The 121,896-nt window shown below is 44.0% G+C and overlaps 1 protein-coding gene and 1 long non-coding RNA gene across 2 annotated transcripts; one reads left to right on the forward strand and one right to left on the reverse strand.

Moving 5' to 3' along the window:
- Positions 1 to 44,626: 44,626 nt before the first annotated feature.
- LOC141063527 (uncharacterized) lies at positions 44,627 to 46,154 on the reverse strand. The gene is made up of 2 exons (XR_012224894.1): positions 45,793 to 46,154; positions 44,627 to 45,682 (listed from the first exon to the last, which is right to left on the reverse strand). It is a non-coding gene; the product is annotated as an uncharacterized lncRNA (long non-coding RNA).
- On the forward strand, positions 46,150 to 119,357 carry YIPF4 (Yip1 domain family member 4). The gene is made up of 6 exons (XM_073557618.1): positions 46,150 to 46,416; positions 81,754 to 81,907; positions 102,571 to 102,742; positions 110,744 to 110,821; positions 113,201 to 113,314; positions 118,236 to 119,357. Exons 1-6 carry the CDS (start codon positions 46,335 to 46,337, stop codon positions 118,371 to 118,373), a joined length of 738 nt encoding a protein of 245 aa, XP_073413719.1. The 5' UTR covers positions 46,150 to 46,334; the 3' UTR covers positions 118,374 to 119,357.
- Positions 119,358 to 121,896: the final 2,539 nt, after the last annotated feature.

Genomic DNA, 121,896 nt, shown 5'->3' on the forward strand with positions numbered 1-121,896 from the left:
TAAAAATAATGATGGTCATATGACCGGAGTGCAGGATCCCCGAGACTGGAAGTGACGTTGGTCACGTGACCGGAGCCTGTCCCGTGACTTGATAGAGTGCCTGGGGCTGAGGTGTGGAACGCACGCCAGCGTGGACCGCAGATGGAGGGGAAGTGGAGCATGTTATAACAGCGCGACCCGAGTGTGTTACCGCCGACTATAGGTAGGCGGAGCCTGATAATGGGATTGATTGAACGGGGGTTATTTAAATCCCCTGTCTAAGAGCGCCGGTTATGCCTTACATCATCATGGCATCTGGCATCGATATGCATTCCTCCTGATGAACCGTGCTAATGGGGAAACGCGTCGGGATGGCCTGAACATACGCTAAGTTCCAATTATCTACATCATTGTATATTGCTCTATTTTTTAAGGCCTTATATCCCTACGATTGAGGGGCTATCTATTGATATTACCAAATGTGAATAAGTCTTTTATCTATGGGGGAGATTATTGCTCCTAGGTTAATGAATATGCTGCTATGTGTGTAATATTTTTTGAGGTGGCCTAAATATATGCTAAATTTCAATCATTTGCATTATTGTATATGGCTCTATTTCAAAGGCCTTATGTCCCTATGATTGAGGGGCTGTTACATTGGTATTATCATATATGAATAAGTCCTTTATTTATGGGGGAAAAATTGTTGCTCCTAGGATGTGAATATGCTGCTGTGTGTTTAACATTTTTTCTGAATTTGGATCATTGTGGCAATTATGGGCTTTAATGTTATTTGGCCTTTTTTTGTTGCCTGCGAATTCTGGGTTTGAACCTATTAAATGAAATGCTATATATTGTGTAAGGATCTATTCCTTTCTTTTCTTTCCTTTGCTATATTGTTTTCCCCCCTATATTGATAGGGTGATATTAGGGGAGAGAGGGACAGTCCACGTTGAGTGGGGGCGCCAAAAAATCGTCTCTTAGGGTGCCAACCTCCACGGCAAGGAAGGAGTCAGTGACGCATATTGCAGTGTTATTGCAGGCAATTTTGTGTGTCAATATTGTGGGTTATATAGGGTATTTTTTACCCTGCACACTGGGATAGGTGTTTTTTTTACTATAATAAGGAAATAAAATTGTTTTTAAGGGAAATACATGTTCACTATTTGATTACTTCTCCCTGAATAATTTTGTTAAAGTGAGATACTTTTGTTAAAAAGAGGGTATGGCAAGCTTCTTATCAGCACCCATCAACACTGATTTATGGGCACAAGATGCAAACCGGGTGTTCTCTACTAGTGCTGCGTCCCTAGACAGTACTGATAATCCGTCACTAAGGGTAATCTTTAAGGAGCTATATTTGGCTTACAAAGACAATATAAAATCATATGTATAATAAGGAGTTAAAATTGTTTTTAAGGGAAATATATGTTCACTACGTTTGCAGATTCCCCTGATATGCCTAAACAGTAGAAACCCCCCACAAGTGACACCATTTTGTAAACTAGACCCCACAAGGAACTTATCTGGATACCTGGTGAGCACTTTGAACCACCAAGTGCTTCACAGAAGTTTATAACGCAGAGACGTGAAAATAAAAAAATCATTTTTTTTCCACAAAAATAATTTTTTAGCCCCCAATTTTTTTTATTTCCCCAAGGGTAACAGGAGAAATTAGACCCCCAAAGTTGTTGTGCAATTTTTCCGGAGTATGCTGATACCCCATATGTTGGGGTAAACCACTGTTTGGGCACACGTCGGGGCTTGGAAGGGAGGGAGCACCGTTTGACTTTTTGAAATCAATGGCGGCACCATGTCGCGTTTGGAGACCCCCTGATGTGCCTAAACAGTGGAAACCCCTCAATTCTAACTCCAACCCTAACCCCAACACACCCCTAACCCCAACACATCCCTAATCCCAAGCCTAACCATAACCCTAAACCCAACACACTCCTAACCCTAATCCCAACCATAACCCTAACCACAAGCCTAGCCCTAATCCCAACCCTAACCCCAACACATCCCTTACCCTAATCTTAACCTTAATTCCAACCCTAACCCTAATTCCAACCCTAAACCTAATTCTAACCCTAACCCTAATTCTAACCCTAATTCCAACCCTAACCCTAATTCTAACCCTAACCCTAATTCCAACCCTAACCCTAATGGAAAAATAAAAATATTTTCTTTATTTTATTATATGTGCCTACCTAAGGAGGTGATAAACGGGGGGTTTATTTACTTTTTATTTAATTTTGATCACTGTGATAGTGATCAAAATGAATGAATGGAATCTGCAGCCGCAGATTCCGGCGGGCGCACTGCGCATGCGCCCGCCATTTTCCAAGATGGCAGCGCCCATGATCCGGAACCGCGAGACACCGGGAGTGACAGCGGCACTCTGAAGGTACAGGGGGTAAGGGGAGGTGATCAGAAGGTGGGGGGGAGCAGAGGAAAGGCAGGGGGAGCAGATGAGGACAGCGGTGGCAGATCGCCGCTGTCGTTCAGTGGCAGGGGCCAGATCGCCCCCGTTAACCATGGTGGGGGGTCGGATAGGTGTCTCCAGCCATGTCCGATGCTACTGCAGCATCGGCCATGGCTGGTTTGTAATATTTCATCAAATTTCATTGATGAAATATTTCTATTGCTCTGATTGGCTGTTTCACTTTTAACAGCCAATTAGAGCCATCGTAGCCACGTGGGGGCAAAGCCACCCCCCCTGTGGTGAAGTACAAAGCCCCCTGTATCTGCGGGTTAGGTGACCTTTCATTGACCCCGGTCACCCGACCCGCAGGGGGGCTTTAAAGTCATGACACAGCATATGCATCATTGGTCAGAATGGCACTGACTTTCATGACGCATACGCTGTGTCACTGGTCGGGAAGGGGTTAAATTTGTGCACCAGAAACAGTGTGAAAGGCTGGTGGTAAGCATGCCAAGACGCATGAAAGCTGTGATCAAAAGTCATGGTTATTCCACAACATATTGATTTCAGAACTCTTCCTGATTTAAAACATTAGTATTGTTGTTTCTAAATGATTATGAACTTGTTTTCTTAGCATTATTTGAGGTCTGCAAGCACTGCCTTTTTGTGTTATTTTGACAATTTCTTTTTTTCCAAAAATAAATACAAAATTTAGCACTTGGAAATTCGAAGACATGTTGTTAGTAGTTTATAGAATAAAAGAGCAATTTATAGTTTACTCAGAAATATACCTATAAAGAGAAAAATCAGACAAACTGAAAATTTTGCAGTGGTCTCTTATTTTTTGCCAGAGCTGTATATATATATAAAATTTGGCACAGCCAGCAAGCATCGAAGGAGGGGGTTACCAGACACGGGGCAAAAACCGGAGACGGTGAATGTCCCAATTTGGAACCTCTCCAGCTATGTGCTTTCCCAAGCCCAGATATCCTTGCTATCAAAGCGGTTGGGCTTCTCCCCTACTAAGGACTTCAATTTGTATCAAACCATTATGGACATTAATAGGTTTGCACGGAATTTAACTTTAAAATGTCACTACATTAATGAAAACAGCACTCTGGAAATAACTGAAACTGAGCTGAATACGGAATGTTTCTGGAAGAAAGATGAACTACTGATGTTTGAAGAACAGAGGACATTAAAGGATCTGTATGATTTGGAAATGACTGACAAAAAACCTGGGGACCAGTTGGTTAAGTTCCTGACATCTAACATGGATTTTTATCCGCTGAAATCAAGGCCAGCAGTCCTGGATAAATTTCAGGAGGTTATTGAACTGGAACTTAATGAATTGAGTAAAAATATAAAAAATCCAAGGGTAATCTGAGCAGACAAGAAAGAATAGCGTTAGACCATTTAACACAAAATAAGGATTTATTCATTAGAAATGCGGACAAAGGCGGGGAAGTTGTGTTGATTAATGCTGGATTGTATAAAATTCTAAACATTAGAGATCTAGAGAATCTGGATGTTTATTTGGAATTAAAAGATAATCCCACTGTGGGATTTCATGGTGAACTTCTAAGTTTACTCCAAGAAGGTGTAACAATTGGAGCTTTGGATGAAAAAATAAAAAAATTCTGCTATTTGGACCATCCTGTCATCCCAGTGTATCATTCCCTGTCAAAGATTCATAAGAATATATTTCCACCTCCTATGAGACCCATAGTGGCAGGGATTGGTGCACTGGGTGAAAGGCTGGGTGAGTGGGTAGATGCACATCTTCAACCATTAGTTTCATTGACTCCCAGCTATATACAAGGCACGAAAGCAGTGGTTACTATGATGCAAGCTTTCAAATGGGAGGCTAATTTCACATGGTTTTCATGGGATGTAATTGGTCTGTACCCATCTATTCCCCATAATATAGCTCTTAAATGTTTATCTTTCTATCTCAGGAAATATAGCAACTATTCGGAGGTTCTATGTAATTTTTTACTTGAAGCAACAAAATTTCTCTTGAGCCATAATTATTGCATGTTTGACAATAGGTATTTTTTGCAGATCAGCGGTGTGAGTATGGAGGCAAAATTTTCCCCTTCACTCGATAATATTGTAATGGCAACCTGGGAAGAGACCTTTATCTACATATCTTCAAATCCATTCGGAGCAAATCTGGTGTTGATGGGAAGATATATTGATGATCTGGTCTTTGTTTTGAAAGATATGGAGGATGATGCCCAGTTTTTCCTGAATATTTAAACAACAATGAGTATCTCCAATTTACAGTTTTTTCTGAGAAGTCACATTTTGATTTTTTTAGATGTAACATTTGTTGCTAATATTGAGGAAAATAGGGTATTGGTACTTCCTTACCGAAAACCAACTGCTTCAACACAGTATACTGGCAGCTACATCTTGCCATCCTCCACATGTCATCAGAAACTTACCTGTTGGTGAGCTCATCAGGATTAAACGCAATAGTTCTGATGACTCTACATACATAAGAAAGAGTAAAAAAGTTTGTAGCAGATTACAAAATCATGGTTACCCCAAGTGGTGTTTAGAAAGAGCCCAATCTATTGTTGGTAACATCAGCAGAGATTCTTTACTTCAACATAAATGTAAGGAAAATAAAACCAAAAATAATATCATTACATTCACCATGGGGTATAGTCCACAATTCAATCAGATCACTAATATCATACGGAAATATTTACCTATTTTACAACAAGATATAATTCTCAGAAAGATCTTGGACAATCACACAGTCCGATTTGAGCCAAAAAGAGCGACTACATTAAAAAACCTTTTGTCTCCTAGCTTATTTGTGGACTTAGAACGAGATCAAAAGAAAAGCTGGCTCAGTACCATTGGTTTCCACAAATGTGGAGCTAATGTGTGCAAATGTTGCCAATATGCCACAACAGATAAAAAATTTGTCTCCTTTAAAAATAGAAAAGAGTTTCCAATACGCAGTTTTATAAATTGTTGTTAGGAACGGCGGAACGCACTAAATAAAAATAATAATAAAGTGCGTTCACCGCTCGGGGTCCACCGTGCAGTAGGTGATATAACTGCTGCTAAGTGGTGGCAGGAGCAATATCGTGGAAATGCGCACAGGGTTAAACTTCACCCAGGTGCGCAGAGCAATCTCAGTTAATTCACAGAGATGCCAAATAAGTACAAACACAAAAGACTGAGCCTGTTGAGGTCACAGTAATCAGTAAAAATGCACACACGGTATCAGGTCACAGGAGTAGCCCAAGACGGCGGAACTACGTCCGTCTAGACCTACCGTGTGTGGAGCATCGCAACTGCGGATGCAAAGGGGCTGCTACTGCAGCGCGGCGTGGATACTGCCGCTAAACGACAAGGCTAAGGTGCAAGCGCAATGTCGGACGCTAGCAGCTGTGGATGTTGCAGCAGAGGAGCGGTGGCGCTGATTCTAACTCAGTCCCTAACCACATACGTAATATCAGAGGGAAGGGGTTTCATAATGAGTCATTCACCAGAATCATACATCCTTCCTCATACACACAGCAGCAAATAAGTCTATACTAGCGCATGGCGGAACAGCCATGCGCGCCTTTTATAGCAGCAGGGACCTTCTGCAAGCTTCCAGATCTCTGAGATGGACCAATGAGATCTGGAGTGGGACCTGAGCACATGACTCCTGATCTCCAATGGGAGATCGTCCCATGAGCATGCTCAGTAGGAGGACAGAAGGACAGCCTCAGGTGAGATTTGCTGCAAGGCAATCTCCTCTGCAATCTCCTCTGCAGTAGATAAACAGCAGGAGACTGCAGAATGTGAGGGTCTGGATCCCTGCGGAGTAAACACCGAAATCCGACGCCTAACAATTGTAATACGGATAATGTCATTTATCTAATTAAATGTAATATTTGTCAACTTCAATATGTAGGTTGTACTATGAACCCTCTGAAAAAACATATCCGTAAACACTTGTCCGATGTGCTTAACTTACCGCTGGCAGTTTCACGGCATTTTGCTAACAAACATAATGGAGATCTAAAATCTTTCTCCTTCAAAGGAATAGAGAAAGTGTCCAAGCCCACCGGGGGGGGGCATTTTACATGAAAAAATCCTGGCAAGGGAAAGTAAGTGGATTTTTTTACTGGAAACTCGAGTACCGTGCGGTTTGAATAGCCGCATGGACATGATAACGCAATATTAAACATGAATGGTGATACCATAATAGTGGTTACACAGTAAGAGTAATTGATCCAGTATAAAATAATTCCAATATTAACTACTCTTGTGCTGTGGAATATCTGAATGTTTCATACAAATTTCTGTATCTTATAGGTATCGATTGATTTTATTTGTTTTTAATATTGATTTTAATTATTTGTTTTTTTCATGTTGGTGAAGTCCTTGGGGATGGAAAAACACCGCAAAGAGTTACTGCTGGTTATAGGGTTAATTTGGCTGAACTAAATCCACTTGGAATCTCCTATACACACCAGCTAGTTTTTAGAAAGGGTGACACCCAGAAATTCAGTGGTGTTTTTCCCTGGCTTCATACTATATATGCGGTTTTGATTCACTCCTCACTTGGACCTGGAGGAAGACAAATGTAGTGTCGAAACATGTCATCCACAATGGATTGTCTATTTGCAAAAATGTTACTGAAGAAACGTGGAACCTTTTTAATGGAAAAATAAAAGTATTTTACCCCACCATTGGACTGATCGCTGGAGAAACCATACTATTTCCCATATATATATATATATATATATATATATATATACAGTTGTGGCCAAAAGTATTGACACCCCTGGAATTCTGTCAGATAATACTCAGTTTCTTCCTGAAAATGATTGCAAACACAAATTCTTTGGTATTATTATCTTCATTTATTTGTCTTAAATTAAAAAACACAAAAAGAATTGTCCTAAAGCCAAATTGGATATAATTCCACACCAAACATAAAAAAGAGGATGGAAAAAAGTATTGGCACTGTTCAAAAAATCATGTGATGCTTCTCTAATTTATGTAATTAACAGCACCTGTAACTTACCTGTGGCACCTAACAGGTGTTGGCAATAACTAAATCACACTTGCAGCCAGTTGACATGGATTAAAGTTGACTCAACCTCTGTCCTGTGTCCTTGTGTGTACCACATTGAGCATGGAGAAAAGAAAGAAGACCAAAGAACTGTCTGAGGACTTGAGAAACCAAATTGTGAGGAAGCATAAGCAATCTCAAGGCAACAATTCCATCTCCAAACACCTGAATGTTCCTGTGTCTACCGTGCGCAGTGTCATCAAGAAGCTTAAAGCCCATGGCACTGTGGCTAACCTCCTTAGATGTGGACGGAAAAGAAAAATTGACAAGAGATTTCAACGCAAGATTGTGTGGATGTTGGATAAAGAACCTCGACTAACATCCAAACAAGTTCAAGCTGCCCTGCAGTCCGAGGGTACAACAGTGTCAACCCGTACTATCCGTCGGCGTCTGAATGAAAAGGGACTGTATGGTAGGAGACCCAGGAAGACCCCACTTCTTACCCCGAGACATAAAAAAGCCAGGCTGGAGTTTGCCAAAACTTACCTAAAAAAGCCTAAAACGGTTTGGAAGAATGTTCTCTGGTCAGATGAGACAAAAGTAGAGCTTTTTGAGCAAAGGCATCAACATAGAGTTTACAGGAGAAAAAAAGAGGCAAAGAAAAAAACACGGTCCCTACAGTCAAACATGGTGGAGTGTTATGAATGATTCACCGTAGGAGGCAAAAACAAAAATGCTAGCTAAGTCCAGAAAACCAGAGAAGTTGGCAGCTATCGGATTGCAGACCCCTGAACCTATCAACAACAACTAGCAGTAGCCGTGTGGGGTTCCTACGGTGCCCTAGACCCCTCGATCACAGCCGGAGAACTACATAGCCTAAAGATAGAAAGGGAAATCTAAACTGCCCCAGAGCAGACCCCAAAGCAATAGGCAGCCCCCAACATATAATGACTGTGAAGCAAGAAGAAAAAACACTTAACACAGACAGAAAGATAGACTGAGCAAATGACGGGGCCCAAGCTAACTAGATAGGACAGTATAGAAAAGCTGCTGTCTGCAATCTGCCAAAAACCCTATCAAAACAAGAGCCAAGAGACTGACAGGGAAAAAGGCCCTGAAGACGCTAGGCTTCAAAAAGACTATGTCAGTACTCAGGTATTTTCTGAAGACAGAGCAAAAAGACACAAAGGAATTCAGCTCACCCCAGCAGGGAATGGCAGAATCCAGAAAAACAAGGCAAAACAAAGCCAAAATACAAATGCAAAGAGCAAAGCAGAAAACTTAGCTTTTGAGGAGCAGGAATCAGACTGGTCTCCTAGAATCCCTCAGAGAAATCACCAGCGAGGCAGAAGGGCGTCGGCTGCCTTATATCCAGTCAGCAATTCCCGTCACCCAGTCATCCTCTACCAGCTCAGGTGTTTGGTAATCAGCCTCACTACCTTCCTTCACCAGAAGAGGGAGTTCATCAGACCTCAATGATGAAGGGGAAAATGAACTCATAACAGTACCTCCCCCTTGAGGAGGGGTCACCGAACCCTCATCCACGCCACCAGGGCGATCAGGGTGAGCCTGATGAAAGGCACGCACCAATCTTTTGGCATGAATATCAGAGGCAGAGACCCAGGAATTATCCTCCTGACCATAACCCTTCCACTTAACCAAATACTGGAGTCTCCGTCTAGCCAGACGGGAATCCAGTATCTTCTCTACCTCATATTCCATGTTACCTTCAACCAATACAGGGTCCGGAGGTGCCACCCCAGGAACTACTGGTTCAACAAACCTCTTCAACAAGGACTTATGAAACACATTATGGATTTTAAATGTGACAGGAAGAGCCAACCGAAAAGAGACCGGATTAATGATCTCCAAAATCTTGTAAGGTCCAATAAATTTAGGTTTAAACTTAGGAGAAGCTACCTTCATAGCGATATTTTTTGATGATAACCAAACCATATCACCCACCTTAAACTGGGGACCAATGGTCCTATGTCGGTTGGAAAACCGCTGGGCCTTTTCCTGGGAGAGAGATAACTTATCCACCACTTGGTCCCAGATCTGGTGCATTCTTTCCACCACAGTGTCAACACCTGGGCAGGCAGAAGGCTCCACCTGCCCTGAAGAAAATCGAGGATGAAACCCAAAGTTACAAAAAAAAGGTGACATCAAAGTGGCAGAACTAGCTCTATTATTTAAAGCAAATTCGGCCAAGGGCAAAAATGAAACCCAATCATCCTGATCAGCGGAAATAAAACATCTCAAATACAACTCCAAGGTCTGGTTTGTTCTCTCCGTCTGCCCATTGGTCTGAGGGTGAAACGCATAGGAGAAGGACAACTGAATTCCTAGCTTGGAACAGAAAGTCCTCCAAAATCTAGACACAAACTGAACTCCACTGTCAGATATACTATATTCTCAGGAATCCCGTGCAAACGAACCACCTGTTGCAAAAACAGGGGCACCAACTCAGAAGAAGATGGCAACTTAGGGAGTGGTACAAGATGAACCATCTTAGAGAACCTATCACAAATCACCCAAATAACAGTCATTCTCTGAGAGACAGGCATATCAGAGATGAAATCCATTGAAATATGGGTCCATGGCCTCCTGGGGACCGGCAAAGGCATCAACAACCCACTAGAGCGAGGACAAGGTTTAGACCGGGAGCAAGTCCCACAGGACTGCACAAAATTCCTGACATCGCGAGACAAGGCGGGCCACCAAAAAGACCGACTCACCAGATCTCTAGTACCAAAAATACCTGGATGACCAGCCAATGCAGAGCAATGAACTTCAGACATCACTCTCTTCTTCCACTGGTCAGGAACATACAACTTTCCACTGGGACAACGCTTAGGTTTGTCCTCCTGGAACTCTTCCAGAGCACGTCTCAAGTCGGGCGAGATTGCAGAAAGAACTACCCCTTCGCCTAAGATGGTAGCAGGCTTGGTCACCACAGGAGAATCAGCAAAGAAGCTCCTAGAAAGAGCGTCAGCCTTGACATTCTTACTGCCAGGAAGAAAAGAGACCACAAAATCAAAACGTGTAAAAGCCAAGGCCCATCTAGCCTGTCTAGGGTTCAAGCGTTTGGCCGACTCCAGGTAAATCAAATTCTTGTGGTCAGTGACGACCACGACTTGATGTTTAGCTCCCTCCAACCAATGTCTCCACCCCTCAAATGCCCATTTCATGGCTAACAGTTCCCGATTCCCCACATCATAGTTACGTTCAGATGGGGAGAGCTTTCGGGAAAAGAAAGCACAGGGATTCATTTTAGATGTTACAGGATCCTTTTGGGACAAAACAGCTCCTGCACCAATCTCAGAAGCGTCCACCTCTACCTGGAACGGGAGTGAGACATCAGGTTGCCGCAAAACCGGGGCAGAAGTGAATCTTCGCTTCAGCTCCTGAAAGGAAGAAACAGCCTCCGGAGACCAATTCAACACATCAGCAGTCAGCACCCTTCTTAGTAAGATCAGTCAATGGCTTGGCAATACTAGAAAATTTTGCTATAAATTTCCGATAAAAATTAGCAAAACCCAAAAACTTCTGAAGGGCCTTCAAAGAAGTGGGCTGAACCCAATCATAAATGGCCTGTACCTTGGCCGGGTCCATTTCAATAGTTGACGGAGACAAAATAAATCCCAAAAATGAAATCCTCTGTACCCCAAAAAGGCATTTCGATCCTTTGACATACAGGGAATTCTCCCTCAAGATCCGGAACACAGTCCGAACATGTTCCACATGAGAATCCCAATCCTTGGAGAAGATCAAAATATCATCCAGATAGATAATCAAAAATGTATCCACAAAGTCTCGGAAAATGTCGTTCATGAAGCACTGGAAGACAGAAGGGGCATTAGTGAGCCCAAACGGCTTCACCAGGTACTCAAAATGTCCCTCTGGAGTATTAAACGCCGTCTTCCATTCATCCCCATGCTTAATGCGGATAAGATTATACGCCCCCCTAAGGTCAAGCTTGGTAAACCAGCAAGCACCTTTAACTCTGGAGAATAGATCCGAAATCAGGGCTAACAGATACTGATATTTTGTTGAGGGCACGATAATCAATACAAGGCCTTAATGAACCATCCTTTTTGTTCACGAAAAAAAACCCAGCACCTAATGGTGAAGAGGATGGTCAAATATGACCCTTCTCCAACGCCTCCTTAATTTAGGATCGCATAGCCTAGTGCTCGGGGACAGATAAATTGAAGAGCCGACCCTTGGGAAATTTACACCCCGGGCTCAGTTCAATTGCACAGTCATAACTCCTATGTGTTAAGGTCGGCGGAACGCACCAAATATAAATAATAGTGGGTGCGTTCGCCGCCCGGGGTCCACCGTGCGGTAGGTGACAAGACCGCTGCTGAACAATGGCAGATGCACCTAATAGGTGCGGGACTGCGCTCGGGTTAACGTCACCCGAACGCTAAGGCAAAGGCACAGGCCCTGTTAGCGTCACAGAGGCCTGCGTGGGGCGTCGCAGCCGCGAACACCAATAGTTGCTGTTGCTACAGCGCAGCGGCAGAGAAAAGCCGCAAGCGTCGGCGCCGAGGACCGGGCACCGACGGACGCTAGTGTAGGTGTGGAGCAAGTGGCGTGTAGCTTGCCACAACACTGGAGCTGACTATTTACACTTGGTCACCACTCGTAATATCAGAGGGTAGGGGTTTCATAATGAGTCAGACACCAGTCCATACATCCATCACCATACACACACAGAATAATATGCTACACTAGCGCATGGCCGAGCCGCCATGCGGGCTTTTTATAGCCATGCGCTTCCGGGACCTTCCAGTACTTTGGGAAGGACCAATCAGATCCGACATAGGACCTGCACATGTGACCCCTGCTCTCCACTGAGAGAAGTTGCAGGCATGCCCAGTAGCACGGCACGAGGACTTAGCCTCTGGAGCAGTTCCCTGCAAAGTAGGTTGCGCTACCATTGCTGCACCAGAGGTGGCAGCAACATCCAGTCTCACAGAGCGAGTCTGAGGGAAATGCCTGGCTCGCCGTGATTGCTGAGCAGGAGTCTGAGCGGTCGGAGGAGATTGAGAGACCGCAGGATGTCTGGCTCTGGATTCCCGCTGTGCAGTGCCAGGAATCCGACGCCTAACATTATCCCCCTCCTAGGGCCCCCCCCTCTGAGCCTCACTGCGCTCAAAGGCCGCGATCAGGAGCGGTGCATGAATGTTTTCCATCGGCTCCCAGGTCCGAGCCTCGGGACCATGACCCTTCCAGTCCACCAAATAAAATTTTTTGCCACGGACAAACCTGCGCCCCACGATGGCGTTAACCTCAAACTCATCAGACGATAAGTCTGATGACCCGGCAGATGACTCAGAAAACCGGACCATGTGAACTGGTTTGAGGAGGGTACACATGGAACACGTCTGAAATGGCCAAATGTGGAGGAAGAGCCAGGCGGTAGACCACCGAGCTAAGTCGCTCGAGGACCTTGAATGGTCCAATGTATCGCGGTGCGAACTTGGGAGACTCGACCCGCAGTTTAATGTTTCGGGTGGAGAGCCATACCATGTCGCCAGGGGAGAAGCTTGGCGCGGGCCGCCGATGCGTGTCGGCGGACGCCCTCATCCTTTCTTTAGATGCCCGGATAGCATCCTGAGTGCGATCCCAAATGTCCCGGGCCTCCACTGCCCAGTCTGCCACCCTGGAGTCGGTGGAGGACACAGGCATCGGGACAGGGACGCGTGGATGTTGACCATAGTTTAGGAGAAAGGGCATCTGACCAGTGGAATCAGCCACCGCATTGTTTAGGGCAAATTCAGCCCAAGGTAGCAAGGATGCCCAGTCATCCTGCCTGGCAGAGACAAAATGCCGTAAATAGGTGACCAAGGTCTGATTGGCTCTCTCGACCAAGCCATTCGTCTCGGGATGGTAAGCGGAGGATAGATTTAGCTCGATGCTGAGTAAACTGCAGAGCTCCCTCCAAGACCGCGGTCACTCACAATTTTGTCCGGCATGCCATGTAAACGGAATACGTGCTTAATGAACAGGGTGGCCAGACCTCGAGCAGAAGGCAGGCGTGCGAGTGGCACCAGATGCACAATTTTAGAAAAATGGTCGGTGACCACTCAGATGACCGTACTGCCACCAGACTTGGGCAGGCCAACTATGAAATCCATGCCAACCATATCCCAAGGTCTATCCGCCACTGGCAGGGGAAACAACAGCCCCGCCGGCCTCTGTCTAGAGGGTCTGTTCCGAGCACACGAAACACATGCTTGCACGTATTCCTTGACATCTCGAGCCATATGTGGCCACCAATATGACCTTGCCAGGAGTTCAGCGGTCCGTTTATTACCAAATTGGCCACCCACCCTGGAGGCATGTGCCCAGGCGAGAACCTCCGGCCGTAGCTGAGGAGGTACTAAGGTCTTGCCTGGTGGTACCGACTCGAGAGCAACTGGGGCCACGGTCGTAAAACTCTCCGGCGGGAGAATTAACCGAGGCTCAGCTTCTCCTTCTTCCGCTGAGACCACTGAACGTGAGAGAGCATCCGCACGGACGTTCTTCTCTCCAGAGAGGTAGTGGAGGGTGAAGCGGAATCGGGAAAAGAAGAGCGACCACTTGGCCTGACGGGAATTCAGGCGTTGGGCCGTCTGTAGATAGACCAGGTTTTTATGGTCCGTATATACCTGAAAGGGAAATCGGGTTCCCTCCATGAGATGTCTCCACTCAGAAAAAGCCAACTTCATGGCTAGCAGCTCCCTGTCGCCGATGGAGTAATTTTTCTCCACGGGAGAGAAGGTCTTGGAATAGAAGAAGCAGGGATGCTTCCGATCTTGAGCATCCTTTTGATAAAGGACTGCTCCTGCACCGACGGAAGAAGCGTCTACCTCAAGGATAAACGGCTTATCCACATCGGGACGATGTAATATGGGAGCGCCAGCAAAATGTGATTTTATAGCCGAGAAGGCCTTGGAGACATGTTCTGACCAAGCATTGGGGTTAGCTCCTTTCTTGGTGAGAGCAACCAAAGGAGCCACCAGTGTGGAAAAGTGTGGTATGAACTGGCGGTAGTAATTCACGAACCCCAAAAAGCGCTGCACCGCTTTGAGGGAATGGGGTTCCTGCCAGTCCATTACCGCTTGTAGTTTGGCAGGATCCATGGCCAGCCCCTGGGCCGAGATGATATAGCCCAGGAACGGCAAGGACTCCTGCTCAAACTGGCACTTCTCCAGCTTGGCAAATAGCGAGTTCGCCCGCAGACGGTCGAAGACCCTGCAGACGTCTCTCCAGTGGGTGGTCAAATCTGGCGAAAAGATGAGTATGTCATCCAGATAGACCACCACCGAGGTAGAGAGCATGTCGCGGAAGACGTCGTTGACAAAGTCTTGGAAGACAGCTGGCGCATTACAAAGGCCAAAGGGCATAACCAGGTATTCGTAATGGCCATCCCTGGTATTAAAAGCTGTCTTCCATTCGTCTCCTTCGCGAATGCGGATCAGGTTGTATGCACCCCGCAGTTCTAATTTAGTAAAGATCCGGGCCCCCCGCAACCTGTCAAATAACTCCGAGATCAATGGTAGGGGGTATTTGTTTTTAACCGTGATAGCATTGAGACCTCGGTAGTCAATGCAGGGGCGTAACTCTCCGTTCTTCTTCTGTACGAAGAAGAACCCTGCACCAGCCGGTGACACAGATTTTCTGATGAAACCCCTAGCCAGGTTCTCCCGGATATATTGGGACATAGCCTCCGTCTCAGGGAGTGATAAGGGGTAAACACAGCCTCGGGGAGGCTCTGTGCCTGGCAGGAGATCAATCGGGCAATCATAGGAACAGTGCGGCGGGAGCGTCTCCGCAGACTTCTTAGAGAAGACGTCCACGTACTGGTGGTAGGGTTTGGGGAGCGCGGAGAGATCCGCAGGCACTTCAGTGGAAGCCACCTGAACGCTGCCCCTCAGGCACCTTCCCTCACAGTCCTTGCCCCAGCCCAGTATCTTCCCCGAAGCCCAGTCAATATGAGGGGAGTGGCAACGAAGCCAGGGAACTCCGAGGAGCACCTGATCGATACCATTGGGCATAATAAGCAGGGACAGAGTCTCCTGATGTGAGGGTGAAATAGAGAGTCCGAGTGGGGCTGTCTGATGGGTCACCTGAGACGGTAACGGTGCCCCATTAACCACCCTAATGGTCAGAGGTTGGGAGAGTAACACCAGAGGGATAGCGTGTCTCTGGGCAAAAGTCGAGGACATAAAGTTCCCCTCGGCCCCGGAATCCAGGGTGACCTCTGCCTCCCAGGTGGAGGACCCACTATCTAACGTACCCCGGAACACCGGTTTGGGTGAAAAGGGTCCCACCTTGGATTGACCACCACCTATGGCCACTGAACGTGGTCGTCTTTTCGGCCGCTGAGGGCATGTGCCAGCCGAGTGGCCAAACTGTCGGCACTGATAACAGCGCACAGAGCTTCGCATCGGACGTGACTTAGTGCCGGTGCGAGACACCTCCATAGGCTCAGAGGAAGGGAGCTCCTGTGCGGGATATATCAGCGGCTCGGTAAAGGTGGGAGCCAAATTAACCCTACGTCTGGATTGCACTCGTTCCAACCCGCGCTCCGTGAAGCGGAGATCAATGCGGGTGGAAACGGCGATCAACTCCTCCAGACTTGTGGGAATTTCCCTAGTAGCTAGAGCATCTTTTACGTGCTCAGCCAGGCCTGTCCAAAACACCGGGACCAACACTTTGTCCGGCCACTCTAACTCGGAAGCCAGTGTCCGAAACTGGACAGCATGATGGCTAACCGAAAGTGACCCTTGTGTTAAGGATAACAGTTGGAGAGCCGTATCGTGTGTGACCCGTGGTCCCAAGAAGACTTGCTTCAGAGCTGCGAGGAACTGAGCAGCTCCCTGTACCACGGGATCATCACGTTCCCACAATGGCGTGGCCCACTGTAATGCCCGGCCAGATAACAGGGAGACAATAAATCCCACCTTAGCCCGCTCTGTAGGAAACCGTGCAGCCAGCAACTCCAGCTGAATGGAGCACTGACTAACGAATCCCCTACAGGAGGCACTATCACCCGAAAACTTATCGGGGAGCGGGAGGCGAGACATTGTCGGCAAGGGCAAAAGTGTGGGCGCACGTGAGACAGCCTCAGCGACTGTCTGAGCAGCAGCTAGCGCAGCATTCGCAGCTGAGTTGGTGCTCTCAATAACCGCCAACCTGCTCTCCAGCTGCCGAATGTAACGCTGCAGCTGCTGCACGTCTGCCATTGCCAGCCAGACCCTGGCGCTAGTGTAATGTTAAGGTCGGCGGAACGCACCAAATATAAATAATAGTGGGTGCGTTCGCCGCCCGGGGTCCACCGTGCGGTAGGTGACAAGACCGCTGCTGAACAATGGCAGATGCACCTAATAGGTGTGGGACTGCGCTCGGGTTAACGTCACCCGAACGCTAAGGCAAAGGCACAGGCCCTGTTAGCGTCACAGAGGCCTGCGTGGGGCGTCGCAGCCGCGAACACCAATAGTTGCTGTTGCTACAGCGCAGCGGCAGAGAAAAGCCGCAAGCGTCGGCGCCGAGGACCAGGCACCGACGGACGCTAGTGTAGGTGTTGAGCAAGTGGCGTGTAGCTTGCCAGAACCCTGGAGCTGACTATTCACACTCGGTCACCACTCGTAATATCAGAGGGTAGGGGTTTCATAATGAGTCAGACACCAGTCCATACATCCATCACCATACACACACAGAATAATATGCTACACTAGCGCATGGCCGAGCCGCCATGCGGGCTTTTTATAGCCATACGCTTCCGGGACCTTCCAGTACTTTGGGAAGGACCAATCAGATCCAACATAGGACCTGCACATGTGACCCCTGCTCTCCACTGAGAGGAGAAGTTGCAGGCATGCCCAGTAGCACGGCACGAGGACTTAGCCTCTGGAGCAGTTCCCTGCAAAGTAGGTTGCGCTACCATTGCTGCACCAGAGGTGGCAGCAACATCCAATCTCACAGAGCGAGTCTGAGGGAAATGCCTGGCTCGCCGTGATTGCTGAGCAGGAGTCTGAGCGGTCGGAGGAGAATGAGAGACCGCAGGATATCTTGCTCTGGATTCCCACTGTGCAATGCCAAGAATCCGACGCCTAACACTATGAGGCAAAGACGCAGACTCATTCTCACTAAATACATCATAAAAGTCTGCCAAATAGTCAGGAACATCATGTGACTGAGGAGAGGTGGAAAAAACCGGAGCCTCACTAAAGGCACACTGACAACCCCAACTCACCACAGACACAGATTTCCAATCCAAAACTGGATTATGAATTTGCAACCACGGAAACCCCAGAACAATGGAATTATGCAACACCAAAAATCTGCATTTTTCTTGATGGTCTGGGGCGACCCGCATTACCACCTGGGTCCAAAACTGAGGTTTATTTTTCGCCAAAGGAGTAGCATCAATCCCCCTTAAAGGGATAGGCGTCCGCAGAGGTGTCAAAGGAAATCCACAGCGTTTAGCAAAATCAAAGTCCATTAGGTTCAGGGCTGCTCCCGAATCCACAAAAGCCTTGGCAGAAAATGTGGACAGGGAGCAGATCAGAGTAATTGCCAGAAGAAACTTAGGTTGAACATCACCCTCAGAAAACGTGTGTACAAAATGTTTCTCTCATTTAGGACAGACAGAAATAATATGCGAGGCATCTCCACAAAAAAAACACAGCTTATTACGCCTTCTGAACTCCTGACGTTGCTCCCTGGACAAAACTCTATCACATTGCATAGGTTCAGACACTTGTTCAACAGGTGGCAACATCTCTCGTGCAGTCCTGCATTCACGTAAACGCCGATCAACCTGAATGGCTAATGACATAGAATCGTCAAGACCAGAGGGAACAGGAAATCCCACCATAGTATCTTTTACGGCTTCTGACAAACCCTTCCGAAAGAGAGCTGCCAAAGCATTATCATTCCAGGTAGTAAGGACCGCCCACTTTCGGATTTTTTGACAGTACAATTCTGCAGAATCTCGACCCTGGCTCAATGCCAACAGGGTCTTTTCAGCCTGATCAATAGCATTAGGTTCGTCATACAACAACCCCAAGGCTTGAAAAAATGCGTTCACATTAGTCAGAATAGGATCAACTGGTTTCAAAGAAAACGCCCAATCCTGGGGATCGCCACACAGCAAAGAGATGACAATTTTAACCTGCTGCACGGAGCTCCCTGACGAGTTAGGCTTCAAGGCAAAAAATAATTTACAATTATTTTTGAAATTCAAAAATTTAGACTGATCCCCAAAAAACACATCAGGAGTAGGGATCTTTGGTTCAGCAGCATGTGAATGAGCAAGGTAGGCGGAAATTCCCCGCACTTCCGCAGCGAGCTGCTCCACACGATCAGACAATTGCTTTATCTCCATTGAGAGAAAAAAAAATTCCCCCTACGGCCTCAGAGATAGAGGAAAAAATATACACACTTTTTTTTTTTTTTACAATTCTTTCCTGCTATTGAGTACCCTAGGATCTGCGGTATGGCTGGTGATTCTGTTATGAATGAGTCACCGTAGGAGGCAAAAACAGAAATGCTAGCTAAGTCCAGAAAACCAGAGAAGTTGGCAGCTATCGGATTGCAGACCCCTGAACCTATCAACAACAACTAGCAGTAGCCGTGGGGGGTTCCTACGGTGCCCTAGACCCCTCGATCACAGCCAGAGAACTACATAGCCTAAAGACAGAAAGGGAAATCTAAACTGCCCCAGAGCAGACCCCAAAGCAATAGGCAGCCCCCAACATATAATGACGGTGAAGCAAGAAGAAAAAACACTAACACAGATAGAAAGATAGACTGAGCAAATGACGGGGCCCAAGCTAACTAGATAGGACAGGATAGAAAACCTGCTGTCTGCAATCCGCCAAAAACCCTATGAAAACAAGAGCCAACAGACTGACAGGGAAAAAGGCCCTGAAGACGCTAGGCTTCAAAAAGACTATGTCAGTACTCAGGTATTTTCTGAAGACAGAGCAAAAAGACACAAAGGAATTCAGCTCACCCCAGCAGGGAATGGCAGAATCCAGAAAAGCAAGGTAAAACAAAACCAAAATACAAATGCAAAGAGCAAAGCAGAAAACTTAGCTTTTGAGGAGCAGGAATCAGACTGGTCTCCTAGAATCCCTCAGAGAAATCACCAGCGAGGCAGAAGGGCGTCGGCTGCCTTATATCCAGTCAGCAATTCCCGTCACCCAGTCATCCTCTACCAGCTCAGGTGTTTGGTAATCAGCCTCACTACCTTCCTTCACCAGAAGAGGGAGTTCATCAGACCTCAATGGTGAAGGGGAAAATGAACTCATAACAGTGGAGGTTCCCTGATGTTTTGGGGTTGCTTTGCTGCCTCTGGCACTGGACTGCTTGACCGTGTGCATGGCATTATGAAGTCTGAAGACTACCAACAAATTTTGCAGCATAATGTAGGGCCCAGTGTGAGAAAGCTGGGTCTCCCTCAGAGGTCATGGGTCTTCCAGAAGAACAATGACCCAAAACACACTTCAAAAAGCACTAGAAAATGGTTTGAGAGAAAGCACTGGAGACTTCTAAGGTGGACAGCAATGAGTTCAGACCTGAATCCCATAGAACACCTGTGGAGAGATCTAAAAATGGCAGTTTGGAGAAGGCACCCTCCTAATATCAGGGACCTGGAGCAGTTTGCCAAAGAAGAATGGTCTAAAATTCCAGCAGAGCATTGTAAGAAACTCATTGATGGTTACCGGAAGCGGTTGGTCGCAGTTATTTTGGCTAAAGGTTGTGCAACCAAGTATTAGGCTGAGGGTGCCAATACTTTTGTCTGGCCCATTTTTGGAGTTTTGCGTGAAATGATCATTGTTTTGCTTTTTGCTTCATTCTCTTTTGTGTTTTTTTTTCATTTAAGACAAATTAAATGAAGATAATAATACCAAAGAATTTGTGATTGCAATCATTTTCAGGAAGAAACTGAGTATTATCTGACAGAATTGCAGGGGTGTCAATACTTTTGGCCACAACTGAATGTATAGTATAATGCACCCCCATGGACAGGCAATACAGTTTAATGCACCCCATAGGCAGCCTGTATCCTGTCATGCACCCCCATAGGCTGCCTGTATAGTATCCTGCACCCACATAGACTGCCTGTTTAATTTAATGCACCCCCATAGGTAGCCTGTATAGAATCATGCACTCCCATAGGCAGCCAGTACAGTATAATGCAACCTCATAGGCAGCCTGTATAGCATAATGCACCCCCATAGGCAGCCAGTACAGTATAATGCACCACCATCGGCAGACTGTATAGTATCATGCACCCCCATAGGCAGCCTGTATAGTATCATGCACCCCCATAGGCAGCCTGTATAGTATCCTGCACCCACATAGACTGCCTGTGTAATTTAATGCACCCCCATAGGCAGCCTGTATAGTATCATGCACCCCCATAGGCAGCCTGCATAGTATGATGCAACCCCATAGGCAGCCATTACAGTATTATGCACCCCCATAGGTAGCCAGTACAGTATAATGCACCCCATAGGATGCCTGTATAGCATAATGCACCACCATAGGCAGCCAGTACAGTGTAATGCACCCCATCGGCAGCCTGTATAGTATCATGCACCCCCATAGGCAGCCTCTATAGTATCATGCAGCCCATAGGTAGCCAGTACAGTATATTGGACACCTATAGGCAGCCTGTATAGTATCATGCACCCCCATAGGCTCCTGTATAGCATAATGCACCACCATAGGCACCCAGTATACAGTTGTGGCCAAAAGTATTGACACCCCTGCAATTCTGTCAGATAATACTCAGTTTCTTCCTGAAAATGATTGCAATCACAAATTCTTTGGTATTATTATCTTCATTTAATTTGTCTTAAATGAAAAAACACAAAAGAGAATGAAGCAAAAAGCAAAACATTGATCATTTCACACAAAACTCCAAAAATGGGCCAGACAAAAGTATTGGCACCCTCAGCCTAATACTTGGTTGCACAACCTTTAGCCAAAATAACTGCGACCAACCGCTTCCGGTAACCATCAATGGGTTTCTTACAATGCTCTGCTGGAATTTTAGACCATTCTTCTTTGGCAAACGGCTCCAGGTCCCTGATATTAGGAGGGTGCCTTCTCCAAACTGCCATTTTTAGATCTCTCCACAGGTGTTCTATGGGATTCAGGTCTGGACTCATTGCTGGCCACCTTAGAAGTCTCCAGTGCTTTCTCTCAAACCATTTTCTAGTGCTTTTTGAAGTGTGTTTTGGGTCATTGTCCTGCTGGAAGACCCATGACCTCTGAGGGAGACCCAGCTTTCTCACACTGGGCCCTACATTATGCTGCAAAATTTGTTGGTAGTCTTCAGATTTCATAATGCCATGCACACGGTCAAGCAGAACAGTGCCAGAGGCAGCAAAGCAACCCCAAAACATCAGGGAACCTCCGCCATGTTTGACTGTAGGGACCGTGTTCTTTTCTTTGAATGCCTCTTTTTTTCTCCTGTAAACTCTATGCTGTTGCCTTTGCCCAAAAAGCTCTACTTTTGTCTCATCTGACCAGAGAACATTCTTCCAAAACATTTTAGGCTTTTCAGGTAAGTTTTGGCAAACTCCAGCCTGGCTTTTTTATGTCTCGGGGTAAGAAGTGGGGTCTTCCTGGGTCTCCTATCATACAGTCCCTTTTCATTCAGACGCCGACGGATAGTACGGGTTGACACTGTTGTACCCTCGGACTGCAGGGCAGCTTGAACTTGTTTGGATGTTAGTCGAGGTTCTTTATCCAACATCTGCACAATCTTGCGTTGAAATCTCTTGACAATTTTTCTTTCCCGTCCACATCTAGGGAGGTTAGCCACAGTGCCAAGGGCTTTAAACTTCTTGATGACACTGCGCACGGTAGACACAGGAACATTCAGGTCTTTGGAGATGGACTTGTAGCCTTGAGATTGCTCATGCTTCCTCACAATTTGGTTTCTCAAGTCCTCAGACAGTTCTTTGGTCTTCTTTCTTTTCTCCATGCTCAATGTGGTACACACAAGGACACAGGACAGAGGTTGAGTCAACTTTAATCCATGTCAACTGGCTGCAAGTGTGATTTAGTTATTGCCAACACCTGTTAGGTGCGACAGGAAAGTTACAGGTGCTGTTAATTATACAAATTAGAGAAGCATCACATGATTTTTAGAACAGTGCCAATACTTTTGTCCACCCTCTTTTCTATGTTTGGTGTGGAATTATATCCAATTTGGCTCTAGGACAATTCTTTTTGTGTTTTTTCATTTAAGACAAATTAAATGAAGATAATAATACCAAAGAACTTGTTTTTGCAATAATTTTCAGGAAGAAACTGAGTATTATCTGACAGAATTGCAGGGGTGTCAATACTTTTGGCCACGACTGTAGTAGAATGCACCCCATAGGCAGCCTGTACAGTATAATGCATTCCTCATAGGCAGCCTGTAAAGTATAATACACCACCATAAGCAGACTCTATATTGTATAATGCATAAAGGCAGCCAAGGACATAGAAGATATTTCATCCCTTAAAACACTGCTGAAACATTTTAAGCTGTACCATAACAGTGATTCTACTCTGCTTAAAGTGGTTGGCATTGATATGGTACATAGTAGCATTAGAGGTGGTAATATAAGTAAAAAACTTGCCCAACTTGAGACCCAGTGGATTTGGACACTACGCACTGTTTCTCCATTGGGTCTCAATGAGAATTTTTCTTTTATACCATTTTTATACTTTTTATTTTTTAACGTTTTATTTTCTTTTTTTCAGCTTTAGTGGTTTGTGGCCATAATTGTGGACTTCTATAATGTGCATGTCACAATATGAATAAAATTAATTGAAGACGCAAGAGAAGAACATCAATTCCTTGATAATAGATTATTTGTTATCTGTTAAAATTTGTTAAAACTATGGAACTGTGCTTAATTATGCAATTATACAGCTATGTGCATGTCATACATATTATGTATTTATGTGTCTGCTTTCTGTATTTCTGTTTTTTTATTTATTTATTCATTAATGTGTTCAGTATATATATATATATATATTTTTTGTATATTTGGCTGCGAGCTATATTCTTTTACTTGCTCATATTATATCTCATCACATAGTTTTGTGTAATTATTAGGTTTCCTACATATCTTATATACTTTTGCGAGCGATTTTTTTTGTTTGCCCGCATGATATTCTATCACACAGTTCTGAGCAGACATTATGGCTATGTATGTAGCAGTGCGCATGAGCGGTTTCACATCCTGGCAGGTTGCATGGCAACGGCGTCTTGATGTGTTTTAGCACACCCCTTCAGGGCGGTGTTGACTCACATGACATCTATTGCCATGTCAATCCCGATTAATGTCTACTGAGCATGCGCCACATTGCTTCATACACCGGATTTACCGAACTATAAATAAACCCCTCAGCTGAGCCTGTACCATCCCCCTGAGGAAGGAGCTTTCCGAAACGCACGTTGGGGCGCCTTCTATTGGCATACCGCTTCTCCCACCACTTTTTTCTTTGGGCCAGACTTCCAGGTATTGTGCCTTACATTATGGTTTTTTGGCCCATGTCTTTTTAGTAGAGCACATTATTGCATCTTGTGGCTTCGATTTTTTTGGGCCCATATTTTTCAAGCAGCACACTTTTTTCAACATTTTGAAACCCTTTGGCACATTTAAGTAAATTGATTTGGGCCAGACTTCTAGGTATTTTGCCTTACATCATGATTTTCTGGTCCATGTCCTGTTAGCAGTGCATATTATTGCACTTTGTGATTCTAATTTCTGGCCCATGTTTTCTAAGCAGTGCATATTTTTTTCATCAGTTTGGAATTTTTTGGCACATTTTTAAGCAATTTTATTGTGCACATTTTTTCACTTAGTGATTTTAATTTTGCACTTTTTGCCTTTTGGTCCACATATATTTTTTGTGATTGATAATTTACATAATTTTAATTATTATTTTTGTGTTTCATTTATTATTTTTTATTTTTGCACATATTCACTTTACTTCACATATTTCTCTGCACCTTTATTGCATTTAATTTCGCTGCCATTATAATGTTTCCAAACATGGGCTGATTCTTTCTACTTTTTGTGATGTGTTCATGTGGTAGGGTTATTACAATTATGATTATTGTTTGGATTTATTCCATATATTGTTATATCTATTATATTAATTATAGCTTTTTTTTGCCTCTAGCACTAATTTTAATAATTTACATTTGTATGTTGTTTGGCCAAATTTAATACAATAATAAAGGCCTTTTTTTTTAAGCTATATATTGCCTTTTATTTCTTTTGACTCACACACATGTTTACTACCAGGTGTTTTATCACCATCATCAGTTAGTCTGTTCATTTTATACCGGATGGTCTGCCATCCAATTCCAAAGAAAAGGGGCGTATCATTATTTGTTTTAATAGTCACTATATTATTTTATTAAGCACATTGCTATATTTTATTTTTTTCCCTTTTTCTTTTCTATTATAATATTTCTGTGTTTTGCACAGGTTTATCGACTTACTGAGATGGATTTTAAGACCAGAGAAATATCCTGGCAGGGCCAAGTGAATAATGTGTTTGGTAATTTAGGCACAACAACCGCAACCAATGATGGTTTAAATTTTGACTCTCTATCTAAATCAATCAAAAAATTACTGTTTAAACGTACCAGAATTTGGTGGACCAGTGGCGTAGCGTGGGGGGGGCGGGGGGGGGGGGGGGCGGTCCGCCCCAGGCGGCACGTGTGTGGGGGCGGCGCGGCAGGAGCACATGTATAATATGTATAGCACTGACCCCCAGCAGCCGGTAACGTTGCTCCAGCACAGAGCTGCTGTGATCTACTAAGCGTCCTGTCTCTTCATCACGATGCGAGAGCTGCTTTATCGATTGCTCTGCCTTCGTTTACACGCGCCTGCTTGATTCAGCTCGATTGCTCACGTCTGGATCTGTGTACAGCGTGGGACAGGGAATAACAAGAGCACCGATAGCTGCTTTTTCCGGTAAGTGGGTCCGGGGCTCCCTGGTTTAGGGTATATTCCCAGCAAGTGATGTATTAGGGAGGTTTGCAGCCGTCAGTGGGAAGCTGAAGATGCAGTTTGGGCTCTTGTTGTAGTAGCTGGGCCTGTGCCCTGTACTTAGAGTCAGGGTGCCCGTATGCCCCAGGCTTGTGCCCTGTCTTGCTAGCAGTTTTGCCATGTACTTACATTGCACTGGCAGATGTGCATTCTGGGCAGCAGTGTGTGTGGTATTAGGGGGGGCTGGTGTGCTGGCTGAGTGGTCTTCAGTCTGGGGGCGAGTGGCATAATGTAAGGGTTTCACCCAGTGGGGCTTACTCTGCCTTTTCCTTTGGACCTTAGTAGATATGATGTTCACACCATTCCCTGTATATATTCATGTTGTGTGATTCCATCATTCTGCAAATGTACATTTTCCCGCTTGTGCCACTGCAGCGTCATCTAATGAAAATAAATGGTAAGTGCCCCGTGCGTGGCTCGGCGTTGCCCATGAATGTGCACGTGGGGTGAATCATTGTGCACCGCTAACCTAATTTGTCTGTGTGGTACAGGCACAACACTGGATCCACAATGCAGCTCCAACCACTACGACCACTAGTTCCAAGGCTCGTAAGTGTTGGAGCTGAAGGTATACTGCTAAGTGAAGAAGACAGCCTTGCTGCATAGACTTGCACTGTCAGTGGGTGTAATGTGTCCAGAGACTAGTTAAAAAATTAATTTTATTGAAACGACACGTTTTGGAGTTGATCTAACTCCTTTATCAGGTTACATTAAACAGAATGTCAGCTCTGATTTAGAAATAAGTATTTATATAACATGTATTGATAAAGGGCAGAGGTGTCATCCTGTTTAAATGTACATGATGAAGGAGTTGGATCATCTCCAAAAGGCATTGCTTCAATAAAACTTTTAATCCTTTCTCTGAACATCTCACATCCACTGGCAGTCGTCAATCGATGCCGAAATATTTTTTTTTCTTCACTTCAAGGTTAACTGCAGCATCATTATCAGAGAAATCTATGTCTCAGCTGCCCTGACATTCACACTGGTGATTTTGGGACTCTTATTCTTGAGATTAGTGGGGATCCTTAAAGTTAGACCCCCCCCCCCCCGCAATCATATTATAATTTATCCTGTAGGAAGGTCATAAATGTGTATTGGAAAACGCTTTAGGGAAAAATGTGTTTCCTTCATGCACCTGCTAGTGTCCGCATATTGAGGCAAATAAGGTATCATTGTTGACTTGTGATGGTTCAAACTTCACTATAAATTTCTGAATTCATTCAGTCATGAAGAATATTTTTAAGTACAACAAGTACATCACATGGATAAGACAGAATATTTCAGTGCTTCTGGTGACAATAAAAGGACGTTTGATACTCTGATTCTCTCAAGTCTTTATCGAAATGCTGCAGAACCAGTCTAACGGATCTTCCACACATCCTCACAGTTCAGGTACCAGAAATAACAGTACCAGAGATATCAGTGTACGTGTGTGTGTGTAATACATGCACCACCCGTGTGCTACATCAGTGTTACACGTACCAGTGCCTGGGAAGCAGCAGTACTGTTTTCGCTGTTCCCTGGTGCCAGGTGCTGACGACCGCTCTCATCAGTCTCCCCTGCTCTGCTGCCGATCAGCACTAGCAAGGGAGAATGCTGATAGTTGCTTTGAACTGATAATAGCGAGAGCAGGTGTGACTGACGGGACTACTCCTCCCATAAGTCTACATCTACCGCTAATAACAGTGAGATCAGGTAGCAGCTGATGGTGTTAGGGGCTGGCGGAACACACCAAATAATAAAGATGGTATAAGGTGCGTTCGCAGCCCGGGTTCCACCGTGCAGAGTAATGCTGCTCAGTAATGGCGGAAACTATATGGTGTTGTACTAACTAGACACCGGCGGGTTAACCGCTGACCCGGTGTGTACAAAAGCGGGCTCTGTTACCTCACAGAGCCACACTACCGGTAAACATAAATGCTGAAGCCTGTTCAAGCTCACAGAGCTCGGCAATGAGGAGCGCTCTGCAAATGGTCACAGAACTCAGCCCCAAGGACATGGGCTTAGAGTCCCTCTAGACCTGCAAAGCGAGCGGCGCCTCAACTGCAAGGCCAGCAGTAGATGCACTACAGATATAGCGTGCAAGTGTGCGCAGCACCGCTCTGGCGGACACCAGTAATCGACCTGGGTTGAGCTAAGATAATAAAACAACTTTACCCAAGTTTCGAAAATAATTTGTACTTTCTGTTTTTTTTCTGTCACATTATTAAAAATTATTATTAAAAAAGCCACTAGGTCTTCATCCAGCATCATCAAACTAATACATATATATATATATATATATATATATATATATATACACTCACTGGCCACTTTATTAGGTACACCATGCTAGTAAGGGGTTGGACCCCCTTTTGCCTTCAGAACTGCCTCAATTCTTTGTGGCAGAGATTCAACAAGGTTCTGGAAGCATTCCTCAGAGATTTTGGACCATATTGACATGATGGCATCACACAGTTGGCGCAGATTTGTCGGCTGCACATCCCTGATGCGAATCTCCCGTTCCACCACATCCCAAAGATGCTCTATTGGATTGAGATCTGGTGACTGAGGAGGCCATTTGAGTACAGTAAACTCATTGTCATGTTCAAGAAACCAATCTGAGATGATTCGAGCTTTATGACATGGCGCATTATCCTGCTAAAAGTAGCCATCAGATGTTGGGTACATTGTGGTCATAAAGGGATGGACATGGTCAGCAACAATACTCAGGTAGGCTGTGGCGTTGCAACGATGCTCAATTGGTACCAAGGGGCCCAAAGAGTGCCCAGAAAAAATTCCCCACACCATGACACCACCACCACCAGCCTGAACCGTTGATACAAGGCAGGATGGATCCATGCTTTCATGTTGTTTATGCCAAATTCTGACCCTACCATCCGAATGTCGCAGCAGAAATCGAGACTCATCAGACCAGGCAACGTTTTTCCAATCTTCTACTGTCCAATTTCGATGAGCTTGTGCAAATTGTAGCCTCAGTTTCCTGTTCTTAGCTGAGAGGAGTGGTACCCAGTGTGGTCTTCTGCTGCTGTAGCCCATCTGCCTCAAAGTTCGACGCACTGTGCGTTCAGAGATGCTCTTCTGCCTACCTTGGTTGTAACGGGTGGCAATTTGAGTCACTGTTGCCTTTCTATCAGCTCGAACCAGTCTGCCCATTCTCCTCTGACCTCTGGCATCAACATGGCATTTCCGGCCACAGAACTGCCGCTCACTGGATTTTTTTTCTTTTTCGGACCATTCTCTGTAAACCCTAGAGATGGTTGTGCGTGAAAATCCCAGTAGATCAGCAGTTTCTGAAATTCTCAGACCAGCCCTTCTGGCACCAACAATCATGCCACGTTCAAAGGCACTCAAATCACCTTTCTTCCCCATACTGATGCTCGGTTTGAACTGCAGGAGATTGTCTTGACCATGTCTACATGCCTAAATGCACTGAGTTGCCGCCATGTGATTGGCTGATTAGAAATTAAGTCTTAACACACAGTTGGACAGGTGTACCTAATAAAGTGGCCAGTGAGTGTATATATAAGAGAGAGAGAGAACTGCAAGAAGATGAAAGTCTTGAAATTTAGAAATAATAACAGCAGAGTTAGTAGCAGACTAAAAATTAGATCTCTGAGTGTAGTGTGGGCTCTTCGGATGCTTCCGGATTATCAACGACCAAAGGGGCGGCAAATTTTTCGACCGCCCCGGGCGCCACAAACAGTTGCTACGCCACTGTGGTGGACCAAAGCATTTTTGGAAAACTACATTCAAAAACATCTTCTATCAAGAGGTTTGAGGGTTAGAGTGACCCCATCCTTTTTAATTGAGGATGATGAGTTTGTGACTACATGGGAAAAAGTTTGCAACGAAACATCGTGGAGACTTATGGAGCTCCTTATTGGCCTCAATGCTAAGTCTATCATCAATGTTGACAAAGAATTGGATGAATTATTTGGTAAAGCGAAGGCTATTCTGTCGTCAGATCAGTTTACTAATCTTAACAGAGGTGTATCTAGGCTTTCTGGCACCCGGGGCAAGAATTCGGTTCGGCGCCCCCCCAATGCGATTTCCACACTTAGCCATGATCTCCCTAATGCTCTCAATGTTCAGTGAAAAACTGAAAAAAGCAGGAAGAGAAGCTCGTTGTCACAGGACCATAAGTATTAAAATCGCACATGAGTGAAGTGTCCATGTGATGACTACTGGAACCTGCAGAGCTGAATCCTGACATTGCAGCTTCTTGATTCTCACAACTAATGCACTGCACACATTTAGGATTCTCCCGTACCGGTGGTAAGAGTACACGGTCATGTCAGCACAAGCATGTGATTTGTATACTTCTGGCCACATTCCGACTAGACGTGCCCGGCCTCGCTCCGTTCATTTTCATTGAGTGAGACCACACATGTCTAGTCAGCATGTATGCAAACTACCGGCACGAGAGAATCCTGACAGCGTGCAGTGAGCACTGTGAGAATTCAGAAGTCTGCAGTCACATAGAATGTCTGCATATTCAGCATAAACCTGGACAACCCCTTTAATGTTCCTAACATAAATAAAAGCATGAGAATAAGTCAGTATCACAAATAACATTTACATCCAGGTACCTCATAGATGATGTCGTCTCTGGAGTCGTTCTCCTTCTTTTCTTCTTCTTGTCCAGAACCCATGATGAGTTTTCTCATCCACATCTCATCTCTGCAGACTTCCATCTTCTCAGGTCTTCTGCACCAACTCTTCACGCAATGCCCTTAAAGATAGAAGTGTCATTATAATGCTCCTAAATAAAAATATCTGCAATATACTGTCGCCTCACACTATTCCCCTCCCTCCTCATACTGTCTCTTCTAACATCCCACCTGTTCACCATACTGTCTCCTCATATATTTACCCCCTCACTCTCTATACTGTCTGCTCACACATACCCCTGACTCCCCATACTGTGTCTGCACACATCCCATCACCCTCACTCCCCATACTGTGTACACATACATCTTTCCCATCGCTACTCATAATGTGTTCACATACATTTACCCGTTTACTCCCCATACTGTATCCTCATACATACTCTTCATTTTGTGTCCTCAAATCTCCCCACACACATTAAATCCCCGCATCCCCACAAATACCACCACACATTAAATCCTCCCATCCCCACTCCAAATCCCCCATCCCCATGCCAAATCCCCCACACACATTAAGTACCCCTCATCCCCACTCCAAATCCCCCCAGACATGAAATCCCCCCAATCCCCACTCCAAATCTTCCCACACATTAAATAACCCCCCATCCCCACTCCAAATCCCTCAAACACATTATATATCCCCCCACTAAATATCTCCCCACACATTATGTACCCCCCCACTCCAAATCCCGCCCTCCCATCTTCAGTGGTTTCTTTAGCTCCTCAGTGGAGCACACTTAGGGCTCACTCTCACTTGCGAGAGACTTGCACGATTCTCGTGCGAGTCTCTCGCATGAAAACCCAACACTGCCACCGCCACTGGGACTGGAGTGTGTGGCTACATAGAAATACATGTAGCCACTCACTCTGGTCTGAGTGCGGGCGGCAGTCCCAGGTTTCATGTGAGAGACTCGCACAAGAATCGTGCGAGTCTCTCACAGGTGAGTATGAGCCTTACCACCAGTGTTCGCTCTGTGCGCCAGTGAGTGACGTCAGCAGCGTGATCACATGACATGATCATGTTGCTGGTGTCGCTCTGACCCGGCTGTCAGAGCTTCAATTGTACTGGCGTCTGTACACACGCCAGTACAATTGATCCCTGGGAGACGGCACTCTGCAGGTTCTCTGCACTGGCTGTCAGCTTGACAACCGACACAAAGAACGGCCGACTCCCAGGCTGCGGGGCTGCAGAACGCAGCCACCAGGGGAGACACTGCGGACCACTGCATTAGGTGGCCCGAATGTGCCTCTCTGCCGGTTGCCCCCCCTAGAAATGCCTCTGGCCCCCATAATGTCCTCAGATTTCTGCCCACATATGTTCCTCATATTTCTCGCCCCCCCATATGTTCCTCATATTTCTCCCCCCTCGCCCCCCCATATGTTCCTCATATTTCTCTCCCCTCGCTCCCCCATATGTTCCTCATATTTCTCCCCCCTCGTCCCCATATTTTCCTCATAGTTCTCCCTCCTTGCTCTCCTACATGTTCCTCATATTTCTCCCCCCTCGCTTCCAATATGTTCCTCATATTTCTCCCCCATCGCCCCCAATATGGTCCTCATATTTCTTCCCCCTCACCCCCAAAATGTTCCACATATTTCTTCCCCCTCGCCCCCAATATATTTCTCATAGTTCTCCCCCCCTGCCCCCATATGTTCCTCATAGTTCTCCCTCCTTGCTACCCCATATGTTCCTCATATTTCTCCCCCCTCGCCCCCCATATGTTCCTCATATTTCTTCAGCTCCATTGCCCCGTATTGAGCTGGAGCACTCACCACCAACCACAAAGCTGCCTCAGCCTCACTGCCTGCCCCGTGTCTTCGCCTCTGAAGAGCCGGCGAGTGACGTCAGCAGCGTGATCATGTGACCTAATCACGCTGCTGGCGCTTCACTGATGCAGAATTGCCGGTGGCGTCACGGCTTGGAGAGCAACAAGTGAGTGTACAAGAGTCTGAAGACGCTAGTACAATCCTTGGGAACCGACGCGCAGCACTTTCTCTGAGCCGGCTGTCAGTTTGACAGCCGGCTTAGAGAATGGGGGAATTTAAGTGTGGGGGGCAGCAGAATGCCGCTGACGGGGAGCCTCCTTCTGGACCGCCGCATCAGATGGCCCGATGGCGCCCCTCTGTGGGCTGCGCCCGGGGCAAATGCCCCGGCTGCCCCCCCCCCGGATACGACCCTGAATCTTATTGATTCCATGGATAAGGATTTGGAATCATTAGTGAAGGATATCCAACATAAACATACAAATAAACTGTTAAGAGACCAGAATGATTTCTCCTCTGGAAAGATCTATCAGTGGGAAAGACAGATTAATAGCAACCAGAACAGGGAACGTTCTATATCAGTTGCGTCCAACATTTCTGCCAGTGACGCCTCCATTGCCTCTTCTTGCATCTCTGTATCTTCCAGATTTACCCCTAAGAGGAATTTGCATTTTCTTCCAAACAAAAGGAATTATTCTCCAGAATTAAATTCAAATCAGTGGAAGGTAATTAACTTAAGTAATCATACTTTTTCACCTTTGGAGATTAATCAATTAAGCAGGGGTCTTACATTTTGCCCAACTGCTAACTTTGACCTCTTTACAGCGGTCAAAGATTTACACCTTTTTGCTCGCAAACTTTTGTTTAAACACATATTCCATGATGATAAAATGTCTTCATTTTTTCCAACAGAGGCAGAACAAGAGGTGCTAGCCGTCTTAGAACTGGCAAAGGAACATACTGATATTAATGAAGGTTAGGTCCCTGAAATTATTAAAAAATCTTCTACCAAATTTCCTCCTTTGTCCTCATGCCCAAGCATTGATACTGTTACGTGTTACAGAACCACTCAGCACCCAGAATATGTTGTGCAGTTATATGTATGTATAATAGGCTCCATGTGAGATGCATGTCCCTAATGCAACAGTTCACAGGCTGCGCCCCTGGGCAGAGGGGACACGATATTCTCCTTTTGTCCGCCCTCCCCCCACCTTTGTAATTCCCACAGTAAACATCGGCAGGCTCCGGCCACCTGCGGCTTTTGTAATGTATGTCTGGCCTGCCGCTTTTCTATTGGCCGGCCCTTTGTATCTGTGTGATATATTCTGTGTCCTGTGAGTAAAGTGTTGTCAGACTGGAAATACATGGAGAAGCAGTGATCTTTTATATGCGCCCATGTAACCAAGGAATTCCAGCCAGCGTCATTCATTCAAACTCCAGCCAACGCAGAGCGGACCTCCGAAAACACGGGGTGGTACTGAAAGAGGTACCCCAGCTTGGTAGACCCCGTTACACTGGTGGCAGCAGCGGGATATGATACCCTTTCTACAGGAGGAAAGGAATGAATCGAAAACAACTACCAGAAGTTAAAGAGGACTACATTAAAAGATCTGGTGGAAGCCCGAGGGTTGATCGCCAGCAACAAAACAAAAGCGGATTTGATAGCAGCCATCATGGAACACGACAATGCAGCGCCCCCCAATGTGAACGTGGAGGAGACCGAATTCCAGAGGGAGGTAAAGAACAGATTGGCGTTCTGTGGCCCAAACCCTGCGGTAGAGATCATACGAGAGGTGATGGCTGATGTGCGTACTGATCTGAAGGAAAAGATGGCCGAGCGGACCAGGATAGAGCTAGCCAAGATGGAGATGGCAGAGTGGACCAAAGTGGAGCTGGCCAAGATGGAGATGGCAGAGCAGAGAGAAGAGAGTCAGCGAGCAGGGGAAGCTCTGGCCTTCGACCAGGTACCTTCAATAGTAAGCCACAAAAAGATCCAGTATAATGCTTTGAGCGGCAGTATGCCCTTCATCAAGGGAAGCCGGAGGAACGGGTTCAGATTCTGGCCAGCAAGCTGACAGGCCGGGCAGCGGACGCCTATCACACGGTACCTGATGAGGACTGTGTGGACTATGAGCGGATCAAAGAAGTGATCTTGGCCCGGTATGTGCTGACACCAGAGGCATACCACCAAAAGTTCCGCGGACTTATAGAACGCGTAACCGATACCCACGCTGATTGGGCCTGTAAATTACGGCGGTCACTGCTACAGTGGGTACAAGGGAACTAAGCAACCACTAAGGAGGACGTCCTCCAGCTCTTCTTATTAGAACGATTCTTTAATTGACTAACCCCCGAGAGACAGGAGTGGCTTTGGGACAGGCGGCCAATGGCTCTTGAGGAAGCCGCTCGTCTGGCCGATGAACATCATGATGCCAGGAGGCCGCAGTTGTCCGGATCAAAGATGGTCACTAGGCGCCCATGGACCTGGAGGGCCCCAAACCACCGAAGATTGTAGGGGGACCAGCTAGAAACCCGGCCTACCACAGCTCCCATGGGGCGCGATGCCACACGGTATCCAGAGGTGGTTGCGTTACCTAACATACTGGCAGAGACGGTGGCGGCCGCCCTGCTCCAGGTGTTCTCACGGGTTGGATTTCCACGGGAGATTATCTCGGACCAGGGTACCCAGTTTACAACAGAGGTGACCAACCAACTGTGGAAGCTGTGTGGCGTAAAGTCCATTAGAAGCGCCCCATACCACCCGCAAACCAATGGGTTGTGTGAACGCTTTAACGGAACATTAAAACAGCTCATTGGGACTTTTACCAGGACATACAGGGACTGGGAGAAATTCTTGCCACACCTCCTGTTTGCCTATCGGGAGGTGCCCCAAGAATCCACGGGGTTCTCCCCGTTCGAGCTGGTATACGGGAGACAGGTAAGGGGACCCCTAGACTTAGTGCTGGAACACTGGGAAGGGGAGGGCCTCATAGAAGGGGTACCTATTGTACCCTATGTGCTGCAATTCCGGGACCGCCTACAGGAGCGGACTCAGGCTGTACGTGAGAACATGCAGGCGACCCAGCGGCGCCAGCGCATATGGTACGATTGGAGGGCCAGAGAGCGCATTTTGGAAATAGTACAGAAGGTCCTGGTGTTAGAGCCCACTTAACAGAATAAGTTTCAAGCTGCATGGCAGGGGCCCTACCAGGTAGTGGGGAAAATAGCCAACAAAACCTATAATGTCGCCGATTGTGACGACCCCAGGGTTATCCGCATGTTCCACGTGAATATGCTGAAGCCCTACCGGGAGCGCCCTGAAGAGGTAGTGGCCATCTGTGCACCTGAAGCAGAGGATTTAGCCGGACTTCCCTTGCCGGATGTCTTAGGGGAAAGGAATCAGTCTAAAACATGGGACCAGGTACACTTGGGTGAAGACCTAGGCCCCCGAGAGAGACAGCAGGTGGAGGAGTTGAGGCAGTGACACAGGATGTTTTCGGGGAGACCAGGGTACACTCGCCTGACACAACACAAGGTTGTGACCCAGGATCAGACCCCCATGTGACAAAACCCCTTCTGCGTCCCTGAATCTGTACGAGAGGGGATGCGACAAGAGATACAAGAGATGCTGCGTTTAGGGGTCATTGAAGAGTCAGATAGTCCCTGGGCATCCCCCGTAGTGTTAGTGCCCAAGAAGGATGGGACTACACGGTTTTGTGTAGACTATCGTAGGCTCAATGAGAAAACAGTGACGGATGCATACCCCATGCCGCGTGTGGATGAGTTGTTAGACCGGCTGGCGGGGGCAAAGTATTTGACCACCATCGATCTATGCAAAGGCTACTGGCAGATTCCCCTTAGTCCTGACGCTATTCCCACGTCGGCATTTGTCACCCCGTTCGGCTTATTCCAGTTTCGAGTTATGCCATTTGGGATGAAGAATGCCCCTGCGACCTTCCAAAGGCTGGCTGGCTGGCTTCTGGATGGTCTCCAGGACTATGCTTGTGCCTACCTGGACGACATCACCATCTACAGTGCGACATGGGAAGAGCATCTAAATCACCTAGAGACAGTATTGGACAGGATCCACCAGGCCGGAATCACCCTGAACCCAAACAAGTGTCACGTGGGAAAAGCAGAGGTTCAGTATTTAGGGCATTGGGTGGGAAATCGGAAACAGCGACCAGAACCAGCCAAGATTGAGGCCATAGCCAAATGGCCCATCCCACGCACTAAAACCCAGGTCATGGCGTTTCTAGGGACAGCGGGGTATTACAGGAAATTCGTTCCCAATTACAGCAGCATAGCCAAGCCCCTCACTGATCTGACCCGTAAGAACCAACCCTGCCAGGTAACCTGGACCTCAGAGTGTGAGGAAGCCTTCCGCCAACTAAAGGACGCTCTCACCAATACCCCTGTATTGGCCGCACCCGATCCAACTAAACGTTTCCTTGTTCACACAGACGCTTCTATGTTTGGATTGGGGGCAGTACTGAGCCAAGTCAGGCCGGACTGCCAAGAACACCCGGTAGCTTAGTCGGAAACTACTGCCCCGTGAAGTAAGCTATGCAGCCATCGAGAAGGAGTGCCTGGCTGTAGTATGGGCACTCAAGAAGTTGCAACCAAATTTGTATGGACGACAGTTTTCCCTCCTAACGGACCATAATCCCCTAGTCTGGCTTAATTGGGTCTCCGGAGACAACGCCAGATTGCTGCGGTGGAGTTTAGCCCTACAACCTCTGGACTTCACCATCCACCACAGACCCGGCAAACAAAATGGTAACGCCGATGGACTAAGTCGACAAACGGAACTTGTACCAACCCCATAAACTTCGGTCATCCCCAAACCGATCCGGTGAGGATCAGACTGTGTATGCCGATCGCGTCGCTGAAAAGGGGAGATGTGTTACGTGTTACAGAACCACTCAGCACCCAGAATATGTTGTGCAGTTATATGTATGTATAATAGGTTCCATGTGAGATGCATGTTCCTAATGCATCAGTTCACAGGCTGCGCCCCTGGGCAGAGGGGACACGATATTCTCCTTTTGTCCGCCCTCCCCCCACCTTTGTAATTCCCACAGTAAACATCGGCAGGCTCCGGCCACCTGCGGCTTTTATAATGTATGTCTGGCCTGCCGCTTTTCTATTGGCCGGCCCTCTGTATCTGTGTGATATATTCTGTGTCCTGTGAGTAAAGTGTTGTCAGACTGGAAATACATGGAGAAGCAGTGATCTTTTTTATGCGCCCATGTAACCAAGGAATTCCAGCCAGCGTCATTCATTCAGACTCCAGCCAACGCAGAGAGGACCTCCGAAAACACGGGGTGGTACTGAAAGAGGTACCCCAGCTTGGTAGACCCCGTTACAAATACCTTTTGTGATGAAGGAGCAGCCGCCTCCTTGGATATGGGGCCTAATGCTCGCCTCATGTCTGAGCTTGGCCTATCCATTTTGGTCTGAGTTCACAAGAATTACAGGCAGCTAACTGCTCCTACCCCCCCAGGGCCTGTAAGCATATTGAAGAAAGCAGGATTTAGTGCTCCAATGTTGAATATCAAGTCCTTTTAGTATGATAATGAGATAAGGCCAAAGCAGAACTTCAAAGCTTGAGTAGGAGCCACGCCAGCATGGGGCAGGAAGGTGCCTGGGGGCTTCAATTAGAAAATACCTGTCAGCTGGACACAGAAATACACATCCATTGTCTCTCCCAGCCGCTCCGACTTCATTCTAGGATCATGGATTATGAGCACACCTTTTGAGTTATAGACTCATAAAAAATATCCGCGTGACCCTGAGGAAATCGCGCATCTGGCAGTGTGACTCGTGAGTCGGTGAGGGCTCTGGGACCTGAGATATAGAGATTGGCCCTCCACAATGACCCAATGGGGCCATGCTTGCTCTCCACACGACAGGCACAACAAACCGCATTCACTGGTACCTCTCGTGTCCTGATCCGATCATTCTGTAGAAAGTTACCCCCTTTCTTAGATATTGGGAATAAGTTCTGCAGGGAGCTAAAGGGTGGAGATTATTAGCCCACCCTCTGACACAGGGGGAGTAACCCAGCATGCTTAAGAACTAGCAGCACATGGCAGAGAGTCACACTCTCACAGAAGAACCAGACGATGATGATCTAAGAAGGAATTGGGGACAGATCTGCCGAGGGGAGCAGCGGCCTGCGCTTTGGGGTCTGTCCGGCAACTAAGATTCTTATACTTGTGGACTGCAGAGCTCCCGGCATTCACATGCAACCTACAACCTGGGAAATTGACCTCCAGCTTAATATCTCTAAGTCTTGTACCATTATTGTTATATTTTACTCTGACTGCAAATCCACTGTAATTCCATTGTATAGCTTACTGTATATTTCTGTAATTATCTAGTGCGCCCTTAACGCAGTTAAACCATAAAATTAATCTTGGGCTGATGCTTTTACTCTGATTACAAATCTTAGAATACCCAGCGGGTAACAGGACATTCTCCCCGGCGGCCATTTGCTCTAGGTGCAGTTCCCTTACTGACCTGAGACACAAAGGGGGCACCGGAGAGTTGTGCCTGTGTAGTTACGTCACATTGGTGACGTGGGAGGAACCGGTCTTTCCTCCACACCTTTATAAAAACAGTCAGTAGGGAATTTGAAAAAATTCATGCTAATTCTCATGTTCACAATTTAACCAATGAAGAAATTATTGGTCTCAGAAGGTTATCAGACCTACAGGATATCGTGTTTAAATCGGCGGATAATGGTGGGAATGTTGTGGTGTGGCCAAAAACCATGTATGAGTCTGAATCATTTAGGCAGCTGGATAATCCAGCGTGCTATAAAAAATTGACATTTAACCCTCTGTCAAAATTTAACTTGGAACTCAAAACTTTATTACGTGAGGCCAAGGATGAGGGTATTATCTCTAATGTTTTATTTTTGAATCTTCAGATTCAAGAACCCACCATTCCCACCATTTATCTCTTACCTAAAATACATAAAATATCGATGTCCCGCCTGGAAGACCAATTATTTCCAGGAAAGGTAACTTTCTTGAAAATGTGAACAAATATATAGATTTCATCTTACAACCATTTGTAACATCTTTTCCTTCATACACCAAGGATACCGGTGACTTTTTAAAGAAAATTGACAGCATGCATATTGACAGAGACTCCATGTTGGTCACCTGCGACGTGGAGTCTCTGTATACTTATATCCGACATTCCGATGGCATCATGGCGGTCAATTATTTTTTACAGCATTCTTTTTTTTCCAGAGCTTTTATTATTTTCTTCACCAATTTACTTGAGTTTGCTTTATCTCATTATTTTTTTGTATTTAAGGGGTCCTTCTTCCTACAGACCCAGGGAACAGATATGGGTGCTTCTTTTGCACCCTCGTACACCAATCTGTTCCTGGGCCTGTGGGAGAGGCACCTCTTTCTTTCCGGTAATTTTGATCAAGTGGAATATGTTCCATTTTGGACACGTTACATAGACGACGTGTTTTTTATTTGGCAGGACACCCATGATGCCTTATCGGAATTTATTTAGAAATTAAATTCTAATTCCATTAATATGCATTTTACTTATCACTGTCATACTGAGACCATTGAGTTCCTTGACGTATGAATTATTTGGGCGTTCTGAAGACTGTCTCCAAACTGATTTGTATAGAAAACAAACGGCCGTCAATTTGTTGCTTCACGCTTTATCATCCCATCCCCAAGCTCTAATTCGCTCAATTCCGATTGGGCAATTTTTACGTCTTAGACGTATCTGTTCCACCGAAGCTGATTTTTACAAACAGGCTGACGTCTTGAGGGATAGGTTTGTGGAAAGTGGATACAGCAAACGCTCGATAAAAAGAGCCTTCAATAGAGCTAGATTCATGTCACGTCATGTTGTTCTGTATAATACAAACATCTCTAGACCCGACAATGTGGTCTGCTTTATTACGCAATTTAATGGACAACATGTATGTCTTAGATTCCATCTAAATAAATTCTGGCCTATTTTAAAATCTGATCCTATACTCTCCAAATACATAGGTGATTGCCCTAATATCACCTTTAGGAGAACAACAAATTTGGGCGATAAGTTAGTTAAAGGTCACTATGTCCAAGATGTAATCAGCTGTAATTCTGTCTTTAAACAAACTTCTATTAAGGGATGTAGATCCTGTGGGTCTTATGTGGCTTGTCCAAACATTATCAGAGCTGGTTCTTTTACCAGCTCTGATAAATCCTGCACTTTTAATATCTTGAAAAACATTACTTGTTCCTCTACGGCTGTAGTTTATTATGCCACGTGCCCATGTTCCCTCATCTGTTGGGCTCACTACCCGACAGCTTAAGGTGAGGGTCCGTGAGCACGTATTAAGCATAAAGGCAGCCAAGGACATAGAAGATATTTCATCCCTTAAAACACTGCCGAAACATTTTAAGCTGTACCATAACAGTGATTCTACTCTGCTTAAAGTGGTTGGCATTGATATGGTACATAGTAGCATTAGAGGTGGTAATATAAGTAAAAAACTTGCCCAACTTGAGACCCAGTGGATTTGGACACTACGCACTGTTTCTCCACTGGGTCTCAATGAGAGTCTTTCTTTTATACCATTTTTATAGTTTTTATTTTTTAACGTTTTATTTTCTTTTTTCAGCTTTAGTGGTTTGTGGCCATAATTGTGGACTTCTATAATGTGCATGTCACAATATGAATAAAATTAATTGAAGACGCAAGAGAAGAACATCAATTCCTTGATAATAGATTATTTGTTATCTGTTAAAATTTGTAAACATTATGGAACTATGCTTAATTATGTAATTATACAGCTATGTGTATGTTATACATATTATGTATTTATGTGTCTGCTTTCTGTATTTCTGGTTTTTTATTTATTTATTCATTAATGTGTTCAGTATATATATATATTTTTTGTATATTTGGCTGCAAGCTATATTCTTTTACTTGCTCATATTATATCTCATCAAGTAGTCTTGTAAAATATTCAGGATTGAGAGTCCTCAGTAGTTGATACCTTTTAATGGCTAACTGAAAAGATGGTAATACATTGCAAGCTTTCGAGACTACTCAGGTCTCTTCATCAGGCTAGACTAATACAAAATCTGAAGTCTAGCCTGATTAGTCTAGCCTGATGAAGAGACCTGAGTAGTCTCGAAAGCTTGCAATGTATTACCATCTTTTCAGTTAGCCATTAAAAGGTATCAACTACTGAGGACTCTCAATCCTGAATATTTTTCTATCCACTGGCTAACACGGTACAAAGATATACATCTTTCCTGTATCAAGTAGTCTTGTGTAATTATTAGGTTTCCTACATATCTTATATACTTTTGCGAGCGATTTTTTGTTTGCCCGCATGATATTCTATCACACAGTTCTGCGCAGACATTATGGCTATGTATGTGGCAGTGCGCATGAGCGGTTTGACGTCCTGGCAGGTTGCATGGCAACGGCGTCTTGATGTGTTTTAGCACGTGCCTTCAGGGCGGTGTTGACTCACATGACGTCTATTGCCATGTCAATCCTGGTTAACGTCTACTGAGCATGCGCCGCATTGCTTCATACACTGGATTTACCGAACTATAAATAAACCCATCAGCTGAGCCTCTACCATCTCCCTGATGAAGGAGCTTTCCGAAACGCGCGTCGGGGCGCACTCTATCGGCATACCGCTTCTCCCACCGCTTTTGTATTTGGGCCAGACTTCCAGGTACTGTGCCTTACATTATGGTTTTTTGGCCCATTTCTTTTTAGTAGTGCACATTATTGCATCTTGTGGTTTCGATTTTTTTGGCCCATGTTTTTCAAGCAGCACACTTTTTTCAACATTTTGAAACCCTTTGGCACATTTAAGTAAATTGATTTGGGCAAGACTTCTAGGTATTGTGCCTTACATCATGATTTTCTGGCCCATGTCCTCTTAGTAGTGCATATTATTGCACTTTGTGATTCTAATTTCTGGCCCATGTTCTCTAAGCAGTGCATATTTTTTTCATCAGTTGGGAATTTTTTGGCACATTTTAAAGCAATTTTATTGTGCACATTTTTTCACTTAGTGATTTTAATTTTGCACTTTTTTGCCTTTTGGTCCACATATATTTTTTGTGATTGATATTTTACATAATTTTAATTATTTTTGTGTTTCATTTATTATTTTTGCACATATTCACTTTACCTCACATATTTCTCTGCACCTTTATTGCATTTAATTTTGCTGCCATTATAATGTTTCCAAACATGGGCTGATTCTTTCTACTTTTTGTGATGTGTTCATATGGTAGGGAGATTACTATTATGATTATTGTTTGGATTTATTCCATATATTGTTATATCTATTATATTAATTATAGCGTTTTTTTTGCCTCTAGCACTAATTTTAATCATTTACATTTGTATGTTGTTTGGCCAAATTTAATACAATAATAAAGGCTTTTTTTATGGAAGCGATATATTGCCTTTTATTTCTTTTGACTCACACACGTTTACTACCAGGTGTTTTATCACCATCATCAGTTAGTCTGTTCATTTTATACCGGATGGTCTGCCATCCAATTCCAAAGAAAAGGGGCGTATCATTATTTGTTTTAATAGTCACTATATTATTTTATTAAGCACATTGCTATATTTTATTTTTTTTTCCCTTTTTCTTTTCTTCTGTAAAGCACTGTGTAATTATTTGCGCTATAGCAAATGCAATAAAATCAAAGCAGAAAAATAGGACAAAAATTTCTGCAAAAAAGCAGTAGGCTGCCTTTCCAATACACTGCTTTGTATTACTTTATAAATGACAACACCACCATCTAGTGGTTGATTTCAAGTATACAGCATGAAAAAAAATTGAGGAAAAACAGTCACTGTATGTCATTGGGTGAGACACGTTTACTTGAAATTGTTAGTTAAATATTTACATTTTTAAAACACAATTATACCTAGAAATTTAGCGATACCTGACAGCAATTTTTACACATGAAAGCAGTGGGATGACTGTAAAGGATCTTGAGCTCCAATAAAACGTGCACTTTCTTTTATAGAAAGCCAATAGGATACTAATGCGAAATCTAGAGCAGCAGACAAATGCATTGGATGGTGTCAATGCACCTCGACTGCTTCTCTATTCATTGTTCACCTCCTGGCACGACCTGTTCTCTCTGTGATTGACAGCATTGCCTTCTGTCACGTCATTCCTCTACTTGACTAAATTCTTGTGCATGCACCATTAATGTTGGAACAGGTACACACATAGAACATACATAGGACATTACGTGTGGGCAGATGCAGTCACAAGGATGATGTAACAGAAGCCAAAGCTGTAAATCAGGGAGGATTGTCCCTTCTCTACCTTTCCTCAGCTCCCCATAGTGATTCTACAGTGCCTCTTAGGCTTCTTTTACACTTACCGTGATTTTTCTGGCCCGCAAAAATTAGTAGGAGTGCCGTGTGTCATATTTGAGGCCGTGAAAAAATATCGAGCTTGCTCGATATTTTTCAAGGCTTACCGCAAGACATTTCAATGGTACCGCAAAAACAATGGTAGCTTGTTTTTGTGGTACCCCGTAATTGCGGATCACTGTATTTATCCCAGCAATTTGTTAAAACGGCGATCCGAGGTTTTTTGCGACCTGTTTTTGCGGGAGACCGCAAAAATCACGGCAATACGAGCCGCAAAAAACCCGGTAAATGTAAAAGAAGCCTTAAGAATATTTGACAATGTGAACTTACAATGAGAGACACAAATTATACTGTATGTAGGTGCCACATACACAACAAAAGTTTCCATTTTACAAAATGTTTTATTATGTAAAAAAAAAAAGAAAAAAAAAGTACAAAGAATTGGTATAACCACAAACGTGATGCAGGTATTATAAAAATAATACAATATTAATCGCACATGGTGAGTGCTGTAAGGATCAGTCATCAATATAAAAGTACTGGAAAAACCCCTTTAAAGGGAACCTATCAGGCCCAATAACCAACCATCTCACCCTGCTACCATCTTGGTATGTTCATTGTTGTATTCTAGTAAAGACTTCTAAGTGCCACACCAACAATTCTTTTAAAAGTGAACTTTAATCCACAGCTTGGCACATGCAAAGGAGTCGGGACTAATGAAGCAGGGCGTTCTCCCACCAGACTAGTCCTGCCTGGGATCCTCTAATTACGTCCACATCCGCAAAAAACTCATGTCATGGTAGGACAGCTGAAGTCTCACGTCTATCCTTATGTGGTATGTAGGACATCAATCAGACTCGGGTGAGTGTGATTAGAGGATCCAGTGGTGTATCTAGCTTTCCCAGCACCTGAGGCAAGAATTCAGTTTAACGCGCCGGGGTTAGACTTATGAGGAAACTCTCAGGAGTCTCACACGTCATGCACGTAGAAATACATGCAGCTGAAAGCTTCGATCTAAGGCCTGTTTCACACTTCCGTTTTTTCAAATCCGTCAAAATCCGTTGTTTTCCGTAAAAAAACGGATCCGCCATTTTTTGCAGGATCCGTTTTTTTGTCCCATAGACTTCCATTACGGTTACCGCGGATCCGTAAAAAAAACGGATCCGTTTGCATCAGTTTCCGTCAAAAAAACGGAAACGGATCCGTTTGGCGGACACAAAAACGGAAGTGTGAAACAGGCCTAAGTGTTGAGGGCAGTGCCGGGTATTGGCGTGTGAAACTCCTGAGATTTTCTCAAAAGTCTGACCCCGCCTTAAACACATAACACACAGGTACAATTGATTACTGGGAGCCGATGCGTTGTATCTTCTCTGAGGCTGGTGTCACCTTGACATCCAGCACAGAGAATGGCTGACTCCCAAGTCTGGGTGGGGGTTGGCAAAATGCAGCCACCGGTGAGACACTTCAGATGCTGCATCAGGCGACCCCTCCCGGGTGAGCCTGAGGCAAATGTACCACCTGCCCCCCTAGATACCTGAATACCAGGCAGGACTAGTCTGGAGGTAGTGATTCAGCTCATTGGCTTAAGGAATGTTGTTCTCTTCATTTCCATAGTCGGTGTGACTCAGATAGGAGCACCTGGGCCACTGGCCAGGTTATGTTATCTGTGGAAGGGAGCCCCGAGAACTGCGACCTCCTGATGTTGATCAGCCAGTTTGACGCGTGATGTACATCTAACATCGATCAAGGCCGGGTAATGAGAAGATCTGCAGATGCCGAGAGGTACCAGGCAGCGCTCAGGCCTCCGTCCAGCAGATTACAGACGTGGCCGATAGTCTGAGTCCTATGAATCATTCTCCCTGCTCACATGTCGTGTAAATTCTAGTTCCATACAATAAACAACCCACTCCAATTATTGCATTCTGTTGTGGGTTTTTTGCTGCATTTCCCCATTTATTCGACACAGATTTGAAGCAATGTTTTTTTAGTACAGAAAATTTAAGATTCTGCATGTAAAAGCACAACTGCTTTCTTTTTCTATGAATTTTTTCCAGAAGATCGAAAAGGTGCAAGGTTCAACAACACGGCTAGACGCGCAGAGGCAGAAGGGAGCAGCAGATCTCGGCCATTGCACGATCAGTTCAAAGCAGATTTTCTGCACGAAAAATAAACAGCAAAAAAAACTGCATTTCCGCAAGGTGTGACCACGGCCTTAGTGTGTGACATGTAAGACTACATGAGATCACAGCTGGGGTGGATGTTATGGGATAAGGAGGATGTGCCGCTCATGTCACCGAGCACTGCTGATACAAATAGGATTCTGTCAATGACACACAGAGAAAAAGATAAATATTGTTATTCCATTTATGGCACAAGCCGTCATTATAGAAAATCATCCAAGAAATATTTGTAAGGTCCCCAAATATCTACATTTCTCATTAGACACGGCCCAGACCCCCACGGTATGTGAGAATAAAACAGGCTGGACTTCTAGAATGACGTAATGCGGAAGGGAAAACAAATCCTCTGTCTCATCAGGTCCAGAACGTCTCAGTCCATAAAAAGAGAAATCCCGGCGGCGGCGTCCTGCAGTGACGTCACGAGAATTACAGCGGTGCTGCTGCGCCCTCTGCCTCTACTTCCATTTTGAACAACAAAGCTTTATTAATAAACTTGAAACGACACAAACACCACTGTATAGGTAAACTCTGGCAGCCAGGCGGATGTGTCGTACTCGGAGCCGCTGCGTGGCCGTGCGGGCGGGGCTTTCAGGCTGCAGAGACTGGGCTATTACTTCCTGTAGCTGACCCGAGCTGCTTGTCGCCGCCCGATGACGTAGCCGCAGTGGGCGGGGCGTGAACTGGTGCCCTGGTATGTGCGTGACGTCACGACGTACTCCTCCCCACGTACAGCCTGTGGAGCTGGCCTGAGACGTCATCGTCGTCACCAACATCAACCCCAGCAGCAGAAGGATGCAGCCGCCGGGCCCTCCCCTGCACCCCCATAACAACAACCCGGGGGACTTCACCTTCGTGTCGTCTAACGAGGCAGAAGGTGAGGCCTAGTACTGACACAGGCAGGGGGCAGAGGTGTGTGCGGGGCAGCGACTGGAATAAAGGCATGTCTGCCAGCTCAGCACGGGCAGGGGGTGTACGGAAACAGTGTGTGTGTGTGTATATAACCCCTGTGTATGATATACAGTGTGTGTGTATATAACCCCTGTGTATGACATACAGTGTGTGTGTGTATATAACCCCTGCGTATGATATACAATGTGTGTATGTATATAACCCCTGCGTATGATATAGAATGTGTGTGTATATAACCCCTGCGTATGATATACAATGTGTGTGTGTATATAACCCCTGCGTATGATATACAATGTGTGTGTATATAACCCCTGCGTATGATATACAATGTGTGTGTGTATATAACCCCTGCGTATAATATAGAATGTGTGTGTATATAACCCCTGCGTATGATATACAATGTGTGTGTGTATATAACCCCTGCGTATGATATACAATGTGTGTGTGTATATAACCCCTGCGTATGATATACAATGTGTGTATGTATATAACCCCTGCGTATGATATACAATGTGTGTGTGTATATAACCCCTGCGTATGATATACAATGTGTGTGTGTATATAACCCCTGCGTATAATATAGAATGTGTGTGTATATAACCCCTGCGTATGATATACAATGTGTGTGTATATATAACCCCTGCGTATGATATAGAATGTGTGTGTGTATATAACCCCTGCGTATGATATAGAATGTGTGTGTGTATATAACCCCTGCGTATGATATACAATGTGTGTATGTGTATATAACCCCTGCGTATGATATACAGTGTGTGTATATAACCCCTGCGTATGATATACAGTGTGTGTATATAACCCCTGCGTATGATATACAATGAGTGTGTGTATATAACCCCTGCGTATGATATACAATGAGTGTGTGTATATAACCCCTGCGTATGATATAGAATGTGTGTGTGTGTATATAACCCCTGCGTATGATATAGAATGTGTGTGTGTGTATATAACCCCTGCGTATGATATACAATGTGTGTGTGTGTATATAACCCCTGCGTATGAGATACAATGTGTGTGTGTATATATAACCCCTGCGTATGATATACAATGTGTGTGTGTGTGTGTGTATATATAACCCCTGCGTATGATATACAGTGTGTGTATATAACCCCTGCGTATGATATACAATGTGTGTGTGTACATAACCCCTGCGTATGATATACAATGTGTGTGTGTACATAACCCCTGCGTATGATATACAGTGTGTGTATATAACCCCTGCGTATGATATACAGTGTGTGTATATAACCCCTGCGTATGATATACAATGAGTGTGTGTATATAACCCCTGCGTATGATATACAATGTGTGTGTGTGTACATAACCCCTTCGTATGATATACAATGTGTGTGTGTGTACATAACCCCTGCGTATGATATACAATGTGTGTGTGTGTACATAACCCCTGCGTATGATATACAATGTGTGTGTGTGTGTATATAACCCCTGCGTATGATATACAATGTGTGTGTGTGTGTATATAACCCCTGCGTATGATATACAATGTGTGTGTGTATATAACCCCTGCGTATGATATACAATGTGTGTGTGTGTGTATATAACCCCTGCGTATGATATACAATGTGTGTGTGTGTATATAACCCCTGCGTATGATATAGAATGTGTGTGTGTATATAACCCCTGCGTATGATATAGAATGTGTGTGTGTATATAACCCCTGCGTATGATATACAATGTGTGTGTGTATATATAACCCCTGCGTATGATATACAATGTGTGTGTGTGTACATAACCCCCTGCGTATGATATACAATGTGTGTGTGTGTGTGTGTGTATATAACCCCTGCGTATGATATACAGTGTGTGTATATAACCCCTGCGTATGATATACAATGAGTGTGTGTATATAACCCCTGCGTATGATATACAATGTGTGTGTGTATATAACTCCTGCGTATGATATACAGTGTGTGTGTGTGTATATAACTCCTGCGTATGATATACAGTGTGTGTGTGTATATAACCCCTGCTTATGATATACAGTGTGTATATAACCCCTGCTTATGATATACAGTGTGTGTGTGTGTATAACTCCTGCGTATGATATACAGTATATCTAACCCCTGCGTATCATACATTGTGTGTGTATATATAACCCCTGCTTATGATATACAGTGTGTGTATATAACCCCTGCCTATCATATACAGTGTGTGTATATACATAACCCCTGCGTATGATATACAGTGTGTGTGTATATAACCCCTGCGTATGATATACAATGTGTGTATATAACCCATGTGTATGATATACAGTGTGTGTGTATATATACATAACCCCTGCGTATGATATACAGTGTGTTGTGTATATAACCCCTGCGTATGATATACTGTGTGTGTATATAACCCATGCGTATGATATACATTGTGTGTGTATATAACCCATGTGTATGATATGCATTGTGTGTGTGTATATAACCCCTGTGTATGATATACAGTGTGTATGAATATATATAACCCCTGCGTATCATACATTGTGTGTGTATATACAACCCCTGCGTATGATATACAGTGTGTGTATATAACCCCTGCCTATCATATACATTGTGTGTATATACATAACCCCTGCGTATGATATACAGTGTGTATGTATAACCCCTGTGTATGATATACAGTATATATAACACCTGCGTATCATACATTGTGTGTGTATGTATATATATATATATATATATATATATATAATATAGCCCCTGCGTATGATATACAGTGTGTATGTGTGTGTGTATATATATATATATATATATAACCCCTGCGTATGATATAAAGTGTATGTGTATATATAACCACTGCATATGATATACAGTGTGTATATATATATATATATAACCCCTGCATATGATATACAGTGTGTGTGTATATATACAACCCCTGCATATGATATACAGTGTGTGTGTATATATAACCCCTGCGTATGATATACAGTATGTGTGTGTATATATATATATATATATATATATATATATATATATATATATAACCCCTGCGTATGATATACAGTGTATGTATATATTGTGGTGTAATGACCACTGTGTTTGCTAGGGGGCGCAGTGTGGATGTCCCAAGAGAGAGGATGAGTGGCAGAATATGGAAGGACCGTTATGTATCTCAAGGTGGGTGGCCTTGAGATGGAGACTTATGTATGTGTGTGGATCAGCAATAACATTGCTGAGGTGTTGCTTCAATGTGTCAGGGACAAGTCTCCAGGTAACTAGGGAGATGGGCGGACCTGGTTACCTACAAGCCCACCCAGGGGGTGTGTTTAAAGAACACTGTTGTAAAGAGTGTGAGTGGTTGAAGGACCTGTGATGAGGTCATAGGCATGTGACCCGGTGGGCGTGGCTATGGACCATATAATGTGGCCAGGGTAGGTCTCATGTGGTGAATGCTGGGACCTGGTTGGTCCAGTGTGGAAGGCCCTGTCTGAGAGAGAGATGGGGGCTGCCTTCTGACAGCAAGTGAACTCTGTGTGTAATGGCTGAACGTGCCTGGTAATAGCCTGGAGGGAATGGACGTCTGCCGCATGATGGTGAAGGAAGCATGAGTGACCCTGATGGGGTGAGATAACACTGAGGCTGAAGAGCCTGTGTGATTGACATTTGCTTTACCTGTGTGATATAAGGATAACCAGAGTGAAGCTCTATAATGGACGCTATGCTGTAATGTGAAGTTTATGTTGCTGCTGTGGTTTGTGATGGAGGAATAAACCGCATGGACAATGCTATGGTTTATGAAAACCCGGTGCCGGATGTGTTCTATTCTCTGCATAGCGAGGATCCCATAACTGAATGACAGCGCTACCTCACACTATATAACCCCTGCGTATGATATAGTGTGTGTGTGTATATATATATAACTCCTGCATATGATATACAGTGTGTGTGTATATATATAACCCCTGCGTATGATATACAGTGTGTGTGTATATATATATAACCCCTGCGTATGATATACAGTGTGTGTGAATATATAACCCCTGCGTATGATATAGTGTGTGTGTGTGTATATATATAACTCCTGCATATGATATACAGTGTGTGTGTGTGTGTATATATATATATATATATATATATATATATATATATATATATATATATATATATATAACCCCTGCGTATGATATACAGTGTGTGTATATATATAACCCCTGCGTATGATTTACAGTGTGTATATAACCCTGTGTGTATATAAACCCTGCGTATGGTATACAGTGCAAGGGAGTAACTACGTATACTACACACATGTATGTATAGAATATACACACTACCTGTGGTGACGGAGCTTCTATTGTGCCATGTACTGTATATTACCTGTGTCCCTTCTCCAGTGCCACCACATCATGTGCTGTGTCTTCACTGTATATATGTATGTGTGATATGCTGCCTGATGTCATGATCTCTCCATTAACGTAACAATACCATAATCGCATACAGTATATGTAATGGATACCGTTGTGGCACCTATCACACACACTTACAGCGTCCGTTGCACGGGTATAGCATATAAGGCTTTTCTGCACACAGCATTGTTTTTTTTTTTTTTCTATCATTCTTCATGGTGCAGTCTACAGATACACACCTGTGGAGTCGGTAAACCAAACCAGTAGCTCTCGACTCATCAAATTCCCTGACTTTCACCTCCACAGACCGCCTCACTACTGACCATGTACATAAAGTGCAGCATGGATTGATCTCCACTCCGACCCCACAGCACGGCCTCACTACTGAGCATGTACATAAAGTGCAGCATAGATTCATTTCCACTCTGACCCCACAGCACTGGTCACTACTGAGCATGTACATAAAGTGCAGCACAGATTCATTTCGACTCCTACTCCACAGCACTGGTCACTACTCAGCATGTACAAAAAGTGTAGCACAGATTCATCTCCACTCCGACCCCACAGCACTGGTCACTACTGAGCATGTACATAAAGTGCAGTACAGATTCATCTCCACTCCGACCCCACAGCACTGGTCACTACTGAGCATGTACATAAAGTGCAGCATAGATTCATTTCCACTCCGACCTCACAGCACTGGTCACTACTGAGCATGTATACAAAGTGCAGCACAGATTCATCTCCACTCCGATTCCACAGCACTGCCTCACTACTGTGCATGTACATAAAGTGCAGCACAGATTCATCTCAACTCCGACCCCACAGCACTGGTCACTACTGAGCATGTACATAAAGTGCAGCACAGATTCATCTCCACTCTGACCCCACAGCACTGGTCACTACTGAGCATGTATATAAAGTGCAGCACAGATTCATCTCCACTCCGACCCCACAGCACTGGTCACTACTGAGCATGTACATAAAGTGCAGCACAGATTCATCTCCACTCCGACTCCACAGCACTGGTCACTACTGAGCATGTATATAAAGTGCAGCACAGATTCATCTCCAGTCCGACTCCACAGCACTGGTCACTACTGAGCATGTACATAAAGTGCAGCACATATTCATCTCCACTCTGACCCCACAGCACTGGTCACTACTGAGCATGTACAAAAAGTGAAGCACAGATTCATCTCCACTCCGACCCCACAGCACTGGTCACTACTGAGCATGTACATAAAGTGCAGTACAGATTCATCTCCACTCCGACCCCACAGCACTGGTCACTACTGAGCATGTACAAAAAGTGAAGCACAGATTCATCTCCACTCCGACCCCACAGCACTGGTCACTACTGAGAATGTACAAGTGCAGTACAGATTCATCTTCACTCTGACCCCACAGCACTGGTCACTACTGAGCATGTACATAAAGTGCAGCACAGATTCATCTTCACTCTGACCCCACAGCACTGGTCACTACTGAGCATGTACATAAAGTGCAGCACAGATTCAACTCCACTCTGACCCCACAGCACTGCCTCACTACTGAGAATGTACATAAAGTGCAGTACAGATTCATCTTCACTCTGACCCCACAGCACTGGTCACTACTGAGCATGTACATAAAGTGCAGCACAGATTCATCTTCACTCTGACCCCACAGCACTGGTCACTACTGAGCATGTACATAAAGTGCAGCACAGATTCATCTCCACTCTGACCCCACAGCACTGCCTGACTACTGAGCATGTATATAAAGTGCAGCACAGATTCATCTCCACTCTGACCCCACAGCACTGGTCACTACTGAGCATGTACATAAAGTGCAGTACAGATTCATCTCCACTCCGACCCCACAGCACTGGTCACTACTGAGCATGTACAAAAAGTGAAGCACAGATTCATCTCCACTCCGACCCCACAGCACTGGTCACTACTGAGAATGTACATAAAGTGCAGTACAGATTCATCTTCACTGACCCCACAGCACTGGTCACTACTGAGCATGTACATAAAGTGCAACACAGATTCATCTTCACTCTGACCCCACAGCACTGGTCACTACTGAGCATGTACATAAAGTGCAGCACAGATTCAACTCCACTCTGACCCCACAGCACTGCCTCACTACTGAGAATGTACATAAAGTGCAGTACAGATTCATCTTCACTCTGACCCCACAGCACTGGTCACTACTGAGCATGTACATAAAGTGCAGCACAGATTCATCTTCACTCTGACCCCACAGCACTGGTCACTACTGAGCATGTACATAAAGTGCAGCACAGATTCATCTCCACTCTGACCCCACAGCACTGCCTCACTACTGAGCATGTATATAAAGTGCAGCACAGACTCATCTCCACTCTGACCCCACAGCACTGGTCACTACTGAGCATGTATATAAAGTGCAGCACAGATTCATCTCCACTCTGACCCCACAGCACTGGTCACTACTGGGCATGTATATGAAGTGCAGCACAGATTCATCTCCACTCTGACCCCACAGCACTGCCTCACTACTGAGCATGTGCATAAAGTGCAGCACAGATTCGTCTCATCTCTGACCCCACAGCACTGGTCACTACTGAGCATGTACATAAAGTGCAGCACAGATTCATCTGCACTAAAAGCCGAGATCCTTAGATCAGGAACAGAGCGGACATTTCATAACTTTACCAAATTATTATGAAAAACATTTGCGGCACATCCTGCATTGTACCGATGAACCCAATTTATTATATATTTTAGGAGTTGGTCCATTTTTTACCGACTACAGGTCCACCAAAATAGACACAGACTCTCCGACTCCACAGCCCTGCCCAAAATACTGTGCGCCATTGGTACACGGTGGGAGAACTTCTCATCTAGTATACACTAAAACACACTTAAGGTACTGTCACACTTAGCAATGCACCAGCGATCCAGACCAGCGATATGACGCGGTCAGGATCGCTGGTACATCGCTAAGTGGTCGCTAGTGAGCTGCCAAACAGGCAGATCTCACCAGCGACATAGCTGGGGACGGGGGTTGTTACTTACCTGTTACACTAGGCGATCCTGCGTTCTCCCGCCCGCGTCCACGCTCTTCTCTCCACAGGAAGCTGACGACGAGAAACAGTCCAGGACGTTCTCGCGCGATCAGCGATAACCAGCGGGGGAGCGGGTCGTAGGTAAGTATCACACACAGCGATATCGCTTAGTGGGACAGGCCCTTTAGTGTGTTCGCAAAAAGTAGGGAACAGATAACCAACCAACCATACATAGATTTGCCTAGGAGCTGTAAACACAAAATAGTAGGACATTTGTAATCTATCCAATGCTTAATCTGTGAACCAAAATGATAGCGCTTGGTCTTGAGATTTAATTTCACACCACTGTACCTTTACTGCACGTGGCTAACAATGGACCTTGCAGAGACGACGGGAGCAGTTTATTGCCACTTCTGTTTTTTTTTTCTCTTTAAGTGTCTACTTGTTACTCAGAAAGCGTTATGCTGAAGCTTCTCTCAATCACATGATCGCTAGTTGTTTGCCCAGTATAACAGAGCTGCCAGAACTAAGTAAACCCAGATCAGCTGTGCCAATAACGTCTTTCACTGTAGTGAGCTGCTTTCTCCTGTAACTGGAGCTCTTATGAATCCTCCTTTTACAGTGGAAAATGTACAAGTTTCCTAGGTATTTTTATGATTTTTGTGGATAAATTATGTAAAGAAAATATATATAAAAAAATGTTTGTTTGTGTGTTTACAGTGGCATGTGAAAGTATTCACTCCCTTGACATTTTTGTATTTTGCTACCTCGTAACCTGAAAGTTCACTGATTGATTTTTTTTTTTTTTTGACGGTTTGCATCCGTTCATGGAAAGATAATGCCTACAACTGTGAACTTTAGTTCTTATTTATTGTGAAGCAAACAACAAATAGGATAAAATAACTGAAAACTTCACTGTGCATAATTATTCACCCCCCGCTTGTGCATTGAGATTTCTGAAATCTCATAAACTTTGTGGTACTGTAAACACAGGTGGAAATTTGCATGAAAAATGTATTAAGAAAACGCTCAGTATGAACATAGCCTAAATGTTAACAGTTGCTGAACATTGGCAAAGATGCAAATACGTTGTCACCACACGTATAACCAGTGTCTCTACACCAGCAGCATGCTGCGATTGTTTTCTTGTGCCGAATCAGTTTGAGGAAATAATGGCTGATCTGCACTGCCCCATAGAATAACATTGGGCCGAGTGCTATCCGGTAAAACATCAGCTAGCACTTGGCCGTGTTATACCACAGTGTTAGTGAGTCTTTAGAGAATGTTCACAATAACCCTCCTGAAAAATTTGCGAAATATTGATAAATAATAAACATATGCACTGCAGTATAAAATACATTTCTGTCCATATGTTCTATCTCTTGAGCTTCTAACCCCTTAACGACCAGGGGTATTTTTGGTTTTACATTTTCATTTTTTCCCTCCCCTTCTTTCCAGAGCCAGAACTTTTTTATTTTTCCGTCAATATGGCCATGTGAGGGCTTGTTTTTTTGTGGGACGAGTTGTACATTTGAATGACACTGTTGGTTTTTCCATGTCGTGTACTCGAAAACGGGAAAAAAAATTCCAAGTGCAGTGAAATTGCAAAAAAGTGCAGTCCCACACTTTTTTGCTAGGTTCACTAAATGCTAAGTGTCCTGCTATTATGATTCTCCAGGTCATTATAAGTTCATAATCACCAAACATGTCTAGATTCTTTTTTTTATCTAAGTGGTGAAATTTTTTTTCCAAGTTTGTTTAAAAAAAAAAAAAAACCAACAAAAAACTGCACCATCTTCCAAGACCCGTAGCGTCTCCATTTTGCATGATCTGGGGTTGGGTGAGGGCTTTTTTCTTCGCTACGCCACTTAGCAATTGGGTTAATCCTTTTTTTCCATTGATCGGGCAATTCTGAATGTGGCCATACCTAATGTGTACATTTTTTTTTTAATATTTTAGTTTGGATGGAGCAAAAGGGGGGGTGACTTAAACTTTTTATATTTTTTTATTTCATTTTTTTTAAAACTTTTTTTTTTTTTACATTTGGCATACTTCAATAGCCTCCGTTTGACACCAACCTCTCCTTCACATCCCATAATGTCTTGCCTGCTCTTTCCGCCTACACCTAAAGAACATCTCCAGAATTCGACCTTTTCTCACCATGGAAACAACAAAAACCCTCACTGTCGCATTGATCCACTCCCGCCTGGACTACTGCAATGCTCTATTAATTGGCCTCCCTGCTACTCGACTTTCCCCTCTCCAGTCCATACTTAATGCAGCAGCCAGGGTCATCTATCTGGCTAATCGGTACTCAGACGCGTCCGCTCTTCGCCAGTCCTTACATTGGCTGCCCATTCATTATAGGGTCCAATTCAAAGTACTTGTTCTCACCCACAAAGCTCTCCACAGTGCGGCACCCCCCTACATCTCCTCCCTCATTTCTGTCTATCGGCCTAGCCGACCGCTGCGCTCTGCAGAAGACTTTCGACTAACCACTGCACTAATCCGCACCTCCCACTCCTGACTCCAAGACTTCTCCCGCGCTGCGCCAATCCTCTGGAATGCTCTACCTCAAGAAATTAGGACTATCCACAATTTGCACAGTTTTAGGCGCTCTCTCAAAACACATCTATTCAGAGCAACCTATCACGTTCACTAATCAAAGTCATTTTATGTGCAAGTGTGAGTATGTAGCCCATTTACTATCTCTGTCCCCCACCTTCTCAACATGGCTGGACCATCATTGTAAATACATCATTGTAAATACACACCTGTACTTTGTGTCTCCCCCACCTCATTGTAGATTGTAAGCTCTCACAAGCAGGGTCGTCTTATTTTACTTTAATTACTGTATTTGTTAACGTTGTTACTTATGACTTGTGTTTTGAAACTGTTAGCGCTGCGAAATATGTTGGCGCTTTATAAATAAAGATTATTATCCCATATTTGATTGGCTCTGCTACATATAGGCGATGAGCAGATCGCCTATATGTAGCTGAATTACTGCGTTGCTATGAGCGCTGACCACCGGGTGGTGCTCATAGCAATGCAGCACCAACATCCATAGAGGTCTCCATGAGACCTCTGGTTGTTATGCCAATGCATCACAGACCCCTGATCACGTGACGGGGTCAGCGATGCGCGCACTTCAGCGTTTGACAGCGGCGTTTAGTTAATAGGCACAAGTGAATCGTGATGCCACTGCGCCTATTGCGGGCACATGTTAGGCTACTTTCACAATTGAGTTTTATTGCGCTGCGCGTGCAGCGCAAACGCGCATAAAAAGCGCATCATGCGGTTTTTATGCGTTTTCTTGTTTTTTGCGCATGGTTTTTGCAAAAAAAGCATGCATTTCTTTTGCGCTGACGTGCGCATTACCATGCTCACGTCAGCGCTCCCATAGACTTTAATGTGTTTTTGGGTGAATTTCTTGCGCATTGTATGCGGTTTTGTGAGACAGGTCGGACGCACAAAAAATGCAACAGGATGCATTTTGTGCGCTCGGGTGCACACTACAAAAATCTCATGCGCATACAAACGCATGACAATGCGCACCCATGTTAAGTATAGGAAAAAGACGCATGCGCATTTATGCGCAAAAACGCAGCGCAAAAAAATGCAAGTGTGAAAGTAGCCAGCTGTTCAAAACAGCTGACATATCCCTGCTTTGATGCAGGCTCACCGCGAGAGCAGACGTCCAATGACGGACTATGTCCGTCATTGGACGTTAGAGGGTTAAGCACCTCAAGTTTCCAGAGATGTGAAGAAGCGACTTGTCCATTCTCTGCTTTATTGCTTCTCACTTGTTTTTTTTTTTTTTTCAATGCAAGTTAAAAAAAGCAAAAAAAAGACAATCCCCAAAAGAAGTTTCAAAAAACAACCATAAAGTCGACAGACACTTAACCCCTTAGTGATCTGGCTGTTTTTTTTTTTTTTTTTTTTAATCTGACCAGTGTCACTTTATGTGGTAATAACTGGAACGCTTCAACATATCCCATTGATTTTAAGGGGGTTTTTTTCGTGACACATACTGCTTTATGATGATGGTAAATTTTGGTTGATACATTTTGCATTTATTTACAAAAATATCAGAAATTTGCAATTTTTGAACTTTGAATGATTATCCCTTTAAGGCCATAGTCACACTAGCGAGAAAAACGGACGAGTGTAATGCGATACAAAAAAAATAATAAAAAATCGCATTGCACTCGTCCCAATGTTAATCTATGGGGCAGCTTCCAGCAGTCTTTTAACCCCTTCACTACCAAGGGTGGTTTGCACGTTAACTACCGGGCCAATTTTTACAATTCTGACCACTGTCCCTTTATGAGGTAATAACTCTGAAACGCTTCCATGGATCCTGGTGATTCTGACATTGTTTTCTCGTGACATATTGTACTTCATGTTAGTGGTAAAATTTCATTCATATAACTTGCGTTTATTTGTGAGAAAAACGGAAATTTGGCAAAAATTTTGAAAATTCCGCAATTTTCCAACTTTGAATTTTTATGCCCTTAAATCACAGAGATATGGCACACAAAAAAGTTAATAAGTAACATTTGCCACATGTTTACTTTACATCAGCACAATTTTGGAACCAAAATTTTTATTTGTTAGTAAGATATAAGGGTTAAAAGTTGACCAGCGATCTCTCATTTTTGCAACACCATTTTATTTTTACGGACCACATCACATTTGAAGCCACTTTGAGGGGTCTATATGATAGAAAATGCCCAAAAGTAACACCATTCTAAAAACTGCACCCCTTAAGGTGCTTAAAACCACATTCAAGGAGTTTATTAACCCTTCAGGTGCATCACAGGAATTTTTTTAATATTTAAAAAAAATTAACATTTAACTTTTTTCACAAAAAAAATTACTTCAGGTTCAATTTTTTTATTTTACCAAGTGTAACAGGAGAAATTGGACTGCAAAAATTATTGTGCAATTTGTCCTGAGCACGCTGATACCTGATATGTGGGGGGGAACTACTGTTTCGGCGCATGGCAGAGCTCAGAAGGGAAGGAGCGCCGTTTGACTTTTTCAATGCAAAATTGGCTAGAATTCTGTTCGGACGCCATGTCGCGTTTGGAGAGCCCCTGATGTACCTAAACAGTGGAAACCCCCCACAAGTGACCCCATTTTTGAAACTAGACCCCCCAAGGAACTTATCTAGATGTGTGGTGAGAACTTTGAACCCCCAAGTGCTTCACAGAAGTTTATAACGCCCAGGCGTGAAAATAACAAAAACATTTTTTTCCACAAAAATTATATTTTTGCCCCCAAATTTTTATTTTCCTAAGGGCAACAGGAGAAATAGCTTGGAAGGGAAGGAGCACCATTTGACTTTTTCAACGCAGAATTGGCTGGAATCGAGATCAGACGCCATGTTGCGTTTGGAGAGCACCTGATGTGCACAAATAGTGGAAACCCCCAATCCTAACCCTAGCCCTAACCCTAGCCCTAACCCTAGCCCTAGCCCTAGCCCTAACCCTAGTCCTAGCCCTAACCCTAGCCCTAACCCTAATGGGAAAATGGAAATAAATACATTTTTTAATTTTATTATTTTTCCCTAACTAAGGAGGTGATAACGGGGGGTTTGATTTACTATTTATGGCGGTTTTTATGTTTGGCAGCTGTCGCACGCTAAAAGACGCTTTTTATTGTAAAAATAGTTTTTGCATCACCACATATTGAGAGCTATAATTTTTCCATATTTTGACTCACCGAGTCATGTGAGGTCTTATTTTTTGCGGGACGAGTTGATGCTTTTATTGGTATCATGTTCGGGCATGTGACATTTTTTGATCGCTTTTTATTTGTTTTTTTGGGACGCAGAATTAACAAAAACCAGCGTTTCATGAATTTCTTTTGGGTGGTGCGTTTACGCCGTTCCGGGTGCGGTAAAATTTATAAGGCAGTTTTATTCTTCGGGTCAGTACGCTTACAGCGATACCTCATTTAGGTCGTTTTTTTATGTTTTGGCGCTTTTATGCAATGAAAACAATTTTATATAAAAAATAATTATTTTTGCATCACTTTATTCTGCGAGCTATAACTTTTTTATTTTTTCGCTGATGATGCTGTATGGTGGCTCGTTTTTTGCGGGACAAGGTGACGTTTTCAGCGGTACCATGGATATTTATATGCGTCTTTTTGATCGCGCGTTATTGCACTTTTTGTTCGGCGGTATGATAATAAATCATTATTTTTTGCTTCGTTTTTTATTTTTTAAGGGGTTCGCTTAAGGGGTTAACTATTGGGGCAGTTTTATAGGGCTGGTCGTTACGGACGCGGCGATACCAAATATGTGTACTTTTATTGTTTTTTTGTTTTTTTAATTTCCAAAAAATTAATTTATTGGGGAATATTTTTTTTTTTTTTTTTTAATTTATTTAGCGATTTTTTTTTTTTTTTTTTTTTCTTTATTATTTTTACACTTTTTTTTAACTTTATTACAATGTCCCAGGGGGGGCATAACTGTCCTGTGACAGATCGCTGATCTGTCACATCACAGATCACTGTGACAGATCAGCGATCTGTCACAGGCACTGCACAGGCTTCCTCATGCCTGCGCTTTGCAGGCACTGAGGAAGCCAGCTTCCTGCAGGCCCCCGGAGGTCCCCGTCGCCATATTGGATCCGGGGACCTGCAGGAAAGGAGCCCCCGGCAGCAGCGCTGCACATTGCGCTGCCGTGGGGGGCTCAGGGAAGCACGGAGGGAGCCCCCTCCCTGCCGATGCTTCCCTTTAACCCCCGGTACACCGCGATCGTGTACAAGGGGTTAACGTGTCGGGGGCGCCGCTGATCGCGATGACGTAATATTCCGTCCATGGTAATTAGGTCCATGGTCACATGGACGGAATATTACGTCAATTGTAGGTAAGGGGTTAAACATTCAGCTTCAACACATGAATACAGTCTCTCACTGAAAAATACTTCTCACTGACCCCGGTCAGTATAACACACGGTTGTCAAGACCGTTACCTGTTGGATCGGCCACACAGGTTCTCGGATCCCTCTTATCCTCAGAGGTATCCGATAAATATCAATTCACACAGTCTCTTTCTGACCTCGGTCAGTATCACACGGTTTTCAAGACTGTCCGCTCCTTTTCATAGAATCATAGAATTGTAGAGTTGGAAAGGACCTCCTGGGCCATCTGGTCCAACCCCCTGCTCAAAGCAGGATTCACGAAATCATCCCAGACAGATGTCTGTCCAGCCTCTGTTTGAAGACTTCTATTGAAGGAGAACTCGCCACCTCTCGTGGCAGCCTGTTCCACTCATTCATCACTCTATGGCACGACTTCCCCAGGCTATGCGACGTCCGACCCTGGAACATTGGAGCTCTGTCCAAGCTGACAGACTCCTAACACACTCTCTCACATGTGCAACACGCCTTCCTTAGATAGGTAACTGGGAGTGGTTATAGGCTATCACATGGCTAGTCACATGATCATGACCTCATCACAGGTCCTCAAAATTCACAACCACACACATATCTTCAGACAAAACTGGGTACAGTGAGCCCCCTCACCATGGAGTGAGGCACATGGGTAGCCAAACCCTCCCAACTCTCAAAGCTACCCGTAGCCTGGACCCAAATGTGAACAACAACTACTTAAAAATCTACGTACACTTAAGAAAAACACTCCGGGCTACATCACAGGGAGCTGCCATCCCTGTGATACATACCTCCCATTAACCACTTGACCACCAGTCACACCACACATTCCCCCCCCCTCTGTTCAAACTTGTGGGGTTGAACTCTTGTCATATACCCGGGACCTCGAAACAGGTCACGCTCGTTACCTAGACCCATTCGTAGAGAGAACCGTCTCAGTCGGTTTTGGCATCATTGAACACCCCTTTGTCAGGCCCTTAATTTAACACCTACATGTCACAAATTTTACACACAAACCCTTATCTAATTATTAGTCAAAGACATATAAAAAAATAAATATAATGAAATGGTTTACTGTATGTAAGCCATGTGTCATTTCATGTCGGGTTGGGGAATGATTTCACAGAAGCCGGCAATTCATTTTGCGGATATTCTGCTATGTAGAACTCTATGAAATATACACACACACACCCGCATGCATACATACATTCATTCTCACACACACACACACGTATTCTACGTGTATATATCTATTCTTTCGATTGTGTTTTAACCTGTCATTGGGCTCCATTATATGTCCATTTTGCAAGCCTGCGAGAAAATCTCGCCGTACGGATGCCATACGGCGGTCACATGGATGCTTAGATGCGACAAAATCACATCCTTGCATGACAGTCGGATGACATATGGATCACTGTTCATGAAACATTTGTGCGATTTTGGTCCGTCAAAAACGGACAGTGTTTTTTTTTTTAATATACGTTGTGTGTGACTCCAGCCTTATCCAGATATTTGTACAACTCAATAAATGACATTTCCCTCATGTCTGCTTTACCTCTGCACCGTTTTTAAAATGAACCGTATATACTCGTGCATAAGCCGAGATTTTCAGCCCATTTTTTTGGGCTGAAAGTCCCCCTCTCGGCTTATACGCAAGTCATATACCGGGGGGTGGGCGATGGAGGGGGAGCGGGGGTGTCAGAGACCATACTCACCCCCTCCTGGCACGTCTCTGCAGCCCCTGCTTCTCCCTCGGTCGTTTTCTTCCTGCGTTCAGCGGTCACGTGGTACCACTCATTAAACTCATGAATATGCTCATATTTGAGTTTAATGAGCGGTACCATGTGACCGCTGAATGCAGGAAGCAGACGACCGATGGAGAAGCAGGGGCTACAGAGAAGACCGTGCGCCAGGAGGGGTGAGTATGATGGGGGCAGAGCAATATTCACCTGTCCCCGTTCCATCGCCGTGCACCGTTGTGTCTTCGTGTCCTGCTGTGACTTCAGCAGAGGGCGTGATGACATAGTCAGTGTGCGCCCTCTGCTAAACGTCACTGCAGAGAAACGGGAGACAGAGCGGGCGATGGAACAGGGACCGGTAAATATCGCCGGTGCCGGGGGCTCAGGACACTGGTACCTGGCCCCCAGCGACGGAGAGGTGAGTATGTCATTTTTTATTTTTTTCTTTAATTGCGGCAGCAGCAAATAAGGAGTATTTATGGAGCATCTTCTTGGGCCAGAATTAATCCTTGTGCAGCAGTATATGGGGGGTATTTATTGAGCATCTTATGGGGCATCATTAACCCTTGTGCAGCAGCATATGGGGAGTATTTATGGAGCATCTTCTTGGGCCAGCATTAACCCTTGTGTAGTAGTATATGGGGGGTATTTATTGAGCATCTTATGGGGCAGCATTAACCCTTGTACAGCAGCATATGGGGGGTATTTATGGAGCATCTTCTTGGACCACCATTAACCCTAGGCTTATACGCGAGTCAATACGTTTTCCGAGTTTTTTTGTGGCAAAATTAGGGGGGTCGGCTTATACACAGGTTGGCTTATACACAAGTATATACGGTAATTTTATTTTGTTAGCATTTTAGAAGCTTTCAAAATGTAGCAGTAATTTTTCATCTTTTGAAGGAAATTAATTTTTTTTTAATATTTTTTTTTTTTTTTTTATGGATCTGTTCAGTTTTGAAGTGACTTTGGGGGTCCTATATATTGGAAAAACCCCAATTGCAATACTATTTTTAAATCCACACCCCTGAATGTACTCAAAATTGGTTTCAGGTAGTTCATTAACCCTTCAGGTGCTTTTCAAGAATTTAATGCCAAGTGGTATGACAGGAATGAAAACTTTAATTTTAACCAACTAAATTTTGATAACTTCTGAACAAGCCGCTATAGCTGGCAGACTTTAAGGCCGTTATTTGGCCATGAACTGCCATGGCAGACATCAGGATCACACAACCAAGATCTCAGGGTGCCGATGGGGTTAAACAGGGAGCCTCCACACTCTTTTAACCTCTTCACGACCGCCCACAGTAGATAAACGTTGGCGCTTGCTGGGCTTTGTGCAGCGCCGACGTTTATCTACTGTCGGCGGTTTTGTGCCCCCCGGGACCCCCACATACCTTCCAATGTGGGGATCCCGGTGCGCAATGCATGCTGGGACCCCCGACGTCATCGAGACCTGATTGGTTCAGGTCCCGATGACGTCAGCGTCACAGCAGCCAAAAGGGAGCGATCGCTGGGAAAGCTGCTTGTTTCCCGGCGATCTCCCTCATTGTAACGCGGCTTCTCCCTCTGATCTAACACTGACAGCTGATCAGAGGTGAAGCAGCGTTATTGTGTGACTAGATCGCTGCCTGGCACAGCTGATCGCTGCCTGGCACAGCTGTGCCAGGCAGCGATCCCAGGCAGCGATCTTGTCACACAGTAACGCTGCTTCACCTCTGATCATCTGTCATGGTGAGATCAGAGGAGAAGTCGCGTTATTATGTGCCAGGCAGCGATCTTGTCACATAGTAGCGCTGCTTCTCCTCTGATCTCACACTGACAGATGATCAGAGGTGAAGTGGCGTTACTATAAGTCAGATCGCAGGGCAGCGATCTTGTGACAAAAATAAAAAAAAAGTAAAAAAAAAAAAAATGCAGGGGCTAGGGTTAGGGCTAGGGCTGGGATTAAGGTTATGGGTGTGTTGGTGTTAGGTTTGTGGTTATGGTTAGGGCTGAGATTAGAGTTAGGGGTGTGTTGGGGTTAGGGTTGGAATTAGAATTGGGGGTTTCCACTGTTTAGGTACATCAGGGGCTCTGTAAATGCAATATGACGCCCGCAGACCATTCCATCAAAGTCTGCATTTCGGAACGTCACTACTTCCCTTCCGAGCCCCACCGTGTGCCCAAACAGTAGTTTTCTCCCACATATGGGGTACCAGCGTACTCAGGACTCAGGACAAATTGGACAACAACTCTTAGGTTCCAATTTCTCCCGTTACCCTTGTGAAAATAAAAATTGGGGGCTAAAAGATCATTTTTGTGGAAAAAAAATGATTTTTTTTATTTTCACGCCTCTACATTATAAACTTTACTGAAACACTTGGGGGTTCAAAGTGCTCACCACACATCTATATAAGTTCCTTGGGGGGTCTAGTTTCCAAAATGGGGTCACTTGTGGGGGGTTTCCACTGTTTAGGTACATCAGGGGCTCTGCAAACGCGACATGACACCCACAGACCATTCCATCAAAGTCTGCATTTCAGAACGTCACTACTTCCCTTCCGAGCCCCACCGTGTGCCCAAACAGTAGTTTTCTCCAACATATGGCGTACCAGCGTACTCAGGACAAATTGGACAACAACTCTTAGGGTCCAATTTCTCCTGTTACCCTTGTGAAAATAAAAATTGGGGGCTAAAAGATCATTTTTGTGGAAAAAAATGATTTTTTTTTATTTTCACGGCTCTACATTATAAACTTTAGTGAAACACTTGGGAGTTCAAAGTGCTCACCACACATCTAGATAAGTCCCTGGGGGGGTCTAATTTCCAAAATGGGGTCACTTGTGGGGGGTTTCCACTGTTTAGGTACATCAGGGGCTCTCCAAATGCGACATGGCATCCGATCTCAATTCCAGCCAATTCTGCATTGAAAAAGTCAAACGGCACTCCTTCCGTTCTGAGCTCTGCCGTGTGCTCAAACAGTGGTTTAGCCCCACATACGGGGTATTGGCGTATTCGGGAGAAATTGCACAAAAAATTTAGTGGTTCATTTTCTCTTTTTACACTTGTGAAAATAAAAAAAAATGGTTTTGAAGTAAAATGTTTGTGAAAAAAGTTAAATGTTTATTTTTTCCTTCCATATTCCATTCATTCATGTGAAGCACCTGAAGGGTTAATAAACTTCTTGAATGTGGTTTTGAGTACATTGAGAGGTGCAGTTTTTAGAATGGTGTCAATTTTGGGTATTTTCTGTCATATTGACCCCCCAAACTCACTTCAAATGTGAGGTGGTCCCTAAAAAAAATGGTGTTGCAAATTTTGTTGTAAAAATGAGAAATCGCTGGTCAACTTTTAACCCTTATAACTTCCTAAAAAAAAAAAATTATGTTTCCAAAATTGTGCAGATGTAAAGTAGACATGTGGGAAATGTTATTTATTAACTATTTTGTCCGATATCACTCTCTGATTTAAGGGCATAAAAATTAAAAGTTTGAAAATTGCAAAATTTTCTAAATCTTTGCCAAATTTTGATTTTTTTAACAAATAAGTGCAGATCATATCTAAAAATTTTTACCACCATCATGAAGTACAATATGTCATGAGAAAACAATGTCAGAATCAGTAGGATCCGTTGAAGCGTTCTAGAGTTATGACCTCATAAAGTGACACTGGTCAGAATTGAAAAAATTGGCCCAGTCACGAAGGCAAAAACAGGCTCGGGTGCGAAGGGGTTAACCATCCAGATGCCGTTGTCACTATTGACAGCAGCATTTAAGGGGTTGAACAACCATAATCGGTGCCATCATTGATCGTGGCTGATGCAGCAAGTTGTCAGCTATAGTGTACATCTACCAGCTACAGGATTGTCATCCTTCGAGGATGTTAGTCTCTTTTTTCGCAGGTCAGTAAAAAGACGTATTGGTGGACACCAAGAGGTTAAGACGAAAAACACTGGCTTGTCTGTAAAAAATCTTCCTCTTGAAAAACTCACCCAGTTCGCGTACGCCTTAGGCCTCATTTATATGTACGAGTTGTATTAGCTGTTTTTTTCACAGAACATGAACTCATAATTTATGGTGCTATTCACATGACTGTGTTTTTTTTCACTGTCTGAGTGTCTGCAAAACACATGGAGACATGTCCATTTTTTTTCTGGCAACATGGATAAAATGTACCTATTGGTCCGCGAAAAATACATATAGTATGTGGATGAAATCTATGTGCTGTTCGAAATTAATATTGCAAAGGACAGGAGAAGCTTTCTACTTAACTTCTTCATCTATCCATAAAAACCACTAATGACACACTGATGGGAAAACACTGACACCAGTATCATTACCTTCATGTATGTGTTTAAACTTACATTTGAATGAGGCCTTAAAGAGGTTGTCCACTACTTTTACATTGATGACCTATCGTTAGGTTAGGTCATTAATGTCTGATTGACCAGGGTCCGACACCCCGGCACCCCCGCTGATCAGCTGTTGTCAGAGGCCGCCGGCCGGAAGTACTCACTTTCCGAGCTGCTCCCTTTACTTGCTATGGCCGTCATAGGTTACTACACATTCACCTCCCATTAAAATAAATAGGCGGATGTGTATGGTGGCCACTACAAGTAGATAGAGCAGCTCGGCAAGTGTGTATTTCCGGCCAGTGGCCTCCGCCACCTATAGCAGCTATTTGCCCGGGGGCCTAATGATAGGTCATCAGTGTAAAAGTAATGGACAACCTCTTTAAAGATGTGTGCACATACCCTTATGCTTAAAGAAGCAACATTTATTTTAAATTTCTGCATTTTAAAGATACAATAATTCCCCCAGACAAGAATTTTTATGTTCAGGCAACATTCTGTGCTACAGAAATGTATTGGGGTAGGTGCACACGTTCAGTAATTGGCAGCGCTTTGGACGCAGAACATGTCCGCTGCTTACAAAGTGCTGCCGGCTACTGAACGCAGGTAAATCCGAATGTGTTCATTGAACCGTGCAGATTCACCACGTCCAATACATTGTAAGGGCAAAATTTATGTTGTGGAGGTTCGCGTCTCCGTAAAAGAAAGACATGCTGTGGTCTGGAAAGTCGCGCCGCATGTCCATTTCTGCGGGTGTGCCGCGGACGTCCATGCCCACATAGTGGGCATGGGATTTCTTGAAATCCCATCCACTTTGCTGTAACATCTGGACGCTGAACAAGTACGCAGCTTCCAACCCACAGCGTTTATTGATTGTGTGCACATACCCTTAAAGGGAATCTGTCACCCTTTTTTTGCCCTATTAGCTGCCGGCATAGACATCGGGGGCTTATCTACAGCATTCTGTAATGCTGTAGATAAGCCCCCGATGTAACCTGAAAGAGAAGAAAAACACATTATATTATACTCACCAAGATGGGTGTTGCGGTCCAGTGCCTCCCTTCTTCATGCGATGACGCCTTCTTCTCCCGTCCTGAAATGGCTCTGGCGCAGGCGCATTGCTCTGCCCTGTTGAGGGCAGAGCAGAATTCTGAAGTGCGCAGGCGCCTGACCTCTCCCGACGCCTGCGCACTGCAGGACTCTGCTCTGCCCTCAACAGGGCAGAGCAGTGCGCTTGCGCCGGAGCCATTACAGGACGGGAGAAGAGGACGTCATCGCATGAAGAAGGGAGGCGCCGGACGGGACGGCGACACCCATCGGACCGGCCCGCCCACCTCCGTGAGTATAATATAACTTGTTTTTCTTCTCTTTCAGGTTACACCGGAGGCTTATCTACAGCATTACAGAATGCTGTAGATAAGCCCCCGATGTCTATGCCGGCAGCTGAAAGGCCAGAAAAAGGGTGACAGATTCCCTTTAATATATGCATACCCCTCGTAAAAGCAGTGGCAAAACGTGCATCGGGGCAGACGAGCAATTTTCCTTTATCATGGGTAATCAGTGATTATTATACTATGCACTGTTTTCCCCCGAATACTACTCTATACATATGTATGAGCTCTGTTTCTGATATCTGTGAATGACCTCTGTTTGGGGATTTTTTTTTTGTGACTTCCATATTGGCAAACGTTGCACTTTACTTAACGCTTTAATGGTCATTGCAGCATTGATTTTTTTGTAATACATTGATTACTTTATCTGTATATGGATTATATTACCTTACGCAACATTGCTTATGTGACTAATTTCATTATTTACTGTTGCATTTAGTCTACATTAGCTATTTGACCCAGGTCCTCGCCTCACCCTCATGACTTGTCTTACTCATGTGGACCGCTGAACTATTTTATATGTTTTTAATTACAGCAATACAATTTCAGGTTTTATCTATTTGATTTCAATTTACTCTTTTTTTGGTGTCTAAAGAAATGTATTAATGCCTGATCAACTGACACCCATGCAAAACACATTTCTGTGACACAAAATGTCTAAATTTTGTTTGTTGGATTTGTGAAGGTGTCCTGATTTTTTTTTAAGTGTTTGTCCAGGTCACCACCTGACAGCACCCTGGAGGATGTCCTTCTCATCCGTAGTGGGACAGGAAACCACGAGAGTTTAAAAGGATCCTCCCCCTACCATCCCTCAGTGTTTTTCCTGTCCCACTGCGGATAGGAACGACGAGAGTATCCGACATTTCCTTGCAGATGGTCAGGATCGGGGGGCACAGCCTTTTCCCTTCCTACCTGGAGATATCTGCAGCTGACACCCAACAGAGGGTCCCTCAGCTACTCCGGTGTAGCGCTGCTCCCGGATGCCGGGTCGCTTCCTCCTGACGGGGGCTCTTGACCCTGGACGCCACCACTGCAGCCGCCTCTGGGGAGTCTTCCAAGCCCACTGACCGTCCACCGGCAGCTACAGGGCCTTCCCCGTCTGTCCCGGAGAGTTCATGCCGGAGGAGAGTTCGTGCCGGAGGAGAGGCGGACCGGAGGTAACTGGCGCTCATCTCGGACCAGGGGAAGCCGCCCCACCGGAGGAGGATGCGCAGCCCGGGGCGCGCGTCGCAGGGCGTGTGGCACAGGCCAGGGAGCGCGTCGCCGGCGGGGGCGCGTCACTTCCGGTCACGTCATCGGCTGGGACGCGTCACGTCCGGTCACGGCGCCACTAAGGCCTCTGACAGCGACCGGTCAGTACCACACACACACAGCAGCGGTATAGGCCCACCAGGGAGGTGGGCAGGCGTTCAGGGGAGCAGGTCGGCAGCAGCACAGTGGTACGCAGGCTCTACTCCAGAGGGGTCGGGCGCAGAGAGCCAGGAGGCCCGTCATAGCTTATGGATGTGTATTTCCACAGTGGCAGCAGCGGCGGCTTCCATCACTACAAGAAGATGGAGGACCAGGTTAAGATGGAGGCGAGAGCAGAGAGCCAGGGTCACGTGAGTAACCTCTGAAAGAGGTCACTGCAGAGCCCGTAAGGATAGACCCCACAGAACCCCGTATTTTGTATGTTCTAGGGGGGGAGCCTCAACCTCTGAGAGAAAGGAACCTAGACGGAAAGATAGAAAGTGTCCAGTTTGCGCTAAGAAGCTGAAGGACACGTGGCAAAAGACCCTCTGTGACGCCTGTGCTAGGCGTGTAGTGGGGGAGGAACAGGCTACCTTCATGTCTAACATGAGAGCGATAATCAGGGAGGAAGTACATGCCTCAGGATCCGGTCTAGCCACTCCACAGACCCCACAGCCGAATCCCCAGTTATCCAGGAAAAGACAGAGGGAGTCGGATACGTCATCCGAAGACATTATATCCGAGTCTGACGCAGAGGAAGAGATCAGAGAGCACCCAGAAAGGGGAAGGAAATACCTGTTTTCGTCGGGGGATACAGATGAACTATTGGGGGCGGTGCGGCAGACTATGCAGATTGAGGAACCCCCTCCTTCCCTTTCGATACAGAACGAGGTGTTCGGAGGGTTACGCTCCCAAACTTCGATAGTCTTCCCAGTAAATGCCCACATATGGGCGATGATCCTGGAGGAATGGGAGGAGGCGGAGAAAAGGTTAACTATCCCTAGAGACTTCAGATTGCGTCTGCCGTTTGACCCTGAGGAAGTCAAAGTCTGGGAGGAAGTCCCTAAGATACACATCCCCATAGCAAAAGTATCAAAAAAGATGGCAATTCCGTTCGAGGATTCCTCAAGTTTGAAGGAACCCCTAGATCGGAAAGCAGATGGGCTCTTAAAGAAGGCTTGGGAAAACTCAGCTGCGGTCATAAAAACGAATATAGCCGCGACATCGGTAGCACGCTCCATGCATCTATGGATAGACGACCTGGAGGAGCACCTGTCAGATAGAACCCCGAGGGAAACCATCCTAAAGTCCCTTCCTTTACTTAAGTTAGCAACGGGGTTTTTGGCCGACGCCTCAGCAGAATCAGTTAGATTCACGGCCAGAAGCCAGGCCTTATCCAACACAGCCAGAAGAGCTATCTGGCTTAAGAGTTGGACGGGCGACACACAGTCAAAAAATAAACTGTGCTCAATTCCCTTCTTGGGAGGCAAGGTCTTCGGGCCCGTACTTGATGACATCTTAGAGAAGGCGTCAGACGAAAAAAAGGTGTTCCCGGAAGAGAAACATAAAAGATACCAGCCCTTTTGTAGACCCCGTTACAACCAGAGAACGGACTACAGGGGGAAGGGGAAATCAGGTCGATGGAGCTACCCCAAAGGAGGTGAGGGTAGAAACAGGAACAGAGATGACATCTTTTCCGGCGCAGGGAGCAGCTCCCGGAAGAAATGACGCCACCAGAGTAGGGGGGCGATTGCTCAAATTCTCCGGAGAATGGCAGAAAGTCACCTCCAGCCCCTGGGTATTACAGGTCATCTCGAAGGGGTACAAAATAGAGTTCAACTCCCTGCCCCCCGAACAGATTTTTAGTAACCAGTTCTCGCCTCAGTTCAGCTTCCCCCATGTGGTTGGACATTCAAGATCTCCTAGAGATAGAAGCGATGACTCCGGTTCCCGCTCAGGAGGAAGGCAGAGGACACTACTCGAGCCTCTTCGCGATTAAAAAAAACCTTTGGGTGAAACCCGAACTAAAATAAACCTCAAACCCCTAAACAAATGGGTAACTTACAGGCGCTTCAAAATGGAATCGATTAAAATCTACGATTCCTCTTCTAGGGAAGGGCGTGGTAATGTGCACGTTAGATCTAAAAAACACGTATTACTATGTCCCTATCCACCCGGATCACCAAAGGTACCTCAGGTTCGCGGTCGAAAGAGACGGCACAATATACCACTATCAATTTCGCTGCCTACCCTTCGGCCTAGCATCAGCCCCGAGTGTCTTCACAAAATAATGATTGAGGTAGTGGCCCACCTAGGGGCCCGAAACATCACGGTGGTCCCGTATTTAGACGACTTCCTGATTATAGCCGATTCAGTAACCCAGCTCAGGGTCGACTGTCAATCCTCAATCTCCACACTGCAGAATTTAGGATGGGTCATAAATTGGTCAAAGTCAGATCTTATACTCAAGCCCAGAATAAAATTCTTGGGGGTCATGTTACTCAGAATGGAGAGTGTCTTATCTACCAGCCGAAAAGCATACCTCGATACCGAAGAAAATTCGTCAGTTCTCAAAGAGTTGGGTATCGGTCAGAGACGCAATGAGAGTCCTGGGGCTGATGACTTCTTGCATTTCCTGTGTCAGATGGAGTCAGTTCCACTCCCGCGACCTGCAACACGCGGTCCTAGCGTCCTGGGACAGAAAACAGTCCTCACTGCACAGCAAGATACGGTTAACCCGCTGGGCTAGAAGATCGCTACTATGATGGACCGTGCCGAGAAACCTAAAGACGGGTGTCTCTTGGGTTCAGACCCCAGAGGTGGTAGTGACAACGGATGCAAGTCTATTCGGCTGGGGCGGACACGTCGCAGGAAAGTACTACCAGGGGCGATGGAGTCCGGAGGACAGCAGAAGATCCTCCAACGTCAGAGAATTACATGCGGTCTGGAAAGTGCTGCTCGTTGCTGGGTCTCACATGAAGAACAAACACGTCAAAATTCTGTCGGACAAAACCACAACAGTGGCCTTTCTCCATCACCAAGGTGCGGACCAAGACATCCAACACTCCAGGCCTTATCAGACCAGATTTTCAGATGGGCAGAGAAAGAAGTCCTCTCAATCTCGGCCGTGCATCTGGAGGGCTCCCAGAACCAGATCGCGGACTTCCTCAGCAGGAGAAGGATAACTGCAACAGACTGGGAGCTCAACGACGAGGTGTTCAGCAGCCTGTGCGACCATTTGGGACAACCAACAGTAGACCTGTTCGCGGACAAAGGGAACGCAAAACTCAGGACCTTTTATTCCCTGAACCCGCTGGGAAATCCGGCAGGAATAGATGCCCTATCACAATCCTGGAGCAGGGGCCTATAGTACGCCTTCCCGCCCCTAGCCCTCATTCCACGAGTCCTCAGGAAAATCTGCAAGGACAGAGCCAGCGTCATATTGGTAGTTCCCTACTGGCCAAGAAGAAGTTGGTTTCTCCTGCTTAGAAAGTTAGCGGACGAGGAACCCGTTCTCCTACCAAGAAGGAAAGATCTCCTCCATCAAGGTCCGGTCCTACATCAAAAACTAGAAGCCTTCCAGCTGTCAGCCTGGATCCTGAGCGGCAGATCCTAAAAGCAAGGGGTCTATCGGACGTAGTCATCTCTACCTTACAAGCAAGTAGGAAACCCGTGACTGCGGCAATATATAATAAAATCTGGAAAAAATTCTGCAGCTTCTTTGGAGAGGAGACAGTCGGAACTGACCAGCCTGACATCCCAAAAATACTCGACTTCTTGCAGGAGGGGTTCAGGAAAGGCCTTAGACCCAGTACTCTGAGAGTGCAGATAGCAGCCTTGAGCGTGTTCTACGACTCAGCTCTGTCGGCACACCCATGGGTAGCCCGGTTCTCAAGAGCAGTACAGAGACTTAAACCTTTAATTAGAGCATGCCACCTTGGGACCTCAACCTAGTCCTCAATATGCTATGCAAACAGCCATATCAGATAGGGGCAGAAATGAGTTTGGGTAATCTCTCTTTCAAAACAGCTTTTTTTAGTGGCAGTCACCTCAGCCAAGAGATTAGGAGAACTGCAGGCCTTATCGACCCGGGATCCCTACTTACAGGTGTTTAGTGACCGCTTAGTCTTAAGACTCGACCCGGCCTTCCTTCCCAAAGTTGTCTCAAACCCCAACATGAATCAGGAGGTAGTACTCCCTTCTTTTTTCCAATCTCCCAAGAATAGCAGGGAAAAAGCCTACCATAACTTGGATGTAAGGAAAACTGTACTCGGGTATCTGGACGCAACCAGACCCTGGAAGCAGGATAGCAACCTCTTCGTCCAATACAGAGGTCCTAACAAGGGGAAGAAGGTGTCAAAATCGACAATAGCAAGGTGGATTAGATCCACTATTAGCAAAGCCTACAGAGCACAGGGTCAGATTCCCCCAGGGAACCTTAGAGCCCACTCAACCAGAGCCATTGCGGCATCATGGGCAGAAGGGGGGGGGGGCTTTGACAGAACAGATCTGCAGGGCAGCGTCTTGGACCAGTCTTAGTACTTTCTCCAAGCACTATAAACTAGACATAGCATCCACACAGCTTGCATTTGGGAGAAAAGTACTCCACGCAGTAGTCCCGCCCTAGGACCAATATACTTTGGTACTTCTCCAGGGTGCTGTCATGTGGTGACCTGGAAAACGGTAATTAGACTTACCAGTAATTGTGTTTCTAGGAATCCATCCTGACAGCACTGTTAGATCCCTCCTGATAATACTTTCCATACAACTGTGATGTAACATGTGTATGAAGAATGTTGTTTAAATAAAGTCTATATTTGCATCAATTCAGAGGTGTTACTTTGTGAAATCACTGAGGGATGGTAGGGGGAGGATCCTTTTAAACTCTCGTGGTTTCCTGTCCCACTACGGATGAGAAGGACGTCCTCCAGGGTGCTGTCAGGATGGATTCCGTTTTTTCATCTATATTTTATTGTTTGCATTAATATAATTGTGTTCTTGCTGTTCTCATATAAAGATCACTGATAAAAGGGATGTAATAGTATTACCCAGGTAGCTTATTGGTGGCAGTGCTTCTGCATTGGGAAACACCGCACTCAATATCAGTGCTGTATTCAGGTCTAATATAATCAGTTCCTTGTCACAGTATATGGGTCTCTTGCACAGTGCCCATTCATAATTTAATTACCGTATTTGGGTTGTACAATACTCAGACAACCCTGTCTCAAGCAATATGTTTCCCCCCATATGAAATAAGTTACATTCGCCTCCAGTGGAACATCGGAGCTTGTGTAGCCTAATGTGGCTGCAAGGCTTGCATTAATCAGCAGCCGCTTCACACTGCTTCCTTGGGACAAAACTGATATCTGGAGGAAGTGAGAGAGGAGCAGTTGTCACAACTCTGGGTGTCCGTTTTGTCCAGAGGAAGTGAGAGTGAAGTGGTCACTGATTGGCTGCAGGGATTGCATGACATAATGTTATGCAAGCCCTGGTACCCCACCAGAGGTGAGTATAACTGTTATTTTTATATAGGGCAAACAGATTAATTGAAAATAGGTTGTTTGTGTAGTGGATAACACCTTTAACATAATGTTGGCGCTAAAGGGTTAACCTATTACAATGACTTAAATCGGTTTTGTAAAGGGAGTCTGTAGCCAGATTTCACATTTCAAACTTTATACATTACTAAAAAGATTTCTTAGACCTTATAAGACTGTTGTAGTGACTTTGAAAATCTGTTACAATATCTGTACAATCCAAAGGTTACAGAGTTTGTTGCCCACAGATGCTGGTGCAATCAGCCTGGGGTGGTGTCATGTGCACTTGATTTCTATCAGCCCTGTGTTTGATATTGAAATTGTCCATTTTGCTTCTGAGCACTTCAGTACGTCCTAAGAGGAAGTAAAGCGGCAACTTGTATTTCTGTTTTCCAGTGTTGTAACCACAAGAGTTAGTTGTAAGCTTGTGTACACAGGTGTTAGTACATGAAGCCCTGGGATTACTGTCATTGCTCACCACCCCTGAAAGGGCAGCTTTGCTGGCAATCATGTCAGGCTTTTGCAGCAGGGCATTTGACTGCTACTGATGAGGACATCCCAGGGGAGGACTCATTATACAGCATCATCTGGCACTGATGGCTTATATTAACCCTTAAACGTAGGAGCTTTTCGTTGTTTTTTAGCCTCCCTTTCCAAAAGCCCCACCTTCCAATATTTATGCTTATCACTCCTCCATAATGACTATTCCACTTCACAACACTTGTCTTGGCTATTGGGTTATTTCTGTGCTGTCTTGTGTATAAATGTTATCCTTCAGCTTTTGTATTAGTCAATACCTGATGTAGAGACCTGAGTAGTCTCGAAAGCTTGCAACTTGTTACCATCTTTTCAGTTAGCCATTAAAAGGTATCAACCACCGAGGACTCACAATTCTAAATATTCTTCTTTCCAAAAGCCATACATTTTTATTTTTGCTATCAACATAAGACTTATTTTTTGCAAGAAGAGTTGTGGTTTTGAATGACAGTTATTTTCCTTATCATTAATGTTGTTTTTACAGGCATTGAGTGCGTTAAACATGACCTGCAGCAGTTTACGTCAAGTAGCATTATGTGAATAATTAACATATGCACCATGATTCATTAAGACTAGCGCTTTATATGCCAGCTGTAAGGAAGGGTCTGATGCAGTAAGATGTCCCAAACTCATGAAGAGGCATGTAACTCATATTGAATTTAGTGTAAAATTGGTCACTGTAAGAAAGTACTCCAGTCAGGCATTGGGTTACATTTGTTATAATTAACACCCCTTTTGTGGTGCTTGGTGATGCACACTCCCAGCTCAGCACTATCCACTTACCTGAAATTTGGCGGAACTGGCTGGGACTGGTATACAACCCCCAAAATCGCAACTATGGCTAGCTCAACAATTTTGTAACCTTTCAAAACAATTTTCCACCAGAATTGTTACACATGATGAGTCAGCTCTGTAGGTTATAGTAGTTTAAATCAATTGTGAACTTTGTAAAAGACAAAGTTCGGTATGTATCTCCATTTTCTGAAAGCCATAAGTTTTTTATTTTGAGGTTGATAGACCTGTATAGCTTGTTCTTTGCTTGGTGAGCTTTTGTGTATTAGTTTGTACAGTATTTTCTTTCTTCCTATTGCATTTTTAGGGGGAGAGACAGCAACCAACGAAGGTTAACATGACTTTTTTTTTGCTTGAATACAAAATTATTTAATAGATTAAACTCTTACTGATACGTAAACAAACAGGTGTTTATTTTGTGGGTGGTTATTGTTTGTTTTGTTTTTTTTTCAGATTTGGAAAAGGAAGGTAGGACTGTGATTGAAACATCTGTCTGAGCTTTGTAGGTGTAAGAATATGGTGACAATAGGATCATGGGAAGGGAGGTGATGGGCTTCATACGGTACGCCACATGTTGGGAAGAAGTTAAATGATGTGGTCAGTTTTTGCTAGTCTTGCTTTGATTTTTATTTTTTTAACACTCTTTGGGTTTGGGACTGGACTTACCGTAATTTTTTTTACTTTTTACTCCCTTTTTTGTTTTTTACAACAGCCATGTTTTTTTTTTATTTTTCAGTTGACATAGCTATGTCAAGTTTTTTTTTTTTTTCTGGATGAGGTGTAGTTTTGAGTGACACGATTAATTTTACCATTATCACGTACTGAAAAAATGGAATAAAAACCCAAGGGTTATGAAACTGCGGAAAAAAAACCCTACAATTTCATCATTGTACGATATATTAATCCTTTTTATTACATATTTGGGAGGACGGTGTTAAACGAAAAACTGCAAACCTGGTGTTTTTGATTTTTTTTTTTTTTTTTGTTGTTGACGGCATTCGACCTTTGTTTTAAATAATTTTATATGCTAGTAGTTCAAACTTCTTTTAACGCAGTGATATAAAATAATTTTTTAAATGTAGTGTAAAATTGGGAAAGGGGATGCGTTTTAAACTTTACATTTTATTTATTTTTTTAATTTCTTTGTAAAACACTTTTTTTTTTTCATCTAGTCCACTGAAGGGAATTGTACATTTGGTGAAAATTTCAGATTTTTAACACTTAATTTTTATGCCCTTAAACTAGAATTCTGTCACATAAAATAGTGATAAATAGCATTCCCCACGTGTCTACTTTTCATCAGAACAATTTTTGAAAAATATTTTTTTTTGCTAGGAAGTTAGAAGGGTTAAAAGTTGACCAGCGAATTCTCACCTTTCCAACAAAGTTTTCAAAACCATTTTTCTTAGGGACCACCTCACATTTGAAGTGACTTTGAACAGCCTATATGACAGCAAATACCCAAATGTGACACTGTTCTAAAAACTGCACCCGTCAAAGTGCTCAAAACCACGTTCAAGAAGTTTTATTTTAACCTTCAGGCGCTTCACAGGATACAGTATTTTTCAGACTATAAGACTCACCTAGGTTTTAGAGGTGGAAAGTAGAAAAACAATTGAAGTAAAAAATGTTGTCAATTCTGTACTAATATTCCCCATCCTGGTATATATATGTACCCAATCCAGGAGACATGGCCCCCTCATCAATATTCTGGTATATATGGTCCCCTCATCCCTATCCTAGTATATATATTCCCCTCATCCCCATTCTAGTATGCATGGCTCCCCACATCCTCATTCTAGTGGTATGCGTGGCCCCCCTCATCCCCATCCTGGTAATCGTGGCCCCCTCATCCCCATCCAGGTGTGTGTGGCCCCCATCAGAAAAATATAAAAAAAAATACCATTCTACTTTAGCTTCCCTGCGCTCTCTCGCAGCATCCTGTTCTGATGCCAGCCGCTGATTTATGCTTGTAAGGCTGTGTGCACACGTAGCGATTTTTAAGCGTTTTTGCCGTGAAAACGCTTAAAAATCGTGTACAGAACGCCCCCCATGCATTCCTATGGCATTCCGCACATGCTGTGCTAATGCTGCGCTTTTTTCCGCGGCGGAATCGCATCGCGGAAAAAATCGCAGCATGCTCATTCTTTTGTGCGGAATCGCAAAGAATTGCCGCGATTCCGCACCCATAGGAATGCATGAGAATGGCTTACTTCCCGCATGTGGCTATGCCCACCATGCGGGAAGTTAAGCGTCTCATGTGCGATTGGTACCCACGGTGTGGAGGAGAGGAGACTGTCCTCCAGGCCCTGGGTACCATACCCCTGTAAAAAAAAGAATAAAAAATCGGGGTATATTTACCTTCCGACGTCCCGCGCTGCATTCCCGGCCTAGCGTTCCCAGTAATGCCTTGCGGCAAGGTCCTGTGATGACGTAGTCTCGCGTGACTCTAGCGGTCTCGCGAGATCGCTATAGCAACGCGAGACTACGTCATCACAGGTCTCGCAAGGCATTACTGGGAACGCTGTGGCCCAGGAATGCAGTGCGGGACGCCGGAAGGTAAATATACACCGATTTTTTTTTTTTTTTTTTTTTGCATTTTAACATCCTATCTTTTACTATTGAAGCCGCATAGGCGGCCTCAATAGTAAAAACCTGGTCACACTTGTCAAACACTATGTTTGACGAGTGTGACCAACCTGTCAATCACTTTCCAAGCAATGCTTCAAATCGCTTGGAAAGTGCTTGAATAACGCACGCGAAAATCGCGGCAAAATCGCGATCATAATCGCGGTGAAATCGCGCGGAAAAAAACGCTCGATTTCTGGGAAGGAGTCCGGTTTTTAGTGAGCGTTTTAAAACGCTACGTGTGCACATAGCCTAAGAAGCACATGGCATTGACGTCATGCGCTGCTTACAAGCCGAGGACAGATGCCAGAATACTCACTGATCCCCCACATCTAGGAATATGAGCTTGAGGATCAGTGAATATTCAGTTCTCCTTACTAGCAGGCAGACTGTTAGCCGCAGTCGCCGGCAATGTGGAAGGAAAAAATTAGCATTTAACTTTTTTTTTCACAAATATTTTACGTTAGACCCAGTTTTTTTAGGTTTTTTTTTTTTTTCACAAGAGTAACAGGAGGGAATGGACCCCAGAATATGTGCAATTTCTCCTGAGTGTTCCGATACCCCATATGTGGGGGCGAAAAGTGTTGGGACACACTGCAGGGTTCGGAAGGGAAGGAGCATCATTGATACCACATTTATATTGGCTTTGTGTGTCAAAATGACGTTTTAAGTTATACCAGGTTTTTTTTACATTTGACTTTTTGACCACGTATTATTCCACTTTTTGTTAGGTGGTATGAGGAAAATATATATACCGTAAATATTTTTAATTATTTTCATTTTTTTATTAAATAGTTTTAGAATTTTTTTTTTTTTAATTTTGTCTCATTATGCAATTCTCACTTTTACTGCCCTTATCGCTGCTATAAGCCATTGCAATGGTTTATAACGGTCAGCTCTGTATTGACACATGTAGTCAGTCTAGTAATACAAGCAAACTTGCAACACTTGCACAAGTACCACACCGCGCTGCAGATACACACTGACACTTTGTGGGATACGAAACGACAGCCCATGTGTGTATATAGACCTGGGTGATGGGACTGTTCTCTGCATCTCCATGGAATCCCTCACCCCACCCCAGGGACAAGCACATGAAGAAGTGTGGCCCCTTCCACAGTCACCAAACTCCCTGAGTCCTGAAGTCCATTTACAGTCACAGACCATACCTGAGGCCCTTGCCAGGTTGAGGCACAGCGCTGCAGGCAGGGTAGGCAAAGTAGGAGTTATATTAAATGCTGTAGTCCATTGGTTCTAGGACCTGGTCAGTTTCACCATCTCTCTGTTCCTAGGTGCTGCTTTATTCTCTCCTCTGGTTCATGGGGACCTGGTTCACCTCCATGCTTCGAGAATCTGTTTATACTGCTGTAGGTCTATGGGTTTCCCATATTTCTTAGGCTAGTTGCACATTATGTCTGCGCACTTAAACTGTAAGCTATGTCGGGAGCTTTTCCTGATGTATACTATAACGTTCCCATCCTAAATGTGGCCACTGTTGGGCACACACCTCCTGAGTGTATGTGCTCGACAATGGCCACAAACATGGTGTGGGATCTAGCCTAAATCACAGCAGGACTAGTCGCTAACACACAGGAGATCAAGGGAGAGTCTGAGGCAATGAGGAGAAGCAAGTGCACCTGGGAAATGTAGTTTTGGAAGATAAGAATAGGACCACCCATTTTGCTCCTTAAAGCTGGTGTAAAAGGCACAAAGGTGCAAGAAATAATTGGTATATTGTTCATGGTCTGTATATTAACAATACATATCCATCTACAGTGTTATTTGAAAAATAATGCAATTGAGGGAATAACCCTTTAAATGCCAATAATGAAAGCCCCAGAATTTATTTTTTTAGGCCACAGTACAACATCCCCTATAACAAATAAAAAGCAGTTAAAACAAGCCCTCTTAGGCCTCTTTCACACATTAGTCTTTTAGAATTAGTCACAATCCGTCAGTGTTGAAAAAACGGATCCTGTGCAGATTGTAAAAAACTGTTGCACCGGATTCGTCGAAGCAGCAGTTGTAGGAATTTTAAAGGAACAGAATTCTGGGGAAGAGAGAATTTTTATGTGCCAGAATGCCTGTGGGGGTTAAATTAAAGGAAGAGAAATTGTTCCGGGCATGCTCAGTTTGAAAAAACGGAATCCAGCGACGGATTCTGTCTTTTGACGGACAGCGACGGATCCTGCGCCCATAGGCTTCCATTATAGCCAACGACGGACAGCGCAGGATCCGTCGCTGTCCGACTTTTCGACGTACACAAAAAACGTTACTTTATCCGTTGTCTCCGGCTGACGGACAGAGAATTTATGACGGATCCGTCAAATGACGGATGAAACGGACGGCCATCCGTCACAATCCGTCGCTAATATAAGTCTATGAGAAAAAAACGGATCCAGTGGCATCATTCACTGGATCCGTTTTTTTCAAAAAAGGACGAATTGTGACTGATGGCAAAAAACTGATGTGTGAAAGAGGCCTTACCACTCCATCAACCGAAAAATGTTACTGGTCTCAGAAAATGTGTGTGTATGTATATATGCATATTTAAAATATACACTTATAAAAAATGTAAATCTTGTTGCGGTAATTTGGTATTGCTGAAATTGTTGTGTCCTGGGGAATCGTATGGTCATATAATAGCACAGTGAAGCCAGAACCTAAAACAACGTCAGACTTGTGTTTTTTTTTTTTTTTTTTTTTTTCAAACGATCAAAAGGACGGTGACGGTAAACGTAAAGTTATCTTTCAAATTAATTACGGTAACTTAGTATATCTTCTTTCTTTAGACCTCAGTGGTTCCATAGCTGCACCTGATGTAAAGTTAAACCTTGGTGAAGATTTCACGAGAGAATCAACAGCAACAACATTTCTACGACAAAGAGGCTATGGATGGTTGCTAGAAGTGGAAGAAAATGACCCTGAAGACAATAAGCCTCTTTTGTAAGTGTTTGCTCAGGTTGTGATTTTTTTTTTTTCCCTTGGTATTCTGTACGTTTTGCCTATGTATTATATGTAGGCTTAATGTGACCATAATAACCCATACAATATGTAAGATTTTATTGTCTTCAAGAGCTAAAGTGAAAATCCAGCTTCATAATGGAGGAAACTGTAAGGACTGAGTGGGCGTGTTACTTCAGGCAAATTGTTACTAAAGTGAACAGGAGCCATAAAGCAAAGATCTCCGTATTCCACAACACCTATTATTTCTTATTTCACATCAAATCTATAATAGCTAAATCTTGGACGTTAAATACAACATTTTCCATAGAAGAGCTGAAATTATAGTAACTGTAATTGCTCATATATTATGGAAAGCACAGTGCCTGCTCTCTCCAATAAGACCGGTGCTTTGGGCTTCAAATTGACCAATTGTCTCATAAATATTTGTCACCCAAGCCTTTGACGATAACAATCTCGTCTATATTATGAGACTCCACTTACACTAGTTTGTACATAACAATACATTTGTGCTCTGATCACTAAAACAGGGTTGGGGAAGCTTTTTTGTGCCGTGATCCATTTGGATTTTCATACCATCATCTGCAGGATATACAAGATTGTCAACTTAAATTATCCTGCTATATTTGGTAAAACATTTATTTAACTCAAATATGATAGCTGTAACTGCTTCTCTTTGGTGTGGTTGTGATGTTACGTAGTATGGATGATGATGTTATTCGTAACCGCTTTTACAGGTTTGCGTCACTGTGGAGCGCAGTCGACTCTTTGAAATAGATTTTGTTAATATCTGATCTCAGTAATGTCCCCAACACCGATGTATATTACACTGCATGTCTCCTCACAGTGGGAAATACAGAACAGCTCACATCATGTTTGTAGAACTCAAGTAATGGGAGGTCTGCTGTATACATCACATAGGAGACACTGAGACTGATATATACATCACATAGAATACACTGAGGTTGCTGTGTAAACATCTTATATGATACACTGGGGTATGTGCAACAAATTAGCAATAGTGGAGTCAAAAAAAGTCATATAAAAAGAAAAAAGTTCAATATAGTACAGCAGTAAAAGTTATATATACCAGATACACACACATATATAAATATATATATATATATATATATATATGTGTGTGTATATATATATATATATATATATATATATATATATATATATATATATATATACACTCACTGGCCACTTTATTAGGTACACCTGTCCAACTGTGTGTTAAGACTTAATTTCTAATCAGCCAATCACATGGCGGCAACTCAGTGCATTTAGGCATGTAGACATGGTCAAGACAATCTCCTGCAGTTCAAACCGAGCATCAGTATGGGGAAGAAAGGTGATTTGAGTGCCTTTGAACGTGGCATGATTGTTGGTGCCAGAAGGGCTGGTCTGAGAATTTCAGAAACTGCTGATCTACTGGGATTTTCACGCACAACCATCTCTAGGGTTTACAGAGAATGGTCCGAAAAAGAAAAAAAATCCAGTGAGCGGCAGTTCTGTGGCCGGAAATGCCATGTTGATGCCAGAGGTCAGAGGAGAATGGGCAGACTGGTTCGAGCTGATAGAAAGGCAACAGTGACTCAAATTGCCACCCGTTACAACCAAGGTAGGCAGAAGAGCATCTCTGAACGCACAGTGCGTCGAACTTTGAGGCAGATGGGCTACAGCAGCAGAAGACCACACTGGGTACCACTCCTCTCAGCTAAGAACAGGAAACTGAGGCTACAATTTGCACAAGCTCATCGAAATTGGACAGTAGAAGATTGCAAAAACGTTGCCTGGTCTGATGAGTCTCGATTTCTGCTGCGACATTCGGATGGTAGGGTCAGAATTTGGCGTAAACAACATGAAAGCATGGATCCATCCTGCCTTGTATCAACGGTTCAGGCTGGTGGTGGTGGTGTCATGGTGTGGGGAATTTTTTCTGGGCACTCTTTGGGCCCCTTGGTACCAATTGAGCATCGTTGCAACGCCACAGCCTACCTGAGTATTGTTGCTGACCATGTCCATCCCTTTATGACCACAATGTACCCAACATCTGATGGCTACTTTCAGCAGGATAATGCGTCATGTCATAAAGCTCGAATCATCTCAGATTGGTTTCTTGAACATGACAATGAGTTTACTGTACTCAAATGGCCTCCTCAGTCACCAGATCTCAATCCAATAGAGCATCTTTGGGATGTGGTGGAACGGGAGATTCGCATCAGGGATGTGCAGCCGACAAATCTGCGCCAACTGTGTGATGCCATCATGTCAATATGGTCCAAAATCTCTGAGGAATGCTTCCAGCACCTTGTTGAATCTCTGCCACGAAGAATTGAGGCAGTTCTGAAGGCAAAAGGGGGTCCAACCCCTTACTAGCATGGTGTACCTAATAAAGTGGCCAGTGAGTGTGTGTATATATATATATATATATATATATATATATATATATATATATATATATATATATATATATATACTGGCTAACCAAAGATAGATCCTCACCTGTCATGGTTGCAGCGTGTCAAGATAGAATTAAAGGGCCGCCGGGAGTTTGTTATCCCCAGGAATCTTCCCAGGGGCTGGAGGAAATGCCATTGCAAGCTGTAAATGCCTGAAGGTTCCCCACCCTTGCCTTAAAATATATCTGCTAAGTTTTGGTTTATACTTTTCCTTATTTATTGTTTTTATCTTTTTTATATTTGTTTTTCAGTTTCCTCAATTCCACCATTTTCATATATTTCAGACTAATTTATAAATCACAGAGCTGAATTCTAATGGTGAATGAGTTGTACTGTATCTATCGTACAGTGAATTTTACTGTATTGCCATGAATAAAAACAGTATTGTGCAAAGGTTTTTGGCAGGTTTGGAAAAATTGTTGCAATGTAAGAATAATCTTTAAAAAAATTAGAAGTGTATGCACTGTATATAATAATTTAGTGAACTCGCTGGATTGAATAACCTTATTCCATTGTTTGTTACTTTGTATTTTAAGAAAAATTCAGGCAATATTCTACTAGCTCTATAAAAGCAACAAAGTAATGAAGTGGCAGATTTAAAACAAGTGTGTCACAGTTTTGACGTGGCAAAAGTGCTAACAGCACCAGACAGCAGTATTCCTTGCTTTTTGGAAACTATGGGAAGATTTGCAAAAGTAACAAATAGCATGAGAATATTGTTATCTCTCTCTGCTTCTCACACACACCCTCCTTCCTACATGGGGGTGGTCTTTTTTGTCCTTTCTCAAGCTCAGAGGCCTGGGAGTTTGCGGGTTCTTCGCAGGATCTTAGTTGTTCCCAGCATTGCGCTTTTCTGGACAGAGAGAGCGTTCAGATATTGTAGACATTTTCCTAACTTAGGAGTCACTGCACCAAGTGCTCCTATCACCACTGGAATCACAGTTGCCTTCACCTTCCACATCTTCTCCAGTTCTCATTTGAGGCCCTGGTATTTCTCCAACTTCTCATATTCCTTCTTTCTGATGTTGCTGTCACTTGGCACTGCCACATCTATTATCTTTGCTGTCTTCTGATCCTTGTCTACTATCACAATGTCTGGTTGGTTAGCCAACACCTGCTTATCTGTCTGGATCTTGAAGTCCCACAGGATTTTAGCTCTTCCATTCTCCACCACTTTTTCTGGTGACTCCCACCTGGATTTAGGGGGACTTAGCCCATATGCTGTGCAGATGTTCCTGTATACAATTCACGCTACTTGGTTGTGGCATTCGGTATACACTGTTCGTGCTTGCATTTTGCATCCAGCCACTATGTGTTGGACTGTTTCTGAGGTATCTTTGCATAGTCTCCACCTTGGCTCTTGTGTGGTAGATTCTTGCTTTTTTGGATTTGGTACTTAATGCTTGCTCTTGTGCCGGTATGCTGTCTCAGAGTCCAGCTTTCTCCAGCTATTGGTAGGCTTTCTCCATGTCAGCCACTTCCTTTATCTGTCGATGGTACTTCCCATGCAGCGGCTTGTCTTGTCATGGCACATCTCATCTTTTGGTGCCATTTTTCTGATGTATTCCTGGATACTCCTTGTTTCATCCGTGATGGTGGCTTGTTTGCTTATCAAGCCTTGACCACCTACTTTCTCTGGGTATACAATTTTGGATGTTAGACAAAGGGTGGAGACCTTCATGCATTGTGAGGAGCTTTCAGGTTTTCATATCTGCAGCTTCCATCTCTTCTTTTGGCCAGCACACTATGCCAGCAGGGGTATCTGTTAACTGGCAGGGCATATGTATTGATGGCGCAGATTTTATTCTTCTCATTGAGCTGGCTTTTCTGGCCCTGTCTTACCCTTTGATGTTATTTGGATGTTGCTACTTCCTTGCCTCCTCATAATGGTTACCGTATCCCTGTGGAATGCCGAGGTACTTGTAGCATGTCTGTAAATCTACTTTGTGCCCTCCTGGTAATTCCACTCCTTCAGCCTTGACTACCTTGCCTCTCTTTATTACCAACCGGCCGCACTTCTGCAGTTCGAAGGACATCCTGATGTCTTCGCTGTAGAACCTTGTCAGGTGGATCAGTGAATTGATGTCTTGTTCACAGGGCTGTGGAGTTGGTAAGCCAAACCTGCGACTCTGACTCCTCAATTTCCCTTACACCGACTCTGACAACACAACTCCGACTCCCACATATATTGCTTATATTTAAGTGAAAAATTTATTGTAGTACAATGTGAACATCAGACATTTAATAATTTTTATGATACAATAATCAAGATATTTAGATAGAACATAATATATATTTATTGGAATACAACTTTAGAACACAAACTGTAATAAATTGTAAATATGTAAAACACTTGTCAGGAACACCGCACTGCACTTGCTCACTGTGTCAGTGCGGGTGTCCTGAGTACAAAGACAGTACTCACAGATAGCTGTGGAGCAGGGCAGCAGCGGTGACGATGCGTGCTTCAGAGTATCAGGACCTGAAGCACATGACTGCTGGGGGCGTGGCCTAAGCGCCACAGATCTAGGAGCTGCAGGGAAACTCCTAGAAAGGTAACTACGGGGCAATTTTACCAAGGGGCATAGACAGAGACAGAAACCAGACGAAGCCAGGGTCAAAGCACCAGATAGCAATACAGTACCACGGGGTTTAGACAGAAAGGATAGTCAGGACGTAGCAATAGGTCAGAAAACCAGAACGGGCAATAGACGGTACAATAGGGACAAACTGTAACGGAGTAACGATAGCCAAGCCAGGAGGTCAGAACCGGAGAAGACAGTAGTACCAAAGCGAGAGACGGAGTACAGAGTGAGGGATCAGGCTGGGTCATACACGGGAATCAAACAAGCAACGCAGAATACACGCACACCAGGGGTCAGACACACCAGAACAACAGTATAGCTGACAGAGAACCCTGGTAAAGAGTGAGTATAAATACCCCTCCCAGATCCAGAAAGAGGCCACGAACACTTAACCCTGTGAGTGCAGGGCAAGAACCCTGTTCAAACCATGACACTACCCCCCTCTTAATGGGGGGCCACTGGACCCCCAGGCTTGTCTGGGTATCTGGCGTGGAAAGCCCGCACCAGACGATCGGCATGCACCGAACTGGCCGGAACCCATGACCGATCCTCCAGAGAGTACCCCTTCCAGTGTATCAGATACTGGAGTCTCCGGCGCACCCACCGGGAGTCAACAATGCGCCCTACTTCATACTCCAGCTGCCCCTCTACCAGCACTGGCGGAGCATTTGATGAGGGATCCTCTCTCACCGTCCCCACAGGCTTTAACAGGGACCTGTGGAAGACATTAGAAATTTTAAAGGAGGTGGGCAGCTGCAGTCGGTAGGCTACTGGGTTAACAACCTCCACAACTTTGTATGGGCCAATAAACTTGGGGCCCAGCTTTATAGAAGGTATCCTAAGCTTGATATTGCGGGTGGATAGCCACACCTTCTCCCCTACTGCAAATGCTGGACCTGGCCCCCTCCTCCTGTCAGCAAACCGCTTATAGTTTTCCTGGGCCTTGGAAATATTCCTCTGAACCTCCCTCCAAAGAATTCTAAGACGTTGTGTCACATCCTCAGCACCAGGACAACCTGAATCCATACGGGAAAACTCTCCAAAATGTGGGTTAAAGCCATAGTTGACCTGAAAAGGAGACTTCCCAGTAGACTGACTCACACGACCGTTGAATGCAAACTCTGCCATGGGCAATACCTCACACCAGTCCTCCTGCCTGGAAGAGGCCAAGCATCTCAGAATCTGCTCCAACGATTGGTTCGTGCGCTCCGTCTGTCCATTAGACTCTGGGTGGTAGGCAGAGGAGAAGGACAACGAAATCCCCAGCTTTTTGCAAAAAGCCCTCCAGAACCTGGCTACAAACTGTACCCCTCTGTCTGACACCACATTCATAGGCACTCCATGTAACCTAATTATATGCTGCATAAATAAGCGGGCCAGGGTTTCAGCAGATGGTAACACGGGGAGAGGTACAAAGTGAGCTTGTTTTGAAAACCTATCCACCACCACCCATATCACTGAGTTGCCCCTGGAAGGGGGAAGATTTGTGATAAAATCCATGGACAAATGTGTCCATGGTCTATCCGGAATTGGCAAAGGCACCAATTTCCCGGCCGGCCGGACCTGAGAACTTTTAGAACGAGCGCACACCCCACATGCAGTCACAAACTTTTTAATATCTGTTACCATAGAGGGCCACCAGAAATCCCTCGCAATTGCCCCCCGGGTAGCTGCAATCCCAGGATGAGCACTCAACACAGAATCATGAAATTCCTGCATAAGTCCGAGACGGAAACGTTCAGGTACAAACAATTTACCCGGGGGTTTACCACCAGGAGCCCGAGCCTGGGCCTCCAAAATCCCTCTCTGGACTGTAACTCAGATGAGATTTCGGCCACCACTACTCCTGGCTGAAGAATGTAGGAGGGAGGTTCTGGAGGGGACACCGAATCAAAGCTTCGGGATAAGGCATCAGCCTTGATGTTTTTAGATCCCGGGCGGAATGTGATGGTAAACTGAAAACGAGAAAAAAAAAGTGCCCACCGAGCCTGTCTGGGGGTCAATCTCTTGGCAGACTCGATATAGGCCAAATTTTTGTGATCAGTGATGACTGTAATGGGATGAACAGACCCCTCCAGGAAATGCCTCCATTCTTCAAAAGCCAACTTTACCGCCAACAACTCTCTATTGCCGACATCGTAATTTCTCTCAGCAGAGGAAAATTTTTTAGAGAAGAAAGCGCAAGGCCTCAGGTTAGTAAGGGTAGGAGGGCCCTGAGACAAAACTGCCCCCACCCCCACTTCCGAGGCGTCAACCTCCACGACAAAAGGTCTTGACGGGTCGGGTTGTACCAATACAGGGGCTGAAGAAAAGCACTTTTTTAATGTCATGAAAGAGTTTTTTGCAGCTACAGACCAATTTTTTACATCAGCTCCCTTGAGAGTGAGGTCCGTTAGAGGCTTTACCACCTGCGAAAAGCCCTTAATAAATTTCCTATAAAAGTTGGCAAAGCCCAAAAATCGTTGCAACCCTTTCAAGTCATGAGGTTGCACCCACTCTGTAACAGCCTGGACTTTCTTAGGATCCATGCGGAACCCCTCTCCTGACACAATCAACCCCAGAAAGGATACTTCTTGCATAAAAAATGAGCATTTTTCCAGCTTGGCATACAAATGATTCTCCCTCAGTCTCATGAGAACCATCCGCAAATGGTGCAAGTGAGATTGACTGTCCACCGAGTACACCAGAATGTCATCCAAATAGATAACCACAAAACGACCGATTAAATCAGAGAAAATTACATTAATAAAATTCTGAAAAACAGCAGGAGCGTTGGTGAGACCAAAGGGCATAACCAAGTTTTCGAACAGCCCTTCAGTCGTCAGGAATGCTGTTTTCCATTCGTCCCCTTCACGGACTCTTATAAGGTTATATGCCCCACGTAAATCCAGTTTAGAGAACCACTTGGCCCCGGTGAGTTGGTTACATAAATCAGGAATTAGGGGGAGAGGGTATGTATTTTTCACAGTAATTTTGTTTAATTCCCGAAAGTCGAGGCACGGCCGCAAACCACCATCTTTTTTCTTAACAAAAAAGAAACCCGCTGCCACAGGTGAAACAGAAGGCCTAATATGCCCTTTGCGGAGACTCTCAGTAATGTACTCCTTCATGGCTAGACGTTCGGGCCCGGACAAATTGAACAAGCGAGCCTTGGGTAACTTGGCTCCAGGGACTAGATTAATGGCACAATCAAAGGGTCTATGTGGTGGTAGCGCCTCAGCCTCACTTTCAGAAAATACGTCTTGAAAATCTTTCAGGCACTCCGGAATACCTTCCAGATCGACAGACGACACTGACACAGATTTTACTGGGGTGACAAGGGTTGTCAAGTTACAACATAGACCATTAGCCATACAACCCCACTGAATGATCTCCCCTGTGACCCAGTCAATAGTAGGATTGTGACGTTGAAGCCAAGGCATACCCAGTATCAGTCCAGCCGGCAGATTATTTATGACAAAACATCTTAATTTTTCCACGTGAGTGGAACCCACTTTCAGAGAAAAGGTATCAGTCATGAAACAAATTCCCTCCTGGGTGATAGGAGAAGAATCAATTGCCACGATTTTAAAAGGATCTTTTAACCTGACTGTCCCTATCTTATGAAAAGTCACAACTTTGGCATCGATCAGATTAATAGAAGAACCACAGTCAACAAAGGCGGTAGTCCCAACCGGGCCGCCTGTAAGTTCCAGTTCCACCGGAAGCAGAATTTTAGTAAGCGAGTTAAAGGGTACCTGGGAGTCTGGGCAACCTCCTCGATTGTTACCCAGACTCAGTCGTTTTCCTGACGGCTTCACTGAAGAAGGGCAAGAAGGACAGTTCCTTCTCCAATGTCCAGCGGATCCACAGTAAAAGCACAATTGGTTGTTTCTTCGGTGTCTACTCTCTTTTTCCTCCAATGACGTGGCACCAACCTCCATGGGCTCAGGACTAGATGCAGAGTCTCTCAGATTGGAGAATAAAGGGGTCTCCTGCAGCATGACCCCTCTTGCCCGCAGCATACGGTCCATGCGGACAGCCTGGATCATAGCGTCCTCCAAAGAATCCGGTGGAGGATGAAGGGCTAGGGCATCTTTCAAACGTTCGGACAGGCCTCTACAGAACAAACCCCGGAGGGCAGCGTCATCCCAGGAGACCTCCACTGCCCAGCGTCTGAACTCAGAGCAGAACCATTCAGCAGAGTTCCTTCCCTGTGTCACACTCATCACCATATCCTCTGCCAGACGCACTCTATCAGGCTCATCATAAATGTGCCCCAGAGCCTCAAAGAACAAATTCACAGACATGCGTTCAGGAGCAGAGGAAGAGAGAGAGAAAGCCCATGCCTGTGGAGCCCCCCGAAGTAGGGAAATGACGACCCCCACCCTCTGGAACTCATCCCCGGAAGAGCGGGGCCTCAGAGAAAAAAAAAGCTTGCATCCCTCTCTGAAAGACCTGAACTCCTTTTTATCCCCTGAGAAAAGGTCTGGCAATTTGACCGGAGATTCTGGAAATGCCAATGACACATCTCTATCCCCAGCACAAGAATCCCCTGTAGAGGCAGCCCCCTGTACCGTATCCACCAACTGTTGCTGGGTCTGGGCCATCATGCGCTGTTCCACATTAAGTTTGTGGAACATTTGGGTCAGGTGCTTGACCTGATCAGCCAAGGCTTGTATGGGATCCATGAAGATAACACACTTTTTTTTTTTTTTTTTTTCCTCAGAGGGGGAAAAAAAAAAACTGAAATGGTCAGCTATAATGTCAGGAACACCGCACTGCACTTGCTCACTGTGTCAGTGCGGGTGTCCTGAGTGCAAAGACAGTACTCACAGATACCTGTGGAGCAGGGCAGCAGCGGTGACGATGCGTGCTTCAGACTATCAGGACCTGAAGCACATGACTGCTGGGGGCGTGGCCTAAGCTCCACAGATCTAGGAGCTGCAGGGAAACTCCTAGAAAGGTAACTACGGGGCAATGTTACCAAGGGGCATAGACAGAGACAGAAACCAGACGAAGCCAGGGTCAAAGCACCAGATAGCAATACAGTACCACGGGGTTTAGACAGAAAGGATAGTCAGGACGTAGCAATAGGTCAGAAAACCAGAACGGGCAATAGACGGTACAATAGGGACAAACTGTAACGGAGTAACGATAGCCAAGCCAGGAGGTCAGAACCGGAGAAGACAGTAGTACCAAAGCGAGAGACGGAGTACAGAGTGAGGGATCAGGCTGGGTCATACACGGGAATCAAACAAGCAACGCAGAATACACGCACACCAGGGGTCAGACACACCAGAACAACAGTATAGCTGACAGAGAACCCTGGTAAAGAGTGAGTATAAATACCCCTCCCAGATCCAGAAAGAGGCCACGAACACTTAACCCTGTGAGTGCAGGGCAAGAACCCTGTTCAAACCATGACAACACTATATAATATTGATTACATATATACAGTACAGACCAAAAGTTTGGACATACCTTCTCATTCAAAGAGTTTTCTTTATTTTCAGGACTATGAAAATTGTAGATTCACTCTGAAGGCATCAAAACTATGAATTAACACATGTGGAATTATATAAGTAACAAAAAAGTGTGAAACAACTTAAAATATGTCTTATATTCTAGGTTCTTCAAAGTAGCCACCTTTTGCTTTGATTACTACTTTGCACACTCTTGGCATTCTCTTGATGAGCTTCAAGAGGTAATCACCGGAAAAGGTCTTCCAACAGTCTTGAAGGAGTTCCCAGAGATGCTTAGCACTTGTTGACCCTTTTGCCTTCACTCTGCGGTCCAGTTTCACCCCAAACCATCTCAAACCGCGGGCCGAATTTTGGCTCATCTTTCATCGTTTTTAAGAAATCTCAATATGGAAGAGGCCAGGAGCCATTTGGTGAGCTGCATTTCTTGCTACATGTTCACAGACTTACCAGTGGAAAAGCCAAACTTCACATGCCACAAATGCAAGCTTGTGTCCCTGTTGGAGGAAAAGTTGCAAAATCTCGAAGAGAGGTTAGCTACGTTGAAGATCATTAAGGAAGGTGAAGAGTTCTTGGACAGAGCAGAATTATGTCTTCATGTTACAGAAAGAGAAGAAATTCGAAGTGCACCTGAAGAAACAGAGGAATGGAGACATGTGACCCAGAGAAGCAGGAGGATCAGGAGGCAGTCAGCACCCATACTGCTCAGGAACCAGTACCAGGCTCTCAGGCAGGAAAACGATGAAGAAATACATCAGGATAAGACTTTGCCGACAAACAGCAACCTTGTACGCCTTCAGAGTCCTCCTGGATGGAGAAAGAAAAATGTTGTGAAGAATAAACGGAGAGTGGTGGTCATGGGGGATTCCCTGTTGAGAGGAACAGAGGCCGCTATCTGCAGACCGGATATAACTTCAAGAGAAATGTGCTGTCTTCCAGGTGCAAAAATTAAAGATGTGTCTGACAGTTTATCAGGACTCATCAGACCTACAGATGACTATCCATTCCTGCTACTACATGTGGGGACAAATGACACCGCAAGAAATGACCTGGAAACCATCTGCAGAGACTTTGAAGACTTAGGCAAGAAAGTGAAAGAACTGGGAGCGCAGATGGTCTTCTCTTCCATCCTCCCAGTGGATGGCCATGGAACAAGGAGGTGGAATAAGATTCTGCAGGTGAACAACTGGCTACGTCGATGGTGCCGTCAGCAAAGATTTGGATTTCTGGATCACGGAGTGAATTACTTATATGATGGACTACTTGCTAGAGATGGGGTGCACCTTACGAAGACTGGAAAGCATGTGTTTGGAAGTCGCCTTGCTACACTTGTAAGGAGAGCTTTAAACTAGAACAACATGGGAAGGGAAGCAAAAGACCAGAAAAAGCCATACACCTGACAAATGCTATTGAGAACTCTGCTATTAGAAGTGGAAAGGAAGAACAAAGACAAAAGAATCTAATTAATAAAAATATTGGAGAAAGAGAAACCAATCACAAACTAAAATGTTTCTATACTAATGCACAAAGCATGGGCAACAAACAAGGAGAATTGGAACTACTAACACAGGAAAAGAAATATGACGTCATTGGAATCACTGAAACTTGGTGGGACAATACACATGATTGGAATACAAGACTAGAAGGATACAACTTATTTGCAAGAAACAGACTTGATAAACGAGGAGGAGGTGTCACATTGTATGTTAGAAATGCGTATATCTGCACAGAGATTGAAGCTTCAGAGACTGGGAGTTCTGTGGAAACTGTTTGGGTAAGAATACAAGGACAGAACAATGGAAAGGACACCATTGTAGGCATTTACTACAGGCCGCCTGTGCAAGCTGAAGACATGGATGAACTCTTTATGCATCAAATGGCCAAGTTCTCCAAAAAATATGACATAGTTGTCATGGGAGATTTCAACTATCCAGACATTTGTTGGGAATCTCTCTCAGGCAAAACTAACAGGTCAAGGAAATTCTTATCCTCTCTTGCTGACAACTTTATCTTCCAAAAGGTAGGGGAGAAAACAAGGGGAACTGCTACCTTGGATCTAATCCTGAAACAGTGAGGAAATGGTTGAGGAGGTAAAAGTGTCTGGGACCCTAGGAGGTAGCGACCATGCTATTTTAGAATTTTGGATAACTAGAGGCGGAAGACCTGTGAAGACTCAGACGTCAAGGTTAGATTTCAGACAGGCAGATTTTAAGGGATTCAGAAAGAGAATTGGAGGGATCCAATGGCTGGATATCCTTAAAGACAAAAATGTCCAGGAAGGATGGGAAATCTTGAAAACTGAAATTCTCAAAGCACAGTTGTTAACAATTCCGAAAAAAGAGGAAGAATAGGAAGCATTTAAGGAAACCAGGATGGATGAACACAGAACTTAAGCACATGGTAAAAAAGGAAGAAAAAAATGTTTATGAAATGGAAAGAGGGAGGCATATCTAAAGAAGAATATAATGCTGTCTGCAGAACCTGCAGGGCACAAATCAGATTAGCTAAAGCTGAAAATGAATTGAGGGTTGCAAGAGATGTCAAAAGCAATAATAAAGGATTTTGGGGATATGTCAAAAGTAAAAGAAAAGTCAAAGATGCTATAGGATTTTTACAGGATGAAAATGATGAAATGGTAAGACAGGATGTTGAGAAGGCTGAACTTTTAAATTCCTATTTTGCATCTGTTTTCTCTCAGAAAGGAAATGTAACATCAACTGTTCTTCACTGTCCTATTAAGGGAATAGAAGAATCCAGGATATCTATAAACAGAAAGATAGTGTGGAAACACTTAGCTAACCTAAATGAATTCAAGTCTCCAGGTCCAGATGAATTACACCCCAGAGTACTGAAGGAGATAGCAGAAGAAATTTTTGAACCCCTCTCCATAATCTTTGTAAATTCTTGGAGAACAGGAGAAGTGCCAGAAGACTGGAGAAGAGCAAATGTTGTTCCTGTCTTCAAAAAGGGGAAGAAGGTGGACCCAGGCAACTATAGGCCGGTGAGTCTGACTTCTATAACAGGAAAGATCTTTGAACAAATTATTAAACAACATGTATGTAAGTACCTGGATAAGAATGAAGTGATTAAACAGAGTCAGCATGGGTTTGTAACTAATAAGTCATGTCAGACTAACTTAATTTCCTTCTATGACGGAATCACTGATTGGGTGGATCAAGGAAATGCTGTAGATATAGTATATCTTGACTTCAGCAAAGCATTTGACAAAGTCACTCATACAATCCTTATTGAAAAAATGACTAAGTATGGAATGGACAAGGCAACTGTTAGGTGGATTCATAACTGGCTTAGTAATCGGACCCAAAGAGTGGTCGTAAATGGCTGCACATCCAGTTGGAAGAATGTCTCAAGTGGGGTACCACAGGGCTCTGTCCTGGGCCCTCTATTGTTCAACATCTTTATCAACGATTTAGATGAAGGAATTGAGGGTAAACTGATTAAATTTGCTGATGACACAAAGCTAGGAGGGATAGCTAATACTAGAGAAGAGAGAGGATTCAAAAAGATATAAATAAACTGGAGAAGTGGGCAGCAACTAACAGAATGATTTTTAACAGGGAGAAATGCAAAGTACTACATCTGGGCAATAAAAATGAAAAAAGCATATACAGAATGGGAGGAATAGGGCTAAGAGAAAGCACATGTGAAAAAGACTTGGGTATACTAATAGATCACAGACTGAATATGAGTCAACAGTGTGATGCAGCAGCAAAAAAGGCAAATGCAATTCTAGGATGTATTAACAGAAGCATACAGTCTAGATCACGTGAAGTCATTATTTCCCTCTACTCCTCTTTGGTCAGACCTCATCTGGAATATTGTGTCCAGTTTTGGGCACCACATTTTAAAAAAGACATCAACAAACTGGAGCAAGTTCAGAAAAGAGCAACCAGAATGGTGACCGGTCTGCAAACCCTGTCTTATGAGGAAAGGTTTCAGGATTTGGGAATGTTTAGCTTGCAAAAGAGAAGACTGAGAGGAGACTTAATAGCTGTCTACAAATATCTAAAGGGCTGTCACATTGTAGAAGGATCAACTTTATTCTCATTTGCACAAGGAAAGACTAGAAGCAATGGGATGAAACTGAATGGGAGGAGACACAGATTAGATATTAGAAAAAACTTTTTGACAGTTAGAGTGATCAATGAGTGGAACAGGCTGCCACGAGAAGTGGTGAGTTCTCCTTCAATGGAAGTCTTCAAACAGAGGCTGGACAGACATCTGACTGGGATGATTTAGCGAATCCTGCTTTGAGCAGGGGGTTGGACCAGATGGCCCAGGAGGTCCCTTCCAACTCTACGATTCTATGATTCTAATTGGGTTCAGGTCTGGTGACTGTGGAGGCCAGGTCATCTGGCGTAGCACCCCATCACTCTCCCTCTTGGTCAAATAGCCCTTACACAGCCTGGAGGTGTGTTTGGGGTCATTGTCCTGTTGAAAAATAAATGATGGTCCAACTAAATGCAAACCGGATGGAATAGCATGCCGCTGCAAGATGCTGTGGTAGCCATGCTGATTCAGTATGCCTTCAATTTTGAATAAATCCCAAACAGTGTCACCAGCAAAGCACCCCCACACCATCACACCTCCTCACCTCCTCGTCCATGCTTCACGGTGGAAACCAGGCATGTAGAGTCCATCCGTTCACCTTTTCTGCGTCGCACAAAGACACGGTGGTTGGAACCAAAGATCTCAAATTTGGACTCATCAGACTAAAGCACAGATTTCCTCTGGTCTAATTTCCATTCCTTGTGTTCTTTAGCCCAAACAAGTCTCTTCTGCTTGTTGCCTGTCCTTAGCAGTGGTTTCCTAGCAGCTATTTTACCATGAAGGCCTGCTGCACAAAGTCTCCTCTTAACAGTTGTAGAGATGTGTCTGCTGCTAGAACTCTGTGTGGCATTGACCTGGTCGCTAATCTGAGCTGCTGTTAACCTGCCATTTCTGAGGATGGTGACTCGGATGAACATATCCTCCGCAGCAGAGGTGACTCTTGGTCTTCCTTTCCTGGGGCGGTCCTCATATGAGACAGTTTCTTTGTAGCGCTTGATGGTTTTTGCCACTGCACTTGGGGACACTTTCAAACTTTTCCCAATTTTTCGGACTGACTGACCTTCATTTCTTAAAGTAATGATGGCCACTCGTTTTTCTTTACTTAGCTGCCTTTTTCTTGCCATAATACAAATTCTAGCAGTCTATTCAGTAGGACTATCAGATGTGTATCCACAAGACTTCTGCACAACACAACTGATGGTTCCAACCCCATTTATAAGGATAGAAATCCCACTTATTAAACCTGACAGGTCACACCTGTGAAGTGAAAGCCATTTCCGGTGACTACCTCTTGAAGCTCATCAAGAGAATGCCAAGAGTGTGCAAAGCAGTAATCAAAGCAAAAGGTGGCTACTTTGAAGAACCTAGCATATAAGACATATTTTCAGTTGTTTCACACTTTTTTGTTAATCATATAATTCCACATATATATTCATTCCAAATAGAGGCAGCACTCCGTAGTTAGCTTCAAGTGATAGTGAATTTATTAGACCCACGTATCAGAGCTCTGATATGTGGGTCTAATAAATTCACTATCACTTGAAAACTAACTATGGAGTGCTGCCTCTATTTGGAATGAGTATTGGATACTGTGACTGATACTGGACTATTTGCCTGGGGGCCCGAAGCCAAGTACTGTGCTGTTTCTTCTTTTTTTCTAATTATATATATATATATATATATATATATATATATACATATACACACACTATGACTTATCTCAGCTAAGACAAAGCCTAGACCCTCAGGCTACATTCACACCACGGGCGTAGCCAGGATCCAACCTGGGGGGGGCGGAACCTCATACTGTTCCGCAGAGCGTCATACTGCACACCCCTACACTTGAAAATAAAGCCTGCACCTTAAGAAGATGTGGTGATGAATGCAGTCTATTTATTCCAACTTTCAATTGATCTTGATGTGTTACTGGGCATCCTTTCGGGCAGCTATGAGGTGTACCTGACTGGTGCTAAAAAAAAAAAAAAAAAGGAGTGTTAGTCCGTGTGCTACCTGGCTTTCATTCTTTTTGGTACAGATAAGATATGGATAGACATATATGGATAAATGGATAGAGCAGATTTCTAATCTGCTTTTGCTATTGAAAACATTATCTATGAGCTCAAAAACCTTTCAGGTGATGCGGTTTTTTTAAATGCTGATCTGCTTTTGCAGCTGAAAAACGCTGTGTGTGAATGTAGCCTTAGATCAGGAATAGAACAGCCATTTATAGGACATTTCATAACTTTCCCAAATTCCTATGAAAATATATTCTGCACTTTCTGCATTGAACTACTGTACACAATTTATTATATATTTTGGGAGTCGGAGTCGGTCCATTTTATACCGACTCCACAACTCCGACTCCACAGCCCTGCTTGTTCGTTTTTCGCATACAGCTTGATGTCACCCATGTAGAGGAGATGGTTGATGGTGCTTCCACTCTTGAACTTGTATCCATAGCCAGACTCTGTAATTATCTGACTGAGGGGTTCAAGCCATGTAGAACAGCAATGGGGAAAGTTCATCACCTTGGTATATGCCGCATTTAATGATCACTTGTGCTAGTTGTCTTGAGTTGACTTCCAATGTTGTTCTCCATTGCCCCATTGACTTTCTGTGGAAGGTTCTTAATTTCCTGTTGACATTGTAGAGAGCCAAGCATTCACAGATCCATGTGTGTGGAATTGAGTCATGGGCTTTCCTGTAGTCAATCCAGGCTGTGTGGAGATTGGTCTGTCTGGCTCTTGAGTCTTCAGTGACTGCTCTGTCTATTGGAGCTGGTGATTAGAGCCTCTGGTGTTGGTCCCAGTACCTTTCTGACCTGGATTCATGTACTGGTTCATATGGTTCTGTAGCTTTGTTGGCTATGATGCCTGACAGGAGTTTCCATGTTGTTATAAGGCAGGTTATTGGGCGGTAGTTGGATGGAACTGTTCTTTTGTGATGATCCCTCATGATCAGCACTGTTCTTCTTTGTGTTCATGTACCGCCGTTAATTTGTTTAGCCAGTAGGTGTGGATCATGTCTGGGCCAGGTGCTGTCCAGCTCGTCATGTTCTTGACCTGCTGTTGGATGTCTGCTTCTGTAATGGTGACTGGTTCTTGCTCTAGGTGGTTGCTGTGTTTCATTCTCAGATCTTGCAGCCACATTGCACTGGTGTTGTGTGTTTTTTTTTTTTTTTTTTTCCTTCTCCCATATGTCCCTCCAGTATTGTTCAGTCTCTGCTATTGGTGGAGTTTCTGCCTTTGTGCTGTTACTCTGTAGTTGGGAGTACACCTTGGATGATTCTTTGGAGAACAGGGCATTTACCTTTTTGGCCTCAGCTTTTCTAGTGTATCTCCCTAGTCTTGCAGTGAGTGCTGCGAGCCTTTGTTTAGCAGTCTCTAGGGCTTCAGTTGGGGTCAGGCCTGTGTATTTGTCCAGCTTTATTACACCCTTCTTTTTTTTGTTAGTTGGCTGACTTCCCTTCCCCCACCTTGATCTTTGTCTCCAGTCTTCTTTTCCAATGGGGGCACATACAGTGCCTTGCGAAAGTATTCGGCCCCCTGGAACTTTTCAACCTCTTCCCTACACATCATGCTTCAAACATAAAGATACCAAATGTAAATTTTTGGTGAAGAATCAACAACAAGTGGGACACAATTGTGAAGCTGAACAAAATTTATTGGTTGTTTTAAATTTTTGTGGAAATTCAAAAACTGAAAAGTGGGGCGTGCAATATTATTCGGCCCCTTTAACTTAATACTTTGTTGCGCCACCTTTTGCTGCAATTACAACTGCAAGTCGCTTAGGGTATGTCTATCAGTTTTATACATCGAGAGACTGAAATTCTTGCCCATTCTTCCTTGACAAACAATTTACACCTATTTTTGTTGATTTTATGAAGTCTTGTGCTATATATATATATATATATATATATATACAGTCATATGTAAAAGTTTGGGCACCCCTATTAATGTTAACCTTTTTTCTTTATAACAATTTTGTTTTTTGCAACAGGTATTTCAGTTTCATATATCTAATAACTGATGGACTCAGTTATATTTCTGGATTCAAATGAGGTTTATTGTACTAACAGAAAATGTGCAATCTGCATTTAAACAAAATTTCACCGGTGCAAAAGTATGGGCACCCTTATCATTTTCTTGATTTGAACACTCCTAACTACTTTGTACTGACTTCCTGAAGTACTAAATTGGTTTTGTAACCTCATTGAGCTTTGATCTTCATAGCCAGGTGTATCAAATCATGAGAAAAGGTATTTAAAGTGGCCACTTGCAAGTAGTTCTCCTATTTGATTCTCCTATGAAGAGTGGCATCAAGGGCTCCTCAAAACAACTCTCAAATGATCTGAAAACAAAGATTATTCAACATAGCTTTTCAGGGGAAGGATACAAAAAGTTGTCTCAGAGATTTAACCTGTCAGTTTCCACTGTGAGGAACATAATAAGGAAATGGAAGAACACAGGTACAGTTCTTGTTAAGCCCAGAAGTGGCAGGCCAAGAAAAATATCAGAAAGGCAGAGAAGAAGAATGGTGAGAACAGTCAAGGACAATCCACAGACCACCTCCAAAGACCTACAGCATCATCTTGCTGCAGATGGTGTCACTGTGCATCGGTCAACAATACAGCGCACTTTGCACAAGGAGAAGCTGTATCGGAGAGTGATGCGAAAGAAGCCGTTTCTGCAAGCACGCCACAAACAGAGTCGCCTGAGGTATGCAAAAGCGCATTTGGACAAGCCAGTTACATTTTGGAAGAAGGTCCTGTGGACTGATGAAACAAAGATTGAGTTGTTTGGTCATACAAAAAGGCGTTATGCATGCGCTGTATTGTTGACCGATGCACAGTGACACCATCTGCAGCAAGATGATGCTGCAGGTCTTTGGAGGTGGTCTGTGGATTGTCCTTGACTGTTCTCACCATTCTTCTTCTCTGCCTTTCTGATATTTTTCTTGGCCTGCCACTTCTGGGCTTAACAAGAACTGTACCTGTGTTCTTCCATTTCCTTATTATGTTCCTCACAGTGGAAACTGACAGGTTAAATCTCTGAGACAACTTTTTGTATCCTTCCCCTGAAAAGCTATGTTGAATAATCTTTGTTTTCAGATCATTTGAGAGTTGTTTTGAGGAGCCCATGATGCCACTCTTCATAGGAGAATCAAATAGGAGAACTACTTGCAAGTGGCCACTTTAAATACCTTTTCTCATGATTTGATACACCTGGCTATGAAGATCAAAGCTCAATGAGGTTACAAAACCAATTTAGTGCTTCAGGAAGTCAGAAAAAAGTAGTTAGGAGTGTTCAAATCAAGAAAATGATAAGGGTGCCTCATCCATTATGAGGTGTAAAACCGCAGGGCAAAACCGCAGATAAACCGCAGATAATCCGCAGATAAACCGCAGCACTTTGTCCTGCGGATTTCCTGCGGTTTTCTCTACAAAATCCGCAGAGACTAAAAACTACGTGTGCACATACCCTGAGTCCTGCAAACATGACTGCTCCACTCAGATTGCAGTGAGTACAGGTGACAAGACAGAAACTATAGGCCAGTGTTCTACGTTGGTGTACAATAAAGTTGCGCCGTGCTCTACCTACAGCTGTGAATTAGGCAGCCCAGAGGTCGTGTACAGATGGCAACTGATGCAGCCACAGTATAGAAGGGGTCAAACACTGACTGCAGTCTCTTATGGTCTGGAGCTGCCATATGTGCAATGTGTAGTGTCATGCTCAGACACTTACACACAAGCACATAAAAAGGGCAGTCCCCCAGTGACTGAATTTAAGTTATGAAAAAAAAGTACTCCATTTAAATATTTTACACTTCTGAACGTTTTAATATAAATTCAAAACATAAAAAATACATTTTGTGAGATATTCTGTTAACTACAGGCCTTCATTTTTTCACCATCCTTTTTTAATCACCTTGTGTATATATATCTTTCCCCATATTTAGCTAGCAATTGGGGGCATAAATTTAAAGACAACTAAAAATACCAAAGACTTTGGATGTCTTGTTATACTGTGGTATTTACTTCTTACGTTACTGTTTTGCAGGGAGGAACTGGACATTGACCTTAAAGACATTTACTACAAAATACGCTGCGTTCTTATGCCAATGCCATCACTTGGATTCAACAGACAAGTCGTACGAGACAACCCTGATTTCTGGGGACCCCTTGCTGTTGTTCTATTCTTTTCAATGATCTCCCTATATGGACAATTTAGGGTAAGCTTGTCGCCTTCATATGCAACATGAGCGGTTAGGCTACTTTCACGTTAGCGTTTTTTTTTGCGCAGCGCATCGTGCGCAGTAGAAACACATGCAAAAAACGCATCATGCATTTCTGCATGCATTTGTGTTTTTTATGTGCATTCGTTCTCTAGGGGTTAAAACCAGTGTCTACACATTTTTACGCCAAAAACGCATGCGCAAGAAAACGCAGACTAACGCATGTCCATTCCGTGCCAGCGTGCACATGCGTTTATTTTTACGCCTTTCTGCGGAGCCAAAAATGCAACAAGTTGCGTCTGGCGCGCCTAGGCGCACACCTTGATAAAACGCATGCACACGAAAACGCATACGAACGCGTGAAAACGCAAGACCATGCGCCCCCCATGTTAAACATAGGTACACATGACGCCTGCGTATGGATGCGCACGATGCGCAAAAAAACGCTAATGTAAAACCACTTAGAGGATGCTGATAAGATTTTTTTGTGGTTAGGTATTCTGTTGCAATTTAAGAGCTCATCTACACTGACCAATGGCTGCCGTTAACCGAATGCCAATTAGCTACATATTTGCCTATTGTTAGTCATTTAGAAGCCTGTTTAGAGTGGCAGACTGCACTTCCAGTGCTCCCAGAATGATCAAAAATACAGAAGATAGTCTTTGCACACAGAACAATCTCTCTTCTCAGTAGCCTTTTTAAAAACGACAGTGTGCTACTGAGAATGAATATTTTTTTAATTGGAACCTGTTAGCAAGATTTTAGACCTTAACCCCTTACTGCCATTGGACGCAATAGTACGTCCAATGGCAGTACCCCCGCTTTGATGAGGGCTCCGGCGGTGAGCCCGCGTCAAAGCCGGGACATGTCAGCTGTTGAAAATGCACTGTGTTGCATTTTTGTGCGCTCGGCGCAGCGCCGGCCAAATCAGCCGAGCGCATGGCCAGCGTACCCAACGCTAACTATAGGGTACGTTGATCGCATGCAGCGTTATGCGATCAGAGGAGGAGCTGACTGGAGGAGGCGCAGCTGGGGGCGGAGCTTAACGGCTGCCCTGCGCTGCGCTTCCGAACGCTAGTCTGAAACTAGCCTCACATGGTCATATTGATGAAAAATAAAAAAGTTATGGCTCTGGGAAGAAGGGAAGTGAAAAATGAAAACGTAAAAACGATAATACCTTCGGGACGTAAGGGGTTAAACTAACCTAATTTATGTAAACCATCTCAAAATGTTGATTATATTCATAACTTTGTATTAGAAGTCCATTTTTTTATTTTACATAAATCTATTGGTGAATATTTATGCAAGTGAGCTCGCAGGATGCTTGGTCCTGCACTTAAAACTTTCTGGCCTCTCTCCCTCATTCTACTCCTGTTGTGGGCCTGCTGTCAGTGATTGACAGGTCACTCTTCTCTGTAACCTGTTCCTGTACTGGAGATCTCGCACAGCAACCATCATTCCCGGGGTTGGCGCATTCGCAGTAAGGACCTGAGCTGGACTATCAATCTGCACATGTGCCGCTCCCGGGAATCACAGTGCCTTCTCCTAATCAGAATGAAGGAGCAGGTCAAAGAGATGAGTGTTGCCTGACATTGACTGTAAGTGGGTCGTGGGAGGAGAAAGAGTGAAAAAGGTTGGAGAGCTATAATCGCAGGCTAGGCCTCCTTCACTTGCGAGCTAATTTGCATAAACATTTGCTGATTAATTTCTAGAAAACTGAGAAACAAACTTATAATAAAAAGGTATAGCCATAATCAACATTTCAGATGCCTTTAAATAGAGGACATTAGTTTACGGTGTAAAAATCTGCTGACAGGTTGCCATTAAGCAAGCATTTAAATTATTTTCGGATTGTCAGCCTGTTTACACTGGCTGATTATCAGGAAAGAAGCATGCTTATTGATGAGCCAGTGTAACTGCACCTTTATACCTCCCTGGCCATTGTAAACATTAACTGTTAATCCCTACAAGCTTTAGATTACTTTTCACCGTGTCCTTGTCCTACTTTGCGGCTTTAAGTCTCCTCACCTTGACATGCTTAGCATGTCATTCTCCGCAAGGAGAAATGATACTTCTTGGATATCGGTCAGACGCCTCTCTCACAGCCAAACCAGATCTCCCACTTTGCACTGATGAGGGGCAGCACCCCGAAACACAGTGTCTGCAAATGGAGATTCTGGCTTGGCTTTTATCCTAAGTCATGTAACTAGGCTCGTTAAAGGGTCAACATTGACTTTTAGGATTGCTACCTCCAATAGGTGGCACTAGAGTTCTAGTCCTCTTCCTCTCTGAAGAGACAATTTGCATAATTAGCTTGTCCTACTTTTCACCTTTTTGTTTTCAGCTGATGATACTTTTATCACTTATATTTTAATGCACATATATACCTTTGAACATTATTTCACAGTGAACATTTATACAATATTGGATATTAAGTAACTTTAGGTGTGTTTACACAGAGATGTGAACTAATCAGATATGGTTTTCAAGAGAAATCCATGTCCAAAATCTGTGAGTTGCAACAAGGTTTGCAGTTCTGATGTGGCCTTTTAATGTTTTTAAGCTTTTTGATTTCACACTACATTTTCAAGCTGACTCATCAACAAGGAAGCCACATAAAAGAAGCAACATATCACTTCATTTTTATTCAGTGCAGTTTATATCACCTTGTTGGAATAAAATATGCAAAGAAACTGTTTGGATTTTCCATTGAAATAATAGCAAGAGCATTCAACTAGTATTTGAGATTGCGTTTGAAGCATATTTGCTTCAAAATTCACATAAAAATCTCCATGTGAACATTGCCCTTATAGTTCAGAGCTATATTCACAATTTTGCTGGCTTCCTGCCTGAAATTCTACAAATCCAAAACAGCCTACTGCGTTATATCGGCACATCCAAGCTGTACTTCCTGTAAGAAGTACCGTATATTTCTATTAAGCTAACAAGCATAAATGTACAGTGTTGAGACTTCTACAAGAATTCTCACAGATTAGGCGATAATTCATGTGTTGTAGTCTACTCCACTCCCCACTGGAGTGTATATAACGTCGGGGTGATTGTGGAGGGCAGCAAGGGGGCAGTTACTTGAAACATGGTCAAAAAGATAGGGTGGACCATCACAAGAGAAACTTGCAATACAGGAATTATAGGAGAGTATGGTATTTACCCTGCCTCCTGTTGAGCTCAGCAGGACTGTCATGATCCAGGTTGGATTATGACAGATTTTGCACAAGTAACCTTTTTTTTTCCTTTAAGCTGTTGGCTTAAAGTTAGTTTTGCCCCCGGTGGCCATTAGGGTCATTACACTGTGGTTGTTTTAGTTCTAGTTTTGCCCCCGGTGGCTGTTAGGGTCATTGCACTCTGGTTACTTAAGTTTAGTTGCCCCCGGTGGCCGCTAGTGTTATTGCACGTGATTATGAAGCAGGTGTGATTCCCTGGCTCCTACCTATAAAGGAGTTGCAGGTGGTCTCACTCACTGTTGGTGATATTGCTCATTTCCAACCAAGTCTGGTGAAGGAAGGAACGACAGAGGAGTCCCTTGCAGCTCAGGGGAGCTGTGGTGTAATTGCTTCAGGCGGAAGCTGAATTCAGGTGTCAAGCTTCAGGGGTGAAGCTGAACTTTGGTGTCGTACTCTGTTGCTGGGAGCAATAGTAACAGAGCTAAGCTAAGTGGTGTTTTTCCCTGTTTGTTACTTTACTTGTGTGTATTAGTGCAGTGGTGGGATTAATTTCTGCACCGTCCAATTCACTAGAAAGGGATAGGTGCAGGGCGAGCTAGGGATTTGAGGTATCCAGCTCGTTGCCAAGTGCGGAACCTGCCTAGGGATCGTCAGGAGTGTAGGGACACTGACTCAGGGGAGTGCAGGAGGTCTCCCCGTCCCCGTTCCCTATTGCAGGGCCCTCCATTGTAACTGTTTCCCCGGTGTTTCCCTTAACTCTGTTTAAATTCGCCCTGCTGGAGGCGGTGTATCCAGTCACACGTGACGCTACAGACTGTCCATTTTCAACCAACTCAAACTCAGAAAACACAAATAATGAACAAAATGGAGAAATAGGTACACTGTAGGCATAAATGAGCAAAATAATAGTTTTTTTAAAGAATTTTGATAACCTTCTTTTTTTAATCAATAAACTTTTATTGAACACCAAATAACATAGTTTACAGCAGAATAATTATTTTACATGTCATCAAACATTACATATACAGGAATAGTGCCTATTAGTGATGGGCGAGTAGCATTGTTGCTCGGGTCTCCTGGAGCATGCTCGGGTGATCTCCGAGTATTTTGGCATGCTCGGATATTTAGTTTTTGTCGTCTCAGCTGCATGATTTGCGACTTTTAGACAGGCTGGAATATATGTGGGAATTCCCTAACGCACAGGCATTCCACACATGTATTCAAACTGTCTAGCAGTCGCAATCATGCAACTGAGACAACGAAAACTAAATCTCCGAGCACGCCAAAATACTCGGAGACCACCTGAGCTTGCTCTGGGAGACCCGAGCAACGAGTATACTCGCTCATCACTAGTGCCTGTATAATCCATTTACGGTATTCATTCAATGACATTCAAATAACCACCATACAGTTCTCCCCTTCCTAACCCAAAACTAACATCCAACCTCTCCCACAGTGTGCATTACAATAAAACCATATTCATACTCAAATAGGTGTTACTTTTAGGCTTTGTGCACACGCTGCGGATCCGCAGCATTTCTGGCCTTGCGGGTCCGCAGCAGTTTCTGCTGCGTTGTACAGTACCATTGTTTTCAATGGTCAAACCAAAAACGCTGTGCCCATGCTGCAGATTTTTCCGCGGGTTACAATTCGCAGCATGTCAGTTCTTTGTGCGGAATCCGCTGCGGTTTCACACCTTATCCATTGTGAGGTGTGAAACCGCAGGCTAATCCGCAGGTAAACCGCAGGACTTTTGACCTGCGGATTTACCTGCGGATTTTTACAAATCCGCGGGGAAAAATCCGCAGCTCTCCAAACTACGTGTGCACATAGCCTTAGATAATTAGTCACATACTTTATCTTTACTACCCAGACAGATGGTTATCATAATTTACATGATCAGTAAATTAAATAACACATCTCTAGCCAGCACCTCCGAAACCACAGCTGCACACTTAATCCAGTCTCCCCATACTTTACAAGTTCGAGACCACCAGAAGTCTGCCTAGACCTGGACGTACAGCCAAACTGAGCAATTGTGAGAGAAGAGTCTTAAGGCCCTTTTACATTTAGCAATGCACCAGCGATCCGACCCGGTCAGGATCGCTGGTGCATCGCTAAATGATCGCTAGTGAGCTTTCACACAGACCTCACAGCGATTCAGCAGCGACGCAGCGGACGATACTCACCTTTCACACACAGCGATCCTGACGTCCTCCCGCCCGCCTCCACGGAGCCGCCCAATCTCGCGCAATCAGCGGGGAGCCGGTTGTTGGTAAGTATCACACATAGCGATATCGCTAGCAATATCGCTATAACGTCACAAAACCGGTGACGTTATAGCGATATTGCTAGCGATATCGCTTAGTGTAAAACCCCCTTTACGCTGGTTTCACATTTGTGTCTGTGTGCACAGCGTTTGATCCGCATAGATCCGCATGCGTCATGCGTACGTATATTTAACATGGTGTACGCAGGGACATGCGTTTGCATGCTTTTGCGTACGCATGCGTCGCTTCGCGGTGCGCAGCGAACGCAACATGTTGCATTTTTTGAAGAGTCAAAAGTCCGTCAAATATGCACAAGCATTAAGATGAGTGCGTAAAAAACAAAAAGCATTGGTACGCATGCGTTTGATATGCATGTGTTCTTCAAAATGTAAATAGAAATCCCATACGACCCCATTTTTGTCTGATGTCATATCGAACGCATGCGCATTATAAACAACGCAAACACATGCAAAACCGCTTGCACATGCAGCGTTTTTCTGTCATGCGTAACATGTGTTTTGCATATGCGGATGATACGCTACGGACTCAAACGCTAATGTGAACCTAGCCTTAGTGAGAGAGGTAAAGAAGAACCCGAAGATCACTGAGGCTGAGCTCCACAAATTGCTGTAGGGAGATGGGAGAAAGTTCCACAAAGTTAACTATCACTGCAGCCCTCCACCAGTCAAGCCTTTATGGCAGAGTGGTCCGATGGAAGCCTCTCCTCAGTGCAAGACATATATGAAAGCCTGCATAGAGTTTGCTAAGAAAACACATGAAGGACTCCCAGACTATGAGAAATAAATTCTCTGGTCTGATGAGACGAAGATAGAATTATCACCAAAAAGTTCTAAGTGGTATGTGTGGAGGAAACCAAGCACTGCTCATCACCTGCCCAATACAATCCCAACAGTGAAACATGGTGGTACCAGTATCATGCTATGGGGGTGTTTTTCAGCTGCATTGACAGGACAATTGGTTGCAATTGAAGGAAACATGAACGTGGCCAAGTACAGAGATATCCTGGATGAAAACTTCTTCCAGAGTGCTCTGGACCTCAGACTTGGCCAAAGGTTCACCTTCCAGCAAGACAATGACCCTATGCACACAGCTAAAATAATAAAGGAATGGCTTCAGAACAACTCTGTGACCATTCTTGACTGGCCCAGCCAGAGCCCTGACCTAAACCTAATTGAGCATCTCTGGAGAGATCTGAAAATGGCTGTCCACCAACGTTCACCATCCAACCTGACGGAACTAGAGAGGATCTGCAAGGAAGAATGGCAGAGGATGCCCAAATCCAGGTGTAAAAAACTTGTTGCATCATTCCCATGAAGACTCATGGCTGTACTAGCTCAAAAAGGGTGCTTCTACTCAATGCTGAGCAAAGGGTCTGAATACTTATGACCATGTGATATTTCAGTTTTACTTTTTTAATACATTTGCAGAAATTTCTAACATTTCTGTCAAGATGTGATGAAGAGTGTACATTAATGAGAAAAAAAAATGAACTTTTTTAAATTTACTAAATGATTGCAATGAAACAAAGAGTAAAAAATGTAAAGGGGTCTGAATATTTTCCATACCCACTCTATGTAGGAGCTTTCTTTTTGTGCTTTAGCTAATTTAGCTAGCAGATTGACAGTGGTCTCTCTTTCCTCGTAATACTGATGTTTTAAATACATGTTTGTTGTCCGCCTGTTCTAGCTGGAAGGACCGTAGCAGCTTTTGAGCATCCTTCCACTGTGCCAAATTTTCAGGGCATTTATTTACGGTAGAATATACATTTGCTCAGAGTCAGGAAGACAATGTTCCAATCCGGAACCTTAGAGGGGAATGGTCCGACAAGAATCTTGGAACATACTCGATTTCGAACAGAGATGGGACCGTAGACGAATTACACAGTACTATGTCTATTCTCGAAAGTGATAGGCAGGACTCTGAAGTATACCCATGCTCATTGATACTTCTGCCTGCACAAATCTATCCAACTCAGTTCGGCAGCGAAATGTCCGAAAGAAAACACCTTATCTTCCCCCTCTATAAACTTATCCTCATGTGGATTAAAATTGTTATTAAAATCGCCCATGATTATTAGCAGTAGTTCCAGCCACCCTCCATGTTTCACCAGGATTTTCTTAATCGGGACATTTGGAAAGGGAGGGGGAATATATATCACTACGATAATACCCTCAAAGCATGCCACCTTACAGCGTACCCCCCCCACCCAATTCTTCCCTCCTGAACTGCTCGCTCATCTCGAATAGTAATACACAAAGCTTGCTTTCTTTTTTCAAGTTATGTAGGTAGATATACCTCCCCTGATCACTTTTTGGTTCCTGTTAGTTTGGGTTCACCAAGCTACACACCCTGAGGTATAACAGTATTTTTCTCACTGCAAACATTCCACCATTTACCTGCATGTGAATGACATCTGGTGTCGTCTGAACAGTCCGGCTTGTTGCTCATTGTGTACTGATAAATGGAAAGATTTTTCTGTTTGAACATTATACAGAATTAAATTTGTGTGTATATATTTATTTAAGGTTGTGTCTTGGATCATTACAATTTGGATATTTGGATCACTGACCATCTTCCTGCTGGCCCGAGTCCTTGGAGGTGAAGTAAGTATACGGTATATCCTCAGCATGTTGTATCTAAGCGACAGCAAAACTTTGGGAAAAGAAGGAACCAGTTAGGAGTTGTAGAGGGAGGGTGATATTGAAGGTGGAAGGTGTACTGGGTAATAAGAGAGGTGCTGTACTGGGTTTGATTAGACGTAGCTACAAGATGTAGAGGGCAGTAATAATTTCTGGATGTTAGACCTAAAATGTGAAAAAACAAGTGGTATGAACCATGATGATCAGATGCTACAAAAAAAACAAACAAAATAGAAATCACTAAGGCTAGTTTCACACTAGCGTTTGGAGGCGCACCAAAATGCAACACTGCATTTGGCGCAGGTCGGCGCACCGACAAAAGGATACATGCGGCGGCAAAAGCATACCTGCGTACCCAATGCTAAAGATAGGGTACGCAGGCCGCATGCAGCGGCATACGCCCATAGGCGGACCTGACGAGGAGGCGTGGCAGGGGTGGAGCTTCACGGCGAGCGGCCGTTGCGCCTCCAAACGCTAATGTGAAAACAGCCTAAAGTTACATGCACCATAGATATCCATAAATTAAATGATGTGTAATAATGAGAAATGACACAGGAAAAAGTATTGAACACGCTTACTGAAATCTATTTAATACTTTGTATGCACAAAAACTTTGTTGGTAATGGCAGCTTCAAGACTCCTCTTGCAGGGAGAAACTAGTTACATACATTGCTCAGGTGTGACTTTGGCCCATTCTTCCACGCAAACTCTTCAAATTCTGATGCTTTTGTAGGCTCTATGAACTCTGAGCTTTAGTTCCTTCCATAAATTTTCTGTTGGATTCATGTCAGGTGTGCTATTATAGCAGCTTTATTTTCTTTCTCTGAAACCAGTTAAGAGTTTCCTTGTCTATTTGGGATCATTTTCTTTCTGAAATGTCTATCCTTGTTTCATCTTCATCATCCTGGTAGATGTCAGCAGATTTTTATCAAGAATGTCTCTGTACATTTGTCCATTCATGTTTCCTTCAATTATATGAAGTTTGTTGTATGCTGAAAAGCAGCCGCACACATGATGTTCCCACGTCCAAACGTTGGTATGGTGTTTTTGGGTTGATATATAGTCCCTTTTGGCCTACAAAGACAGCCTGTATTATGGCATCCAAAGAGTTCAATTTTAGTTTCATGTGACCAGAATATATTCTCACAGTATTTCACAGGCTTGTCTAAATGTTGTTGTGCAAACTTTAAACGCACTTGAACATAATTTTTCTCTTCAATAGAGTTATGGGTGGTGAGCATTCGTTCTCCATATGCTAAGGAGGCTTAGTGCATTACTTATTGTTTTCTTTGAAACAATTGTACCTGCTCATTCCAGGTCTTTCTGTAGCTCTCCAAGGTGGTCCTTGACTCTTTGACAATTATTTTCACTCCTACATCTGAAATCTTGTGGGGAGCACCTTGTCATGGCCCATTTATCGTCAAATGATGTTCTTCCCACTTCCGGATTTATAACCACAATAGTGCTCACTGGAGCCTTCAGTAGTTCAGAAATTCTTCTGTAACCAATGCCGTAAGTATGATTTGCAACAATAAGGTTGCGATGGTCTTGAGTTCGCTTACTGTTTTACCATCGTGACATGTTTCTTGTATGCATCTTGGTAATGAAATATCTTATTATAGACCATCAGTTGAACCAGCTGATATTTTTCACTAAGTGGCAAGATTGCTTTCAAATTACTTATAGATTTCAGCTGGTGTCATGACTTTCCATGGCCTTTTTTTTACTTTTCTCTCTTTCTTCATGTGTTCAATACTTGTTTGCTGCGTCATTTCTCATTAATACACATACCGTATTTTGCTGACCATAAGACGTACCACAAGGCAGCGACTCTGCCTCTGGTGACCCCACTCCATCGTAGCCGCCCCCGTTAAGCTACCATTTTCCTCCTAATTTTTTTTTGGGAAAAAAGTGTGCTTTATAATCCGAAAAATGTAATAGCTTAATTTATGGACAGCTATAGTTTCATATCTTTGCATGTATGGATTTAATGGTTTGTTACCAAACTCTGGTGAGAATTTCATGTCAATAGCACCTTTTAGAAATGTATTTCCTTGGAAAATTGGTGACCTGTTCAATACTTGTTTCCCCCACTGTATATAACGTGTTTTTTTTTTTTTTTTTAACGATAGCAGGAGTTTTCAGCTCCTGGAAATTCTGCAGTTTCCTGCTTCCTATGCATTTACCATAAAATAACCCTGACATAGTTTTTTTTTTTTTCATTTGTTTTTTATCTTCTTGATGTATTGCCAATATTACATTGATTTTAATTTAAGCAACATTTGATGTTACCCACAGCAAACAGTATGTTTACCAATGATATAACCTTTCTTTTGTTTGTAGGTGTCTTATGGGCAGGTGCTTGGTGTTATAGGATACTCCTTACTTCCATTAATTGTTGTTGTCCCTGCACTTATAGTGGTTGGATCCTTTGAAATTGTCTCTACGGTAATCAAGGTAAGGTGTATACATTTGAGGAGAAATTTTCTAAGTGGTTTCCATGCACACATATTATTAAAATCATTGTCAAGTCTATGAGAACTAGAAACTTAATTTACGTCCTGTTAATAATCTGCTGTGAACTCCAGATCCTTACTTAGTGCTAAATTATGTTCAAAGCACATAGTATAGGTATTTCATGGTCTGTGCTTTGAACAAAATGTTGCTTGTCAATCAAGCACAGCTCTCCATGATTTTGGCTGGACTCATTCAGCAGCTCTCACAGTTGTGTGCTCTGAACATTGTGTCATGAGGTAGTCACCTGTGAGCCACTATAAGGCTGGGTTCACATTGCGCTAATGGCAATGCGCTGACGGCATCCGTTACATAGCGGCACTAACGCTATGTAACGGATTCGTTAGAGCAGCCATAGACCTCCATTATTTAGCGCATCGCTAAGGCTACTTACACACTTGCGTTCCTTGTAGTTGTGCACGACCGCCGCTAAGCTCCGCCCCCTGCCACGCCTCCTCCGGTTAGCTCCTCCTATGGGCGCATGACGCTGCATGCGACCTGCGTGCCCTATCTTTAGCATTGGGTACGCAGGCCGTGCGCAGGTATGCGTTTGCCGGTGCATGCGTCCTTTTGATGGTGCGCTGAGTGCAGAAAAATGCAGCAGGGTGCGTTTGGCGCAGGTCGGCGCATCGTAAAAAGGACGCATGCGCCGGCAAACGCATACCTGCACACGGCCCGCGTACCCAATGCTAAAGATAGGGTACGCAGGTTGCATGCAGCATCAAGCGCCCATAGGCGGAGCTAACCGGATGAGGCGCGGCAGGGGGCGTAGCTTAGCGACGGCCGTGCGAAGCTCCAAGGAACACAAGTGTGCAAGTAGCCTAACACCTGCCATAATCGTCATGCGTTCACGATGTGCCGTCATTCTGTGACGGATCCTCGGACACGGCTAGCACAGACAGGGAAGCTGCGCTAGCGTGATCGCTAAACGCGATAACAAAATGACAGTAGCGTTAATGCAGTCCGTCAACGCTATGCGTTGAACGGACTGCATTAACGCAATTTGTACCTGGCCTTAGTTAGTGAGTGGTAATGTGTATAGGGAGGGAAGGCAAAAGCCATAGGGGCAGTGTGGCTTACACAGAAAAAGTAGTCGTATCAACCTCGTGGCTTTGCCCAGTGAGGGTGAAAGGGGTGCTAGGCAATCCAGAGTGCTAGATTACAATATAATTAATGAATACATTATGTGACATTTCTCCCCTTCACTATACTGAGCGTGTCAGGGGCATATAGGGTGTCAGCATCTGTAACAGCATCTGTCTGCAGATGAGTTCCAAGATAGCTCATACTAGTTGAAGCTGGGGGGAGTTTTAATGAGGTATTTAAACTGTGCAGTGATTCATTTATCTTGAGACAATACAGGAGTCTCAGGATGGTGCTTTCTAGGAGCAGTGGGCAGGCACTAAGTATGGGCATGTATGGGACAGATACCACTCTGGCAGAGAAGTGCAGTGCCTCCTGGGAAATGTAGTCTAGAAGCTCAGAATGGAAACAATAAAAGACCACAAGGATGGATGTAAGGGAGCTATAAAACAGTAAAGGTGTAATTTTTATGCCAGAAACACATTGGTCTTTGTTGTCCATCATGTGAACTTTTCCATTGCAAAGGTTTATTTCTTATCCATTTTTGTTGTGCATTAAAGAGTCCATTATTTTATTCCTTGTATGTGGCACTCTTTTTCTTTATGTAGATAGTGTTTTTTTTTCCTTAATATTTACTGTATATACTCGCGTATAAGCCGAGATATTCAGCCCATTTTTTTGGGCTGAAAGTCCCCCCCCCCCCCCCCCCCCCCCTCTCGGCTTATACGCGAGTCATACCGGGGGTCGGCCGGGCAGGGGTGTAGGAGATCATACTCACCTCTCCTAGCATGTCTCTTGCAGCCCCTGTGCTTATTCCATCTTCTAGGCGCTGTTCTTCCTGCTTTCAGTGGTCACGTGGTGCCGCTCATTACATATGTGCATACGTGACCGCTGAAAGTAGGAAGAACAGCGCTGAGAAGATGGAATAAGCAGGGGGGCTGCAAGAGACATGCTAGGAGAGGTGAGTATAGCGGAGGGAGCCATATTCACCCGTTCCACCGCTACGCGTCGCTCTGCTGTCTTGCTTCCTCTGGCAGTGACGTTCAGGTCAGAGGGTACCATGACGTAGTTCGCAGGCGCCCTCTGCCTGAACAGTCACTGTGCAGAGCCAGCAATGCTGAGGAGCTGCAGCAGCAGGGACGAGGTGAGTATATAGTTTTTTTTTTTTTAATTGAGGGAGCAGCAGCATTATAAGGGGCCACTAATAACTGCATCATTGTAAGGGGCCCGCTCACTGTGCAGTATTATAAGGGGTCACTAATAACTGTGCATCATTGTAAGGGGCCGCTCACTGTGCAGCATTATAAGGGGCCACTAATAACTGTGCAGCATTATAAGGGGCCACTAAAAACTGTGCATCATTGTAAGGGGCCGCTCACTGTGCAGCATTATAAGGGGCCACTAATAACTGTGCATCATTGTAAGGGGCCGCTCACTGTGCAGCATTATAAGGGGCCTCTAATAACTGTGCATCATTGTAAGGGGCCGCTCACTGTGCAGCATTATAAGGGGCCACTAATAACTGTGCATCATTGTAAGGGGCTGCTCACTGTGCAGCATTATAAGGGGCCACTAATAACTGTTCATCATTGTAAGGGGCCACTAATAACTGTGCATCATTGTAAGGGGCCACTAATAACTGTGCATCATTGTAAGGGGCTGCTCACTGTACAGCATTGTAAGGGGCCGCTCACTGTGCAGCATTATAAGGGGCCACTAATAACTGTGCATCATTGTAAGGGGCTGCTCACTGTGCAGCATTATAAGGGGCCACTAATAACTGTGCATCATTGTAAGGGGCCGCTCACTGTGCAGCATTATAAGGGGCCACTAATAACTGTGCATCATTGTAAGGGGCTGCTCACTGTGCAGCATTATAAGGGGCCACTAATAACTGTGCATCATTGCAAGGGGCTGCTCACTGTGCAGCATTGTAAGGGGCCACTAATAACTGTGCATTATTGTAAGGGGCCGCTCACTGTGCAGCATTATAAGGGGCCACTAATAACTGTGCATCATTGCAAGGGGCTGCTCACTGTGCAGCATTATAAGGGGCCACTAATAACTGTGCATCATTGTAAGGGGCCGCTCACTGTGCAGCATTATAAGGGGCCACTAATAGCTGTGCATCATTGTAAGGGGCTGCTCACTGTGCAGCAATATAAGGAGCCACTAATAACTGTGCATCATTGTAAGGGGCCGCTCACTGTGCAGTATTATAAGGGGCCACTAATAACTGTGCATTATTGTAAGGGGCAGCTCACTGTGCAGCATTATAAGGGGCCACTAATAACTGTGCATCATTGTAAGGGGCTGCTCACTGTACAGCATTATAAGGGCAGTTGCTTCGGCATTTTCCACCCTAGGCTTATACGCGAGTCAATAAGTTTTCCCATTTTTTTTTTGTGACAAAATTGGGGGGTCGGCTTATACACGAGTATATACGGTATCCATGGTGAATTTCCGTCAATATGGCGTGTGAGGGTTTGTTTTTAATGGGATGAGTTGTACTTTTGAACGACACCATTGGTTTTGCCATATAGTGTACTGGAAAATGGGAAAAAATTCAAAGTGCGGTGAAATTGCAAAAAAAAGTGCAATTCCACAATTGTTCCACAATTGTTTGTTTTGCTATTTTACCATGTTCACGAAATAATAAAACTGACCAGCCATTATGATTCTTCAGGTCATATGGAGCTCATAAATATCAAACATGTGTAAATTTTTGTTTTATTTAAGTGGAGAAAACAAAAATTCATTTTTTATTGTTTTATTATGAATGGGATGTGATTTGAACTTTTTATTTTTTTTAAAAACTTTATATTTTTTTTTACTTGTTACATGTTTCAATAGTCTGCATGGGAGACTAGAAGCTGCGATCTTCCGATCGCTTGTGCTACACAGAGCAGGGCTGCTGCAGAACCCAGGTTGTCATGCCAAACTATCGGCGACCCGCGGTCATGTGACATGGGTGCCGATGGGCAGGATTAGTGACGTGCTTTCAGCGCGAGCACGTTAAATGCCGCTGCCAGAGAGTGACTGCGGCATTTAACATGTTAACAGCCGTGGGTGGATGGTGATACCACCCTCGTCTGTTAGGGGCACATGTCAGCTGTTCAAATCAGCCGACATGTGCCGGAAAAGTTTTGGGCTCACCTCCGGAGCCTGCAGCAAACAGGGTGAGCCCACCTTAGATGTAACTATACCTCTAAGATGGTGAAGGGGTTAAAAAAAACATGTTCAAATCACCACCTCTTTTGCCCCATTAAAAATGAAACAAAAAAAACCCACTTATTTGGTATTGCTACATTCAAAAATGTCCCAACTATCATGCACCTATACATGTCTGGTATCTGCTTATTACTCAGGGAATCATATTACCAGGTCAGTTTTAGCATTTGTTGAACAGGGTAACATTGAACCCAATTGTGGAATTGCATTTCCTTTTTTTTTTTTTTTTTTGCAACTTCATTTTTTTCCTGTCTTCCAGTACACTGTGGTAAAATCAGTGGTGTCTTTCAAAAGTACAACTCGTCCCACAAAGAACAAGCCCTCATCAGTGTCTTTACTGCAGTTTTCCCCCCAGTGTGATAAAAACGGTTTGGCACCAAAAATATCCCCAAAGACTACACCAAAAATGCCCCAAATTTACAGCTTTTGGCTATACACTGCCTTTTTTTTTTTATCAGAGAAGCTACAGAATTGATTTTGTTAATGTTGCGTTCGAATTGTGTTGAATGCTAATGATAGTAATGGAAAATACCGTGCTTTTCTTTTGCAGCTGTTTGGAGTTTTCTGGGCGGCTTACAGTGCGGCATCTTTATTAGTCGGAGAAGAGTTCAAGACAAAGAAACCACTTCTTATTTATCCCATCTTTTTATTGTACATTTATTTTCTATCTTTGTACACTGGAGTGTGAGGATCAGATGCTGTGTTCATTTGGTAAAGTGTAATGCTGGATGGGTTGGGGACAGGAGCCTCGCTCCGAAACCCTTTGGTGTGTATTACGCCTATTTGTATATATTAAACCCAGAGCTCTTGCCAGAGGGCTTATTCTTTATGGCAATATGGTGCAAGGCCTGTCTGACATAGAAGGGATCAACAAAATAAAGTTCTAACTTTTTATGATATTAGCATTTATTTGTCTCACATTGAATCTAAAGGAATATCTTGAGAAAAACCAACGTATACCTGATCTTTTCTATGTCTATACTATGTATATACAGCATAGCACATGACTGTTACCAGATCTGATACTAGTGCTAACAAAGACTCGGACTGGGCAGTGGGAACGATGCAGTCATGGTGAATTTACAAATATGTTCACCAATTTTAAGTGTCTTCATTGGGATTATATTTTGTTTGTTTTTTTAAATACATTTGTTTTGACTTTTTTTTTTTTTTTTCCTTCTTCCTCTATTCGTGTATATAAGAAGCAGGTAGAGAATCTCAGACCGGATGTATTCATGGAGGTATTTTGTGCTGGAACACCCAGGTGACCATGTATGTTATAGGTTTTACACAGTTTGTGCTTGTCACACTGGAGCCAAGTCTTAGTTGCATTTTTATCTATGGTAATTTCCTCTGAGAAGTTGATTGTCCTTTTTTTATACCGATGAAAATCATATAGTGCTGCTGAAAACCTGAAGAAAAAACCCTATCTCCAGATTAAAGTCCAATTGTGTGGGACAGTGTACTTTTTGGTGGTTAAATTTTATTTCAAATAACCTTGTAGATATGGTAAATAAATATTTATGAATGTTGATTTCAGCTCATGTAACAGTTATTGATGTGATCCTCATCATTTCTTTAATTGCTGTTACACAACTTTTTTTTATAGATTTCATTTCTGACTCCATACAGAAAAATAAACTGCAAAGAATAAAAATGCCTTTGTTTTGTATGTCTGCTGCTAAGTTTTATGATCGTGAAAGGAACCGTTGCGTGTCTTTTTTAATTCTAGAATGTTTCAATCTCTATTATATTGTATATAAAAATTGTGCTTAAAACTATGGATTTTAAGAGAAGACTGGAACAAAGTTGGGGTATGCACAGAAATTTTTGACATGGTTTTTGGAACAGATACGAAATACACATAAATATAAACGACTTTAGTTATTTGGATAAGCTATTGATTTCCTAATATTTCTAAGGTGAAAAAAGTGTTAAAGCAGTTAAAAGCAGTAACATGATCATTCCTGGATGGCTTAAAGGTACTTGCCTGGCATTGAAGCAGCTTCAGGAAAAAGATCACTAACTTTTTCCTAAAGCAGCTTTGCCTTGGCAAATTTGGCGGTTCTGCCGGTATTTTAAACACACTGTGCACACAGCCTAAAAAACGTTTGTTTTTAAATGGATTTTTCAGCATGAATAATGCACATAAAAAATTGCCATGAGATCATCCCCTGAAAGACCATTTAAATAGACCGATAACTTCAAACAAGCCTTCCTAGAATTCTTAAGCCCCCGTTACACACTGCGATATCGCTAGCAATATCGCTGTAAAGTCACAGATTTTGTGACGTAGCAGTGATATTGCTAGCGATATCGCTACATGTGATACTTACCTCCGACCGGCTCCCCCGCTGATTATAGCTGGTCGCGCGAGAAGGTCCTGGATCATTTCTCGTTGGGCGCTTCCTGTGGCGCAACGCGTGGACGACATCAGGATCGCCGCGTCTGACAGGTAAGTAGCGACCCCCGACCCCAGCGATGTCGCTGGTGAGATCTGCCTGTGGCAGCTCACTAGCGACCACTTAGCGATGCCCCAACGATCCATATCGTTGTCGGGATCGCTGGTGCATCGCTAAGTGTAACGGTACCCTTACTTTCCAATTTCAGTGTCGTGGTAATCCCTTTCTAAGAAGAGCTAATTTGGGTTGAGATACAAATGATTTCCAAACTGCCAATATTGGTTTAAATTAAATAAATACAATGCATCGGAGTTAAGAACATAAAACACAGCCAGTGTCTGTCAGTGTACAATTCTTGTCTGATTCTCAGTTGCCCAGTCACACAAGTCCTTATTACAACCACAGAGATAAGGAAAGTGGCAATAGCTTCTTACATTACATTACCGAAGTAAGAAAGTATTTTAGTTGGGAATAACAAGGTCGTAAATTATGAATTCTGCCAAAATTCCTTTCAAAGTAGTTCTACCCAGCTTTCTATGCTTTCTGTAACAAAGAAGGCTTAACACACAGACACCTCTATATCAGTGATAGTGCCCTGTGTTGTTGCTTTTATGAATAATGCTTATAAAACGAATACTAAAATACAAAATTATCAAAGATATATAGGTATATTAAATTGTCAATATTTATTTGTTATTTAGACATCAGTTTATCTGAAACCACAAATCACTTTGACAGGAGTTTTTAGTTGGATTTTAAGTATGATCTTTATTTGCAGCACATAATCCTGTGTAAACAGGACATGTGCTGCCAAGAGCAGTGATGTTCAATGGGCTACTGTTTTCTTCATATTCCCTAGAGGGAATGATAGCCCTATCTTCTTGCTAATAATGCTATTTCCCCAAATAAAACTTGAAAGCAAAAACTCATCAGGAGGCACATAGGGCCATTCCAGGGCCATTGGACATGTGAGGGTCAGCTGTGGACTGCCCTTGGAAGGACGGGAGTCTTTGGGGTTACCAAGAGGCAGTCTGCTATCATAGGGACTCCTAGGGCTAACACCTGGGACTCCCTTTAAGCTGACTGGATCCATGAGAACAAGGACCATTCGTGACTACTCCACTTCCATCGTAATTGAGTGAGCATGTTCCCTTCTTTACCTATGATTGTGAGTTTCAAACATGATTTACTTAAAAGGTATGGATTTATCATTTGGAGTAACGTAATATATTTAGTTAGGGTCTCGATGGAAATAAGTCTATTTGGTCTTGGCTGACCATTGTCAGCTTCGTCCCATACAGGGAGATCGACTTTTTCTGTATTTGTGGGTATGAGCTATGTGGTGCGAGTGACCCGTTTTTTAATACATGGTTGACTATTTTTAATCCATATTGCGTAAAAGATAAGTTTCATCTATTTGCTTTCCTTGCTTCTTCATCCTGTTTAAAGCACACAAACCAATAGTATTGACGATCAGTCTGTGTATTTAGCAGTGTGACCAGCCTGTCCAAACATGCTATTAAATGACGATCGCTTGCATGTAGTCAATTGGTGGTTATTTATGGGCCGCATTAGCCTTAGATGGGTCCATGTTCACATTTTCAGTAATCATCCGTTAGAGCGAATCCAGCAGACATCCTGTTATGAATGAGTCACCGTAGGAGGCAAAAACAGAAATGCTAGCTAAGTCCAGAAAACCAGAGAAGTTGGCAGCTATCGGATTGCAGACCCCTGAACCTAACAACAACAACTAGCAGTAGCCGTGGGGGTTTCCTACGGTGCCCTAGACCCCTCGATCACAGCCGGAGA

This window comes from Dendrobates tinctorius, unplaced genomic scaffold (genome assembly GCF_039654945.1).
Source record: "Dendrobates tinctorius isolate UK_male_01 unplaced genomic scaffold, ASM3965494v1 ptg000250l, whole genome shotgun sequence".
Taxonomy (NCBI): domain Eukaryota; kingdom Metazoa; phylum Chordata; class Amphibia; order Anura; family Dendrobatidae; genus Dendrobates; species Dendrobates tinctorius.

Bases quoted from the DNA above. Each gene is read 5' to 3' on its own strand.
- YIPF4 (XM_073557618.1), top strand. From the start codon at position 46,335: ATGCAGCCGCCGGGCCCTCCCCTGCACCCCCATAACAACAACCCGGGG. The intron at 102,743-110,743 runs GTAAGCTTGTCG...TATTTATTTAAG, and splicing joins CCCTATATGGACAATTTAGG to GTTGTGTCTTGGATCATTAC. The intron at 110,822-113,200 runs GTAAGTATACGG...TTTTGTTTGTAG, and splicing joins CCCGAGTCCTTGGAGGTGAA to GTGTCTTATGGGCAGGTGCT.